Source organism: Chanodichthys erythropterus, chromosome 10, assembly GCF_024489055.1.
Source record: "Chanodichthys erythropterus isolate Z2021 chromosome 10, ASM2448905v1, whole genome shotgun sequence".
Classification (NCBI taxonomy): Eukaryota; Metazoa; Chordata; class Actinopteri; order Cypriniformes; family Xenocyprididae; genus Chanodichthys; species Chanodichthys erythropterus.
In genome coordinates this window covers 51652955-51797133 of record NC_090230.1, presented here as the reverse complement: position 1 = coordinate 51797133, position 144179 = coordinate 51652955, and the positions used below count along the sequence as shown (strand labels likewise).

At 38.5% G+C, this 144179-nt stretch overlaps 3 protein-coding genes, 1 long non-coding RNA gene and 1 pseudogene across 5 annotated transcripts; 3 read left to right on the top strand and 2 right to left on the bottom strand.

Moving 5' to 3' along the window:
* The first annotated feature begins 10249 nt into the window (after nucleotides 1–10249).
* On the top strand, nucleotides 10250–11674 carry LOC137028391 (uncharacterized; annotated as a pseudogene).
* Nucleotides 11675–24347: 12673 nt separating this feature from the next.
* phf24 (PHD finger protein 24) lies at nucleotides 24348–78244 on the top strand. The gene is made up of 9 exons (XM_067399410.1): nucleotides 24348–24429; nucleotides 40549–40976; nucleotides 46591–46776; nucleotides 59119–59197; nucleotides 59385–59587; nucleotides 61804–61970; nucleotides 63035–63070; nucleotides 63972–64061; nucleotides 78148–78244. The coding sequence occupies exons 2-9, from the start codon at nucleotides 40551–40553 to the stop codon at nucleotides 78242–78244; spliced, it is 1284 nt and encodes a 427-aa protein (XP_067255511.1). The 5' UTR covers nucleotides 24348–24429; nucleotides 40549–40550.
* Nucleotides 78245–80010: 1766 nt separating this feature from the next.
* Nucleotides 80011–84122, bottom strand: LOC137029745 (uncharacterized). The gene is made up of 7 exons (XR_010896321.1): nucleotides 84108–84122; nucleotides 83383–83438; nucleotides 83053–83140; nucleotides 82480–82544; nucleotides 82208–82361; nucleotides 81053–81129; nucleotides 80011–80900 (listed from the first exon to the last, which is right to left on the bottom strand). It is a non-coding gene; the product is annotated as an uncharacterized lncRNA (long non-coding RNA).
* Nucleotides 84123–89373: 5251 nt separating this feature from the next.
* Nucleotides 89374–100042, top strand: prkab1a (protein kinase, AMP-activated, beta 1 non-catalytic subunit, a). Of its 2 annotated transcripts, XM_067399409.1 has the most exons (9): nucleotides 89374–89493; nucleotides 93302–93516; nucleotides 93607–93776; nucleotides 94315–94408; nucleotides 94481–94595; nucleotides 94723–94856; nucleotides 95717–95775; nucleotides 99163–99231; nucleotides 99325–100042. In XM_067399409.1, the coding sequence occupies exons 2-9, from the start codon at nucleotides 93370–93372 to the stop codon at nucleotides 99332–99334; spliced, it is 798 nt and encodes a 265-aa protein (XP_067255510.1). In that variant the 5' UTR covers nucleotides 89374–89493; nucleotides 93302–93369; the 3' UTR covers nucleotides 99335–100042. The 2 variants fall into 2 exon arrangements, with proteins under 2 accessions (XP_067255510.1, XP_067255509.1); XM_067399408.1 differs by lacking the exon at nucleotides 95717–95775.
* A 16338-nt stretch (nucleotides 100043–116380) lies between these two features.
* Nucleotides 116381–118782, bottom strand: ppp1r3c2a (protein phosphatase 1 regulatory subunit 3C2, duplicate a). Its single transcript, XM_067399406.1, has 3 exons — nucleotides 118632–118782; nucleotides 118350–118422; nucleotides 116381–117823 (listed from the first exon to the last, which is right to left on the bottom strand). Exons 2-3 carry the CDS (start codon nucleotides 118361–118363, stop codon nucleotides 116788–116790), a joined length of 1050 nt encoding a protein of 349 aa, XP_067255507.1. The 5' UTR covers nucleotides 118364–118422; nucleotides 118632–118782; the 3' UTR covers nucleotides 116381–116787.
* Between the last annotated feature and the right edge of the window lie 25397 nt (nucleotides 118783–144179).

The following is a 144179-nucleotide window of genomic DNA, read 5'->3' as shown; positions in this document are numbered from 1 at the left end:
ATCCTCCTCTTTCAATTCTTCCTTGTCTTGGCTGCACATAACACTGTGATGCCAAGCTAAATTTTCAACATCATTACTCCAGGTCTTCAGTGTCACATGATCATTCAGAAATTTGCTGATCAAGAGAAAAACAGTTGTGCTGCTTAATATTGTAACATATGTGAGCGTGACAACGTAGTTGTGGATCCAAGAGCAGGCTTTATTAAGATCATAGTCAAACAGGGAGTAGGTCAATCACCAGCAAACAGTAGCCTAACAGACAGGGCAAGGAAAAATAGTAATCCAAAAAATACAGGCAGTGGTCAAGGCAGGCAGCAAATGATAAAAAAAAAAACACAGGCTAGGCAAGACAGAACAAGGAAACAAGGATAACACGGTATGCGAACATTAGACTAAACAATACTCAGTCATGTGTGTGTGTTGGAATGCAGCTTATAAAGGTCCTGATGAGAAACGGGTGTGATGTTGTGATTAGTTTCTAGATGGGGAATTGTGGGAAATGGAGTCCATATGAAAACATTGATGAACACAAACCCAGGGCACATGTAACAAATAATTTTGTGGAAACTGTGCTACTTTTTCCCCTTCAAATTATTTGATGAATAGACAGTTCAAAAACAGCATTTATTTGAAATTGAAATGTTTTGTAACATTATAATGACTTTACTGTCACTTATGATCAATAAAATGCATTCTTGCTGAATAAAAGTATTAATTTCTTCCAAGATACAAAACAAGACAAATTTTATTGACTCCAAAATTGTGTATATTGACTCCAAAAGCATAGTGTATATAAATATATAAAAAGACATGACTGCCTTAAACCAGTTGTGATGAGAGACAAGAAGTTTTTTTTTTTTTTCTGTTGTGTTGCACTAGGGTAGCCCCGCCCACAGTGAAATCTTGCTGTAACTGTATTTCACGACACAGCATATTCAATTTCAGTTTGACTATAACTTGTGGAAAGTGCCTGCTCAGGACAGGCTGTGACAAGATAATTCAACCATTAAAAAGGAATTTGCACACCCCTGCGGAAAAAAGGTCGAAACTCTCGATAATCTCAGATGAAGCTTTGTGGTTAACTTCCTCTCAAACTTCATCTAGATGAAAGGGGCTTTTAGGCAACATATCAGGCTTCGAGATTTAAATCAAGAAGCCCAAAATAAACCCTATGCTATTACAACTGCTGTCAAGCCACACTGAGACCTTTCTACAGACAAAGAGTGACATTTAAACTGAAGTGCTTGACCATATGGTGTTTTTACCCAATGTCATTATGATAAGTAAGGAATGATGAGGAGAAATGTTCAAGACATAGTTAAGAAGACATGTTTTATATTCATATTTATTGACTTCATCTGTGGCTGCAGCTTTAGGACAGTCAAAGCAAGGATGTGTCTAATGCTAATAGCACAGTGACCTTGTTTTGCTATAGATGTGAACAATAATTTAATTTCAGCACCCACCATAGTCCGCCTGTTGCCAAGCCCTGACCGGAAGTTATACCAGCCGGTGTATTTAGCTCATAATTCACGGGACCATCAAGAGGTAAGACATTTTTACACAAAGTTCTACTGAAAATGCAAAATTACTTATTTTTTATTTCTCATGTAAAAACTAATGATGTACCATACCACTGGAATATGTTTCAATAAGGGATTTAATGCTATGTCAATCATGTGATGTTATTTTGGAACTTATTTTGATTAAAGGTTATGAGGAGAAAAATTATGTCCATGTAAAATCATTTATAATAAATACTGCTTATTTACTTAATCCTGTTCGTCCTGTGTGAGACATAAGGCCGCATAATAAATAATTTAATTTTTAAATTTTTTTAAAAAAATACAAAAAACAAACAAGAGTTGTCAATTTTCAAGGTGAATTAAAAAAAGATAATACCACACTAGCTATGTTTCCATCCACCTATTTTTATGCACATTTTTGGAAATCGCATAAAAAACTATGCGCTTGGTTGAGGCATTTTTTATCCAAAAAGAAGACATGCAATTCCCTCGATTTGCAACAAAAAACCTACGCAACGTTGTCTCAACGTGATTGGATAACTGGACTAACCAGCAAAAGATCTTACTGCACAGCATCTCAAATGGTAGTTTGATTATTCTGAAAAATGCCTGAGCCGAAGTCTGTCATCAAAATGATTTTGGTTTAATGACCTCCCAGAACACCAAAACAACATGACAGTGTTTATTGCATTGCGACTGCGTTCTCTGAGGCACAAGTCATTTATGATTTAGGAAAAAAGAGCCACAGTGACTTCCTTGATTGCAGCAACTTCCATTTTTATTACAGATATTTTGCACCAATTTCTCAGGAAGTGATGGTTTCATTCTCTTGAACACATGGGAAGGAAAGGGTGCTTTATTTGAAAATGTTTTATGATATATTCCAGTTTTCTGCATAAGTTAAATTCACCAATTTGGATGGAAGGTTTCACAAATATGTCCACAAGACAGTTTAACACAACAGGAAGTGATAGAGAGAGCTGCTAGAGATGTCTGAGAGGAAAGGTCAGTCTGTTCTACTGCAAAGGACAAGAGGATGCTGATCAATAAACACTCTAAATATTTACTGAATAAAAGATATGGCAGTAAAGCAAACGTTCAATTGAAGAAACAGAGTGTGAACTTGCAGACCACATTAAAGATGTCAATGGCTTCTATTATGCCTTGAGTTCCCAGAAACATAAACAGTTTGCATTAGAGAATATAATGGAAAACAATGCAAAAATCCCTGAGCGTCACAGGCAAGCAGGCAGTAGTTTTATGTCTATTTAAAAGCACTGTAGCATGAATAAGAAAGCCATTATAAAAGTTTTATTCTTGTAAAGTATTTATAGGGCTGTGGTTGTTTGTTTTATTTTAGTCATATCCTTAGGGTGAGCTGTGGCATTCAGTGGGCACAATCTGGCTCTGTCTTTAGACAGTGTGCATGCAGGCTTTACATGACATCTGGGGCATTGAATCAAGCTGGATAATGGTTTTGGGACATTTTTCTTTTTGTCTGTATAGGAAATACCTCTAGGAATGTTATTCCTTTCGAAGCTCAGTTTCCTCTGCTCATGTCAAACATTGTGCCAGTGATCCCAGCCAAGTCATCTATTTTGTGGATGTGTGCTCAAATGGGTGTTTACAGCTATTATGCATGTATTTAGGAAAAATCAATCCAGTTAGTGTTTTATTGGTTAATTTTTGCATGTAAATGAAGAGATCTAATTTTCAGTGCTTCTAGCCATTATCTTGGAAATGATTTCCTGACTACCCCAGTTTTTTAGTTGCAAAGTTCAGGAAAGAGATCTTTCTTAAGAAACAGCCAGAGGAAACAAAAACATGATATCCAGTCATTTTGTCACGCCATGGGAAAAGATAATTATTTTCCATCTTCTATGGAATTTCTATAACAAGAGTAGGACTATCTTGTGATCAGAAATTGTAATGCCCCAACAAGTATGGATATGGTGTAAGCAGTGTTCTCTCAAAATATCATGATATCATGGATCATGTCAGTTAATATTGCTCCATCTGCCATTTTTCGCTATTGTCTGTGTTTGCTTACCTAGTCTGATGATTCAGCTGTGCACATATCCAGACGTTAATACTGGCTGCCCTTGTGTAATGCCTTGAACATGGGCTGGCATATGCAAATATTGGGGGCGTACATATTAATGATCCCGACTGTTGCGTAACAGTCGGTGTTATGTTGAGATTCGCCTGTTATTTCGGAGGTCTTTTAAACAAATGAGATTTACATAAGGGTAGGGTGGAGTGCCTTAAAGCAAAGCTTGAAAAACCCACAAAACATAAAATCTCTGTTTTAGTACTTTTTATTACCATAATTATGTCTTTTTAAAGGAACATATTTAACTTTAGCAGATATATAAATTTAAAACTGACAGACTTCCTCTTCATTTTTACATCAATAACTTATAAACCTTTATAAAAGACAGACCTGATGTGAGATACATGGTTGTTAAGCAATGGTTTATGCTTTTGTTGAAGCTATCAGCCCCCATTATTTCAACACATTTGTTAAATAATCATACTTAACAGCAGAATTCTGGGTGAAAAACGACATTACCCATGATTCTGTGAAGAAATCTCTGCCAATCTGAGAATTGCGGCAAAAAGAACTCTTTAGCACCATTGAGAATGACATAATTGTGTCAGTCTATCTACACTCTCAAACTACTTAAATAGTTTTGTGTATATGCATATTTTACATCTTTAAATCAATATTTTTATATTTTACCATGTTTTTAATTTAATTATGTCATTCGCAATGCTTCATGGTATTGTATTTCTTTCCTTCATTAAAGCGTAAAGTATGCAGTCTTGCACTTTTTTGTCCAATTTTAAAACACTTTTTTGCTTCTAATAAAAGTTAGTAATGTCATTAATGACCTCGTAGCTGGTGGGTTTGGTTCTCATACTCAATACAAATGGAACTAAGGCCGCTAAAAAATTGGACAGTCACTATTGCACTCTCATCAACAGGAAAAAACAGCACACAAAGTGATTTCACAGGGTCTTCAAAAAGACCTTGTGAAAAATTTACACTTCCATGTTCAATTTAGCTACTTGAGCTTCAAAGTCATTCCCGTTCTATTATTCTGTGTTTTTTTTTATGTTTATTGGGGAGTAACCTAGATTAGTGCTCATAACTGGCTGCCAAAATTGGCTAAACTCAATAGAAACACAACCAAATCTCATTCATGAATAAGACTAATGAATAATATATACCATCATTCCAACTGAAGTGCACCACAGTCCTCTGGTTCCCAACTGATGTCTCACTATTTATTATATCTGTTGTTTCAGAATGTCTCAAGCCCTAAGCGTGTCTGATTACCTCCATCACAACATATTTGCATCCAGTACTGTTATAATGTGCCGTTAAACCTCAATCCGCTCAGTGTTTTTCCAGCTTCCCGTCAGTTTGCCACAGTGAAGTATATGATGACTGCAATAGCGTCGAGTCATCTCCGGGGACATCCGCTGTGTAGCCTAATTGTTGAGGATGTGCGGAGGTGGAAATGAGATCAGCTTAATTGTGTATTTTCCGCTTATTTGGTCCAGTAGTATAGCTGAGCATTGTCAGGTATTTTCCACTTTTATATGGAAAACAGAGTACGTTTTCTCACTGAAAAGTATGATTTAGAATGGGATGGATATATAATAACAATAATGTATAATGTACAGTGATGTATGTAGGCATATATACAAAGTCATCAGTCATTAAGATGTTGAGTAGTGTTGGGTAGTGGCAGTCTCTCATTTTAATGTATGGCTATGCTCTGTGTTAGGTAAGTAGTCTAATAGTTTTGAAAGAAAGCTCTTAATATGAATATTACAGATATGCTTTTAGCCGAACTATGATAGGGATGTGTCTTACAGTAAACTGTCTGAGGTATTGACGTCAGCTTATGATTGTTGATGTCTCTCCTCATTTCTCTTTCCATTTTCCTCCCCTCCCCTCTTGCATTTCACTCCATTATACACTTAAAGTTTTAAGAGCACCTCCTGTTTTAAAACTGTAAGCTTTGTCAAGTGCTGTCATGATAAATTAAAGATGCAGACAGCATAATTTTTATGCAAAATATCCAAAAGGATGAAAAAGGCACCTTAGCATTATTAAGGGGTGTTTTAAAATTCATATTTCCTTGAGAATAAAATGTTGATTGAGTTTTGATTTATGTACAAGCTTCACTTCGATTCAGCCACAGACAAAGTGAGAGCCCTTCCTCGGGCCCACACAGATGAGAATGGATTTGTCTTCCTTGTCAGTTCATTTCTAATTAATCAGCTCATGCACGTCTTCAGAGGCCCGAGCTGCACAAGTAGGTTATGACAGTGTCTGGTTTGCAGTCTCCTCATCCTGTGCTGCTAAGAGACACCTTTCATAGCATGCTGGTTGAAATACCACCTTCAGCTTGCTTTGAAGTGCACCCATTATGCTATTTTAAAGGTTACTGATTTTGTTTTTGGAGTTCTCTTACAAAAGGTTTACATGCATCCAAGGTCAAAAAACACTTTAATTTTATGATAATATACATTGCACATCACTTAATTTCTGAAAGAGCCTGAAAAGAGTTTGTTCGAAGATTCTGTCTCTCTAAACCCCTCCTTACCACCAGCCTACTCTGCCCTGATTGGTCAGATGGCCCAGTCTGTTGTGATTGGTCTACCGCTTACAGTATGTGCCATTATGCAAATTTGTTACATTATTATATAGGAATGTAACAAGAAGTGAGACTGAATTGCTGACAACTTTTTTCCGCAGTTCAGAAAGGATTTTTTCTTTTAGGAGACAATAACTTTATTTTGTTGTGCACTTTAGATCTTTAAAACTTTGCAGACCTTTTACATTAGTAAACAGCTGTATTACACACTACATAATATTACACTACGGTAATATTCGTAAAATCATAATAGGTGCACTTTAACACAGTATGGAATAAAAACAATAGAAAAACCTTTTTTTTTAAAAAAAAAAACCCAACTGCACTGCCCATTACATAAGGTTTTTTGTAAAAGCGCCCCTTACAAAAAAATAAGTATAATTTTATTATTTATACTTAAGTAAAGTTTAAGTATATTTTAAAGTATACTTTACTTAGTAAGAATACTAATATGAATGTACTAGTATTATACTTGTAAGTGTACTGTTTCAATACTACTAATTGGCATACCTTTTAGTGTATAAAAGTAAATGTTACGTGCTGGTGTGGTAGAGATGAGTCGGTAACGGATATCCACAAAGAAGAGCGTTTATTCACAATAGTAGCGAGGATACACACATCAACACATCAAACAAACATTCAGGACAGACAAGGAGTGCAGGGAGTGAGTGCATTATAAAGGGTGTGCTAATAAGAGAGTCCAGGTGCAGGTGATCCGTGAAGATGAGGAGATGACGAGGAAGTGGGTGCAGGTGTGGAGAACAGGAGGATCTTGGGAAATGGAGTCCAGGGGAACAATGGATCCGTAACAGTACCTCCCCCTCCCGGTAGGCGCGTCCTCGCGCCATAGATGTAACAACCGGGAGGGGGGCGGGCGCCCTGGAGACCTCAAACCGGAGCAGGGGGAGGAGTAGACTGGAGTGGAGGTCTCCAGGGCAGGTTCAAAAGCCATGGCGGGTCAGGGGCCGAGGGCGGCCATGGCGGGTCAGGAACCGAAACCTTCCAGCCGTTGAGCCCAGGCGGCACTGAAGGACCGGCGGGACCGAAGCGCAGCCGGGCTCCAGAAGGCCGCAGTAGAATAAGGACGACAGACAACAAAGTGAACACCAGGGGGAGTGAGGAAGCCAACTGGAAACGAGGGACGGAGGGACGGAGCGGAGACGGAGGAGTGTAGTCCAGAGGGGAAGGCAGGCTGACGAGGGACCAAGGTGTGAGCGGAGGCAGGATGGAGACTTGTGAGGCTGGAGGACTGATGGGCCATGGTGGAGACGAGGGAGGTTGGAGCCAGGGTGTAGGTAATCGCCCTGAGGTCCGAGGTGGAGATCTGGGCGAGGGGGCTTGAGGTGGAGGTGCAGTGTAAACACATGGGTGGAGGTGGGAGAGGGAGGCAGGGAGGGTAAACAGTCTTAGGGCTGGAGACTTCTACAACACAGTTCATACTAGGAGCGGCTGGCTCGGCGGCGGAGACTGGCGCTGCTTGCTCGGCGGCGGAGACTGGCGCTGCGGGTTCGGACCAAAAGTCAATTAGCCAGACCGCATCATCTGGCGGTTTGCACAGGGCTGGAGCGGTAGGCTCGGAAAGGGCTGGAGCGGTAGGCTCGCAGGAGACTGGAGCGGGCGGCTCGCAGGAGACTGGAGCGGGCGGCTCGCAGGAGACTGGAGCGGGCGGCTCGCAGGAGACTGGAGCGGGCGGCTCGCAGGAGACTGGAGCGGGCGGCTCGCAGGAGACTGGAGCGGGCGGCTCGCAGGAGACTGGAGCGGGCGGCTCGCAGGAGACTGGAGCGGGCGGCTCGCAGGAGACTGGAGCGGGCGGCTCGCAGGAGACTGGAGCGGGCGGCTCGCAGGAGACTGGAGCGGGCGGCTCGCAGGAGACTGGAGCGGGCGGCTCGCAGGAGACTGGAGCGGGCGGCTCGCAGGAGACTGGAGCGGGCGGCTCGCAGGAGACTGGAGCGGGCGGCTCGCAGGAGACTGGAGCGGGCGGCTCGCAGGAGACTGGAGCGGGCGGCTCGCAGGAGACTGGAGAGCGCTCGCCCTTCTTCTTCTTCCTCCTCTTAGGTTTACCAGACCCAGTGGAGATTTGTGGGCCCGGCAGGACACAGGGGGAACATTCACTGGAGGGGCATGAGGAGGAGGATGGAGCTCGGCAGACTGGCCAGGCTGCCCGTGTTTTTGGAAGGACTGGACGAGAGGAACACTTAACATCCTGAACTTCTTGGATAAAGAATTGGGAGCAATTTAAATACAAAACTAAATTTATAGCATCAGCTAAGGAGACACAATCGTCAGGTTCGGAGAAGCGGATGGTGTCCTCGTCCAGTCCATCCAAAAACAGGGCCATCAAATGAGCATCTGACCAATCTGTCAAATAAGCCAACTCAACAAACTCCTCCACATACCTCTCCAGCGAACGTCCCACCTGGAAGAAGGATATCCAGCGGTTTGGGTCTGTCCTTCTGTTACATGCTGGTGTGGGAGAGATGAGTCGGTAACGGATATCCACAAAGAAGAGCGTTTATTCACAATAGTAGCGAGGATACACACATCAAACTAACATTCAGGACAGACAAGGAGTGCAGGGAGTGAGTGCATTATAAAGGGTGTGCTAATGAGAGAGTCCAGGTGCAGGTGATCTGTGAAGATGGGGAGATGACGAGGAAGTGGGTGCAGGTGTGGAGAACAGGAGGATCTTGGGAAATGGAGTCCAGGGGAACAAGGGATCCGTAACAGTAAACTTTTAAGTATATTTTAAGTGTAACAGTAGTAAACTGATTACATAACTAAGATTTTTTGTCACCTTTACCTAAATAAAAATTCATTTGGATAATTATACTTCAGGGTATCTGCAACATGACAACTTGCCTTGCAACTTTTGTAAAATGTTACACGTGTTTATAAAACTAAAATATGATTTTTTTCAAAGATTTAATATTTAAATTTAGTTGACGTGGTCTTGACAAAATAAGAAATTAAGTAGCTAGTTGAGCCAGTGACACAGTTTACACAAATTCATCTGACTTGATTTATCCCATATGCTTTGATATTTCATGGCTAATCTTCAGCTATGTAATTCATGGCTTAATACATTGGCAATTTAACATGATATTTTTAAGACCTAGGTTTAAAAGTACTCCAATGAACAAAACAAAACACAACAAAACAAAAAAACAAAATGTTGAGACTGATAGCCTAGCGCTGCGTAATATCATTGCACTGCTGCAGCCATGATACGGCAGCAAAGTTCCTTGATTATTACGCCTGAATGAGAGTATAGTTCCTAGCCATATCAGCCTAGAAAATCGCAACTTTTCATTTTCTGTCGGTCTTAGTACACAATTTAACTACAGAAGAGTCAAGTTTTAAATAGGAAAAATATCAAAACTCTTTGGTCATTTTTAAGCGCGATGCTAACGGTCTAATCAGATTCAATGAACTATGCTAAGCTATGCTAAAAGTGGTACCGCCAGAACCGGAGATCGGCTGAATGGATTCGAAAACGGTAAAACTCAACTGTTTAACTCTAGGGGAGTTGGAAAATTATTTTCAAAAAAAAAGTGGAGTGTTCCTTTAACCTGTTATCGTTCCACTGTACCGCCCACGGTACACATACCAAAACCATGAAAATACTCTAAATGGTTCAAGAACAGCATGCAATTTACTTTGGGTATGTCTTTTTTAGGCATTTTAGGCTAAATTTTGAACAAAAAAGTGGCATAGTGCACTTTTAACTCTAATCACCGTTGTGATTAGAATGATCACGTGATCAACTGTTAAATTCAAATGTGCCTAGTCTGGCCTTGCCAATGACTTCCAGGAAAGACTGGATGACGACCACGGACAGTTTGGTGATGACTTGAGAAACAGTGGACAGCACAGAGAGATGGCAACCCAGAGCAGTGAGGGTTAGTACCCCAAACTGCCCTTCTGAGATCACCCAGCTCAGGAAAGAAATTAAGTCTATAAAACACAAGTACAGGAAGGCGAGAGAGTAGGATAGACCAGCCCTCACAGAGTTTTAGGACATCCTAAGATGGAATCTCATCTCCCTCCGACATGCTGAGATTCACTAAAGAGCTGCACATTCAGGAGTGGACTGGGACCCTTGAATGCCCGGAAGAAGTCATTAACCAACATCTCAGTGACACATACAGCGACAGTAAGAGGGAGGAACACCTTGCCCACTGCAAAGAGTTCATTTCACCACTTGAACCCTTCATCCTGTTTAACATCAAAGAGCCCACCCTGGCAGAATTCAGGGATACAGTTAGAGGAGCGCTAACTTGCTCAGATCCAGGGCCGAGTGGAGTGCCATGCAAAGTGTAAAAGCATTGCCCAAGATTCCTGGACAGGATGTGGAGACTCATCAGGGTAGTATGGTGGAGGTAGCTAAGCAGTGGAGACATGCAGAAGGTGTCCGGATACCAAAGGAGGAGAACACAAGTAACATCACGCAATTCCGCAACATCTCTCTGATCAGTGTGGAAAGCAAAGTCTTTTTTAAAGTCCTTGCTTATCGCCTAACAGTGTATCTCCTGAGGAATTCCTACATTGATATAGTGCAGAAAGGAGGAGTCCCAGATATGCCAGGCTGTATAAAGCAAACAGGAGTGGTTACCCAGTTGATCTGTGAGGCAAGGGAGAATAGAGGAGACCTGGCAGTCGTTTGCCTAGACCTTGCCAAAGCCTATGGATCCATTCCACATAAACTTGTAGCAACAGCGCTGACAAGATACAAGAGAGGATTAAAGACCTCATACTGGATAACTGCAATAGTTTCAGTTTGAGGTTCACCTCTGGGACATCATTACATGGGTGAGAATGTGTTTCAAGCTGCCCAAATCCAGGTCCTTGGTCATGAGGAAGGGAAGAGTTCCTTCACAGGTGGCTGGGCCTACCAAAGAGCCTGAGCAGCATTGCACACCAATAAGCTACAGCTTCCTTTCACCAGCCTGACAGAAGATTTTAGCGTCACCACAGTTGTAAGAACACCAGAGGTGTTACTTTACAGAGACTCAGCTGACACCAGAGTCTCCTCTGAAGACATCACAGTTAGAACTAGGAGGAAGTGTAGAGGGCAGGAGTCAGTTGAGCAGGCAGAAGTAAGGCTGAGACATGGCATGTTGGTAGGCTCTGTGGCAGCCAGATGAGCCAGGATTGGTAGCTACACAAGACTACACTACAACAAAGCCCTGGAAAGAAAGATACATCAGCTAATCCAAGAAGAGATCCATGCAGAGGTGGAAGAGGTAAGATCTTACATAGTTTTTCCTCATCACCTGGGCAGAACTTTGGAAGTCAGAACCAGCTAGACTCAAGTTTATGATTCATTCATTGTATGATGTCCTTCCATGTCCATCCAACCTTGAATCCTGGGGTTTAGCTAATACCCAAGCATGCCTACTGTGCCTGGCAAGAGATTCCTTAGAGCTCATTTTGAGTTGTTGCCCAAAATCCTTGGGAGAGGGAAGGTACAGGTGATAATAGAGGAGGCCCACAAGTGCAAGAAGGCCTAGTATCTTGAACTGGCAGAGTAATGTAGAAGACATGGGTGGAAGGTCCACTGCAAGCCCATTGAGGTGGGCTGCAGGGGCTTTTCAAGTCTCTGCATCTGACACTCAGTCTCCTTGGTATTAGAGGGGTGCAGGGAAGAAGGGCCATCAAGAACATCATAGAAGCTTCAAAGGAGCTCTGTATCACCCCGATCCATTGTGTAGTTGCTACTTGGACACAAGCCAGGGGCTGATCAACCCCGGCTGGGTTGCCCAGGCAAGGGTGTCTGATGATCTAAGACCCCAAACACCCTACGACCCTGGGTTCATCACTGATCATGTGTCCAAGTTGCACTATTGGTTGTTTCAGAAACCTACTTTCACACTTTTAATACTCTATTATTCTCCCAGTTCATCAGCCACTTACTTTCATGTATTTCAGGAGTAGTGGATGAATTTATGTTGTAAATCCATCCAATCTGATTCTCTGAATTGTGGTGCAAACTAATATGGTGGCACCCATCGCACATTATTGATCAACTAATAATCATTAAAAAGGGGTTTAACCCTTTCGAGCGTGAGTTTAAAATATTCTAACTGTCCCCCCAGAGTGAGTTTTTTTAAGGCGACTGTTATTTTAGAACGTTTGCCTTTAATGTTTCCATAGCGACGCCAGGGGCTGATCAACCCCGGCTGGGTTGCCCAGGCAAGGGTGTCTGATGATCTAAGACTGTCTTGCGTGTCACGAGCGGTGAACGCAGCCACAATAACACTGTATGACAGATGGATCACTATTATTTTGTTTTTCCTTGTTTATTTAAAATATTCACAAACTTGCTTACCATGTCATCAACTATCTGATATTCGGATCCTCAAATATGTGTAAGTGAGTGCGTTTTGTCGTTTAAAAGCCTTTATAAATGATCTTTATCTTGATCTATAACGCGAGATGGGCGCCGCCATCTTAGTTTGCACTGCAGTTCACAGAGTTCTGTCAGTCTGATTTACAGCAGATGAATTCATCATTTTCTCCCGAAATATATGCAAGTAAGTGGCTGGTGAACTGGAAGAATAATAGAGTAAACTTTGTAGTTACTTATGTGTGTCTGATATGAATAAATGTTGGCAAATTGTATTTAAATGGATTGTTATTGCTCCTTCCACTGATGTGTATTTTATAAACTCTAAATATATTGTTTTAATGGTGCTTATGCGTATTGAAACCTTAAAAGAAATGTTATGTGGCTGAAAACACTGCATAGTTGTGATATATGACAAGAGCTGCGCGCGTCCGTCTCACAGCCAGAGCGCGAAAGCACAGTTTGAATCTGGCAGTTATGTGACGTCGCTGAATGTTCGAAATCCCATATGTGGCACAGAAATAAAAATCCCATATGTGGGACCATACCGCTCAAAGGGTTAAACAACAAAACACATTCACTAAAGCATATTTGGCAGTTGGAATAACAGATATTTCATAATATAGTTTACAAGTTTGTTACAAGTGAGTACTTTGAATAAAAAAGGAAAAATGAAATAAAAACGATAGGCTACATCATTCATACAGCTCTATTGTGGCTGCGGCATGACGTGTTGCCATGGAAGGCCAATGGCGATGTGTCCACAAGCACAAGAAGGCCCACGTTCTAAAATAGTGGTCGCCTTAAAAAACCTCACGCTGGGGCCTCAGCTACAATATTTTAAACTTATATGTGAAATAGTTAAATATGAATATCATTACTGTATTCAGCTTTTGATACTCCTAACAGCAAGAGGCTATTTCAGTTCACTGCTCTGTGTATTTATCGATTTCACGAAGTGACGTCATGGATGCTGTCTGTGATTGTGGTGAATTGTGGCTAACAAAAAGCTTTGGCAGAGTTTAAGTAACAGAGAACAGCACCGTTTTGAGGAACAACAAAAACAAAATACAATCTATTGTTTTTAGCATCTGTAAATGCACCACTTCTATGTTTCTTTAAATATTTTTATCATTTGCTTGTGTGGTTGCACTGTATTTATCCTTTTTTATTTTATAGGTGTCAGCTTAGCCAAATCTGCCTTGCATTAATTTATCTCCTGCTGTAATGTTTTACTGCCACAAGGAAAGCAGGGCAAAACTGTAACGAAAAATGAATGAATTCAGATCTGGCACACTGTGAGGCATGCTGAAAAAAAGCATGATTCTGATGCCAAGTTTGTTGCCTAGCAACACACTCCCTCTCTCTGTCTTTTTCTCTTCCTGAGTTTAGTTCTGTCCCATTTGTGAAAATAAACAGACAAAAAAAAAATCCTTTGCATTTTTTGCGAGATGTCAAAACGATCCCTGTTCACACGGATCTGCGAAAATGACTAAAAACGCTGTATTATCCATGACAGGCCAGTAGTTGGCGATGTCACTTTGTAAAGAAACTACTCACCTATAGACCAAACACATAACATGCATGTGCATGATGCCAAATTCACGTTTTTGTAGTTTACACTTAGATAATAACCGTATTGTTTTCAAAAACTTGTGCAAAAGGACATTGTTGTGTAAATGATTGGCCAAAACGTATAAAAAGTTTTTGATTTGATTTTTCATGTTTAGTTGAAACTGTGTTTTGTAAATTCCTCCTAAAGCTCATTTCTCATGCTGTCCTTGCTGGAAGATCCAAGTTAATATAGTAATTGGTTTCCAGCTGGTCATTAGTTAGTTGACCTGACAAGCCACCATCTTTCCAAAACCAGCCTGACTACTATCACTAAGCTGGTAGCTGGTTTGAATTGGTTTGTGACCAGCTAGAAACCAGCTATAAATACTAGCTACCACCAGGATTTAATGTCACAAGTTAATATTCAACTCACTGTATCCTCAGTGTTTGGCCTCTACCAATAAAAGTCCAATTAAAATGCTCAAAATGTAATTTGTTTTCCAGTACTGAAAAATAAATACTTTTTTTGTTATTATTATTTGAGTATTTGTGTCCAATTGATTTGTTCAATGTATTTAAATTGAAAAAAAAAAAAAAAACATATCAACTTTTGGCCATGCAAAAAATAAACAAAATAAAAAGTTTTATGTAATGGGCAGTGCAGTTTCCCTGCATTTTCAGAAGCAGGATATGCCTTCCTGCTTGGCATAATCGAATAACTTCGTAATTGTATTACAGCAGCATGCTGAAATTTGATAGAGACAATGGCGATATTTCCTCCTTTTCCTCTTCTTCCTGATTCCTGCAGCAGCAGTCCAGTAGTACAAAAAAACTCTTGTGCAGAGTGAAGCCACAAAATTTCCATTAAGAATGTACAGTTAGAGGCAGTGTTGAGGGTAATGCATTACAAGTAACTTGAGTTACGCAATCAGATTGCTTTTTTAACTAGTAAAGTAACGCATTACTGTTAAATTTATAAAATATCTGAGTTACTTTTTCAAATAAGTAAAGCAAGTTAATTTGTTTTTCCATTTATTGTCTGACAGCTGTCCTGTGCCTGTGTTAAGAGGAATGGTGAGTATGTGCACAGGCATCGTGTGCGCTTGTGTGAACATGATGCTTATTATTGTTCTAGAATAAATGTGAGTGGGCATTTACTCATCTTGCAAAAAAAAAAAAAAAAAAAAAAATTCAGTATTACTCAAAATTAATAAAAACAGTGAAATGCAATCTCAGAATATTATGCAAACCTGTAATAATTAAATATATTAAATTACACAAACATACTTTATGTATTTAATCTCACTTTATTAACCAATGTATTTGCTGCTAACCTGTATGTAGTTGATCCACTTCAACCATACTAATAAGCAAAAATTACTTTAGATAAACATCAAATTAATTTATATATTTATTGCTGAAATAAGTGTTAAACTTTCTTCTGTTGCATCTTATTCTTCTTCAATCCAGAATGGCAGCACAGCTGAAAGTTTTTTTTTAAACTGTGAACTGTGAACACCCAGCCCAGGTGAGAAAAAGTAATGCAAAAGTAATGTAATGCATTACTTTCCGTAAAAAGTAACTAAGTAACGCAATACGTTACTTTTTTATGGAGGAATATGATGTTGTAAATGCATTATGTTTAAAAGTAACTTTCCCTAACACTGGTCAGAGGTACCTTGCTTTGATTATATCACCAGAAACATTAAGACTTGGACTTGAGATGATTATGCCCTTGTTATTATCAGCAGATATTTCCACTAGGTAGGGCAAAAGAACATTTTTTTAATAACCACAGATATAGGAGACAGATATGTGACAATTACCCTTAATCAATATGATTTAGAATTTAAATATGAAAAAAAAATAGTTTGAGAAAACCTTGCTGTCACTTGCCACCAACATTTTTAGTCTCTAATATCATGGCAACACATTATAGGCCTACTATCATGTTTTTCAGGGAAGTTTTTCAACAGATAATTCAAAGACTGTCTTGGGAATGAAAAACCAAAGTTGTTCTGAGAGTGGGCGTTTGTCAGTGACTCATTCCAGAGATAACAACCAGAAAACCTTTAACATTTATTTATTTAAATATGCTGTTGAGTTCGTGTTTACAAGATATTAAGTGGCACATTATTTTCCTCAGAGTAATTGGGGGCAGATGGTTATATGGTTATGAGCCCAGTCTCTCATTAAGACTTTCCCATAAGGTTTATAATAAGACATGTTTATAAGACTTCAGACATGGTATTGATTCATTCAAAAAGGTGGAAATGACAACAAATTTCATTGACCCACTTCCTTGAGCTGCTAGACTACCCCATGTGTGTTTCCCCCTCAGTTCAATCTGGCAAAGTGTTTTATTTGCACCTCTGGAGGTGGAAAGCTGTTTATAAACTGTCCAGCACAACTGCCTCCATCTGCCGCTCCCCAACCATCCACTGTAGATCAAACCCAATGGATCTGTCTGCAGTGATTTGATTGGAATGGTGACATAAGCTGGATTTGGAAATGTATGACCTTGACAGAATATTATGCAGAGCTTAAATGCAAGACAGTTTGGCAAGATGACCTGACATTCAGCCAGTGTGGAGCACAGATATCCATTAGAGGTGTTAGAAAGGATGGCAGACTGAGTCTCTGTCAGCAGCCGGGTCAGTTCCTTTCTTTAATTAAATGTCTGTGATGGCCATACAGTTATAGTACTAGAAAACATAGCAGCAGCATAATTCTTTTTTAGCAGCATAATTCTTATATATATATATATATATATATATATATATATATATATATATATATATATATATATATATATATATATATATATATATATATATATATATACCCCTTTAACCTGCTGAGAACAACATTTTATGAAAACAACAAAGACATCAGTAAACTATTATACAAAGTTTATTAATACACATTTGAGAGATTCTGAGAATGTAAAGTTGATGAAAAATTAAGAAAAAAAAAATCTAATTGGCTCTAAACATACAAGTACAAAATTATTCAACCCCCAGACGTCAAATTTTGTGCAGAATCTTTTATTCTTTATAACCTCCAATAAGCGCTGCCTGGATATAAATGCTTAGAAGCTTCTGTCACCTCTCTACTACAATCTTGGTCCATTCCTCACTTGAAAAAGCTTCCAGAGTACTGATAGTCTTGGGTTTCCATGTTACCACTGCTTTCTATCTGAAGATTTCAATCTGAAGACTGTACAGGCCACTCAAGAACATTCTACGTCTGATCCCTGAACCAAGCTTATTTGGATACTTAGCCAATTGGCTAAGACTGCAAATACAAGACTTGCGCATATATATGTATATAGTCCTTGGATGTCTCCACATTTTCACAGAAGATGGTCATGGTGCTGTTGGGGGTGTATCAAAGCATTTCTGCAGGATTTTAGATTACTGCCTCGGGCTGACACTACTTCAAAAATAGTCATGCTCTGGATGTTTTCACAATCCTTACCTAGAGGCAGATATGTGGTTTTCGGCTCATATTTATATCTATGGGCTTTTAAATGTATTTTTGGTTTCACTCACTGCCTCTGAAATCAGATATGGGAGGATGGGCAATGGGTAAGATGTGCCAGTTGTCCATCATCCACCCCCGCCCCTAATGTAGCAAACTGCATAATTTTTGTCACATCACCATACACTCAAAACGGGACCATTTAAAAAAAAAAAAAAAACAGCTGCCTGTGATCAAGAGATGCACACGAGTGATAAGCATGCTAAAAATGTTTTGCTTAAAAGTTATATTTATGGTCTTTTTGTGCCTTTATTTGGAGAGGACAATAGAGAGCAGACAGGAAAGCATTGGGCAGAGAGAGGGGGCAGGATCAGCAAAGGACCTTGAGACAGGAATCGGAACTCGGCTTGCTGTGTACGCATTTACGCCATATGTCGGTGCACTAACCACTAGGCTATCAGTCTCAACAGTTTGTTTGTTTTGTTTTGTTTTGTTCATTGGAGTACTTTTAAACCTAGGTCTTAAAAATATCATGTTAAATTGCCAATGTATTAAGCCATGAATTACATAGCTGAAGATTAGCCATGAAATATCAAAGCATATGGGATAAATCAAGTCAGATGAATTTGTGTAAACTGTGTCACTGGCTTAATTAAATAATTAATAGTTAATACACTTCTTCCAAAATGTGTTTTTGTCTTACACTGATTCACTAAGCCTATTATAAGTGCTTATTCTTCCGTCCAGCTGTTGTTAAATTTACATGTATATTTAGTTTTTTTTCACTGGAGAGTCTTCTCCTCCCATTTCTACCAGTGATGCTGCTTGATTCAAATTCCTGTGTCTACTACCTGTGCAGATATCAACAGCGCAACTGGATTGTTGCCAGGTTGAGGTCACAAATGGGGTGAAATTTGTATTTGTATGTAGAGTGTGACTAGAACACATTTCATACAAGATCTGGCAAATGGACAACCTTGTAATAATATATTCATAATAATATATTCATATTTCATATAATTATTCATATAACGAGGTTTGGGCCATTCAAATTATGGGACTTTCCTGAGAGAAATAACAAAACGGGAGGGGAGCGGGAGTTGGGTGCGAAATATGGGAGACTCCTGGGAGTGTTAACAGGTATGACTTTATGACTCTACAGGTGAGTAAGGTATTTTTTGAACAGAAAAATTATGTTGCTCTCTAATAGAGTTCATTGTAAAGCATTATTGTGAAGGATCATTTTGGCAAGCAGGGTGAGGCCGAAAGCCATGGGAGTGGAGCAAGGCCAGTGATATGAGTGCTAATGAGTGCCTCGAGTCTCACAGAGGAGCTCTGGGAGGATAAAAGGAGGAGTGACGACAGTGAAGGATGAGAGAGGACCAGGCCTGGACTATTTATGTTGTGTTTTTAAGCGATGTGAGGGTTAGCCGCTACTTTTATTTTGTTGTCAATATTATATTTATTAAAATATTGTTGAATGTTCGCTGGTTCCTGCCTCCTACTTCCCTGAACTTTATACATTGTTACAATCATATTCATCCACATAGTCATGCAAAGCCGAAGCACAACCAAAACAATGTTATTTTTTTGCAGAATACATGGAGTTTTGTTTTTAACTGCTAAATGGCCAAAAGTTACATAGTGTGCCTTTAGGGTCTAGTAGGGTGGATATAAATAAAGAAGCTACATCACAAAAGTCAAAACTAGGCCTATTTAAATGTTTTGCTAATTTTTCTCAGTTGCTATGGTACATTTCTCAGATCACAACTGAAATTCTCAAAACTACTTGTTCAACCTCCTCATCATCTAGTCACTTGTGCACATCATAAAAGCAATTTCTTATTCTTTTGAACAAATTGCAAAAAACTTCAGACCAGGAGAGCAAGGGTGAGTAAAGGATGATAGATTATTTGAATTTTGTGTGAACTTTCCAAATATTTTGTTTTAGCCCATTTTTTCTGTAGCTCTACTGGTGAAATGTGACGCTAACAATGCCACATCATGAATTTGACATGAAATTTGGATTAAAAAAATGAAACTTTACTTCATTTTTATTTATAGTTTATAGTTAGGTAAAAAAAATGTCATGCTGGTTGTTTTTAAAGTTTATAGAACATAATGAGGATTTATTATGCTTTCTAACTTTAGAGAAAATTAAACATGCTTTTAGAGCCATATTTTCATAATGATGTAAATTAATGTTAATAATAGTGGCTAGAACAATACAGTGCGTCATATTCATCTTTTGGGTCAGAACCATGGCATATACAGTCCACAACAAATGCCATCAAAAGAGAAGTCTCCATTACTAGTGTCTGTTGGCGCTGCATTCTTATTCATCTGATTGTTAGCAGAGAGCCTGATGGCGAGCTCCTCCCCAGAGTCTCGCCAAATGAACACTAATGGCCGAGAGATCACGCTGTGGATGGGCTGCTAATGGTGATGGAGCTAGTGCAACTGCTGTCTTCCCTACCATTCGTTGTGAAAGCACCGTGTCTGGCTCCACTGTGCCTGTGTTTTTGACAGGAACATTTGTCTATATTAAAGGGCTCATGAAGCACTTGTTGAAAGACTGAAGTTTGGCTGTCCTTGCTGCATTTATGACATCTTTTCACAACTTGACAAAGTTGTAACATTTTGCCACCAGCCAAAACAAAAACATAACCTGAACTATAACCAGTTATTGATCATGTGTCAAGTTTTAAATTGAAGCAAATACAAAGACAAAATTATCAATTTTATGCACTTACCATGAAAAAAAAACAGTGACTTTCGACTAAAACATATAAGCTATATGCTATCATAGATACTGGGTTTAGTTTAAGATCAATCAATAAACCTTTTGTTTATTGTTGTTAAATGTTGATGACAACAAAAAATAATTCCCACTTTTCTCTCTTTTCTTTTAAAAAAGCTAAAATGTAGGTTACAGTGAGACGCTCAAATTGTAAGTGAATAGGGCCAATTTGTAAACATTAAAATACTCATTATTCATTATTTTAAACTGGCCCCGTTCACTTACATTCTATGTGACCTCAGTTTTTACTTTTAAAAAAAATGAGGGATAAGCTCAACTTTTTATGCCACAACATTACGCCACAAATGCTGCTGATTGAGCATAACTTGTATCGAACCCAGAATATTCCTTTAATTAAAAACACAAATTGTTTACACCAATTGACCTCAGATGCCATTTAATTATTGGCTAAAATGTCCCCACAAAATTAGTATTATTAGCCTCTACATGTTGCCTTTTATATCAATAAAGTAATATTCATCTGAACATGAGTTTGGGCTTGTTACAGGGTCTTATTTATGAGCTCACAATCCTCTCTTTGATTTCCTTTTTGTCAATAAGGTGTAGTGATCCCTAGGGCATACATTGTTCAATGTGCATTTACATTTGCATTTACCTCAGCATTAATTATGTATGTGTCTCCATTTGACCCACTGGGACCACATACTGGGAAGTGTTGGACATAACTGCCTACGCAGGATCAAAATGAGACATCCATAGGTATTTGAGATCTTGATGAAGGTGTATGAAAACATTTATTGATTCAAAAATAACCCATGAACTTAATTATTACCTGTACAAACAAGAGCAAAATGTGACAAATTAGAGGTGTTAGGATAATTTATTATTCAAATCCTATGTGATAACCCCTTAACCTAATTTTGTTCATGATAATTATTATTGTTGGGTTGATATACATTTCCTAATTATGGAGATTGTATGACCTCAAATTAGTAACAAGACATGGATTACTTTTCAAAATTAATTTTGAAAAAAAATTACAGCTCCTAAATTATACACTTCCCTTATACATACTGTATATGTAAATTTGTATATAAAATCTTAATTATTTTTTATTATCATTAACATTACCTGTGCCCCACTGGCCCATAAACAAAAGTTTAAAGATTAGATGATACATTTTGTAAACTGTTTTGTAAAATAAACCTTCAATAATTTAATATAATATTATGATTTTTTTTTTTTTAAATTAAGTTTGAGCTCTCTGGAATACTTGATTTCTGAGAAATTTGGTGCATTAAAATCTATAATGAACATATTTCTTTTGTTTTGAAAAGCTGAATGAACTGGGAGATTTTTAAAATTTGTAAGTTTGGGCAAGTTGCCATATCTTTATATGTTATATCATTTTATACAAAAGTTCTTTTTGGTTCTCGAATATGATTGGCTGAGAGGTCTTTCCAGCCATGCAATATTCTACCAGTATTGCCACGGTAACATTTCACCATTTGAATCACTCCACTGTCAGCATTCTCACAGTGAGTATCATGGCGGACAAGCAATCTCACTGTATTTTTATAGATACTACTGTTATTTTGTAACTGAATGTTTTAAGAGTTTTTTAAGGTAGAACATAGTTGTTTAGACCTCAGATATGCAATTTATATGTAAACATAGCGTCTATTTGAAAATTTGTTTAGACACTTTCGGAGATGCGAGCTCCAGGCCCTCAGTGAACGTTCAATGCTAATATACCCGCAGAGAACAGCTTCATCTCGGCCAGTCCTTTGGGAATTTGCCGCTGGCTCTTATGTAGATAGTGTTTAAACATGAGATATAATTCGTATTGGGTATATCAAACGGGATATCTTTGGTCTTATTAATCAATTACTTGTTCCAGAGCTAATAGATTTGGCTTAAAGGTTATATTAATTTTCATAACCTTATATTTACATTGAAATTAATCTACTAACTAGAGCGTTGCTTTTGTACATTTGACTGAACTGTTTCCTATTTCTTATATTGTTATAATGGCTATTGTTGTTCATTTAAATATTATTGTTCAATAAATAATATTTTACATAAATATATGCCATATTTTTTAGTATTGAGAAAGAGTCTGTGATTTTGACTTCAGTGAAAGTTACATTAATACGCCATTAGAGTGAGTGAGTCAGTTGCAAAGACTTTTATATTGAAATGGACTGAAACAAGGAAACAAGGGCGTTGTTTTTACTTTAAACAACATCTTACAAGACACAACTGACAAATGCATTGACTAGCGCTATCATGGGAGTGATGACAGCCTGATGTTAAAAAGACAAAGATATCGCGGAGCGGAGTGCCTAAAACCCCCTTAGCTGTTATAAATTCACTGTAAACCACGGCTTCACAGGGCTTATTGCTTTTATAAAACGGTTACCACAAAATACAATATTAAAGCCAAAAAATATGTCAATATTTTTATATCAATGCAACTTTGATGAAGTAAAATCATTAAAAGCATTCCTTCTGATGGAAAACAATAGTCCCTGACTGTGAACAGCAACAAAAGTTACATTTATTACGCCATTAGATGGCGACAAAGACTGTCTTTATGAGCGAGTCACTCAGTCACAAAGACTTTTATACTGAAACTTGTTGTAAAGACGCAAATGACAAATGCTTTGACTAGTGCTGTCAGTGTAAGCAGGGCACAGAAAAACCCATTAACTGTTAAAAGGACAAGATCGCAGTAGACATTCAAACAGATTTTTTATTATGAACATTTATTATGACTGACCTGAAGGAAAATGCTATATCTGAATGCAAGTAATTATCTCGGTCACTCGATATCTCTCACAATACTCTTCTAAATAATGCAGTAAACAAACATATGTTTACGTTGCTAAGACAAACGCAGCAACATACACACTCGCAGTGATACTTATGTAATGCAGTCAGCTATATATTTTCGGTAATTTTACAACGGCTTTGAACGCGGCTCAACCAATTAGAATCAATGGCCGGAACTATTCGTTTTATAACGGAGATTTAAATCTGTGGTGGAAGGAAGTAGTTCCTCACAAAAAGAGGGTTTTTAAAGAAAATCCGTTGTTGTTTCTTATTTATTACACACTTGTGCTGTTGAACTGTCATATAAACGTAATATCACACTCGTTGCCGTGCAATATGGCTGTATATCAGCATGCTGTCATTAACTACGGCACTTGGCCTATGGCCGAAACACAGCCGTGCTGATATAAAGCCATATCGCATGGCTACTCATGAGATATTGCTCATTTATTTTAATAATTTAAAATATCTATTCACCAAAACAATGTTTTGATATTTTTGTATGTTACATTTGACCTTTTTACATTGGTCATTAATTTTGTTTTACATAATTGTTTTACTGTTTAAATTTTGCTGAATATATTATGCTATTTAAGACGAATTGATGGCCATTATTGGGCATAAGTGTGTTAAAATGAACCGTAAATGATTAGGCTATAAAATTAATAGCTTGATTTCTAGGTGTTTGTTATTGAATATTTATAATAAAGTAATGCAGTGATTACAACCCCCAAATCGACGAGGATATGTTAATTTCTAATTAAAGCAGTTTTTGCATCCATATTCCGTGTATTGGCTAATCTCATCTCCCAGATCCAACGTCATTTGAACAGACCAATGAAACGTCTCCATTGGCAGGCTGAAAACAAGTTCCATGAAGAGGCTCGAAGAACATTGGCAAATCTAGTGGGTTAGTCAGCTGAAGCAGCAGACAACTTTTTGCCAGGGTTGTGTTTATTTACACGAGCTGTACGGTCTCCAGAGCAAAGTTTCACTCCACAATTCAGCACTGGAGCTGTCCAGCTTCAGCGCCTTCAGCTCGCGCTTCACAATCAACGCTGTTCCCTCGGCTGCGGGATATTTGTTTGCCCGGGTAACACACAGCAGTAGGCTGTGGTACAGTGACCGCCGCGATTACGAACGCATAGCCTTCACTGACGAAAGCAACGCTTGAAATGATTGCTGTCAGCGCGTGAGAGGAGCAGAAGAAATCGAGTCCTAAGTACCGGAGCACCATCCAATTTCCTCCAGGTTAGTCTTAGTTCTTTTCTAACTATAGCTAGGCTACAAAGTAAAGCAAGACTATTGTGATTTTCACAGTCTACATTTAACACCAATTAGCAAATCTTGCAGAACGTGCATTGTATGCAACATAGAATAGTAACATGTATTCATAACAGGCTGGTTATAAACGCACCTAACTTACTGTGCATGGACGTAAATATCACGAGACGGATCATTCATGCATCAGTTTTGTGTGGGTGTAGAAACATACCCAGTGTATACCATCCGATCTAGGTCAGAGCTGTTAGACGGGTGTGGATGAGAGAGCCATGCATTATATGGCATCATTTTCCACTGTGAAATGTAAGATGAGGCTGTTTTTATAGCCAGACTTTACGCAATAACTTTTGCTACACGTTACATTTTTGCTGTACGGTAATGGATGCAGTGAAATTTCCTAAGATAACTTGTGCGTGAAGTGCATATGCTCATTTGAGCAGCACTGCAGAGGTAAGTTTGCTGGATCAATTGCAGTCTCTTTGTAAGAGCCTTGTGCATCACCTCTGACGTCACAGTCCAGGAGAGTTATGTAGTCATTGAGGCGATGGACTGAGGAGCTTGCATTCAGAAATGTTCTCAAAAGTCTCAAATTTAGGGAAGATCATGTAGATCTTACAGAATTTTAATTGATAGTGAAACTGATCATTCATTCATTCATTCATTCATTCATTCATTCATTCATTCATTCATTCATTCATTCATTCATTCATTCATTCATTCATTCATTCTTAATGCTGTTTCTTTGTTTTAGATAACAATATTTTTAATCATTAATATTAATAATTAGTAATGTTATTTTATATGTATTATATGAATAAATGTAATATAATTTAATAAATATTGTAAGTAATATTATGTTAGAATTAAAGGGATAGTTCACCCAAAAATGAAAATTTGATGTTTATCTGCTTACCCCCAGTGCATCCAAGATGTAGGTGACTTTTTTTCTTCAGTCGAATGCAAATTATGATTTTAAACTGCAACCGCTGCTGTCTGTCAGTCAAATAATAGCAGTAGATGGGAACTTCAACTATAACAGTAAATAAAACTTGCTTAGACAAATCAAAATTAAAACCTGCGGCTCGTGACGACACATTAATGTCCTAAGACACGAAACGATCGGTTTGTGCGAGAAACCGAACATTATTTATGTAATTTTTACCTCTAATACACCACTATGTCCAACTTCGTTCAGCTTCCTGTTAGTGAGGTCAAAAAACGCGTTATGATGACGGAAGTGATATCTCGCCCATATACTTCAATGAGCACGAGACATCACTTCCGTTATCAGAGCGCGATCAGACCTCACTAGCCGGAAGTTGAACGAAGTTGGACATAGTGGTGTATTAGAGGTAAAAAATGATATAAATACTGTTCGGTTTCTTGCACAAACCGATCGTTTCGTGTCTTAGGACATCAATGTGCCGTCACGAGCCGCAGGGTTTAATTTGGATTTGTCTATGGAAGTTTTTTCGACTCTTATTGTTCAAGTTCCTAATCACTGCTATTATTTGACTGACAGACGGCAGCGGTTGCAGTTAAAAATCATAATTTGCGTTCGACTGAAGAAAAAAAGTCACCTACATCTTGGATGCCCTGGGGGTAAGCAGATAAACATCAAATTTTCATTTTTGGGTGAACTATCCCTTTAAGGAGCAATGTTATGGTAGTACTACTTGCATAATAATAATAATAAATGACAATTATAATATAATAATAATACTGATAATAATGCTAATAATAATATTAATTGGTATCATTATTCTTATAAATATCAATAAAATTAATAACAACAACACTAATTATTTGGATCATAATTGCCACCAATAATAATAGTTTATTATTGCTACTATTAATTGTTCACTCCCAAAAAAGAAAATTCACCCTTGTGTTGCTGAATTAATTTATTTCTTAAAAAAAAAAAAAAAAATGAAAGTTCAAGAATGTAAATGCATTCCAAATACAACTATACAAATGTGTAGTTCTGATGTCTGTTATCTGTCGTGACAATTGAACAGTTTAGGAAATGAATGTCAAGACTGTTTCAAAACATTGCGATTGAGAAAAACTGTAAAAATGTTTATCATCAATAATAATAGTTTATTACTTGAACATAAAGTTGATTTAAAACAGGGGGGTATTCCAGAAAGCAAGGTTAACTTACCAGGTAACCTGAACTCTCAGTTGATTACAAGATTACTCCTTGCTTACTCAAGGTATGCTGGTTCCAAAAACACGTCCAGAAGTAAGTTCAGCCAACCCAGAGTATGTTCATCGCCACCTATTTGGTGGTTGTGCAATAATTTTTCAATCTTTTAATTTAATAAGTAATCTTTAATTAATGAGAATAATAACTGTATTGTTTGTTTGATGCTAATAATTTAATAAGATATAACATATGTATTTTATTATAAAAATTATAGCATAGAAAACGTCTTGTTATAAAATAAAGCAGATCCATGTGTGAAGAAAATAAAATAAATAACATTTAAACATTACCACTTTATAATAATGCTTTATATGTATGTATATATATATATATATATATATATATATATATATATATATATATATATATATATATATATATATATATATATATATATAAAAACAATGATTTTTTTTTTTCATATAAGAAACTATATTATTGATAATAACATTAATGTGTGTTTGGGCTAAATGTTATCTAACATTTGATATTTAATTATATTCTATTTCTGGTCTTTATAGTTATGTGTTTACTATTAGTAATGGTTCAGTATTAGCATTGGTTCACCTGATCTATTTGTCATAAACAATGACATTAGCACTTCAAGACTGCCCTCCACCTTTTGGTTCTCTCCTGTCTACCCTTCTACCCACAATGCACCATGAGTGTCAGCTTTGGAACCCTGCAGACACTCTAGGTTCCCTCGTCTCTCTCACAGTGCTCATTGTCAAGTCCTCTCAGAAGACTGCCTGGCACAGACTCTGTGCCTGACAGCAACTGAATGCCAACGTGGGGGCTCCTCTCTCTAGAGGCATTTACATTCAAATTCCTCTACATTACGACGCCTCCATGCCCATAGGCCGGCGTGCGAGTGGAATTTCAACTCCCTATACTCATAGTTTGGACAGAGTACTTTACTTTTGGGCCACTGAGTATCCAAGGTCAGGCATTATGGGATGAAATGGTATACAAGAGCGTATATGCACTCATAAATTTTGAGAAGCCACACATCGCATAGATAGACGTGATTATGTGTTTTATCACTTTATTACTCATTAGCCTTTACAGAGAGCGTTGGCGATTTTGTTTTTGAATTTTGGCAGCTTTTTTTTTTCGGTGGGTGTTTGTGATTCCAATCACTGGCAGAAGGTGGCCTTAGTGAACTCGTTAGCGTGATTAGTTCCAGGCCTTTGGGGATGGGATATTCACATCAATGGAAAGCATTCCCATGGAAAAAAGAATGCTTTGTCGCCGTCCTATTCAGAGAACGGTTCCCCACAGGAGCAGTGCATGAAAGGCAGGGATTGTTGGGATTCAAGTCAGAGACAACTTGACAGTGCGAAGCCGATTTGTGAAACATGGTATTACAATAATATTAAAGGGAAAAACAAAGGCTGTTGAACATGTAGGTGCAATGTATCTGAAACAGTGACATTCAGACAAACTGTGATGTTTTGCTACAGTAAACAAAAAATGTATTAAAGGGTTTGTTCAACCAAAAAATAATGACAGAAAATTATGTCATTTATTACCCACCCTCATGTCGTTCCACACCCGAAAGTCCTTCATTCATCTTCAGAACACAAATTAAGATATTTTTGATGAAATCTGATGGCTCAGTGAGGCCTGCATTGCCAGCAAGACAATTAACACTTTCAGATGTCCAGAAATCTACTAAAGACATATTTAAAACAGTTCATGTGACTACAGTGGTTTAACCTTAATATTATAAAGCGATGAGAATACTTTTTGTGTGCCAAAAAACAAAAACAAAATAACGACTTTTCAACAATATCTAGTGATGGGCGATTTCAAAACACTGCTTCGTGAAGCTTCAAAGCTTTACGAATCTTTTGTTTCGAATCAGCGGTTTAGATCGCGTATCAAACTGCCAAAGTCACGTGAACCATCAAAATTTTAAAACACTTATGACGTAACAGAGCCTCGTTTACTGAAATCATGTGATTTTTTGTGCTCCGAACCACTGATTTGAAACAAAAGATTTGTAAAGCTTTGAAGCAGTGTTTTGAAATCAGCCATCAATAGATATCGTCGAAAAGTCATTATTTTGGTTTTTGTTGGCGCAAAAAAAAAGTATTCTCGTCGCTTTAAAACATTAAGGTTGAACCATTTTAGTCACATGAACTGTTTTAAATATGTTTTTGAAGCTTTCTGGGCATCTGATAGTGTTAATTATTTTGCTGGCAATAAAGGCCTCACTAAGCCATCAGATTTTATCAAAAATATTTTAATTTGTGTTCCAAAGATGAACGAAGGTCTTACGGGTGTGGAAAACGACATGAGGGTGAGTGAGTAATGACAGAATTTTCATTTTTGGGTGAACTAACCCTTTAACTTAGTCACCCTTGTGCTGCCATATGGATTTCTTTCTGCAAAAAGTAGATATTTTCAAGAATGTACATTGCAAGTTATTTTTTTTTTTAATTGTTTGATGACTGGTGCTTCTGAATTCATTTATGGATCAGGAGAGGACCCAGATCATCGAGATCTGGATTAGTAAATTTTTGTTCACAATCGGCATCTGTACTGCACTCGCTAACGTTTTGAAAAAATATTTAATTTGCAAGCTACTGATAAATAGCTAACAGTTTTGAAACTCTTTATTTATTTTTATATATTTTTCTATTGATTCTATTTGGTATATTGGAAAAAGATGCATAATGCCACTCAAATATCTGTGCAGGGAGTCGGTTAATCTGTTTTCGAGCTGCTTCATTTAAATGAACTGATTCAATAAAATGAATCAAGTTTAATACATAAGAGACAAGGTGGATATTTTATTTGATTTTCTTTGATTATTTCCTCACTTTACAGATGAGTCATGTACAGACAGAGAGAGAGAGAGAGAGAGAGAGAGAGAGAGAGAGAGAAAGTATGCCAAAAAATGTAATTTAATTGAACACTTAGAAGAAGCAAGGGTTGCCTCTATATGAATTAAATGTAGCAACCATAGCCACTATTCTGCTTAACATCTGTGCAGACAGATGCCTCACACAGAATGATAATTAGACGCCAAGGTGTCCCCGGTGCCCTCACATAAATTGGCTATAAACTCCCATTCACAGCCCCACTTTATGAGATATGATTTCACACAGTACACGTATGTCAATATGATATTAAAAGCATGATATTAAAAGCAATGTCAACATATTAAAAGCAAGATAATTACCAATCCTTCACAAGAAGAATGTAATTTAATTTAATTGTAAAGGATCTATCTATCTATCTATCTATCTATCTATCTATCTATCTATCTATCTATCTATCTATCTATCTATCTATCTATCTATCTATCTATCTATCTATCTATCTATCTATCTATCTATCTATCTATCTATCTATCTATCTATCTATCTGTCTGTCTGTCTGTCTGTCTGTCTGTCTGTCTGTCTGTCCATCTGTCCGTCTGTCCATCCGTCCGTCAGTCTGTCCGTCCGTCCATCCGTCTATCCATCTGTCTCAGTCCATCTATTCGCCTGTATGTCAAACAAGTGAAGTTCCTAAACGTAATTTAGGGAGGAGTGAGCCCATCTAATCTTCCAATCAGCAGCCAGAGTATATAAACAGCTGCTTACCTCTCTTCAGTCTCACCTGTTCCAGCATCCCTCCACCTCCCCAAACTCCAGCTTCATCTCAGGTACCTTGCCCTATGTAATCATAACCTTTATTTATTCATCAGAGCTCGAGTTGAAGCTGCTTCATCGAGCCCCTCCTCAGTGGACAGCAAGCCAAATTAGCTAACCTTATACCCTAAAGATTATATGGGCAAACTAACTCGTTAAAAGTAAAACGTACTAACATGTCTCTTCTATGACATGTTTAGTATAGAATATATATATCAAAACACAATATTTTTTTTTAAATATGTTTGTTACAGTTTTTCTCAATCGCATTTGGCACAATTTTTGAAACAGTCTTAACATTCATTCTCTAAACTGTAAGTTGAATTGTCATGACAGATAATATCAGAACTCTAGCATGTCTGAAAAATGTAGTTACTCACCCAAAACATTTAATTCAGGCTTCAAAACCTAGTTAAAATCAGTAAATTGGCTAATGCCACCAACATAAAAAGTGTTTTTGTTATCATGTGAGCCACACTGGTCAAAATCTTTAGATGTTTTTTTCACCATGGAAATATTTGTTATATACAAATTTCATGTTTGTTCAACTTTTGTTTTGTTGACACTGACTGCTTTCTATACTATACAAGACTCAGTTTTGTCTAGATGACATACAGTATGTAAAAAAGTCAACTATGCACAAAAAGAACAAAAAGAAAATGAAATGTTTTATTTTTGTAGAAACGTGTTACATGTAAACTGAAAATTCACAGTTGCTTGTTCATTCTTACACACTCTATTTTGTCTTCCACAAACGCAACCACACATTCTCACGTGTCTTCTTATTGCTCTTCCACAACAAGCAACTGTGAATTTTCAGTTTTCATGTAACACATTTCTACAAAAATAAATGTACTGTATAAATACAAATGTAGATGCTGCTGACATTCCTCCATGTTCAAAAATGGTAGTGATTGTGCTGGGTAAACTCCATATATATGCTTACAAACTTGATTGGTTATTGAGTTTGATTCCTTTTTCATTTAATCCAATTTAACAGACATTACAAACATTCAGTGTCATAGATATTTATGGAATATACATGCACATCTGACAGATTTTTATAATTGATGTGATGAAGGCTCACAAAAATGTTTATAATTTGTGAGGAGTTTGACAATTTCACTGAGAATCAACTCATTAGTTTTCTCTGACTCATACAATTGTACTTACTTATTTGCACACATGGCAAAACATATGCAATTTGCTTAAAACAATAAGAAATTTGTATATGTTGTGAACAACAAGCTAATTGTTCAGAGATCTGATCTTGTTTTGAGAACTGAGCCAAAGCGATTGAGAAAAACTTTATTATGTAGAAATACTCAACCAATTAAGTCAGTCCTGAAGTGTCACAAATCGCTGTTTAATTTCAGGACCATAATGTGAGTGTTGAGTCTGTGTCAAATGCTATGTAAACAGAGACAGATAATAGCAGAGCCCTTTACATAAGGCTTTGCTTTTGTGAGTTTTCATACGTCTCCCGCCTCCCCCAACTTCATTTCTTTTTCTGTCGAGTCATCTAAATTTTTCAGGGAAGTCTAGCTGGTCTGTTAGTGAGCTGTGCTGGTGAGACAGCTGTTGCCCAAAACTACACCGCATCATTCGAGCTTATGGGATAGTTATTCCTCTCTTTTATTTCTGTGAGATTGCTGACTTTGTGCATCTTATAGTGCAGAGATGCATCTCCAAATCCAAACATTCTCAGGGACCACAAATTTATTTTCGTATTTATTTTATTAATATTCAGTCATGTATGAATTTCAGGTCAATGAATATCGTTTTTTTTTTTTTTTTTTTTTTTTTTTTTTCTGTGCAGGGATTTTATAAAGAATAATTTATTTAATGTATTCATTGAGGTGTTACATACTACCTGTTTCTGTTTATAAGACATTTTAAAACTATTAATGAGGTATTTTAAGCCATTAGGTGCTTTCAATTATATCTAATTTTTCATTTATTTATTTATTATTATGCAAACAGACAATATTTACAGATGAGAAATTAATAATAATAATAATAATGATAATAGTAGTAGTTGTAACAGCAATGATAATAATAATAATAGTAATAATATTAATAATGGTAACATTGATACAGCTATTAATGATAAGGTATTATAAAGCTGCCTCTGATCCCCCTCATGGCCATGGCATAGGCTAGATCCCTGCCAGTGTCATGTTGCAATGGGCTATTAAGGTGAGGTGAGGTGCTGTGGGTCCTAGGGTCCCAATTTAATTTTATCCCAATTTAGCTTTTAATTATATCTAGCCTGCATCAGCTATAGTAATGCACTATTTTCATTATAAAACATCTTAATATTCAGTAGATACATTTAAAATCTTAGGTATTGGATATAGGACAAACATTTAGATCTATTTAATAAAATCCATTTGCCGAATCACATATGGAAGCCCATCTGTTACAGAAAAAGCACTTTCTCAGGTGTCAGTCATCGAGGGAAAAACCTCTATATTCAAATGAGACGTCGACCAATATGGGTTTTGCAATGGCTGATTCTCTAATTATTACATTTCATCTTCCCCAATCCTGAATAAGTGGTTACAGCTCTGTCAACTCACCACAAAATGGAACATTAGAAGATCTTTTATTTAAAATTCACAAGTGTGGTTCAGAATACAAATGGTGTCTTTTCCTTTTCATTTCGAGAGGCAAAATTCAGGCAAAGATTTAATAATCAGATTGTTTACTGGTCATTTTGCTTCCTAAAGCATTTTATTTCTATAATCTGATGTGATTTCACCCAAAAATAAAAAATTATCCCATGATTTACTCACCCTCAAGCCAGGTGTATATGACTATCTTCTTTCTGACAAACACAATCAGAGATATATTTTAAAATATTCTTAGTCCTCCAAGGTTTATAATGGTTGTGAATGGTAACCCAAATTCTGAAGACAAAAAAAAAAAAAAAAATGCATCCATCTATTAAAAATAAAGAAAAAATAAGACTCCATGGGGTGAATAAAGGCCTTCTGAAGCGAATCAGCACACAACGCATAGTAAGTCATCATGTCATTGTGTAGAACGCCATGTCATTGTGTGCTACGTCGTGGAAGTTAACGCTTTTTGGACGTACATCAAATGCATATGGCTGTCGTACCAGAAGCTCATTATTTTACTTTATAAAGTTTTAAATAAGGATACTTGTCTCACACAAGCACACTGATTCTCTTCAGCAGGCCTTTATTAACCCCCTGGAGTCATATGGATTACTTTTTTCTTTTTTTTTTTTGGATGGATGCATTTTTTTTGGCTTCAAAATGTGGGCTCCCATTCATTACGATCATAAACCTTGGAGGACTAAGGATATTTTTAAATCTCCGATTGTGTTCGTCTGAAAGAAGATAGTCATATACACCTGGGATGGCTTGAGGGTGAGTAAATCATGGAATCATTTTTGGGTGAACTATGCCTTTAACAAGAAACAATCGAGGGTCAGACTTAATTTTTTGTCCACTGGGAATTGATTGGATTGTGAAAAGTGGACGTGACATTGGTCAAAAAGAAAAAAAGAAAAGGTGTTTCAAATGTGGAGCAAATTATTACCTTTCTGATGATTCTGAAGGATTTTTTTTTTCTTTGAAATAACATGCACTTATGAAGCATGCATGATAATACCAGTAACATATATTAAAGAGGTATTTTAGCATTATTTTGGATACATATTTTTTTTTACATTATTATAATACAAAGGTATATTAGCTTTGTATAGCTTTATTTTGATTTCTTGTCTGTTGTGAGTGTGACATACATTTCTGTTCATAATAATTTATTTTGCAAGGCAACTTTATTTTAAGTTAAAATTCTTTACATTAGATTTATAAAGAGAGAGAGAAAATAAAAATGTGTAAAAATCAATTTTAAAATCATTTAAGAACCAAAATGAATAAGAAATAAACAAAATGTAATTGCCATTTGTAAATATTGTAAAAATCCTGTACTGAGTCTGGTCAATTATTTTCATTTAGTAATTCAGCAGTAATTGCTTCTGCTGCGTCTGAAAGCACCAGTCATCACTGAAATGAACATGTTATAATCTGTGCTGAGAGTTCGGATGCAGTGGGATTTCTAGCCAGAAATCATTTTCATAAGGGGTTCACAAAGGGATTGACTCAGACGTTATTACAGGGGTTCTGTAGCTCAAGAGATTATCATCTTTTATTCTCCAAGAAGTGACCTGCAGTGACCTCTTTCTTCCTCTGCCTCCTGTCTCTGAGGACTCTTCATCTGTCACTGTATAGTCATAGAGTACATCTAAATCACAGATTTTGTTCTAGCCTCAGACCATTCATGCACTGAAGCATATTGCTGGCTGAAATCACCAGTTCCATGAACTGATTGCCTGGCTTCTATGCAATATCCGCCCATCGATGTGTGCAGGTCTGCCGGGAAACAAAATTGCATTTACACTTTCCCAGGCTGATACAGTGAGTGCTTCTGAAAAGGAACATATTTTTTTTAGATGTATGCACCTAGGAGCGTCACCAAAAATAAGCTGTCATTGGTTTCATTACATAAGCTGCCAAAGTGGACCAGGCTTGATGCAGCAGTGTTGGGTAAAGTTACATTTAAAAGTAATGCATTACAATATTGCTTTACTCCCTAAAAAGTAACTAATTGTGTTACTTTTTATGGAAAGTAATGCATTGTTTTTTGTTTTTTTTGGTATTTTTCTCACCTGGGCTGGGCTTGCTTGTTTTTTTTTTTTTTTGTTTTTTTATTTATAATAATAATAATTTAAAAAAAAATCTATTGAAATGTGAAATGAAATAAATAAGCCACCTTTCAGTTGTGCTGCCATTCTGTATTGCAGAAGAATAGGACACAAGAGAAGAAAGTTCACTCTAAGGCTGTGTTTAACTCTTAGACAACACTTGTAGACATAGACTTACCAAATTCCCTAAGCACATGCCCACAATTATATGAATATGAACATTTAATATTTGTTTATATTTTACAGTCCAAGCATACATACAAGCGTTCATTCAATTTAAACATATTGCAAGGGTTCACAAATGTGATGTTTATCATCATGTTTAACAAGTCATTTTTTGCTTATTCGTATGGTTGAATTGGATCATTGAAGTTTAGCAGTCAAAACATTGGTTAATGTTAAGTGAGATTAAATACAAAAAATGATATTTGTGTTATTTAAAGTATTAGTTCACTTTTAGATGAAAATTACCCCAAGATTTACTCACCCTCAGGTGACTTTCTTCTTTCTGATGAACACAATCAGAGTCATATTAATAAATATCCGGATGCATCCGAGCTTTATAATGGCAGTGAACGGGACCAACGAGTATGAAGCTGAAGAAAGTGCATCACCCATCATAAACGTATTCCACACGGCTCCGGGGGGTTAATAAAGCAATGCGTTTGTGTAAGAAAAATATCCATATTTAACCATACTTTAACCATCCATACTTAAATTATAAAGCAAAATATCTAGCTTTTGCCAGACCGCCTTCAGTATTCATCTTACAAAGAAAGTGTAACACCTTTTGCAGTTCAAAATGCTTACACTACTTCCTACGCCTTCCATATTCAACTTATGAAAAAAAGCGCAACTGACACTTCAGAATGAAAAACTGGCTGGAATGAGAGGTAGAGTTGTGTGTCATTAGCCTAGCAGTGACAGGAAAAAAAAAACCCTGAATGACAGATTATGACATGTAGATGGAGAAGTAAAGTGGTCCAAGCACTGAGCCCTGAGGCACCCACATAGCTAGATGTTGCGACTTAGACACCTCACCCCTCCGTGACATCCTGAAGGATCTATCTACCTGAGAGGTATACTTGAACCATTGGAGTGCGGTTCCTGAGATGCCCTTCATCAAGAGGGTTGACTGGATCTGGCCAGTCTCAGAGCTTCAATAACTGAGAACAGGGCAGTCTCAGTTGAGTGGCCGCTTTTGAAACCAGACTGGTTGTTGTCCAGGAGGTTGTTCTGTGTAGGAAAGGTAGAGATTTGTCTGAACATTACTCGTTCAAATCTTTTAGCAATGAATGGAAGAAGAGATACCGGTATGTAGTTTTCTAAAAGTGCTGGATTTAGAGTGGGTTTCTTAAGTGGTGGGGTTATAATTGAAAAATACTGACAAATACTGAATCAGTTTTGTGCAAGTGAGATGAGTACATGCATGTTCACATTTAGTCTAGAACTACAATGACCATCATGTTTACTCAGCGCACACAACGCCTCTGCACTTACTAATGATTTCACTCAGCATGGGGACAGGAGAGCTTTCTGTCAATAAATTGGAAAACAAAGTAACTTATTTGAAAAAGCAACTCAGATATTTTGTTGTACATTTTAAAGTAATGCGTTACTTTACTACACTGTAAATCCTAATGCTCAAAATACTTAATTGTTTTGAGTAGGACAAAATTAAATTTAACAAATTACTTCGGTTAAATTAACTGTTATGAGTATTTTCTTTTGAGTTCACAACACTGACATATTTTAAGTAAACTGAATTGTTTTATTGTTTTGAGTTGTATGAACTCATTTCTTTTAATTTAGACAAACTTAAGTTTAACTGAAACTGGGCTGGGATTTCTATTTCCCAGCATGCTTTGCCCATGACACTCAAAAGGGAGAGTAAATGCTAAAATTAAGTGTTATATAATTTGTGCAAAATTAATGGACAAGGGAGTAGTAGTAGTTGGGAGTAGTATATTTAGTGATTAATGTTTTGTTATGCTAATTTAGAAGAGTTTCTGTTAATGTGGCTTTTTAGAGAGTTACCATCATGGTGACAAGTGGCACATTCGGCTTGGTGTGAGAGCAGGTTTTAAGTTGCTGTACTCATTCAGTAAGTGCACTTATACCATTTCTATTGTTAACATGTAAGCAAATTAGCAAGTTGGCATTTTCTGAATTTTCTTATTAGGGTTTACAGTGAAGTAAAAAAGTCATTTGATTTGGAAGACCTCAAAATAAAAAAGTTAAAAAAATATTTTATATTAATTGCTATTAAAGTGTATGAGTTAGCTAACTCAGTACTTCAAGTTAGGAGCAATTATCATGCATGAGTACTACAAACTCAAAACTTGATAGTTCTGATAGTTGATTGTTTTCTGAATGGATGCCTGACTGTAATTTAGCCACTGAAAACAAAATTGTTTGTTTGACAAGATACAGTTTTTTAAAGTATCTTCCTCAACATGGGTAGATAGATTGCAATTTTTCATGGACTTAAGAGAAAAATAATGTTATTCTTAGACAGTAATAAATGCTGTTTGTTGACAGCTTTGAAACAGTGCCTAAAAGATACACATACATTAATTCAGTGACAAGACATTAAACCACACCTCCCTCAGCCAGCTGATGTGACATCTATCAGCCCGAGTGCCAGAACACACTGAGCTGTAACAGGGTAAAATACATCATAAAGCCAGGGGTAATTACTGCAAAATTCTCTCTATCACTTCCAGGCCTTTGATGAGATGATTTCACTCATAATTAAAGTTCATTCTCTGTACGGTGCCTACAGAGACAACAGCGATATTACAGTGTGGCTTATTTAGGTGGGTACACAGAGATAAGAACGTGATGGGTCAAAGCTTGGGTTGATAGTTAAGAATAAATGGGAGAAAGAAATATCTATTGAAATTCACAAGCATGCTGAGCTTTGCGTTTAAAGGGTGAGAGAATGCCAACTGAAGCAGTTTCACACCATTACCCTGATTAAAGGCTGAATAGAAGGAGCTAGCATTCAAGATTATGTGATGTCTGCTTTGGACAAGCTAAATCTAGCTCAGTGTCCAACATAAGGATGGAAGGGACCAAGCAAAACACTTCAAAATTCATTTTAGCACATTATTAATTTGGTTTGAGCAGGGTTCAACTTCAGAATTTGAGAATTGGCTGGCTTGCAATTTAGTGTGAATTTGTGAATCCGCTCTTAATTGCAAAACAAGTAAAACCAGTGTGAATTTGAATTGAAATGGACACACTGTCACAGAAGTGGTTGATTAAAGATGCGCTTGACAATGAAGATCCATAAGAAGACTTTTAATCAAACAAAAACACCACCAGGAGAATAAACTTCAACCAAAAACACCATTAAACAACATCAATGCAAGGCAAGGACTAGACAGAAACTGAGGGCTTATAGGAAACAGAGGAGCAAACAAGACTAATTAACAAGACGCAGCTGGTACAACTGAACTAATAATGATGGTAACCATAGGAACAAAAGAACTGCAAAATACAAACTGAAAGTCCAAACACGTGACACACACCACACAGAAAGTTGAATTTGATTTTGGAAGAAAAGTCATTAAAGATTTTACATTATTATGAAAAAATAACAAATGCTGTTCTTTTGAACTTTCTACAAAGAATTCTTAAAAATAAATGTATCACGGTTTCCATGAAACTATTAAGCAGTAAAACTGTTTTCAGCATTGATAATAATGTTTCTTGAGCAGCAAATCAGCATATTAGAATAGGCTTGTTTGTGTTGCTGATAAACTGGATGTAATTTACGTTCTGTTGCTTTTATATAAAAATAAACATAATGAAGAAGCCACCCAAAGTACTTGTTATTTATTTCCATTCGAAGGATCTGTGTATCAATCATTTTTATTTTAATTACAGACATGTTTTTATATATTTTTTATAAATATGATAACAATCACATAACCCATAGAGAGATCACACTGTCAGAGACTTTTGGAATATTCACACATAATTTATACGCATAAAATCATGGCATTAGAGTTTTAAAATCAAACATTTTAAATCAGATCAATACATCACGGCTGTTTAAACCAATAAGCTTTAAGCTGTGTCGTCATCAAGTCGTTTCTCATCATGCTTTTGGTCAGCGCAGTCGGTGGAAAGGAACTGCGCTTGACTGCAGAATCCGATGAGGCCGCCTCGCCCTCGCGAGAGGTTTTTGACACACGTCGGCATGACATCAGAGCAAGGCAGCCCACCCTCGGACACATTTCTAACCGGCATGCATCTCGCGGTGATCACCGGTGATCGGTTCTGCGCAGAATTTGCTCATCTCAAACAAGCCTAATGATTTCTGATGGATCATGTGACACTGAAGACATCACAGGAATAACTTACATTTTACAATATATTAAAACAGAAAATGGTTAATTTAAAATGTAATATGTTATCTGTATTTTTGCTCAAAAACATGCAGGCTTGGTGAGCATAAGACACTTTTTTAAACAGTAATTACTTTTAGTTTAAAAAAGAATTGTTGGTTTAACTTAAAAAAAGTAAGTTACCTGGTTGCCTTGAAATTTTGAGTTCATTGAAATAAAAAATTTGAGTTAATACAATGAAGGCGATTTGATTTAATCAGCAGAAACTCAAAATATTATGTTATCTGAACCACATTAATTATCTAAGTTGTGTATATATATATATATATATATATATATATATATATATATATATATATATATATATATATATATATATATATATATATAAAATGTATATATTTATAGAATTTATATATTATACACTGATTAATAATATCTTCAAATCATGTTCTAATATAATAGGCCATTGATTCTTTACATAACATATTTATGGTTCATTCATATTGAAAATTAATTTTATTAATAAAAACTGTACCATTATAGCTATTATATAAATTTGATCCATTTCAGTTGTGCATTCTTAAAATCTAATTAATATTCTGTATTATTCAGGAAGTCATTTTCATACTCTTACAAATAATTACTTAAATTGTCATTTAAAAGGCTCTGATTCTGAATCAGAAAATCTTGCAATTGAACAGCTCTGTGTTGGTTTTGCTCCCTGTTCACACTGCAATCACAAGTCACCACAGGTTGCCATTACTGTGGTTAAGATGATGAACTGTGATGGCAGCACATCAATATGAACATCCAGTGATCAATCATATGAGAGATCTGTGAGGAAAGCACTAGCGAGGTGGTTTGCAACACGTTCACTGTAGTTCACAAAATCTGCTTGATCCAGCATGTGGGCGTATTTTGCCACAGCAATGGAGTCGATAGAACATGTCTTGTTTTCAACCTTAATATTTGTTATGCAACAGGGTGCTAACAGCAATGCAGCAAGCATGGGGACTGTCTCTCTTTACTATATTAATATAATGTAGGATTTGAAGGTTACCCTGCTGAAAAGATAGGTGATTGCATAGCCTGATATGATATAATAATGCCTTATGTTGTGTCACTATATTGCAGCCATGGGTGTGCTGATGTCCAAGAAGCAGCAGGTGGAGAAGGTGCAGAAGTGCAGTGTGGTGGTGTCAGCATTTAAAGAAGGTCTGAAGGATCGGGCGGCCCCAGCAGCTACGGCCCAGACTGAAGAGGTCATAACCGAGAATGGGGATGAATCTGCTGAAGCATCCCACCAGGCTAACAAAGATCACACTGAACAGAAAGACATGGACAGCAAACCAGGGTCATCACCAAATCAGCAGGCCTCAGCTTCGTCCATAGAGGAGCATAAGGCCAATCAGGAGGCTTGGGGGCGTCTCCGTGATGGGAAGGGTGTGGAGCCTGAGGATCTAAAGAAGGCACATCAGCTCACTCCTCCGGCGTTTGTGCGGCCAAAGAGAGAGGTCAACGACGACCAACCGGTAGACGTCTCGCTTGGGCAAACAGAGCAGGTAAAACGGCTGAAAGGATCCATATTTGTAAATAATAATAATAATAATAATAATAATAATAATAATAAAAGATTAATTTAGTTACTTTGTGGTGCTGCCCGCTTTCCTGTTCATCTGTCATCATAAGTGTGTTCACTGTAAATTTTTTCTCTTTTGTTTAATATATAAACATCCTTAGCAATTCATTTGTTACAGTATTTATTCATCTTTGTTAGGTAATAAAATATTTAAATAAAAAATATTAACAGATGCAACTTTTGATTTTTCTATAATGTATTAAGAAATGTTGAAACTAACATTAACTAAGATTAATAATAATATTAATATTAATATTTGATTAATTCTATTTATTTTATTATATCCCCTCGACCCTATAAGCTGTTTGAAAATTAATGAATGGATAATTATATTAAATATATTTATAATGATAACTGCATATTATTATTATTTATTTATTTATTTTATTTTTTATTTTTTTTTACATAGTCTTTCATTTATTTTGCATTAACTTTTTTTGTTTAGTTTTTCCTATATATTTTTTTCGACTGTAGTGGACACCATTCCTCAAAAATTAGGCATTATAGCAACAATCTTCAACCACCTCAAGCACAACATCTATTGACCTACATATATGGTTATTTACTCCATGAAAATTCCATAACTTTATGAGAATGAATAATTATGTGGGGTTGGTGGAGGTTATCCTTTCTTTCTGAGCTGTAACCTGCTCTGTGACGCATATGAGAAAATGTCAAGATTATGAGTTAGGGAGGCTGATCCCAGCTCAGCCTAAATGGCAGCTCAGGTTTGTTGACAGTGTGTGGGCAGCGGGTATAGGCTGTGCTAGAAAAACCTGGCTGGGTGAGCTGCAGTGGCGTCTGGGATCAGTCCGAAATTAATTGGGGTCACTGAAGCTTGCGGCGATGGGGCCGTGCCTCATAGTGAGCCAGCGAAGAGCCACTCCACACAACTCCACTCAACAGAATGCTTTTGATTACCTCCAGTCTCTCTCTCTGCAGATATAAAAGACATAAGAGCAGGCAGAATGAGATGCAATTTGGATTGTCTTTGTGAGTTATGTCTAGATGCATTTGCTGATGTTGAAATATGGTTCAGGAAAATGAATAAACAAACAGACCGAACTGCCATGAAAGAAAAACAGAACAGCTGGTGAATGTAATTGTGATAAAGGAAAAACTTTGCTTTTACTTTGGCAAAAGGGGATAAACTTTATCCTAGATCACCTTAGGAGAAATAAAAATAGACACAAACAAGATTTTTTTTTTCATAAGAGTAAAGAACTACAATGCTTAGCATCAGATTATTTGATTTTGAAAGAAATGTTTGAGTTCATAGTGAAATTTCTAATGTTTGCTTACAGATTTGGTATATCTGAGCACAGTTTGAGACAATGCTGAGATCTCTGCGGTGATACTTGTGAGATTACAGGGGTATTTTTATCAGAAGAGAAATCTAAGCAGGAGACGTAAGAGTTTTTAATTGGTTGCTAAAGTGTCCCTAACTGGTTGCTAATGGCCTAAAAGTGGTTAACTATGTCATTGCTAGGGTGTTCTGGGTGGTTGCTATGACGTTGCTAGGTAGTTACAAGAACAGAATAAACATTCTGTGTGTTTATATTTAAATAGTTTGATGGTTGGAGTGTGAATTTCGGAACATTTATTAACAATCATTCATTGTAAGTCTATATTTGAATAATTGATTGTCTACTAAGAAACTGTAAGATTAATTATTTATTTTTTTAAATAAAGCATGCTATGTTCATTAAGCGATCTCAATGCAAATAGCAATTAAACATCTCTATTTGTACGTTTTTCTGAGTACCTTTCCTTTGTCCATGAAAAATGCCTTTTTTCTCTGCTCGCTTCGCGATGACTGGTGCTTCCACTCAGCACAAGTTTGGCATCGTTGTAAAGCACAGCATTCCAACTTTTTGAATAATCATACCAAATTCTCGATGGCGTGAGTCTGAACCAATGAAATGTGATTTTCAAACTCATGCTGATGTAAACAAAACGGTCTTACTTGCGCTGACTGACAGATCCGAAGTGTGCGCACAAAGATGCCTCAGCCAGCGCCCGATCCCGATATACACATATACACAGATTTACAGTATTTAAAAATATCTGTCTTGGCAAGTATTCACACAAACATTATCTGTTATGTCTCAAGTGAACGTTTGGTTAACTGTTGGGGAAAAACATCTGATGTGTAACATTATATTAAATCTGTGCTGTACAGTATGTCTGTTTCATTAATGTTAAGGTGCATTCACGCGGCCTCGTAATTCCTGTAGTTACGAGATTCTAGCTTGTAAAAAGCGTTCACGTCCTCGTAGAGCTCGTAATTACAGCTTGTAAGCTGGGAGTTTTCTGAAAGCTCCCACATGTACCACGTGGCCGCTGTACCACCTGACAGCTGTAGATTCATTTAGGCGTTGATAGTGGTGCCATGGGCTGCGTCCGAAAACATAGATAGTTGTCTTGCTGCCTCACTGTCTTATAAGAGAATGACTTGTACGGCAGCATTTGTGCATAAAGGTACCTCACGAAATTGACTTCTGAGGCAGCGTAACAGTTTAATGATCTACAGCAAAATAGCGTGAGCTTTGGTAAGAACTAAACAAATATTGAATTACTACAGTAGTAATTTCTCGATAGAAATAATATCAAAATTGAAATATGTTGATCAAAATCGTACATTTGTACAAAAACTGAGCAGCAAACGCAACTTTCGGACACCATCTTTATTTTTCTAGCTCAACTGTCACAGAATGGAAAGCACAGGATTGTGGGATATCAAAGGCAACTAAGGATACATCTATGCTTCCTTCAAAAATCGATCTGAGGAAGGTATCTCATGAGAGAGGAAGTGAAGCTAACATTGGATTCGGACGTGCCTTGATGCCTTACTACCTTGAAATGTGTCCTCAGAAGGCAGCATTTTCCAATTTTCAGACGCAGCCATGGAAACGCTTAATTCCCAGTCAAAGGATGTGAACAGCTCCGAATATAACGTCATGTGTTGTCATTTCAAGATACCGGTAAATACGAGGTGACATGAACGCAGCTTTAATCAAACAATTGTGGTATCATGGAAAAAAGTTGAATATACATTTTTCCTATAGATATTTGATTTGATGTGTGCCAAATTTGGTGTTATTACCTGGGATTGTAAGGTATGGTTGCTAGGTAATTCTGCTTTGGAACCTTCAGAAAACTTTAACACAAGTTTTCTTAAAATTTGCAACTCTGTCAATTTCAAACAGGTGTAGTAGCCTATTCCGACAAATCATACATCATTTTGAAGGTTCTTTAATAGAGAATGAAATGAAATAACTCATTTTTGAAAATGAAAACTATTTTTTTTCAGCACAGGTCACTTATATTTAATTTTAGTTTAATATTTAGTAATTTTGCTATGTGCTTTTGTCATTTTAATTAGATTTTGTTATTTTTAAATATTACTAGGTTTAATTTATTTTAGTTTTAATTTACTTTCAGTTAGTGCTTTAACTTAAATTTATTTCAGTAAGGTGCCAATGCTAATTTCTGTTTAGTTACAGTTTTTCATCTAATATTTATATATATTTTTTTATTTTATTTCAGTTTGATTTCAATTAACAAAATGTTTTTAATAGTTTTAGTTAATGATAATAACATTGCCTATAAATAACCAGGGCAACATATATATATATATCAGCTTCAGAATACCGATGCAGAGCTTGAGTCAGATTCAGAGGCACACTGGCAAGGTGACGTCCTCTGGCTCTTCTGATCACCCCGGTTCTAAATACAGCACCTCTCCCCCGTGCTCATATCACAATCATCAGTCTCCTCAGAGACACATGTCACAATCTGAAGAGCAAGTGTGTCTGGTACCTATGCAAGAATAGGACCTGGAAATAGAAAAGTTTTTGATCCCTGGTCTTCTAGTGCCACGATATATATATAAGTGTGTAATGCTCCTATATTTGATAAGCAAAGGAACTAATTACTTAAGCTTATTAGTTGGCCATGGTTCTAGAAAAGCAAATGTTGTATTTGCGTGTTTTTTATGCTTGGTTTGGTTGCTATGTACGAACAAGAGATCAGTTCCACTTCCTTCAGTTCCCCTTTTTCCAGGTCTCTTTTCACTTTGTAATATTTAGCTCTGATTGTACATTTGCGTCATACCAACTCCAGAACTAGCAGCAATAGTGCTGTAACTGGGCAGTGACTCATCATGAAAACAGCTCTCAAACCAACTAAACTCCTGTAGAGACACTTGGGTCTGCATCAAAAGACCTTCAAAATTATATAAACTTTGAACTACAGTTTTGTCTCCACACGTTTCCAAGGCTTTAAAATGTCTGACCCTGAGTTGCATTAATGTGACAGGTTGTCAATAATGTCCAGTCTCCACAGTCTGTCTCTAGATGGGTGACGTGCTGCAGCAAAAATGAGCAGCATGAAATAAGACGATGCAAGATGCAGACAGTTCATCAGATGTAGATTCTATCCCATTATACCTGTTGGAAAGCAACTAAATGTAACAACTCTTCTAACTTAAGAACATTTTTAGAAGTGCTGTTTTGGAAATAGTGCAAACAACAAGCTGTGCTAACCATTGCTAAGCTACAGTATGTTCCTAAATTGCCATCTTGTATAATAATCTGCCAACTATTATTGTATTTATTAATATTAATATTTTATTTTTATATTTTCAGTTTTCATTTAGATTTTTAGTTAAGGTTTTGAGCTTTAGTCCCTTTGTCCTTAGTAGTGTTTTATATTTGAAGATTTCAGATGCAAAGGCCTTTAAGTGCCTTGATAAAAATGCTAATTTTAGAAGAAATTTCAGATAGCACTTAGAGGCTTTTGCATCAGAAGTCTTCATTTCTTTTTAGTTTTAATTTATATTTATTTCAGTTTTTGCTTTTAGTAAATTTAGACCTTCAACTTTAACCTATTTTATTTCAGTTAGTTGCCAAGACATTCTGCTAACTAAGTAACTTTCAACTACATGTCAACTACCAGTCATTAGAATATTCGTAGATTATTGTGTTAGGGTTAGTAGAATAAGTTACATGTACTTTTTAAAGTTACTTATACTTATACTTTTCAAAATGAAGTGTTTCTATTCTATTCTATTCTATTCTATTCTATTCTATTCTATTCTATTCTATTCTATTCTATTCTATTCTATTCTATTCTATTCTATCACAGTTTAGTATTTATAACACTTATAAATAAATTGATCTCCTGGGACAGTAAAACGTTATCTTGTGCTATATTCATTGAACCAGCATGACGTCCTTAAATCATGACATGAAAGTAAACCACATGCAGATTCAGATGCTGTAGCCCTGTGCACCATGGGAGACTTTAAATGAGCAGTGAATGTCAAGTGAGATTATTACTTTATTTGGTGACCTTTAATGGAAAATAACTAATGCAGGGAGGTATAGAAATTTGATTATAAGTGTTCACTTATTGATGAATCACAACACTTCCTGTCATGTGCAATTATGCATTTTCAGTGCGCCTTTTTTTCAGTCTTGTTGCTCATAAGGAATAATTTGTCTTTGTCTTCTCTCGCTCTGTTTTGCGATCAGCCCGTCAATGATGAGATGTGTGAGGTCTGTGAGGTTTGGACGGCAGACGATCTGTACCCCTGCCGGACGTGCACGCGGGTCTTTCACGACGGCTGTCTGCAGGAGATGGGCTGCCTGAGCACTGAAGCCCTGCAGGAAATGAGAGAGACAGCCCACACCACCACCGGCTGGAGCTGCTATTACTGCGTGAGTTCTCTCAACCCTTTGTCATGAATACATACATAAAAAATCACATACAAACCTATTTATAAGCACATTTCCACTCTCTTGCTGTTTGAAGTTGTTTCCGAGCTGCCTTTCAAACTGTTACAATGATCCATTCTGCATGGGTCAGTGCCTATATTTATCTGTGCGGCTGTCTTAAAGGAACAGTTTACTCAGAAATTACAGCATGATTGTGCCATATGCTACCATGTTGGAAAGATTGTATTTTGGCACAACGGTGTTAATACGGGTGGGAAGCTCAGGATTTTTTTGAGCTCTGATGTTTATGAGTTGGGGCTGTGTCAGAGATAAACACTGTGAAACACCACGATACTTAAAGGTATGTAGCAGTGATATCATCAGGCTTTTCTATTTACAACAAAGTAAGCTAATTGCCTGCATAAAATTTGATAGCATTGTAATATATCAAATAAATATAACAAAGACATTTGATGCACATTCTTTTTTTTAATTAAAAAACATGGCTATTTTTTTTTGTAGTTATTTAAAATAAGGTACACTGCTGAAAAAAACTTGAATACCCCTGATGTCGTAAACATGACTTCCCACCTCGTAAATACAAACTTCCCAGGAGGACTCGAACATACCAATAGACTTGGTCACTATGAACTGGAATTGTATGGAAAAGATTCATATTCTTTAGAAACTTTTCAGTGTTCCAGTAAAAAAAAAAAAAAAAAGCGCAAAGGTATAGAACAATAGGTGGGTAAAAAAATGGCAGAAAATTATTTTTTGCATGAAATATCCCTTTAAAATTCATTATGAAATAGTCACTTCTGTACACACACAGACAGACAGATATACAGATAGATAGATAGATAGATAGATAGATAGATAGATAGATAGATAGATAGATAGATAGATAGATAGATAGATAGATAGATAGATAGATAGGGGTTAGTACATCCAAAAAATGAAAATTCTGTCATTTATTACTCACCCTCATGTCGTTCCACACCCGTAAGACCTTCATTCATCTTCGGAACACAAATTAAGATATTTGATAAAATCCGATGGCTCAGTGAGGCCTGTATTGCCAGCAAGATCATTTCCTTTTTCAATATCCAGAAAGCTACTAAATACATATTTAAAACAATTCATATGACTAGAGTGGTTTAACCTTAATATTATAAAGCGACGAGAATACTTTTTGTCCGGCAAAAACAAACCCAAAATAGTGACTTTATTCAACAATATTTAGTGATGGGCGATTTTAAAACACTGCTTCATGAAGCTTCAAAGCCTCACAAATCTTTTGTTTCGAATCATTGGTTCAGAGTGTGTATCAAACTGCCAAAGTCACGTGAACTATTGAAATTTTGAAACAATTATGACGTAACGAAGCCTCGTTTAATGAAATCACGTGACTTTGGCAGTTTGATACGCCTCTGAACCAATGATTCGAAACAAAAGCTTTGTAAAGCTTCTAAGCTTCATGAAGCAGTGTTTTGAAATCGCCCATCACTAGATATTGTTGAATAAAGTCGTTATTTTGTTTTTTGGCGCACAATAAGTATTCTCATCACTTTATAATATTATGCTTGAACCACTGTACTTACATGAACAGTTTTAACCCTTTCACATGTAAGTTTAAAGTATTCTGGCTAAGCCCCCAGTGTGGGTTTTTCAAAGCGACCGTTATTTAGAACGTATCACTTTATTGTTTCCATGGTGACGCGTCATTACTTGTCGTGTAACACTGCAGCGCTGTATGACTGATGGTCTGCTTTTGTTTAATTTTTCCATTTTTATTGAAAATATTCACAAATTTGTAAAAAAAATATGATAGCATAGCATGAAATATCTGATATTCCGTCAAATATGTGCAAGTGAATGTGTGTTGCTGGTACACCTATATAATGATTGCGTTAGTTGAGCTATATGCACGATGGGTACCGTCATGTTAGTTTGCGCCACGCAGAGAATCAGATTTGTTGGATCTGTTGTGAATTCATCCACTTCTCCCAAAATACATTAAATTAAGTGAGTCGGTGAACTGGGGAAGAATAGAGTAAACATTAAAGTTACTTTCACAATGTGTATCTGATACGAATAAAACATGGCGTCTAATTATAATGAAAAGGATTGTTATTGCAGCTTCTGTAGACATCAGTGTGTATTTTACAAACATCTAAAACTGTTTTGCTAGTACTAGTGTATTTAAGTGTCTGAAACCTAAAATAAACATTATGTGGTTGAAAACACTGCATATTTGTGATATAAAAAGCGCTGAGCGCGTCTGCCTTTGGCTTTGTGCCAACCAAAGCGCGCAAGCATATTTGAATTTGGCAGTTGATCACGTGATGCGCTGAATGTTCTAATCACACCGGTGTGATCGTACCAAAGTCCCTTTAAAGCCAAGTTCAGACTGCACGATTTTAGCCCCGATTTTCACAAGCAAATCGGAGCTTGTTCACGCGAGTGACAATCACGCAGTGTGAATGAGCAAAGACGCGTTCTGAGAGAATCACAGACGAGTTGCCGACACCCGTGAGATATTTGGCATGCTAAATATCTGGACCTGTCAGTGATTCAAAATCCTGCAGTGTGAAAAGTGTAAGTGTTCTGACTGAAAACTACATCGGTGATGACCGACAGCCAATGAGAGAGCAAGATACAGAGCAGCGGGGAGTTCGGGGAGGAGTTATAGACCACACTATCAGCAAGCATGGCTTTGTTTCAGATAAACATTACAGTTCTATCAAACAGAAACAAAGCACAAACCTTTGCTTGACCATCCGCAACAGCAGCACATTGAAAAGTTATTTACTTACCTCCAACTCTTGTAGCAGAACACACAATCCACAGTCTCCCCAACCATTTCCTTCTCCATATTCTTTTTTTCTTTTTCTTGTTTTCGCTGCAAATCAGCGCACCGGCAATTCATATTGCAAGCTTTTGCCGGCTACCGGTTTTAATAATAATCATAACTCCGGTCTTGCGTGATATCGCGTTGTTTCTTTGTCACATCTCGCGTGTGTTTGGTTGTGAAATGTAGTTTGCGTGACAGACAGAGTTGTCGCGATTCTTCCTATTGTAAAGTCATAAATTGTGAAACCTTCTGTCGCCGATCCATCGTGCAGTATGAACACAGCAGCGACTGAATGCTGGCCAAGATAGTCATGCAGTGTGAAAAGAACAGTGAACCGACTACTTTGAAAATCGTGCAGTCTGAACTCGGCTTAAGACAAGTCATTTCACTCGCGGCCATCTTTGAAACGCCTCTTGGGCATCCTGGGCATCATGCAATCTCTTTGAATGGGGAAACATCAGATTCTCCAAAACTGTTTGCCAACCTTACGATTAAATTTCATATATTAAATCACCAATGAAATCTAACAACAACCGACTCATACATTTAGTTTCTAAACACTCGAATCATGACAAAAAAACTGTATTTTTTTCAGGCTGGATCAAGCTAATGCGCAGACCTAAATGCGTGTCTCTTCGGAGGCGTGCGTCTGACTGTTTCTATAGAAACCGGTGATTCTAATGGCAGCTGAAGTGACGCGAACACTTTACCAGTCGGCGATTGGCTCTTGGCTTTAGAAGGCGGGACTTATTCCACCATATTGCACATTACACTTTCTCCCATTCAAAACAATACAAGTGACACGTCTTGTGTTATTCTATAGTCTTTGATCGTATGCACCAAGGACCAGCCAAGACTGATTAAATATGTTTTTAGTACCTTTCTGGGCATTGAGAAAGGAAATGATCTTGCTGGCAATGCAGGCCTCACTGAGCCATTGGATTTTATCAAAAATATCTTAATTTGTGTTCTGAAGATGAACAAAGGTCTTATGGGTGTGGAACGACATGAGGGTGAGTAATTAATGACTGAATTTTCTTTTTTTGGGTGATCTAACCTTTTAAGGTTGAACCTCTGTAGTCACTTTGACTATTTTAATGATGTCTTTACTACTTCTCTGGAACTTGAATGTGCTAATTTCGTTGCTGACTATAGGAGATAAAAAAAAAACCTCTCGGATATCATCAAAAATATCTTAATTTGTGTTCCGAAGATGAACGAAGGTCTTCTGGGTTTGGAATGACATGAGGCTGAGTAATTAATGACAGAAATTTCATTTTTGGGTGAACTAATCATTTAAACCCGATGCAGAATCTGCATTAGAAATGTCTGGTTGCATGGAAAGATATATAGATACGTCAACAGAAGAGCAAAGTTGAGAGTCACAATAATGACATTTATTGTGAACCATTTATAAGGAACTGGGATGAACTAGGGCTTCTCTTAAATATCCTTATTCTTCAAAAAGTGCTGATAAAGTGATCAAGTATATAGACCACCTGTTGCCCAGCATATATTCACAGATCCTTAACCTGTACAGCTCCTCCCAAAGGTCAGCATGGAGACGAGCATGTCAAGATGATTGTTAAGCTAGAGAGTCTGGACTCTTTCAAAGTGCTCTTTCTCCCAGCATCAGAGGAGTCTGGCACTAAAATTACAAAGTCGGCTGTCAAAGCTTGCAAGCGTCCTTCAAAGTGAAGTAGAGCGCTTATCTTAGTCGCACAGGCTGCTGATGCTTAAATCATTTGTTGAGCAAGTAAGACATTTTTGTAGCACTCTGAGGCTGCTGCTACACACTCCAGATGCACTCGCTGCTTTCCAACTAGACTCACACCATCAAATGGGTTATATCCCATGCTGCATTGCAAACATTAACAGCTGTGGACACAACCCTCAAAACAATATGTGAAGCGGCTTGTTGTTGGCAAAATGTCTGGCGCGTATTTACTTGGAGGGCTAATTCACAGCTTATGTGTCTGGTTTTCTCACTCTGCCCTCGCTACAACCTAATCCACATGTGTGCATGAGTGTGTGTGTGTGTGTGTGTGTGTGTGTGTCGAGGACTAGAGATGTTGAAACTGGGGATTACGCTGTCGTATAGCTTTCAAGGGACACAAATGTTTTGTTTCATGTAATACCATTCAATTTATTCAAGTGTATTTCAGTGCACTGGGACAAACTAGGGCTTAATGAGAAATGATAGCGTCATAGGGAACTCTTAGCATGAAATTTAACATCAGTAAGTGTTAACAAGAAGACCGTGGTGGAAAATTAATTAAGAGTCCAGTCCAGGTTGTCAAACTGATTTTGGCACTTGGCGTCAAATGTGGGATTCGCCATTCAAAAGAATCAGCACTGTGATTAGCTGTGTGACAATTTAGATAATGACAGCCCTTCCTTGCTCAAAAACAACAATAAAAGCTCAAACTGATATGACATGCACCTGGTGTGGAGATATGCTTATAAAGAACTTCAAGAGTCACTGATGATGGGGAACGTCAAGATTGAAAACTGTGAGCTGAAGCAATATGTACACACAATGGGATAAGGATAGGAATAGGAATAAGCTGTGTATTGTCTTGCTAGCTAGCTGAACCCTTTGCAAGGACATAATTAATATTTTTTTCCTCCTCTTGTTCTAACATCTTTCGAGGTTTGTGGTTTGAAAATGTCAGCCAGCAGTGATGCATTGTGCTTAAACTGCTGCATTGTTTTGTTTTGTGGATAGTCCAACTATGCTTGTGTTCTTTACTCTGGTTTTATCTTTTGGACTACCAGTAGAATTTAAATCTCTTGCCCACTGTTTCACAGACAATGCTTAAGTCTAGTCCCAACTAAAATGCATGTTTGAGCTGTTTTAACTGAAAGCAACTTGATCAGAGAGGTCGCTCTGGTCAGAGCCTTGGAGTGTGTTCCTGAGCTCCCTGTCTGTCCTGTTATGGCCTTGGTGGCCAACACTAACCTCTCTGTGCCTTGTGTTTCAGTTTTGCCTAATCAGCTGTTTTGGAATCTAGATCCACCAGATCCGAAAATTCTGTCATTTATTACTTACCTTCATGCCGTTCCACACCCCTAAGACCTTCATTCATCTTCAGAAAACAAATTAAGATATTTTAGTTGAAATCCAATGGCTCCATGAGGCCTGCATAGGGAGCAATGACATTTCCTCTCTCAAGATTCATAAAGGTACAAAAACATATTTAAATCCGTTCATGTGAGTACAGGGGTTCAATATTAATATTATAAAGTGACGAGAACATAACAACTTTTTTTTTTTTTTGGCGCACCAAAAATATTCTCGTTGCTTTATAATATTAATATTAAACCACTGGACTCACATGAACTGATTTAAATATGTTTTTAGTACCTTTATGGATCTATGAAGGCCTCACAGAGGCCTTTTCCATTATTTCTTTGGAATGCCAGAAGAAGATGTTAACCATATATTACATGTAACAAGTTGCATGACTGCGTCTGTGTTCTTTAATTTGCACGTCAGCAGTAGATCACACGCAAAGCTTGTTGCTCCCATCAGCTCATTTGTGAAGTTGCGCTCTCACGCTAAATTGCTCCATTTAATAAATCTGGCACTAAATATCCTAATTGAACTAAGATCTAATCCTGGCTTAATCTAAGCCCTGTTTGTGAAACCAGGTCTTGGAGTTTCAGCAGACATGAAGGTCTAAAGAGATAGTTCACTTACAAATGAAAATTCAGTCATCAATCACTCAGTGACTCACCCTCATGTCGTTCCAAATCCATATAACTTTCTTCTGTGGAACATACTGTATTTGCAAGCTTGAATTTATATGTGCAGAGTGACAACACTAATGACAGACATGGCATGGTTTAAATAGACAGAAGCTAACAATGAAATGAGTTACAGCTAAATGCAATGATGAGTCCAAACAAAGGATTATGGGAGTTGAAGTTCATGGCTGAGGGAAAGAGAGTCAGGAAAGGAGTGCCCTCAAGAGGTCAACCTAGGAGCTCCAGCAAGTGTCTATGACATTACCCTCCCTCTAAGGAGCGGATTCCAGACGCTCCAAAGGCTACCAAAAAAAAAAAATTTCCAAGACGGAGGTGAAGTGGAGGAGGATTGGGGGAGGGAAGGTGGGCCAGGTCCATGGAGGGGAAGGGGGACTGGAGACAAAGGCAAAGCAGGCGGCCAGGGTGGAGCAGACTGAGCAGGAAGGGCAGAAAACCATCTCTACGATGCTGGAGACCACCATGGTGGATGACCACCACTGCAGCACAGATGGGCTTGATGACTCCCAAGGCAGAGCAGATGACCACCACAGCTGAGTAGATTGGCTTGAAGACCCCCACAGCAGAGCAGACGACCACCACAGCAGCACAGATGGTCTTGAAGATCCCTACGGCAGAGCAGACGACCAACATGGCAGCGCAGATGGGCTTGATGACCCCCACGGTGGAGCAGGTGACCACCACAGCCGTGCAGATGGAACTGAAGACCCCATGGCGGATCTGGTGGATCTAGATTCCAAAACAGCTGATTAGGCAAAACTGAAACACAAGGCACAGAGAGGTTAGTGTTGGCCACCAAGGCCATAACAGGACAGACAGGGAGCTCAGGAACACACTCCAAGGCTCTGACCAGAGCGACCTCTCTAATCAAATTAAGGCAGGAAAACAGTTCAGGACAACCTCTGCAGTCACATCAAGGTCAACAGGCAGTTCTGGGGTGACCTCTTTGGTTGTATCACAGAAGACAGAAAAATCAGAGGTGACCTCCTTGATCACAGTCGGGCAGCCAAAAAACTCATGGACTGGAGAGGATTCATGGGCTGGAGCGGGTTCTGGAGCAAACTCATGGGTTGGAGCGGCCTCTGGAGTAGACTCATGGGCTAGAGCAGACTCTGTAGCAGACTCATTGACTAGAGTGGGCTTAGGAATAGACTCGTGGGCTGAAGCGGGCTCCGGAGTGGACTTGTAAGCTGGAGTGGGCTTTGGAGTGGAGTTGTGGGTTAGAGCGGGCTCTGGAGTGGACTCGGGGGCTGGGCTCTGGAATAAACTCATTGGCTGGAGCAAATTCAGGAGTGGATTACCGGACTGAAGAGCAGTCTCAGAGCCACACACATGACATGGCCATCCTCATAACGGGGAGTCCAGTCGACAGCGTGACCACCCTTGAAACCCCTGGGCTTGAGACTATCGCTGAAACACCAGCTGCTCGCACCAACGCCAATGAAGTTTCCACCAAGCTAGAAATCAGTCTCAAATACCTAGGGCCCACCTTAATGGCTTCCTGTGCAATGTTCATTATGACCGGGAACTGTGGTGTGGTATTCATAAAGGCCGGAGCCGTTTTGGCTGATGGCTTAGGCTTGGTGGACATCTTGAGCACAGGCTCTGATGCGGTGGCCATTCTGTAAATAGGGCACTACCTGAACGTCGATGAATTCCAAAAAACCCAGAGTCTTAAAGGGTCATGAAACCCCCCTGTTTAGCCTGGTCGTTCACACCTCTGAGCTCGAAAAGGATGTAAAAATGGGCATGTAAAGCTCTGGAAAAGTGGGAGTGTATAGGGGGGGAAGAGGGGAGAGAACAACCAATGAAGCACAGACATAGAACACTATAACATACAGAATAATGAATATTAATATATGAGCACGGAGAAAATGACAACAAAGCACAAGGGAGAAATGTGAAAGAATATTTAAAAGGGCTAATAATAAGCTTCTTTGATTACATTTACGAGCACTGCAGTCTCAAAATCAGTCTTTTGTCTATAAGAATAATCATGTCGTCCTGTTCAGACTTGAAGACTTGATGAAATATGTGTGCATAACTAAACCGTGCTGGTTAATGTTTGGTGCAGGAGAATGTGTGAAATAAAAACTTTAAACACGGATACTTTATTCTGTATGAGCCACGTGGCTAGTTTTATTAAACTCATCACGGAGCTCCGAGCTGAAACCGATCATATGCGCGCTCCGTGTCTAAATCATAACAGTCGTATCTTTCATGTGTTTGTATGCAAACTCCAGCTCTGACCACATCACGAGCAAAATACAAACAACACACATGTGCTTGCTGTGCTGAGGGAAACATACACACGGCTTGCGTGTTTGAACGCAGCTAGAGCAGGCAGAGGTGAATGAGCCGCAATTTTGTGACATTTGAATTCTCTGCTGTAATGCGATCTCGTGCGAACACATTTTCCATTTGCGCTGGTAGATTACAGCAAAACAATCCACATGCACACAAACCTCTGCTCTAGTCGCAGGAAAACACATTGTGTTGTAGCACTGAGGAAACGAACACCAACGATAGGCTATGTCTCTGAATGACAAGAGACTGAGGCAAGAGAAGTGATAATTCCTCATGCATAATACCGCAATTATAATCTTATGCATACTACAGCGCAGTGATTGGATTGAATGAGCTTTATGTCATGAATATATATCGAGAATCGGTCTACATCAGCATGTTCAAACATGCCCATACTTGGGCCAAAAGTACACAATGACGTCAGATTTTGTGACGTTGCTCCGACTCAGTTTTTCAAACCGGAAGACAGAAATCGCTCTAAAAAATGCAAAAATAACTATATTTCACTTATGGATAACATTAATGAGCCCCTTTAGTGTTTTCAATGATGTGCAGCCTATACATATGTTTACATCTCAAAAAAAGTGTTTTGGGGTTTCATGACCCTTTAAGTTCCCTCACCTCCCACGAAGGCAAGGGGTAGTCCAAGCATTCATTAAACATTTCAATCAACTTAGTGTCATTATACTCCAGACCCACCGAAAGAGTCCACTTGCATCCCCTGCTGACGTAGGGCAGTCAAGTTCTGGTGTTGTGCCTTCCGCTCCTTCTTAGTAGCTGGAGGAATAATCCAAATTCCCATGTTTCTGGATCTGTAGTGATCGAGTTTCTCTGTCACGGAATGCTCTGAGACTTAGGTAATATCCAATTGCAGTTTTATTGGGAAATCCAAAATAAATGGGCAAAAGGGTCAAAATACTTGCAAAATTCACCAAAAACTTGAAACAAGAAACCAGGGAGAGTGCTCAGATGTGCAGAGTGACAACTACAAAAACTCGATGACAGATGATAGACATGGCATTATTTAAATATTCATTGGGATTCCAATGAATATTTCATTGGCATTTGTCCATGAAATTTTGCAGACATTTTATTATTGTGGCTGCACCTAACAGTTAAGTACATATGAATATCCGGTTTAATGGCGATATTTCAGTCCAGGGGTCAAGGTTTTGCTATTTAGTAGTGATTTGCTATTTAGTCTGATACTTTTGGACAGTTTGCTTCAATGTACCGGTTCGAAAAACCAATTCACTAGCATGCTGGACATGTCCGAAAGAGACTACTCAGTTCAACATATATTGTTAGAGTGGCTGGAGCAGTGCTTAGAATGAGTTGGCAAAAACTGGCATCATGGAATCATATATTCTGGGAAATTGGCTCATTTCGAGTCTGCGTGTCTGGCATGTCTGAATACGAGTTTTTTTTTTTTTTTTTTTACCACTGCTTTTATCGTCACAGCTCAGGGCAGTCACTGGTGACTTAGAACTGCACGTTTTTATGGTGTCAGTCAGCCAGTCAGTGCTGTCATGATGTAAACTTCATGTGGGTCCATAGTCACATGGCATTTATTGGCTACAAAAAAGTGCCCATAACTAATGAGCAAATTTGCTCACCCATGAGCAAAAATGGCATATTTCAAATCACATACTTCCAGAGGATCAGATAAAACTACGGGCTGCCAAACATTTGCATCTGTGTACCTGCACAGAGTATGTTTGTGGCCTTAGAGACAACAGTAAATCCCACCTCTCACTAAGCATTGTTTGTAACATCTGTTCTTCATTTTGGGGTCTTTGACCGGTGTCTGTTGAGAACTGGTCGTTTATAACACAACGCACATGAAATCCAATCTCATTTCAATGATCATCCACAGAAGGGGAGTGTATCCCACAGTCACCGCTGACAGGAAATGGAGGAACCTCTGAGATTTACCCTCCCCATCTGCTCTAGTGCCATTGTTCAGATGAGTTCTCATCAGGCTGAGAAAAGCTGATTGAAAATATAGCTACTCCCAGTGCTACTGGGCTCTGACAGCATTTGTTTGAAGCCAGAGCTTGAGCCAGGAAAGAAATCTCGCTCTGAATTTGATATGAAAGGACAAGCTGTCATTTGATCACTGGGAGCTTCTTCCTGCACCTCTTACACCTCAAACTCATTAGGTTTCCTTAAGAGCTGAGTTAGTCAGGCAATTCATTACCCTTAGTTCAGAGATTGTTAACCTTTTTAGAAAGATAAAGGGAAAGAGAAAGATTGAATCACTTGCTGCAGAAGATAATTAATGTAACAGTGTTTTTAAGGCTCAGTCTGAAGGATGCAGAAGCTTTGTGCAGAATGTTTTTCTCATTAAGTCATTAAAAAAAAAAAATCTTTTTACAAGTGTTGTCAATTTTAAATTAGAATAATCATAATCACTTACTTTTTGTAATATCCATTTTATGATTTACTAATCTAAATGGCCTTTTTGCAGCAAATATCGATGTACAGCATGTGATTGGTATTATTAATAATAGTAAATTAATATTTAGTTTTTATTTTTATATTTTCCATTTTCATTTCAATTTTAGTTAATATTTTTGTTGTGAGTTTTTGTCATTATTTTTAAAACATATTTGCTTTTTTAAATGTCTATACAGTTTTTATTCATTTTTATTTCAATTTTGGTTATTTTAGTACATCAGGTTAAACTAAACGAGAAATGTTGATTTATAGCTGAAATAAAATATATATTTTTTTCATTTTATTTCAGTTAATATATTTCAAATATTGAAAATGTTTTTTTTTTTTTTTATGGTTTTGGATTTAGTTAACTAATAACCCCGATATTGTGAGTGTAGATTGAAAATTTTAATCAGCTGTCAAATGAACTGTACTTTAACTCAACATCAACATTTGTGAAATTTATTTAATTTCATCAAATTATGTTTTGTCATTTAATTTATTGCTGTGATTTTATTTTGTGTTGAAAATTAAATGTTTGTTAATGGGTGATTTGTGGACAATGATTAATTTATATTTGTAGGGTAAAGATGTTATTGAAAAAAAATTTATTATCTTGATGTGAAAAGTTAAAGTTAAACCATTGGGATGTCAGCTGGAATAGTCAGAGGGCTTCTTGTCACATCTTACCTTTTCATAATTTTCAATTTTGTGCAATCACTAATTTAGCAAATGTTTTCATTTATTCAACTTATTATTATTACTATATTGGATTATGCATCATCATCATCATGAGCATGCTAAAATCATTTCTAAATATCTTACATTTTAGCAGTGGATGTACACTGATATATTCTTATTGTTTTATTACTAGTATTGAAACAGTTGTTTCAACAATAAGTCCACAAGAAAGGAAGCAGTGTAATGTAATATTCTCTTTAAAGTGAACTGAAGGACTCTTCCTCTTCATCCCTCAGGATAATGTGAACCTGCTGCTTACTGAAGAAGAGATGTACAGTCTGATGGAAACCTTCAAGCAGTGCAAGATCATTCCAGGTGTTTCTCTCAGTCTCATTTCAACAGCTTATTTGTTAAAGTCGTGCTTTAAATACATGACTTTGTGGAGTAAAATGGAAGCTAATTAAAAGTTTACTAATTTATTACATCAGTACTGTAATTAGGCCTGAACTGTTTCCATTGATTGATGATGCTGTAACTTCCCTCTCACCTACTTTCTGCTCAGAGTCGTGCCTGGTGTCAGATGAACTCCTGCAGTACAGGCACTTTGTGACCAAGCAGCTCTTTGAAAGAGACTTGACTGATGAGGAGGAAGAGGAAGTTCTGGCCCAGTTTGCTGCTCTGGATCCAGAGAAGAAGGGTCAGATTGAGTGGTCTGACTTCCTCTACCACGAGTCACTTTCAGTGCTGCAGAAGTTCCGGACTGAGGTAGGGCTGTCAAAATGACTGGGAAAACTAAATAATATTCTAATTATATTTAAATTTAAAAGGCATGATTTCATTTAGGGGAAAAAAGCTTTTGGCTTGTCTTCTGAGGCCACAAGAGGGTGCACTGAGCAAAATATCAATGCACCGCATTAAATTGTTTATTCAAAGCAATGAATTATCATGACTGTCTATAAAAAAGTGCATAATGTTTATGCTGTGTATCAAATATAATTTAGTAAATTGCATAAACAAAACAGCATCATGTATTTATCCATAGTTTAATACGAAGAGCCGATCGAAGCTCCAATGACAGAGTACTTAAAAACATGAGATTCAGTGGAATGGAAAAAAAACCCCACAAAGTCTCGAGACATGTTTTTAAAAGTTGAACTTCTTTTAACTTTACATGGGTTTCTAAACATGTGTTTTTTTATTGTGCAAGACATAAATCAACAGTCAAAGATGTCCATCTATCACGTTTACATAAAAAAACAATGTAAAAACAGTTCAGAAAATGTGTTCTGTGTGAACCGCTTGTTTAGGGTTTTGACCTAACCAAGATCATCTTCACATTGAGGTTCTTCATTTCTCCAAAGTTTTGAATGAACAACGCAGCAGCGCCGTATCTAATGGGTTAAAATAGGCTAACAAAACAACACATTTAAAGACTGACTTTTGTCTAATTTTTTTGCACACATTACACAACTAACTGTGCATCAATTACACGTTTGTTCAGGGGTCATGAATTGAGAAATCAAGTTTTCCTTGAGCTTTTGATATGTAAGAGGTCATCGTACTATAAGAATATCTTGCGAGTTTCAGAACTGAAATCTTTTAGTTTGTTAGTCCAATAAAAACTTTTAGTGACACCAGGCCCAGCGAACAACTGATCCTGGAATGTGCCTATCAATCATAGATAGATGAAGATAAAAATAGAGAGAGAAGAGCGATACAGGACTAAAAATAACATTACCTTTTAAAGGATCCTAATGCTAGGAGTATAGTTAATTATTTTCACCAATGTGAATGTCTCAGTTGAGCTTTATTTATTTGCATTCGGTACATTTTACTGTGGATTCTTTGGTAAATTTTGGTGCAGGCTTTGCAAACAAAATTTTACAATATGGACTCGACAGTAATGCAACAACATGTAAGTAACTGTGTTCGTTCTAATGCTTGATCTGATATGTAATGATTCATGTACAGCATATCCTTTGTCTGTGTCAGTAAATCAAGCCAGTGACTAAACGGTCAACTTCACATTGTTTCTCTTAGTAGGATGAAAATAATCTGTTATTTAAATGGTGATTAAATTATATATAGAAAGCGATCAATGAATGCTCCCTTTACAATAGCTAGAGATGTCAATCAAACAGCGCAAGTTTATCAGTGACGGTGAGCTCTGGACACACTCCAAAACTCCTGTTTTATTCATCGAATCTCTTAGTTACATCAAGTTTGCACTGTTAGTTATAATGAAAGCATTCGTCAGCTCAACAACATGTCTGTGATAGGCTGTTCATCGCTGCAAACTTTCATGCCATGATCTAAATATAATGCCATAGATTTGTGTAATGCTATAATTAATACTTTTCACAATTAGTTAACCTTGAGAGCTGTAATAGTAAAAATGTGCTAAAAGTTTTCAAGAGAGTAACACTTAGCTTTTTTTCCATTTCAAATGGAAAGATGTTAGCCAATCACAGCAGTGGGCAGCCTTTATTTGATCAAAAATACAGTAAAAGCAGTAATATTGTGAAATATTATCACAATTTAAAATAACTGTTTTCTATTCAAATATATATATTTATATAATTCTATTTAAATATATATTTATTTATTATATTTTATTCTTGTGTTGGTAAAGCTGAATTTTCAGCATCATTACTCCAGTCTTCAGAGTCACATGATCCTTCAGAAGTCATTCTAATATGCTGATTTGATGCTCAAGAAACATTTAATCCTTTGTGAGTAATATAGCTCATTATCCTAACTGGCTAATTGTGTTTACGTTTACCAAACAATGTAGCAACTTAACGTGCGAGGTGTGAGTTTATAAGAATAAACAGATTTAAACATGGCTCAACCAATCAGAATTTACAAGTGTATGTGTTTTATAAGCATTTTTAATGTGCAAATTATAATAAATTATAACAAACATCAAGCAATCAACCAAAAGCTTTATGGAAATTATTCTGTTTTTCTTTTCAATCCAGAATTCGTTGGTGAGAATCCTCACAGCGAAGGAGAGGGATCGGGCACGGGCCATATTTCAGAGTGTAGACCAGGACAAAGATGGGATCATTACTGCTGGAGAAGCTAAAAGAGCCCAAACCTCCTGGTTCCACAAGATTAACAAAGAATCACAGTCCTGCAATGTCAGGTGAGCCAATTATATGAGAGTCATTGAGGCTAATCACAGTTAGCGGGACATTTCTGAACGGCTCTCAATCACAGCCACTTACATAATCAACAATGAGACAAACACTTCAAAAATAATTTCAGGGACTCTTCCAATTTGCCTGGCCTCTGGGAGCAACAAATCAGTTGAAGCTTGGCAGTTTTTATAGCAATGTCAAGCTGCCAATGCCTCCACGAGCTGCTAGCCAATGCTAACTGCTCTCACTTTATTAGCATGTATCCCCCATCTCTTCTCATGAATTACTGGCTAACTTTGCATTCAGGAACTCTACCAAGGGAATATGAATCATTTAAGCAGTGCATTTGCTGACAGTTCTGACTTTGGGATTAATGCATAACGTAAATTGGATGATATAACCGGTGGTGGAAGTCATCTGTGGAAAGGAAAAAGTTTTTCAATGACAGGCTAAAATCAAGGACTAACTTTGACAGAGCACACTTTGCCAGTTATATCATAATTCAAACCTTGCTCTGAGAGCCCAAAAGTCAGAATGATGTATTTTTTGCAGCGAATTGTGGGGGAAAATGGAGCCAGGTACCTCAAATGGATCATTTGTCCTTCTGAATCCTTCATTCCTCAAGCACCATCCCCCAGAAAGAAATTTAACAATGTCTTTAATGTCTTTAGAATCTTTCTCCTAGACAGCAGTGAGGTTAAATGGAGAGGTTAAACCAAATTTTTCTTTTTTAATTTTTAATTATAACATTTCATTAAGTTTATATATGTATAATTCTGTTTATTGAATTAAATTTATAATTATATAATTTCATTTTAAGTGGTGATGTATGTCAACAATTGTCTCATTTGTGCCTAGTTTTATTTCTCCTAATTAATTTTATGAGAAACATCTGAGACAAGGTTGAAACTTTTCTAAACATGAATTTTGATTGACTTATTGACTTATCAACATATCTGTGAATTCAGTATTTGGACGGTCTGTTTTGACATCATCCTCCATACTTTTTTTTTTTTTCATCAATCATCCCATCCTTTTCTCCACTGCTGAATGTCCATTTGCCCTGCAGACTCATGGGATTGTGTTCCCCTTTGTTCAGTATGGGGTAAGTCACTTGATCTGCATGGGCCTCCCCTGGAAACATCTTATGTTCCCTGCCATCACCATCATTATAATCATTATCACCTCAGTTACTAAATATTCCTTAATGGAGGCCAAGGAATCATTGGCTAAAAATATCAAAGCTAAACTAGGTATTTTCTGACTGTAATGGCTGTATTAAATGAGATCTTGTCCTCCCATTATCAAGATCAAAAGAGGGGCTTTTGTTCCCCTTAAGGATTTTTCATCAGTTTTAAGGGGAACAGCAGGTTAAATGAGCGCCTGAGTGTGCGGGTGCATGGGTTGTGGGTGTTTGTGTGTATGTTTGGCTCATTCATGGCATGACTAAGCTTGCATCCTAATTTTCACTCATTAAAATCAACTGAGGGCTTGAGATCAAAGCAGACAATATCGACTCTGAGCGGTCCCAGTTCTGCAGGAGATGTTTGGGTCGCTGTTCAAGGCTCTGGTCATGGTTGCACTCAGTTTTGCTTCACACGTTATTGAACTTAATTACCAGAATTTCTTGTTTCAATAAATTTAAGTCAATTAAGTTTTTCAGATCATTTCAGTGTACTGAATGGCATGCAAGGTCTACAGTTTGTGAGACCACTGTATATACAAGGGTTGTGGGCCATTCAGAATTGAATTGAGAATGCATTTTAAATTCCAATTCAAGTCCTGAATGCATGTTTCTGCACATGAGTGGACTAGTTTTGTCTTGCTGGTGGTAGGGTATATCGTCTTCCTGGGCTCTGAGGTGTTGTGAGAACAACAAATTAGAGTGTGAAAACCCTGAGACGGTAGAAGTGCTGCCTGCTGTGAGATGTCCAGTAGTGTGTGTGTCTGTGTGGGAGAGACTGAATGAAACAGCGTGTGTTTCAGCTTGCTTTCTTCATCTGCAGTATCAGCCATGTTGGTCCAATATCTGAGAGCAGTCCTGCCAGTTCCAGCAGCGAGAGAAGCAGAGATAAAGCCATGGAGAATGACAACAGGTTGGTGTGTGTGTGTGTGTGTGTGTGTTCGCTTACAATGTAGATGGACTAACACCCAAAATACACTGCAAAATATGCTCCCATAATAATCAAATCCCATCCCAAGTCATTAACTTACAATAAAAGAGGGATCTGAGCCATGTAGGTACATCCTAAGTACTGCCAAACAACCACTTAAAAACACCCTAGCAACAACCCAGAACACCATATCAACTGCTTAGCAACTGCCTAGCAACAACATAGCAACTCCCTAGCGACAGCATAGAAACCACCCAGAACACTATGGCAACCACCTAGAACACCCAGGCACCACCTGGAAACACTCCATCCAGAACACCCTACCAACTGCTCAGCAACCACCTAGCAACAGCATAGAAACAGGCTAGAACACCCTAGCAACCACCTGGAAATGCTAAGGCAATCAACCAGAACTCTTTAGTAACCCCTGATCACTGCTCTTAGCAACCGCCTGGAACACACTGCACTGTGTAGAAATGCACTAGCAACCATCCAGAACACCCTAGCAACTGTTTAGTGATGCCCTATGTGCAATCTAGTAACCACCTAGCAATGTCCTAGAGAACCACTCAGAACACCCTCGTAACCACCAAGAACATCCTAAGCAACCTCTAGCAACAATTTAGAAATGCCCTAGCAACAACCAAGAACACCCTATGAACTGCTTAACAATTTCCAAGCAACAACATAGCAACTGACTAGCAACAGCATAGAAACCACCCAGAACACTCAACACCTAGAACACTCAGGCACCACCTGGAAATGCCCTAACAACCATCCAGAACATTCCAACAACTATGTAGCAACCACCTAGAAGCAGCAAAGAAACCAGCCAGAACACACTAGCAACCACCTGGAGGTGCTAAATCAATCAACTAGAACTCTTATTTCCCTCTATCAATGCTCTAGCAGCCACGTGGAACTCACTTCTGTGTAGAAATGCCCTAGCAACCATCCAGAACCCTAGCGGATGCTTAGCGATGCCCTGTCTATCGAAAGACTATTCACCTGACAACAAGGGTGACGCCATTGCGTTCGTTTTGTCATCTTACTTCCGGCTGAGAGGGACCTTAGCTAGTCGCTAGCGGTAATCCTATAGCTGTAACGGTAGATGATAACAGAAAGCAAATATGTATAAGTATTATATGCTAAGTTAGGGGCTGCCAAGAAGGGATTAAGAAGAGAGAACAATTGGACCAACGACGTTATGAACACAATGTGAAGCGGTCGGAGTGTTGCAGTGCACTTTACAATTTACACCCACAACCTTAAGACAAGGAGCACTTGAGGCAATGGCTGAAGGCGCTAAACTTGAAGTGCCCACCCAAGCGCCCTTATATGTGTTCGCACCATTTCATGGACGGGAAGCTGACTGACGAACACCCTTACCCCGAGAATTGGTTCAGCTACGATGTTGTGGTAAAGAAGTAACGCCGGATGCTCAACAGGTTGTCAGATTCAGGTAAGCCAACTTAGCTAGCCATGTGCTTGTTAGTCTAACGTTACATTTGTGAAGTAAGTTCTAAGAATGTGAGTTAAGTAACGAGCAGTTAACAAAATATAATGAATCTTGCATTATTACCATTGCCACCTATAATATTTAATATTTACAATAATACAATGGTACATATTTATGATAGTATTAAGGCCTGTTCACACAGGGACGAATATCGCGCACGATTTTCGCCGACGTTTAACGCCTCGTGACTAAACAACGGGCGCCAATGTGAATGTGCACACCGACGCGAAAAACGCGAGGCGTAAAAGCGTAATTTTTTAAAAAACGCCTCGGGTTCGTTTTTTTTGTTTGACGCGCCGCGTTAAAAACTGGCCGACCAATTAGATTGGCGCTTTTGTTCACGTACCTGGAGCTGCTGAAGTTACAGTAAAACACGACTTGGTGGCGCTCAAGCACAAAACGGTCTTGCCGAGCACACAAGACGACGAAGAGAAAGTAAGTAGACGAGGAAGACCCCTACAAACTATCCATGCGTCTCAAACAGCTCCCTAGCTTCCTAGGTCGTGTATCAGTATACCATGTAAATTAATGTGGCCGACTCCCTGATCAGTGCCCTGACTAGTGAAGTACAGAGCTGAATGAGACGCACACTATGGGTGCTCTGCCACCTGTATTTCTGTATTTTTACTTTTTTCCCCCCTTTTACATTCAAGAAATATAGTTGAGAATGTCTGTTTCATAAATATGTTTATTTACACTACCGTTCACTTGCACTATATATATATATATATATATATATATATATATATATATATATATATATATATATATATATATATATATATATATATATATATATATATATATATATATATATATATATATATATATATATATATATATATATATACATATATATATATATATATATATAATATGCCATTTTATATGCATTTTTTTATCTTCTTTAACTTTATTAATATAATATGTTTATTTGTACTATCGTTAAGCACAAGCGCCACATACTGTCAGGGAGTGAATTTGCACTTTCACTCGGCGCATCACCGGTGAAAATCGCTTGGGTGTGAACACAAAAAACGTCTCGAAAAAGCGTGTGATATTCGTCCCGATGTGTACGGGCCTTTATGGTACATTATAGTCTAACAGTAGCTTACATTATTCCTGTAAGTTACAGAGATTGCAGATGATAGCAGGCCAGCTAGCTAAATCTCTCATTCAGATCTTGATATTGACCTATGTATTAACACTAGAGTTAGAGATTTTTCTGTTAAAGTATGGGCCATCATATATTAATTCTCATGACGTATTTAAAGTACAAATGTAAAAATATGTTTATGGTTATATTTTTCAGTGATGCAGTGATCAACTGTGAAGATGATCACATCCACATGCCCTGAACTGTGATGCAGAAACACAATAGGAGGATCCATCTGTCTCTGAACAAAACTAAGAAAAATCACAACTCAACCTGAAGCCGCCTACATCTGATATGAGAACACAATGCGTTGAACCGGCGCCATTGTACATAACTCTGCTGAGAAACGACCACCTTTGTCAGCAAACAGGGTTGACATTGGAGGCATTTCATTCAGATGTGAGCACCTTACCAATACATACACCATCAGCTCCTGATGACTCTGATGAAGCTGCGTCTTAATTTCCTGCAGGGTGATCTTGCTGAAAGGTTTGGTGTTTCAAAACCTGGTGTTGTGATAAATTCATAACCCGTCAATTCAGGGTTCCTGTAATACCATCGTCCAGGAGAAAAAGTAATGGCAAACAGAAGTTTCACCATTGCCGATCTCCTCTATGAAAGGAAAGTGAAACTTGTCATTCCAGCATTCACCAAGAGAGGCATGCAACTCTCCGAAGAAACCACCAACACCAGGCACATCGCCAATGTATGTGTCCACATTGAGCGGGCCACATGCCAACTGAAAAACTTCAAAATCCTTTCTTACAACAGTTCCAATTAATCTCACCCCTAAAATTGATACAATTTTGAGAATTTTTTACCCTGTGTAACTTTCTAAGCAACATAATTTCTGACGTAGAGGATGAATAAGTGTTGATTTGTAGGTGGGTTCCATGTCTGTCTGTGTTATTGTTTTGCTTTAACTAATCAGTGTAAATAGTGTATGTAGTTATTTTTATTAACCTTTACAATGTGACCAGATGTTACCCATCTGTAAATTATTTTTGTAAACTTTTACAGTGTGACCAGATGTTATCTATCTGTAAATAGTTATTTCTATAAACCTTTACAATGTGACCAAATGTTATCTGTTGTGAAGTTTTTTTTAAAACATCTTTACAATGAGCTCTGTAGATTCCTCTCAAAACTTAAAGGAATTAAGTCTTCTGATTTAAATCATGTCAAGTTTGCAAATTAATTACCTCTTGGTTTATTACATATGAAAATGAAATGGTGAAATATTACCTTTACATGAAGGCCAGTAAAAGGTGTCTCTAGCTTTGTGATAACACTCTTACAACTGATTTTATAAAACCTATATTAAATTTTACATTTTCTAAAACACAAATCACAAAGTCAACTCCTGAAGGTCCCCATTGGTTACCTCTGGCCACTTCTTCATATGTCTACCTACGTTAACAATGACAATTAATGGGACAATATGAGACCATCTGCATGTCGTATTAAGTTTTCTCCATGCTCCCAATTTAAAACATTTACGGCATTAATGTTATTTGTCATTTTGATAAAGTTATAGCTAGCTATAAACAATCATCTAACTACTGAACTAGCTACCGGATGTGCTGTATCAGTTTAAATGACAAAATGCGGAAGAGCAAAGTATTAAAAGTGGGCAGGGTGGAATAAGGTGAATAGAGTTCAGGTATGACGTCACTTTGTAGGCCAACCGGCAGTTAGCATCACACTGGTTCCCTCGACAAAATCCCAATAGGATTTTTCCATAGGCTTTTTGATTAGCGCAAAAAACAAGCTCTGTGATCAACAAAGGTTTATGATACTTACACGTTTTGTCCATCAAGATAATTTTGACAGAATGACAACTTTTATGAAATTTGAAGCATAAATGCAGTTGCCAGAAGTAAGAAGCTAAAGGTAGGCTAAAACGAACTTCATCGCAGTCGCTCGACTTCAACGTCACCATCACTAAGGCTTCCAACAACTCTTTCAGTTTTTATCTAAAAACATTTTCCCAGAACGTTTGAGTTAGACTTGATTATGATAGCACATTTATGAGCATAATGAGGCATAATGAGAATTGAGCTCATCTGTTTGTTGTGATGACGTTTAATATTGCCAACAGCCTCTGTAGTCCTATTTAGCCACTTGTTAGCAACCACCTTTTTCAAGACACATAACAGCTTAAAAAATCATGAGTGGGGTAATACTGATGTATTTTATGTAGTAGAATAAAACATGAAAGTGTCTTGAGACCTTATTTCAGCCATTTAACCAAAATCCCATTTGCGTTTTGGCCTACAAAGTGATGTCATACCTGCACCACTCTATAGAATAACACAAGATGCGTCACTCGGGAGAAAGTGCAATGTGCAATATGGCAAAATAGTTTTCTAAATAAGAGCCATTCATTGCGTCACTGCAGTGGCTGTTAGAAGCTCTGGTTCCTATTGAAACAATCAGACGCGTGCAGATGCGCACTAGGACTGTGCATACACATTAGCCTGACCAAAAATAGTTTTTTTGTCATGATTCGAGCGTTTAGAAACAAAATTTATGAGACAGCTGTTGTCAGATTTAATTTGTGATTTCATATATGAAATTTAATTGAAAGCTTGGCAAACATCTTTGGAGAATTTGATGTTCCCTTTCAGTCGGTCACGTTCGACGTACGTCAGTAGTGACCGACGAATTGGGATATTGCTTAGAGAGCCCTATCATCTTCGTGTAAACTAAAACAAGCCAATGGAATTGGCGTGCGATATTTGCATAATGCGCACCGCCCCCGACAGGTGTATATAAATAGGAAGCAGATGCAATCGCACTCTGTCTTTCGCTTCGGAGCCATTCACTGGTGTCCTGTTTTAGAAGACTCCTTTCTTCGTTTGTTTTATTCTAAAACATTGCCTCAGAAGAGGATTTACAGCGAGCTTTCAGTGCTGGTGAAAGGGCACGTTCAGCGAGGTCGCGAGTCTCCGAGGAGCTGAGCTATAAGCTCGAAAACTGCTGTTTTCACAGCAACACAAAGAGTGTGTGCGTGTGTAGCGATTTGGGCCGGTTCCTCGGTGTGTCAGGGAGTGGTGTACCTGACACATCGCGTCGCTCCCTGGGTGCTTCAACACGAGTGAGTTGACTTCCCCTTCTAAAAGAGCTTTACAGACGAACCCTGACAGTATGTCATTTCGTCTGTGCGTTAATGGGTGCGGTCGTTCCCTGGTTCCTGCTGATGGGCACAATCGTTGCATCTCGTGTTTGGGCATTCTGCACGCTGAAGCAGTTTTTGTGGATGGTTCATGTTCCCATTGCGGGAACATGACTATCGCGATGCTGAGGTCGAGACTCTCCTTCCTGAAGTCTCAGGAAGCGGGGGTCCCCTCTCCTATGCCGCGTACGACCGTTTTCCGGCCCCGGGAACCGGAATGACGGTACGGCGCTGTATAGGAAGGGTGACCGGAGGATTACGGTCAGGGCTTCCCCGCCGAGCGGAAACGCTCCTCGGGCCCCTGCCGCCTCATCAGCACCGCAACCCATCGTGCCACCGTTGGTTTCCGCTGGGCCCTCTACGGACTGTCCAGCCGTTACCTTTGGTGTGCTGGCGGCGGATCGGATGTCGATCGCTGCATCGGAAGGTGAGCCTGAGTCCTCGGGGGAGGATTCGGACGCGCTGCCGCCCGGGACGGTAGCGTTGCCCGAGTCGGATCCCGAGCTCACGGCTGTGCTCTCCCGGGCCGCCTTGTGCGTCGGGCTTGAGTGGAACCCTCCACCCTGTCCCGGCCCATCTCGGTTGGACGATTGGTACTTGGCGGGGGTCGCGCTGGTCAAATCCAGCGTCCCGCCCCAATGCCTTTCTTCCCGGAAGTACACGATGAGGTGACCAGGTCTTGGCAAGCTCCGCATGGGGCTCGTACAGGGCCTGGTCCCTCGTCCGCCTTCACCTCCCTGGACGGCGGGCTAGCCAGGGGGTACGCGAAGATCCCGCCAGTCGAGCGGTCTGTTGCGACGCAGTTGTGTCCAACGGCCGCTGGCTGGCGCGGTGAGCCGCGTCTCCCGTCCCAGGCCTGTGAATTCTCAGCCGGTCTGACTGAGAAAGCTTACAGTGCCTGTGGGCAGGCTGCCTCTGCCCTGCACGCGATGGCCCTTTTGCAGGTCTATCAGGCAAAAGCGCTGTCGCAGATGCCCCAGGAAGGTCCTGACCAACAGCTGCTTGGGGAGCTGCGCGCTGCCACTGACCTTGCCCTCCGGGCAACGAAGGTGACAGCGTGTTCTGTTGGCCAGGCGATGTCTACTCTGGTAGCCCAGCAACGCCACCTCTGGCTGACCTTGGCAGACATGAGGGAGACCGACAAACATCGGTTCCTGGATTCCCCCGTGTCTCCAGTCGGCCTTTTCGGCGACGCGGTGGAGAGCTGTGCCCAACAGTCCTCCGCTGCACAGAAGCAGGCTGAGGCTATCAGACATGTCATGCCACGGCGGTCCGCTGCTGCCTCCACCCAGCCGCCCGTGGCTCAGCCTCAGCCCGCTCGTCGCCGAGGGCGCCCGCCTGCGTCTTCCTCCGCCCCTGCTAAGTTGGCAAAGCAGCAGCCTACACCAGCCAAACAGCAGGGTGCCGGGCGTGGACGTGGTGCCCAGCCCTGGAGCGGAAGGTTCCTGCCCTTTGGGAGAGTATTCCATCTGCTCTCCCAACCCCGGAGGAGGGCCGGGGGGGATTTTGTGGCGGCTGTCCATCTACCGCCGCTGGCTCTCCGGAGTCCAGCGGTACCCACTTTGCCACAAAAAGAGCAGTTTCCTCAAACTCCAGGTCACAACAAGGGGTGTCTGCCAGTGTGCCAGGCTCCGCCTCGCTGCTGTCAGCTCCCTCCCCATTCGCCAGCAGGTGGCAGTGTGATTGGACAGACCGCGTCCCGTGCGCCGTCTCCCGTGCACACTGCTGCCTCGCAGAGTCCGACCCCACTCCGGGCCGCCCTCAAGCCGTCCGAGTCGGGTCCCTCTCTGCCTTGCTGCCCCACCCCCGGTGCGTCTGTGGTGCCTTTGGTCCCGCTGGCTCAGTGTCTGGAAGCGTGGATAGCGCTCCCCAGCCTGTCCAGTTGGCTCATTCGTACTATCAGACTCGGCTATGCGATTCAGTTCGCCCGGCGTCCCCCGGTCTTCAGGGCTGTCCACTTCACTCAGATGTCGTTGGACAGTGCTCCTGTTCTCCGGGTGGAGATTGCTGTCCTCCTGGCGAAGGGTACAATCAAGCCGGTCCCTCCAGCCGATATGAAGTCGGGGTTTTACAGCCCCTACTTCATTGTACCGTAAAAGGGCGGTGGGCTACGGCCAATCCTGGACCGTCCCCAGGATTGGTTTGCAGCAATAGACCTGAAGGACGCATACTTTCATGTCTCGATTCTGCCTCGACACAGACCCTTCCTAGGTTGGTCTGCGTTCGAGGGTCGGGCATGTCAGTACAAAGTCCTACCCGACATGGTTGTAGCTCCCAACCGGTTGGGTCTTCAGGTCAACTGGGACAAGAGCAAACTCGCCCCTGGGTAGAGGATCTCTTGTTTCGGTCTCGAGCTAGACTCGGTCGCACGGACTGCGCGTCTCACCGAGGTGCGCATCCAGTCGGTGTTGAACTGCCTGAGCTCGCTCAAGTGCAGGACAGCGGCTCCACTGAAAGATTTTCAGAGGCTCCTGGGGCAAATGGCATCTGCAGCCGCGGTAACGCCGCTCGGATTGCTTCATATGAGACCGCTTCAACACTGGCTCCGCGGCCGGGTCCCGAGATGGGCGTGGCAGTGCGGCACGCTCCGTGTCCCCGTGACACCGAGCTGCCGTCGCACCCTTGTCCGGTGGTTGGACCCTTCGTTCCTGTGGGCCGGAGTACCCCTCGAACGAGTGTCCAGGCACGCTGTGGTCTCCACAGATGTCTCTGCCATGGGATGGGGGGCCACGTACAACGGGCATGCAGTGACAGGTCTTTGGACGGGGCCTCAGCTGCATTGGCATACCAATTGCCTCGAGTTGCTAGCGGTTCGTCTTGCGCTGGTCTGCTTCAAGAAGCTGTTGTCAGGCAAGCACGCTCTAGTCCGCTCACTAAGCACTGCGGCCGTTGCGTACACCTACCGTCAAGGTGGTCTACGCTTCCGTCGCATGTTGCAACTCGCCCGCCATCTCTTGTTGTGGAGTCAGAAGGATCTGAGGTCCCTTCGGGCCACTCGTGTCTCAGGTGTGCTCAACCGTGCAGCCGACGAGCTGTCACGGCAGCATCTACTTGCGGGCGAGTGGCGGCTCCACCCCCAGGCGGTCCAGCTGACTTGGCAGCGTTTCGGCGAGGCCCAGGTAGTCCTGCTTGCCTCCCCGGAAACTGCCCTCCGCCAGTGGTTTTATTCCCTGACCGGCGGCACGCTCGGCACGGATGCCCTGGCACACAGCTGGCCCCCGGGTCTGCGCAAACATGCGTTTCCCCCAGTGAGCCTTCTCGCACAACTCATGTGCAAGGTCAGGGAGGACGGGGAGCAGGTTCTGTTAGTGGCTCCGTACTGGCCCACTCGGACCTGATTCTCAGACCTCATTCTCCTCGTGACAGCACCTCCCTGGCCGATTCCTCTGAGGAAGGACCCCCTGACTCAGAGACGGGGCACCCTGTGGCACCCGCGTCCCGATCTGTGGAACCTCCACATGTGGTCCCTGGACGGGATGCGGAGGTTCTGAGTGATCTCCCGCAAGCGGTCGTAGACACCATCACTTCCGCTAGAGCTCCTTCCACTAGGAATCTCTACGCGCTGAAGTGGAACCTGTTCGTCGAATGGTGCGCCTCTCGCCGAGAGGACCCCCGATCATGTTCGGTCGGATCCGTGCTTTCCTTTCTGCAAGATGGGTTGGAGCGAAGGCTGTCTCCCTCCACCCTCAAGGTGTATGTTGCCGCCATTGCCGCACATCACCATGCAGTTGAAGGTAAGTCCCTGGGGAAACACGATCTGATCGTCAGATTCCTGAGGGGGGCCAGGAGACTGAATCCTCCTCGCCCTTCCTCCGTACCCTCTTGGGATTTGACCCTGGTTCTCACAGCTCTCCGGGGTCATCCCTTCGAACCTTTGCAATCAGTCGACCTGAAACTAATGTCTCTTAAGACGGTTCTTCTGGTTGCATTGGCTTCCCTGAAGAGGGTAGGGGATCTGCATGCATTTTCGGTCGACGAAACGTGCCTAGAATTCGGGCCCGGTGCTTCTCACGTCATCCTGAGACCCCGGCCTGGATACGTGCCCAAGGTTCCTACCACTCCCTTCAGAGATCAGGTAGTGAACCTGCAAGCGCTGACCTCGGAGGAGGCAGACCCAGCCCTAGCTTTGCTCTGTCCCGTCCGCGCTCTGCGCGTTTACGTGGACAGAACGCGAAGCTTCAGGACCTCAGATCAGCTCTTCATCTGTTACGGAGGCCAGCAGAAGGGAAAGGCTGTCTCCAAGCAGAGGATGGCCCACTGGATAGTGGATGCCATCGCCTTGGCGTACGAATCCCAGGGCGTGCCTTGCCCGCTCGGGTTGAGAGCCCACTCCACCAGAGGGGTGGCCTCTTCCTGGGCGCTGGCTCATGGCGCCTCGCTGACAGATATCTGTAGAGCTGCGGGCTGGGCGACACCTAACACGTTCGCTAGGTTTTATAGCCTACGTGTAGAGCCGGTATCCTCGCGTGTACTCGCATCCACTAGTCGGTAGACGTGTTGTACCCACTCTAAGTGTCGGCTTGCAATGCCATTCCCGCCACTGGCCGGATACGTGCATACTTTCACTCCAGTCGCATTCCCCGCTTGGCGAACCCTGTCGAGTTCCTCCGCCTCCCCCTTCGGCTCGGACATTGCGGAGTGTCTGATGCCAGGCCTACATCCGTCGCTGACGCTTTCTGTTGGCTGGGGCCCATATGTCGTGACCCCTCTACGTGAGCGGTCCCATATGTGTATTTTCCACGGTTTAAAACTCCCTACGGGCCGAGTCCGTGTCTTTCCCTTAGCAGAGCCAGCTCTGCTGTCACCTGTCAGATGAGTCTCCCCCTAACCAGGTGGAGCCATCCCAGGGACTCCATATGCGTACTGCCCCCCCGGGCCAGTCCATGTGTGTATTCCCACGTAAACTCCTCCCCCATTGGGTAGGTAGTGGTTTCCGCAGCGTCCCTTACGGGTTCGCTTCCCCAGTGTGTCTAGTTTACTTAGTGGGTAGTGGTTAGACAGCAGTAGACTCTCTCGGTGTAAGCTCGCCCCTTCACCGCCAGCCGGTGCTATGGGCGGCTGAGCTTGTGCTGGGCACTGGAAGGGGTTTCGTAACTGTGGCGCTTTAGTTGGGATCCCAATTCGTCGGTCACTACTGACGTACGTCGAACGTGACCGACTGAAAGGGAACGTCTCGGTTACGTATGTAACCCTCGTTCCCTGAAGGAGGGAACGGAGACGTACGTCCCGTCGCCACAGTTTCTGTACCCTCGCTGTAGTGCGGACACCAGTTGTCTCCTCAGCGAAAAACAGAGTGCGATTGCATCTGCTTCCTATTTATATACACCTGTCGGGGCGGTGCGCATTATGCAAATATCGCACGCCAATTCCATTGGCTTGTTTTAGTTTACACGAAGATGATAGGGCTCTCTAAGCGATATCCCAATTCGTCGGTCACTACTGACGTACGTCTCCGTTCCCTCCTTCAGGGAACGAGGGTTACATACGTAACCGAGACGTTTCTCCATTCAAAGACATAGGAGCTGCACTTGCATGCGTGAGAGGCGTTTCAAAGATAATACTTTCAAAGAAATTACTTAAATGGACTTCGGTCAATCAACCAGAACCATCTAGTAAACCACCTAGTAATACCCTAGAGATCCACTCAGAACACCCTAGTAATCACCTAGAACATCCTAGGCACCTAATAGAAATGTCCTTGCAACCATACAGAACACATGGCAACTGCTTAGCAATCACCTAGCAACAATAAAGCAACCACCCAATGCCCTGTCAATCAATCTGAACTCTCTAGTAGACACTCTCCACATAGAAACATGCTAGAAACCATCAAGTACATGTTAGAAACTGCGGTAACGCTTTAGATTACAGCCCGGAAAGTACTGCTTAATTACAACAAATTTACAGCATAACTTTCAATAATTATAGTGTAACTATAGAGTAAGTATGTGTAAGTATAGGGGAACAATATGTAAAGTATTGGGAATAAAGGGGTAACAACCAGGAAAATAACAAATTATTTATAGTGTAAATATTTTATATCTAAGGGGTACTTATGACATATAACTAAGGGGTAAGTATGACATTACGGGCCGTAAATTAAAGTGCTTGTTACCCTCTTATTTCATGTAGTTACAGGGTAAATATAACATTACGGGCCGTAAATTAAAGCGGTGCTTATTACCCTCTTATTTCATGTAGTTACAGGGTAAGTAATTAATAAAATGCAAACAATCTGATATCACTGACTCCGAAACCTTTATTTGAAAAAAACAATTTTATTAAAAACACGTCTACAACACTTATTATTCATTTTTTTTTAAATCAACTTTTCATTTCAAACTCTAAAGTCCTGACAGAAAGTAACAAGTTTTGTCCGTTTTTTGGTTGTTGTTGTTTCTCGCTTGGCTTCCTCCTGCTCTTGTTTCTCAGCTGATGAATCTTAAGAAGGAATCCCATTGCTATTCTGTATTATAAGAAAATACAGTACACCCCGAAATTTTCTCATGGTTTAGGCTATTCATCTTTTCGCTTCCGACCAACTGTCACCAGCACCTGCATGACAGTCGACTTCGCGACGCGTTCGATGAAGCACATTGAAGCTTTCATGATGTTCTCGCGGGAGATTCGTGTGAAACTCGCGCGAGAACTGCCGTCTCTGTTATTCTGTCTTGTTTGTTTCTCATTCTCATTATCTGTTATTCTGTGTATTTTGTTGTGAGCATTACTAAAAAAATAATAATAAAACAAAAACTGACGGCATCCAACATCTGCGTGAGTTTCTCGGCATGCCTACGTCATGCTTCAAGTTACGTCACGCATGAACTCTCAACCCTCGCATGCACGCGCCGAAGACAGCTGGTCGAAAGTTTTAAAAATATTCAAATATTTGGTATTTTTCTTACAAATACGTATCGTTTCACTTCAGAAGACATCGATTCATCCATTAGGGTCGTATGGATTACTGTAGTTATTGCTGTTTGTGCTGTTTGATGCTTCGACTTTTAGGAACACGTGAGCTTGCATAATAAAGCGTTCCCAGATTATTAATTTTTTTCCTAAAATCCTTTTTGTGTTCATCTTAAGAAGGAAAGTCGTATACATCTTAGATGGCATGAGGGTAAAAGATGAGTAAACGGTGAGCACATTTCCGGGTGTTCTGTATTTTTTTTTAAATACAGAATAGCAAATGGGATTCCCTCTTAAGATTCATCAGTTGAAAGAAAGAAAAAGAGGAACAAGAGGAAGAGGAAGCCAAGCAAGAGAAACAAATAAGAAGTGTTGTAACTTTAAATCTGTTTTGAAATAAGTTGTTTTTCAAATAAAGTTTTCCAAGTGATATGACTGTTTGTGTTTTTATTTATTTATTTATTTATTTTTATTAATTACTTACCCTGTAACTACAAGAAACAAGAGTGTAACAAGCTCCACTTTAATTTACGGCCCGTAATGTCATACTTACCCTATAACTACATGAAATAAGAGGGTAACAAGCTCCACTTTAATTTACGGCCCGTAATGTCATATTTACCCCTTAGTTATGTCGTACGTTCCCCTTAGTTATAAAATATTAAAAGTATGAATAATTTGTTATTTTTCCTGGTTGTTACCCCTTTATTCCCAGTACTTCACATATTGTTCTCCTATACTTAAACATACTTACTGTATAGTTACACTATAATTGAAAGTTACGCTGTAAATTTGTTGTAATTACGCAGTACTTTCCGGGCTGTAATCTAAAGTGTTACCGAAACTGCTAAACACATGCCTATCAACAGCAGAGAAACCACCCAGATTGTCCTAATAACCACCTAATTCACCCTATCATCCCTAACAGCGTAGCTACTGCATAGAAACCACCCAGAACACACAAGCAACCTCCTAAACAACCTCCTGTGCTCTGTCAATTAATCAGAACTCTGTACCTATAGAACACCTGAGGCACCATGCAGAAACGCCCTAGCAACCATCCATAACACCGTAGCAACTGCTTAGCAACCACCTAGCAACAGCATAGCAACCACTAGTATAACTCCTCAGATTTGAATTCTTCATGTCTCTGTCAGGAGAATTGGGTGGACACTTAGTTTCCTAGACTTTTTGACATAAAAGGAAGGTTTGAAATAGGTCTATAATTATCACGGGTGTCAAGATTTGGCCTTTATAAGTGGTTTTAACTTTCTCAGTTAACTAATTGTACCATTATGTATTCCAGACCAGTTACCTGGGACAACTTCGTGAGGGAAAGCGCTATCTACATCCTGGCCGCCAGGCCCAACAGCTCAGCCATGCACATCCGTTTGCCACTCTAACCTTGGCCACATAGCCTGAGACTTCCAGAGGGGCTTCCTGGGTCCAGATTCACGAGTAGGAGGTACAGAGGACTAAACCTAGAGTTACATAAGTGTCAAATGAAGAAGTTAATGAGTACACCACCACACTCAAAGACGGTACAAGCCTTCGATGGATTTTTCCTCTAATGACACAATCTATCGACACACTGACAAATTCAACGCTCTTGAACAATAGCACATCTGTAACCACTTCAGAATACAGCTTTCACGAACTTGTATGATTTTGTTTTTTGTGACCGAGTAACTGTTTCAATCAGAGAAACCGCTGTGAGAAACAGTCACACATTAGCAAAATTACTGCACACAGTGTTTGCATAGTGTTTTCGATGTTGACGTGTTGTACCATTTTCGAATTGTGGCTGTAGCCGAATGAGTTGTGGGATCAATGTGTGAGCAGTTGTCGGATCATTGCTGATCTAACTTCAGTAACCATAACATATGAATATACAGTGAATATGGTGGGCAACAATAGTGCCACACAAGAATCAAAGTGAAATGCTATATATTGATACTATACATATATATATTATACAAAATATTGTATTTGTATTTATTCACATACATTCAGGGATGGATCATGGACCATGCAGGCCAAGGAGCTTCCAGACTGCCAGGGGCCTTAAGCTGAGTCAAGTGAAAACAAAGGAAATGTAAAATTGTTATTGACAGACAAACACTACTTGTAATTAAGATACTAGAAGAAACTCATCTGAGTTTTCAATCACTTGACAAGTCACATTTGCAAGTCAGAATTGTGAGAAGTAATTCTTAATTTTCTACTTCCATATTGTATTTCTGAGTGAAACAGGATATGTAATGTGGAAAAGTGGGGCAGAACTTGATGTCTAACAATGGGGAATTGATTGGATTGTGAAATAAGGTCTCTCTGGTTCATTTCTAAAACCGAGCTGCTGACTTAGGCTGTATTTTAAGGCACCGTGGCATGTTTCTGATGCAAAATCTATTCCAAAATGTACAGGCAGCATAAATTAACAAATCAATATGGAAAAGTTTATAAAAATATTTTAATCTAATTTAAAAAGGACTATTTTACCCAGTATTTGTTCGTGTATATTTATAGTTATTAAAATAACTCTTTGTTAGTTTGGCTACATCCAAACTTATCATAATTATGAAACTTTCTAAGATACATAAATCACATGATTCAAGAACACAAATAATAATAAAAAAAATCTAATTATAGATCTAACTGTTTTACCCAATATCTGTGTATTACATGTATTTTCATAGTTTTAAGAATATTATGTCATTAGCTTAGCAACATGCTAATTTCAAACTCCACTGAAATCAGTCAAGTCTCAGCATAATTATGCTTCTTTTCCTTAAAATAGGTATGATTATTTCAATAATAAAATACTGATGAAATTTAATTAAAGATCTAATTAAAATACTATTTTACCCAATATTTAAGTTTTTATACCTATTGGTATAGTTAGCTTAGCAACATGCTAATACCAGACTGTTGAAATCAGTTGTCAGTCAAGTCTATGCTGTGTGCTTCATTCAATCATCGTAGTTGCTATAAAAAGCAATTCAAATTGGTCACTTTTAAGGTTTCATTTCAGGATTCTGTCCTACCTATGTACACTCTAAAGAAAAATGGTGCTATATAGCACCAAAAATGGTTCTTTGGCTCGTAATCATAGCGGAACCTTTTTTGGTGCTATATAGCACCTATCTTTAAAGGTGCTATATGGCACCTTGTCGTATGGTGCTATATAGAACCATAAGAGGTGCCATATAGCACCAGCAGTGGTTCTTTGGCTCGTTATGATAGGGGAACCTTTTCTGGTGCTATATAGCACCTATTCTTATAGTTTTCTAGCACATTTGTCAAATTAGAGGTGCCATATATTGTTTTTTGAGCTAGCAGGGCCCGTTATCATGCCAGGTACTACTGTAGATGAGTCAATATGCTTCTAAATTACACTTTTATGAACGATAATTAATAATTTCTTACCAAATCATGACTTCAAAGATTCAAAATCATGTACTAAATGCTTACTGAAAAACAAAATACATTACACTTTCAAAACCTTTTAATTTATTTCTTTCAGCAGCAAATAAACTCACATTATACTCCCCTTTTATACAAAATAATGCAACAAGCTTGAAATATGTACATTTTTGAAGACAATAGTCCTGTTTTTACATACTGAGTTATGCTCTGAAGTCCTGCAGTTTCTTTTTTGTCCTTCGGGATTTCAAAAAAAATATAGAAACTGGAACTTAAACCATAAGAAAGGGAGCAAGAGAGAGTATTGACTCCAAAAGTCTACTCACAGATTGAGTTGTACACTCATTTTACAGTGACAGGAAGTCCGACTGCATCCTTCAATTTCAAAACAACATACTTCAAAAAGGTCAGTGTCTTTTTCAGTCCTTTAGGGCACTGGATTGGATTCGATTCCAAACGCAAAATATACACACAGGAGGAGGCCCAGTGCCATCAAGATGTCCTCACTCTACTCTGTGATTAACTGGCCATCCAACGTGAACAAAATGTGGTCATACTGCATGAGATGATCCTCCTGCAGGCTTTAGGCACTATCTTAGGTGTTGGGACGACAGGAGGGCTGGTCTGAGCATGGCCCTGGAGAAGAGGGGATAATAGCATTAACCATCTTCACATATTTATTTGAAAGGCAAACCTTATAAGCTAAATTATAACAAAATGTGCAATAAGTACTTCGTGCTTTGATTAGATTGTGCTTCACACACTGTAGTCACCTGTTCATGGCTCACCTCAATGTCAAACAGCAACCCCAGGTCCACCTTGAACAGTGCAGGCAAGAGGAGAACAGCTGCTTCCAACTGTAGGCCTTTCAACAAAATAACATCATTAGGTTAACATAACACGGGAGGATGCTTTTACCCAATACTTTTTGTTTTGCTTTTTAAACATTCATTACTGTGTGTAAAGCCCAAAGTATACTTCGTATTTTATGCGTATGCTTTTTCTGAACTCAAAACAAATTAAGATCTTTTTGATGAAGTCTGAGAGGTTTCTGTTCCTCCAATGATGAGGGTGAGTAATTAATGACAGAATTTTCATTTTTGGGTAAACTAATCCTTTAAAGGTGATTACCCTTGCACAAATCAAAGCAATTCTCAAACAACACAACTGGATATTCATACAACTTCACATTTGTACGAGACACACACTAGAGCTGCAGGATTCTGGATGAAATGAGAATCATGATATTTTGGTTTCAAATAGAGATCGCAATTCTCCCACGATTCTAAATAGACAACTAAAAATAACATTTATTTTACTAGTTCTAGCAAAATATTAATAGCTGGACTCTAATTGCCGGAAAATGTTTAATTTGAATGAATTATTTTTAAAAAATGGTTTTGAATATATTAATGGCTCATTAATAAATACTTGTTTCACTACTGGATGAATCAGGGTTTAACCTTATCCAATCTATTGAATGAATGATTCAATGACAATGTCACTGGTTGCCACCTAGCGGCTTAACAAGGTAATTTATATACAACAGTTATTTGAAGCACCATGTTAGTTTCGATTTTCTCTATTTTGATCACTATCTGATGTCCAGTGTTTATATCCTAACTGTAAACTTTTGTCTTATTACTTATGTGATAATTTTAATATTTGTGAAAGAAATCAAATAACCAAATCCTTGAATAACTAGTGTGGTTCAAAACTGCTGTTTCTGGATCAGTGGCAGCATGAACACCGAATGTTCCGGTAGGATTTTTGTCAAAGGTTTAACAGACGCAGGCGAATCATTGTCATTAATAAAGTAGGATCGCGTGGGTGTTTGAATCGAGATTGCGACCTTTCTACGATAAATTGTGCAGCTCTAACATATACATACAAAGTAAATCAAAGGGGTTTCGGACAAGCCAGGTTGATGATGTATGTCATACCTAGAAGCAGGGCACAAGCTGATGTAACTGAAGTAAGTTGATTCAAAACTTTAACTCCCTCAATGTCAGCAGATGGTTCATGAAGTTCTCCCCCTCCTTCCAAATAATGAACATCGCCATGGTGAGCTGCTCCTCAATCATCTGTCTGGTTATCCTAAATAGTAAACATAAAAAAAAAAAAACAAATTCGGTCACCTTTTGCTAGCATAACTACAAAATACACAAATTTAGACTTATTTTTCTGAAAATAAACCAAAATAGAATATTCTTACGTTCAACTCAGAAAGTACTCCTTGATGAGGTCTTCAGGACTTTCTCTCAGGTGAATGTTTTCAGCCTGTGATAAAGCAATTGTGATTAATTTTCTTAATTAAAAAAAAAAGCACAATAATCTGTAATAGGAAATCAAATTTTTGCAGATATGCAATAGCAAAGGACAAGAAAAAGAAAATAATTCATATTAATGACTGGCCAAATTTGCAATTAATATATTTATGGACAATACCAGCAACACTTGTGGCGTTGAGGGATCAAACAAATAAATAAATAAATAAATAAATAAATACAAAGGAGCTAAAAAAAAAAAATCAATTCTTTATTTTTCCAATGCGTTTCAGCACACAGGCCTTCGTCAGTGCTAAAATACTACAGATTTGCAATTAAGAAAATGCATCTGAATCAGTCATTGGTTTCATTTAAAATTATGAATTTATAATATATAATTATAAGTCTGAAAATAAGACATGCATCAATTAATAAATTAGCTTTACACCCTAATATATTTAATCATTCTTGATTAAAGGGATATTTCACGAAAAATGAAAGCTAGCTGTTAATTTACTTACCATCAGGCCAACCAAGTTGACTTTTTTTCTTCAGTAGAACAGTAAAGATTTTTAGCTGGAACTGTGATTAATTTAATGTCAATGGCTACTGTCAAAAAAAAAAAAAAAAATTAATACAAAACAACAAGAAAAAAGTCGCATGCATTTGAGATGGCATAAGAGGGAGTTGATGAATGTTTTGGAATGGATAATTCTTAGTCTAAAGTTTGTTAATGAGGATGACATTCAAGTCAATAGACCACATTAGATGGATTTTATTCAAACATGTCAAACATTGGTAATTCATATTATCTATTAACAATTATAGCCGTTTTTATAGAAATTACTTACCATGTAAAGTTATTGCAAAGTGTCCTTAGTCGTCAAACATTGAGGAGCTTTAGATCCTAAAAGGAGAGGGGAATCAGTGTTTATAAATGGAAAAAAAAAAACTTGTTTGCTGCAGTACAAGTAATTAATTAGTAGTGTAAATACTCAGCCATTTCATTCTACTAAAAAAAAAACACCTCGCGCTAGTCAAATGAAGTAACGTTAAGCCTTAAATATGTCTTTACTCACACACTTTATTCGTCATTTTGGTCGAACAAATCAGAGCTAACGTGAAAAAAAGACAACTAAAAGAACTGACAAACATTACTTTAAAAACCTAAACTCAATAATTGTAATGCGAGGATCCCCTCAGCCTCGACTCGAGCGTCTCTCCCGCTCCCCACGCACTTCCTGCCCGCATCCTTTCAAATTGCACGCGCTGCTTACACGGTCAAGGAGACGTTTCTTTTCAAATTATTTAGAGACATATTTACATTGTCCAAACACTACAACAATACATTTCTATAGAATAAAACAAGTAATGCTACATCTTGTATAGAATATAAATATTCAATTAGCGCTAACCTTTATAACGTTACTGCAGGCCGCGAAAATTCAAAAATTCGGTTAGTTACGATTTCGTTAGTATTCATGTTCACAAACAACGCTAATTAACTCTAAACCGCTAAAACACATGTTCAACCTTTGCATTTTCGAGTATATTAATTAAAACATTTCCAACCTACCTTATTTCATCCGAGTCAGGGGAAAGAAAATGGCGGCCGAGCAGAAAACTCCAGAAAGTCTCGTGAGTCATGACGTCAGAAAAAAAAACCGTCTGTCACAGGGTCCTTAAAGAGAAATTATCCTTTGGCTGAAAGTGAGATATTTGAGCAGTTGAGTGTAGCCTACTATAATATTGAGAGCAATTCGCAGAAAGACGAAGTAATCAGACTCAAATAGTTATAGCAATCCAATTTACACCCATATTCACTAACAGTGTAGAGGGGCTTGGGGACAAAAAGGTTGAGAACCAGGTTATGTTTAGAAAATACACTGTAATTTAATGTTGTTTTTAATCCTTTCCCCAACTAAACTAAGAGAATAAGAGAGTTAGAGAACCTTTAAAGAACTATACAGAGGCTTAACAGGTTCTTTGTATGGCAGTGGTGCTATATAGCACCTTAACCACAGCAAGGAACCGCTGAAGAACCACTGAAGAACCGCTGAAGAACCATACAGGTGCTTTACTGGTTCTTTATAAGGTAGCGGTGCTATATAGCACCTTAACCACCCCAAAGAACCGCTGAAGAACCGCTGAAGAACCATTTTTTTTTAGAGTGTAGGCAATATATAACAAAGAAGCTCACTAGGTTGATAAAAAAAAAAAGTTTAAAAAATTGACAATTCAATTGTAGAATGTAAAGTAGCAATTACAAGGTATTATAAGGTCTCATTTAAAATCTTCACAATCAGGTTTAGAACTTACTGCTTAAACAAAACTGACTCAGAGATCTTCCTTCCTTCCTCTCCCCCTTTATGTTTGTAGTATGATCATGTTGAAATTGTTAGATCTGGTGCAGATGAAAACACTTTCTAATATCTAAAACCTTTTATATTCTCAGCCGTAAAAATCATGCACACTTCTGTAAAATGGCACCTGGGTTAACACTCATTATATCGAACTGTTTGGGGGTATGAAACATATCCGCTGGTTTATATGGTCATTTCCACTGTATTTGCTTATAGATTGTTTGTATTGGATTGTGCAAGGCAGTTATTTCAAGGGACTGTGCAATACTCCAAGTTTTGCTGGTAGTGCTGGAAATAAATGCATGACGTTAACTCCAAAAATTACACTTGTGTGGGTCTGAGTCATTTATTGAGAACTCCTATCTATCTATCTATCTATCTATCTATCTATCTATCTATCTATCTATCTATCTATCTATCTATCTATCTATCTATCTATCTATCTATCTATCTATCTATCTATCTATCTATCTATCTATCTATCTATCTATCTATCTATCTATCTATCTATCTATCTATCTCATCAGTCTGAGGGCACTCATAGCACCCTAAACAGCCAAGCATCCTAGAAAGAAAGATTGGCACACAAATTGCTCAGCAAATTTCACTTCCATCAATATGCTCTTTACTATAGGGAATTCAAAACAAATTCACAATTTTGATGTGTTATGTTGGCCCTCATGATGTACAAAATATTTGTTGGAACGGAACAGCAGGAAATGGTGATTGCCCTAATAAAACTAATAAAAGTTCGGCTCAGAGCACTAAGGGAAGTTGCAGTAGCAGATGTGACAGGAATGGCCCCTGGCAGGGAGCTTTTTACACATCTGTGAGTGTACAGCGTCACTGTCTCTGCTCTGTCCCATGGGGCCTGTCCTGCATCTGACATTCTCTTGAAAATATCAGACTACCATTTGGAACATTATGTTGAAGAACACATTGAGCTTATGGTGCTATAGCTTAGGTTTTTTTTGTTTTTTTTGCATTACCCTATATGAGCCGAGATGCTCCTTCATCTGGACAGTCTGGATATGAAGTATTTCACATTAAATATTGTAAACTCGTACTTATGATGTCTGCAGTCTGGCACTCGCCGCAGTTCCTTACAGCACCTTCTCTTGACTCCAAAGTATCATGAGCAGTGATCCACTGAAGTGAAGACGTATCAGCGCGGTAGATGGCATCAATCATCAGCTGCTCAGATGATGAGAAGGACAGTCTGGCAGAAGGCCGAGCCTCATCACTCTGTACAGTCGGACATCAGTGTCTCCTCTGCACCCCTCTGATGCTCTCATAGACCAGGTTGGAATGTCAGTAGGTGAATTAGATTCAAGAGCAGAAGTCAGTTTGTTGTTAGTGTAGCCTAAATCCTAGAAGAAAAATTAAAGCAGCAGCACACTTCTCATGCTCATTTTTTGAAGTGAAGATATAAATAAAACATCAACTACAAAAGACCAGCAGGGTTTATTAAAAAAAAGGGGTCAAAAATCAACAGAAAAAAACAAAACAAAAAACTTATATTTTGCACATAATTTTTAAGGAAATTAAGCTTGATTTATGTCCATTAAAATATTAGCATTTTCATTGCAATTAAGCTTATTATTTTGGCCTTTTTTAGTGTTTACTGGGGTATATTTTGTTTTGCTATTTGTTAGTTATTTCTACCAAAACACAAATACAGTATTTTTTTCTTGTTAATATACAACATACATGTAATGTATGCCAATTAATACAGCTATGCTTAAGTTTAGGACCATTATGATTTAATATATAGATTATACCTGTAATATATTTCTATAAACACACACACACACACATTATATATACATACATACTGTACAGTCCAAAAGTGAAATATTATTACAATTTAAAATAACTGTGTACTATTTAAATATATTTGACAAAGTAATTTATTCCTGTGATGCAAAGCTGAATTTTCAGCATCGTTACTCCAGTCTTCAGTGTCACATGATCCTTCAGAAATCATTCTAATATGCTGATTTGCTGCTCAATAAACATTTATGATTATTTTCAATGTTGAAAACAGTTGTGTACTTTTTTTTTCAGGATTCCTTGATGAATAGAAAGTTCAAAAGAACAGCATTTATCTGAAATACAAAGCTTTTGTAGCATTATACACTACCGTTCAAAAGTTTGGGGTCAGTAAGAATTTTGATTTTGATTTTTTTTTGAAGAAATTAAAGAAATGAATACTTTTATTCAGCAAGGATGCATTTAATCAATCAAAAGTGGCAGTAAAGACATTTATAATGTTACAAAAGATTAGATTTCAGATAAACACTGTTCTTTTGAACTTTCTATTCATCAAATAATCCTGAAAAAAAATATTGTACACAAATATTTTGTACAATTGTACACATTAAATGTTCCTTGAGAAGCAGATCAGCATTTTAGAATGATTTCTGAAGGATCATGTGACACTGAAGACTGGAGTAACGATGCTGAAAATTCAGCTTTGCATCACAGGAATAAATTACTTTGTGAAATATATTCAAATAGAAAACAGTAATTTTAAGTTGTAATAATATTTAACAATATTACTGTTTTTACTGTATTTTTAATTAAATAAATGTAGCCTTGGTGAGAAGACGAAACTTCTTTTGAAAACATTACAAATCTTAGTGGTTCCAAGCTTTTGGACTGTACTGTATATATATATATATATATATATATATATATATATATATATATATATATATATATATATATATATATATATATATATATATATATATATATATATATGAGAGAGAGAGAGAGAGAGAGAGAGATACATTTTCATATTTTTATGTTTAGGCTATATAAAAAGACAATAATATGTATGTTGCCCTGCCTTTTATGATTGTTTGCATAAATATTGTAATGGAATACTCTGCATTTCTAATTTCTATTTTTTCTTTTGATTTTGGGGTGAAATTATTTGTGAGATGTTCTTTATACAAAAACGCATATTTAAAATCCAGTTTCCTTTTTAATACCACATATAGTTTCACACACTAGACGGAGCAGGAGATGCAGCTGATGGAATCTTGGCGGTCTAGCCTCGCATCTTTGTCTCTATTTTTAAAAGCACATTTCATGAAATATTCAACCAATTCTTTCAGCATTTTCAGCTATAATGCAGTCTCCTGACCTCCTTTTGTCTATATGACGCACTAACCTTAAAAATACTCCTGACCTTCACAGGCTGATCATGAATTCAGTGCCACAGAGTTGTCTATAATTTCCTTCTTTACACAGAATCATTCAACACCTATTGGTTTTACTTCAAGAGCCGCATTGGATCATTTACCAGACCAAAAGTAGGTCTCATCAGTCAATTTCACTACATCTGTTTTGCTATTGTATGGCCAAAACAAAGAGAAATAATGTGTATACTGATGTAAATATAGGTTACCATCATAAATGATGTAAATAGCACCGAAGCTCCAGTATGTCTAAAAGGAAGTGAGACATAGACATCTCTCCTCAAAATGCTAGATTTCCTGACTTTGAAGCCAGGAAATCTTAAATCCACTAGTCTTTTCTGGTGCATGTCTGTGTATGAGCAAAACGGTGTGCTGTCTAATAGGATGAACTTGAAGGGGATCACAAATGCAAATTCTGATATTCAAATGTTGCCTGGTAAGTCGACTGCTCAATCCAGAAAAGCACAGCAAATGCCTAGCAAAGTAAAAGATTTTAACATTCTTGTTTTTGCACAGCAATGTTCCTTTTTAATACAATCAGAACAGCATTTTTTTTTTTCTTTTCACTGAATGTTTAAGTGGAAGGGTGAGAAAGAGGAGAAAGAATTTATGTGTGTGTGGTGGTTGGTCTGTAACACTGACTATGACAGAGGGAAAACCAGTGGGGGAGTAATTGCACTTTGCATGACTCTCACAACGAATTTGATGACACACTGAGGAAAAGCATTAACAGCTGAAAACTCGTACACGCCAAGTTCGAGATGATTGCTATTATGTAGGCTACACATTCAGTATGATTATCTTTGAGTTTTTAAATAAAATGACAGTAAAATCAATTTCAAAAGAAGATGGGGGTTCGTTTAATTCCTGAGACCACAATGATCTTTCATTTGGAAAAGTGGTGGCGGTCAGGCGGTGAAGTGATAGTTAAATGTGTCCATCCAGTGGCGGTTAATAGACATTGCACATATGCCCATAGACGGTGTGGACAATACCGAGGCATATTTCGTTTCAAATGCCATGAAAACAAACAAAACGACCTTTCATGGAAAAAACAAAAACAAATGTGATAACTGTTGCACACTTGTGACTGCACAATTTCACAAAGGTTGAGCTTCTTGAGAATAAGGAGCACCCCCGTATGTATGTGTTCCACTAGTGTTTGTTTGTTGTGGGAAACGCGCATGCGCAGAGAAACAGCTGCTTCTCTCCCTCTAGCGGGCGCAGTTGAAGCCGCGCATGCGAAGTGGAGTTATAGTTCGCGGTGGGCGGAGTGGATGCGAGGATGTTGAGTGTGACGATAAGCAACGTGAATGAAAAAATGACGAAATAACTGTGATCGAGGGCAAGTAGCGGTCGCGAATTCATACGGTACTGCGCAAAAGGGAACGTAAGTGCTGTCACATTAAAATTGTGCAACCGTGATGAAATTATTTCAAAAATGAAAAATTTGTGGCAATCTTGCAATCGATAAGAATGCTCGATGCGGCTAACTATATAGCACTACTACAGTGTTATTGCAGGGTGGCGCGCGACAGCGTATGCTTGTTTCTAATGTCAATATAACGGGATTTACATAGTTTCACAGTCAAAGCGTCTGCATTATTTTTCCATCATAGAAAAGACTGATATTGAAATTGAGATGAAGGCTGCCACTAATGGAAAATCGATTGGTTTGCATTTAATATCAGGAAGATGCATCTTCTTTCATATGTTTGATCCTGAAGCTTAAGTTACTGGCTCTCCTTTATCTTTTTTGCCAGACTTCTTTTGAGAGCGTGTGACATTGCTGTAGAGTTTTCTAAAAACATGTGGAAAAATACAGCAATAGTAATTATGCCTCGAGGTTCCTGAGGTCTCCAGCTTCAGCAGTGAAATACGCAGTTAAATTAATGGAGCTGCCAACGTTGTCAATATTGTTTTGTTGACTAAGTGTAAATTCGTTTGGCATATTTTAAAGGAGAAATGCCATTGCTTGCATGACGAATAACCTAAAATACACTTTGATACCACATTTGACTATGAACTCAGATGTTTAATTAAGACCAATCACTATTTAGTATGCAGAAATTACAATAACCTGACAGTCAGAGATTTTTTTTTTTCAGTTTAAATATCAGTTTAATTCAAGAAAGATTTTAAAGTGTAATGTTTTAAAATCTAGAAACCCCTAGCACACCTAAAGACCCAATTAAAGATGAAAACATAATGGTTGGTTTTAGTTCATGTCTATTTGCTGTTTATGTTAATGGAAAAATGGACCTGAAACATTGATGACTTACTGCAAATTTAATGATGATGTATGTATCTTGGGCATATACAAAATCTTTGTCCAATTAAATTATTCAAAAGAATGATAATGTTTCTCTTCCTAACTTACAAATTTCGCTTGCAACTGATTAACGTTAGCAAGAAGCAAATCATGATTTTGCTGTGACTTTAATTAAATTGGCCTGTTGTAATAGGCAGTACAGCCAGAAAGAAAATTTTCTCTCATCAAGGCATTTAATGGGGTCAGACTTATTGGAGTCTGTACGTTAAGATGAATTTACTGCAGGAAGTGTGTGGAAAAAGCAGTAAAAGTGAATTCAGAACCAAGCTTGACTTTCAGAGCTTTAAAGAGTCAGCTAACAAAAATATGTTCTAAGAACATTTTGCTAACATTGCCATTAAGTTACAAAAATGTTATTTCTAAATATTACTTGAATGTTCAAAACATCCAGTATTTTAAATGTTTTAAAAACGTTTTTGCTTGGATATTGCTAAACTTTAAAGGTGCCCTAGAATCAAAAATTGAATTTATATTGGCATAGTTGAATAACAAGAGTTCAGTACATGGAAAAGACATACATTGAGTTTCAAACCCCATTGCTTCCTCCTTCTTATATAAATCTCATTTGTTTAAAAGACTTCCGGAAAACACGCGGATCTCAACATAACACCGACTGTTACGTAACAGTCGGGATCATTAATATGTATGACCCCAATATTTGCATATATGCCAGCTCATGTTCAAGGCATTAGACAAGGAAAGGCAGTATTAACATCTGGATCTGTGCACAGACTAGGTAAGCCAGCAAGAACAACAGCGAAAAATGGCAGATGGAGCAATAATAACTGACATGATCCATAATAGCATGATATTTTTAGTGATATTTGTAAATTGTCTTTCTAAATGTTTCGTTAGCATGTTGCTAATGTACTGTTAAATGTGGTTAAAGTTACCATCGTTTCTTACTGTATTCACGGAGGCAAGAGAGTCGTCGCTGTTTTCATTTTTAAACATGTGCAGTCTGTATAATGCATAAACACAACATAAACACCACATTCTTTATAAATCTCTCCAACAGTGTAGAATTAGCCGTTAGCCACAGAGCACAGCCTCAAACTCATACAGAATCAAACGTAAACATCAAAATAAATACTTTACTCACATAATTCGAAGCATGCATGACGAACATCTTGTAAAGATCCATTTGAGGGTTATATTAGCTGTGTGAACTTTGTAAATGCACGCCATTTAAAGGGGCGGCGATTTTGATGCCCCAAATTAGTCAGTTTAAAATATTAATAAAAAATCCATGGGGTATTTTGAGCTGAATCTTCACAGACACATTCAGGAGACACCTTAGACTTATATTACATCTTGTGAAAAATCATTCTTGGGCACCTTTAAGAATCCTTCCATTATATAATTTTGCAAATATTATGGAAATGTTACTTTTGAATGTTCTCTGAACATTCTGAAACAAGTAGTAAGTAGCAACATTTAAATACATTAGACAAAAATCCAACTAAAACAATTCACAAAAAAATAAAGCTCATGAACGAAGTATAAATAATGTTTTGAGATCATTATTTAAGACCAGATAACTTTGATCAATGTTCTATTAAAGGGATAGTTCACCCAAAAATGATTATCTGCTTACCCCCAGGGCATCCAAGATGTAGGTGACTTTGTTTCTTCAGTAGAACACAAATGATGATTTTTAACTCCAACCATTGCCGTCTGTCAGTCATATAATGCACTGAAATGGTAACACCAAAAAACATGCACAGACAAATCCAAATTAAATCCTGCGGCTTGTGACGACACATTTTGTGTCTTAGGACATCAACGATCGGTTTGTGCGAGAAACTGAACAGTATTTATATCATTTTTTACCTCTAATACACCACTATGTCCAACTGCATTCAGCATCCGGTTAGTGAGGTCAAAAGATGCGCTCTGATGATGGAAGCGATGTCTCGCGCTTTGCTTCAGTGAGAGCTAGAGATCACTTCCGTTGTCAGAGCGCGTTCAGAACCGGATGTGGAGGGCAGTTGGACATAGTGGTGTTTTAGAGGTAAAACAATGCAATAAATACTGTCCAGTTTCTCACACAAACCGATCGTTTCGTGTCTTAGGACATCAATGTGTCGTCACGAGCTGTAGGGTTTAATTTGGATTTGTCTGTGCGTGTTTTTTTGACTCTTATAGATGGTGTTACTATTTCAGTGCGTTACATGACTGACAGACGGCAAGGGTTGGAGTTAAAAATCATCATTTGTGTTCTACTGAAGAAACAAAGTCACCTACATCTTGGATGCGCTGGGGGTAAGCAGATAAACATCAAATTTTCATTTTTGGGTGAACTATCCCTTTAATGTTACTGGAAGAATGTTTATTCATAACTTTGAGAGAACTTTACCAGAACATGAGCTAAAGTTCTGAGAATATTCCATGTTTGCTGGGGAAATCCAAGTGTTATATATGTAACCCTGGACCACAAAACCAGTCATAAGGGTGAATTTTTTTAAATTGAGATTTAGTATAGGACAATATTTGGCTGAGATACAACTATTTGAAAATCTGGAATCTGAGGGTGCAAAAAAAAATCTCCTTTAAAGTTGTCCAAATTAAGTCCTTAACAACACATATCCACTCACAAAAATAGTTTTTTTATATATATTTACGGTAGGAAATTTACAAAATATCTTCATGGAACATGATCTTTACTTAATATCCTAATGGTTTTAGGCATAAAAGAAAAATCGATAAGTTTGACCCATACAATGTATTGTTGGCTATTGCTACAAATATACCCGTGCAACTTATGACTGGTTTTGTGGTACAGGGTCACATATAGGATTAGTGATGCATGACATTAAGATCGCTATGTTTCTTAAACTATTGTGGTGTTTGTTTGGGGTTACAGATAATTTTGAGCACAACCAGCTGGCTGCTTACCCTGTGTGACCTCTGGGAAGTCTTCTTAAGAGCACTATGGGGAACACAAGCAGTGAGAGGGCGGGCATGGGCCAGGAAAAGGCCCACAGAAGGGACAGTCGAGGAACCAAGGAAGGAGACCGTCCTAAAATCCTGATGGACAGCCCAGAAGATGCAGATATTTTTCATGGGGAGGACATCAAAGTGTGTGATGGCTCACGTTATCTGTTCGCTTATGAAGATATCATGATCTAGATATGATGACCATGTGTTCTGACTTTAATTTTCTATTAGGCACCATTAGAAAAAGAGGAATTTATTGACTGGCGACCAGACCTGGAGACCAGTGAAAAGGTCCTCACTTTAGATCGACCCACTGTGTTTCGGTGGACAGGAGCTGGAAAAGAAGTCTATATTTCTGGATCTTTTAATAATTGGACCAATAAGATTCCTTTGATTAGGAGGTACGTAACAGTTAACATTATAACTATTGAAAAAAAGTACAAAATTCTGTCATGAAACTCTAGATAGTGCAGATTGATAGGTCCTTAATTCATTCAGCTTGCAATCACATTATTCTTGATAGAACCTTCAAATATTTGGTTAGCATTCACTGTAGCAGTTGCAGTGTGCATTCAAAACCCTCCACCTTCCCCAGCTCCACCTGTATAGATCTCTTACGGGTAATTCATGTATGCTATTTTGTACAGCAGCATGTCTGACTTACTCACAGCACTGTGTTTTGTATGTATTGGGAGTAGCAAGTCCCGTACTTGTTCTGCAGCAGCAGCGTAGCAGATCTATTCCACCAAGACCAAACATCAACATAGTTGTATTCTTTACAATGCCAAACACTCTGAGAGTTGTCATGACAGAAACAATACTAATGTAACACTGGTACTTAACAAGTGGAGAAGTCTTCTTCTTTAGAACAAACTTCAAATCCATTCATTTAACGTTTTTTTTTTTTTTTTTTTTTTTTTAACTCTGTTTCTTTAATAGTCAAAACAACTTTGTGGCAATTGTAGATTTGCCTGAGGGTGAACACCAGTATAAATTCTTCGTGGATGGACAGTGGACACATGACCCAACAGAGGTGACAGAGACATCAGTCATCATCATCCATTAGTACTATAAAACCAGCATGATGACCTTTTTTTCTCTTTAGCCTGTGGTGACCAACCAGCTCGGCACAGTCAACAATATCATCCAGGTGAAGAAGACAGACTTTGAGGTGTTTGATGCACTCATGGTGGATTCACAGAAATGCTCTGACATGTCAGGTTTGAACACAACAATTTCCACATTTAATTTCATCATATTTTAGAGCTGTTTAATCACAAAAAAAATGAAAATGACCAAAATGGTCAGTCATGGGTTGTTGTGACACATTGTCTTTATTGATTATAGATCTGTCCAGCTCACCTCCTGGGCCATACCATCAGGACTCTTATGTCCCCAAACAGGAAGAGAAATTCAAATCTCCCCCCATCCTGCCCCCTCATCTCCTACAGGTCATCCTCAATAAGGACACAGGCATCTCAGTGAGTATCTGCAAAATACCTTGCATTAGGCCTGCAAAAATTACAGATTAGATTACCATCATAGTACCATTCTCTACTAAAGTGATTTGATTTAAGGCCCTATGATCTCTGTGATGCTGAAAACTGGAATTAAAATGTCATAATTTCCATTTTTACTGAAATTTAAAGGTCCCCTATTATGCCCATTTTTTAAGATTTAATTTAAGTCTCAGGTGTCCCCAGAATCTGTCTGTGAACTTTCATCTTAAAATACCTCACAGATTATTTATAAATCCATGTTGTAAATACCCATTTCTGACTACAGTCAAGAACAGGCTGTTTTCGAGCATGTGCCTTTAAATGCAAATGAGCTGTTGTGCCCCGCCCCATCCTCTATGATCACAGTTGCTGCCTCAATTGGATTCTCTGCTAAATATTATCAAGACATCTGCTTGGTTTTGATTATCATCTATATCACGAACACTCTCACGGATAGCACAGTTTTTCTTTCATCATTAAAGTTTATTATTTCCACGCATTTTAAAGCTATACCAGTTTAAACATCTAATGGATCATTTTCTGAGAGCACTTATCTGAAGCACACGCACACAGCTGTCAGACGTTCTTTCACATTTTTTGTTTTGTTTAAACTGTCAAATACACATAAGGTTCTGTCAAAAAAACACAGTTCACATAAACACAGTCAGTTATGTCTGTGAACATAAATAGTAGGCAACGTTACAGAAATCGTATGTGTATATTAGATTTGTGGCTCATTCCCTTCAAAAATAAAATTCACTGCGTTCACTCAGATATCAGTAAATGAAGACTGTTATGTCAACTCTTATATCCAACAACAAAACATCTCAATTACTTACCAGACATTGTTGTCGCTACAGCTGCTCTACCGTGGAGAAAATGGCAGACAACGTACAACTCGGTGAGGGCGGAAACCATGGTAATACAGGACTGTCAATCAGTGGCCATGGGCGGGGCATAAGTAATGTGACTTCACATTACTCAGAGAATCCAAACGGCTTGTCTAATGAGACTGCTTTAGTTTAAAGGATTAGTTCACTTTTAAATAAACTTTTGCTAATAATTTACTCACCCCCATGTCATCCAAGATGTCCATGTCCTTCTTTCTTCAGTCGAAAAGAAATTAAGGTTTTTGATGAAAACATTCCAAGATGTTTCTCCTTATAATGGGCTTGAATGGGCACCAGACGGTTCAAGGTCCAAATGACAGTTTCAGTGCAGCTTCAAAGGGCTTTAAACAATACCAGACTGACTTCACCCTGTGCTGCAAGATACATTAGTTTTACACTTTAACAGCTTGAATAAAGTCTAAAAATGTATAATAAACGTAGCCTTTTCTTTCATTTTGCTCTGTTGTGCCATTTTCCATGTACACTAACCTCAGTGCGAAATATTAAAGCATATGTAACGTTTCCCTGTTGATGTAAAACACTCCCATTGTGCAGCTCTTCTATCAGGAGTCGAGTCAAAATTGAGGTTGCGCGTATATAATGTGCGCGTCCGGTGTGCGACCCCCTTTAGAGGTGTTTTTGTTCTGATGGAGAAGGGTATGATAGTCTGATGGCACTGACAACACAGGATGGAAGAACCATTAGTTGTTTTACCTTTTTTTGTAAACGGCGTTTGACTTACCGTGTGTCTCAATCAGCTCCCTAGTTCAGTAGTCACGGCACTGATCAGGGAATCAGCCACATTCACTTTCTGATGATTAACGACCTAGGGAACTAAGGAGCTGATTGAGACGCAGGGTTAGTATTTGCACATTCAAGTTGTAAACACAGACTCATACTTCCGCCTATGCCAAGCGTGACCTTTTTAAAGTAATTGCACATTATGTGACGTCACGAACGCGCATCCCAGAACAGAGCAAGGCGAGCATTTGTGCTTATAAAACGTAAACTTTTTTTATTTTTTTTTAAATGACCGATCGTTTCACTAGATAAGACCCGTATTCATCGTCTGGTATCATTTAAAGCCCTTTGAAGCTGCACTGAAACTGTCATTTGGACCTTGAACCATCTGGTGCCCATTGCTGCCCATTATAAGGAGAAAAATCCTGGAATGTTTTCATCAAAAACCTTAATTTCTTTTCGACTGAAGAAAAAAGGACATGGACATCTTGGATGACATGGGGGTGAGTAAATTACCAGCAAAAGTTTATTTAAAAGTTAACTAATCCTTTAATGGGGATTTTAAAGGTGCCATAGAACGTCTTTTTAAAAGATGTAATATAAGTCTAGGTGTCCCCTGAATGTATCTGTGTTTCAGCTCAAAATACCCCATAGATTTTTTTAATTCATTTTTTTAACTGCCTATTTTGGGGCATCATTAAACATACGCCGATTCAGGCTGCGGCCCCTTTAAATGCTCACGCTCCCCACCCCCGGAGCTCACGCTTGCCTTAAACAGCATAAACAAAGTTCACACAGCTAATATAACCCTCAAAATGGACCTTTACAAAGTGCTCTGTGGCTAAAGCTAATATTACACACTGTTGGAGAGATTTATAAAGAATGAAGTTGTTTATGAATTATACAGACTGCAAGTGTTTAAAAATGAAAATAACGACATGGCTCTGGTCTCCGTGAATACAGTAAGAAACAATGGTAACTTTAACCACATTTAACAGTACATTAGCAACATGCTAACGAAACATTTAGAAAAACAATTTACAAATATCACTAAAAATATCATGTTATCATGGATCATGTCAGTTATTGTTGCTCCATCTGCCATCAACTATGCCAAGCTAAATTCAATTTTTAATTCTAGGGCACCTTTAAAATTTTTTATCATTGTAGGGTGGTTGTGTTCACACACTGCTAACACACATTTATATCCAAACACCTTGTAAAAGTGGATTTAGCATAATAGGTGACCTTTAAGGAATTTCAAGGAATGTACATATTAAAAGTATGGCTTTACATTTAATCAAATTCAAATCATGATATTTGGACTAGTGTCTGTGATTTACTAAATCACATTATTAAATAATATGAAGCCGACATGATCCGTGTGTTTTTGTCTACTGCACATACTCACAGAAACTCATTACAAACCACCAAAATAAAAGTTCAGTTTAATGTGAAGAAATTACGACAGAAATGTATTACTATTGTGTAGTAAAATTTGCTTTTTAATAATAATAATAGTTAATAATAAATAATAACAATACAATTTATTGAAAAAATATTCTTAAGGAATATCTCACAACTAAAAGATTTTTTTTTTTCAATCCTTGCTGTAATTTTTAAAGTAAAAGTGCAGACATGCAGCACTTTATTTTACAAAAAAAAAAAAGGAGTTGGATTACATTTTTGAAGATTAATTAAACCAAAGTTTTATAAGTTAATTTGTGTTAAATCATACAACACAGAAACCAGAACAAAATAAACCAGACAACAAACTAAAATATTTATAATTGGTTTTCATAGCACTCTAAAGGTATCAGAAGATATTATTACCAAATAAAATGTTTGGCTCTGGAAAAGTTATGAAAATTAATTGTTTTTGTTTTTAATTAGTATATTTATTATGCTTAAATATACATAATTCTATCTATAACTTTAGAATTGATAACATTATGTACACTAATAGCTCTGCTCTAAAATATTTAATATACTAATATTGCTCTTGTAAAGAGAAAAGGCCCATTCTCACCAAGCACGATATCTATAACAATAAAGATATAGTTATAAAAATCATTCTAAATAGAAAAGAATAGCTCAGTCCACACAACACTATAACGTCACAGAGAAATGCTATTGTTGGAATCACTGTCAGAGCTTTTTTTTTCCCCAAATGATGAACGATAAAACATTCATGGACAACCAATCAGAATCAATCCTGATTTAAAGAGCTTGAGCATTTAAAGTGACAGACGACAAAACTGCAGCGTGCTTAGAATAAACAGAACGATATTGTCCACTAGTGTGGATGCTAATGTAGTTATCGTTATAGTTATCTTTATATTATAGTTATTATTGAAAAAGGCATGGAAAATTTATATATAAATAATCATGTCATTTAATTGGTCAAAAAGTTTTTTTTTGTTTTTTTTTCACAATAGACTCCCACTATAAATTACTAAAATTAAGTAGTGACCTTCTTTTGGGGATTGAGACCCAGATTGGGAAACCCTGATGTAATTACAGTTATTGTTTTAATTTTATTTTTACACATTGCTTAAAAGTGTTTCATTTGCATAATTGCATTGTAAGGTTCAAAATAGATGCTGCCAATGGACATCAGTTGAGGCTAATGGAAATATGTTCTTGTTTTCTAACAGTGTGATCCAGCGTTACTCCCTGAGCCCAATCACGTCATGCTTAATCATCTGTATGCTCTGTCCATTAAGGTAAAAAAAGCAACTTAAAGAGCTCTGTGAGATGAACCGTATTGATTTCAAGTCTGTTCTGATGACTCTGTATCTCGTCTGGTTCTCTGACAGGATGGCGTAATGGTTCTGAGTGCTACCCACCGGTATAAGAAGAAGTATGTCACAACCCTGCTGTACAAGCCAATCTGAGGAACATGGCCATTTCAAACACTCAATTTATGTGACCTCATATATATCTTATATAGTATGTTTTATTGTAAATAGGGATGCACAGAGATGCACTTTAGAGAAAAAAATCCCACCTTATTGGATATAGACTAACCAGAAACATAGAAATAGCTTAGAGGTACAGGACATATCTGTACTTTTACTTTTACACTTTTAAAAACCATTACTCAGTGGAACTGGGCCAAATTGACTGAATCTAAACCAGTATATGGACAAGAAGAGGTGATTTTGAATGTGAAAATGAGTGTAAATAGAGCTTGACATGTTTATTATTTTGTTTAGTTCAGTGTTTAAAAATTATATGGTTGTGTAGATAAATATGAATATATTATTAGGACGCATATTGATTATCAGCCAGAAAAGGCCCTGTTATCAGCAGTTTGTGTTGGAGACCCAAATATAGAAAAACTGCAGGGTTTGAGAAAATGTTTCACTCAAGAAACTAAATCCATTTTTTTTCAATTTCATGAAAAAATTGTAATCTTTTTAATCCATCTTTTAATCTTCTACATTTTCACAACAAAATAAATATTGCAAATATCTTGATTTAACTTTTAATCTGTCTTATGTTCTTTGAAATGATCACTTTTAATAAATGATTCCACCAATTTTGGTTCTGTTTCATTATCGCATTTACAATGGCAGGGTGGATCGAGTTGTGGCAATTTTATGCTCTTAAACCTTTTTTTTTTAAAGAGTTTATAAACCATTTGAGAACTGATAGAGCATCTCTTTTAGTTGCATCTATTTCAGTTGAAACGTAAAAAGGGGTGTAGGAACGCTATGAAAAGTTTTCAAGGGCACTTACGGTTGTCATAGTTGTTCATAGTTACTGTGAAGAACAACACCTGGGCAAACTGACTGCATAAATCCACTAAAAAGCAACTTGAGCCAGTGATTAAAATTCATTGTGCATTTTCAACTCTGAAAAGTGAAGTTAGATAAAGCACAATTTGTTTGCAGATGCCATGGTATTTGATTTCTAATGCACTGAAATTCATGCATTAACTGACTTAAGTGTTGAAGTACTCTATAGGGCCACTATAATCCTTCTCCGTGATGATGTTGAGGATTATAGTCATATCTCGCAGGATCAGACTCTTGTTGCATAAGCCTCTGGTTATTGTTAACTGGCTAATAAGCATTCTTACAATTGATCAATTTCTTCCACAGATGCTGTTAAATTCATCACAATATTATGCAATGCATAAATGCTAGTCCATCCTGGACCACCCATACAATACCCTGTGCCTACAACTGTGACAAGCCAGGAAAGAAGGTCATTGCTTGGCCTACTTATCACATTGTTAGTGAGAACAATATATGTTATTACTCAGTATACTCATGTAATTACACGGTCATATAAAGGCTTAAGTAAATTACAACCATAATGTGTTCTGGAACTTCTAGCACAGAAGATGGATATAAATTACTAATTTTTAGGTCACTCATGACGCAAGGTGCTCAGTGCAGACAGGACTATCTACAATGTAGGTGTATTTCAAAAAAGAAAATTACAGTTTATAGGTATGCTGATGCACAACCTCCAATCAGGCTACATGAATGCTGCATTATTCATTGTTTGTGTGCCTGGCTTAATAGCACAAATTCAAAATGTTGTCAGTAAATAGGATCAATATCCTAACCATGTTCTTGACAAAATATGACAATGCTTTAAAATAAGGTTCTATTTGTTAACATTGGTTAACATTAATTAACATGAACTAAAAATGAAAAATTCTTTTAAAGCATTTATTTATCTTAGTTCATGTTATTTTCAACATCTGCGTCAACATTATTAAAATCAAGTTGCGTTAATTAATAGACTTGTGCTAACGAACAATTTTTATTAGCAAATGTTAATAAAGATGAATAAATATTGTAACAAATGCATTGCTCACTAATGTTAGTTCACTTTAACTAACAGCATTAACTAGTTCAGCATTGACTAATATTAACTAACTGCTGACGGTAATGCATTACTTAAGTAAAGCCGGACACACATTTAACAACTAGCTAAAACATTCTAAAACTGCTCAACACACAGCGATTGTTTCCTGCGACTGAAGCAGATACTTACACATGGAATTTGAACACCGACTGTAATCGGCAACTGAACGCAACTGGCTCTGACTGGACGCGTTTGAGCGCGATCAGTCATAAGTATCAATTTACATTTATAATCGGCCTTACAATCGTTAAGTGTGTCCCTGGCTTAAGGCGAGTTATGTAATCAGATTACTTTTTTAAATACCTAAGTAACGCATTGTTTTTAAATTTACAACAAAATGAGTTTGTTTTTTAAAATAAGTAACACAAGCTACTTTTTCTCATTTACTTGTACAAAAACAGATTCAGTGTTCCTCAAAATGAATAAAAACAGTGAAATACTTCATGTATTTAATCTCACTTTAACCATAGTGTGTTTGCTGCTGACATTCGATGATCCTATTCAACCATACCAATAAACAAAAATTACTTTAGATTAGGGCTGGGCGATATATCGCCTGCGATTGTCAGGCGCAATTCGTCAGTAAATTATCGCTAAATCGCTATCACCTGCTTTCAAATGGAGCGGCATTTAATAGACAGAGCCGTAGTTCACTGACAAGCCACGCAATATCGCGTTCATTATCGCAGATGAATCGCCTTCGATAATGAATTATTTAATTATATTGCGTAGCTTGTCAGTGAACCACGGCTCTGTCTATCAAATGCCGCTCCATCTGAAAGCAGGTGATGGCGATTTAGCGGTAATCAGGGAACCGGCTTTACTGACGAAATGCGCGTGACAATCGCATGCGATATATGGCCCAGCCCTACTTAAGATAAACCTTACATTTGTGTATCATTATTTTACTTGACTTATTTTTCTGCAATCCAGAATGGCAGCACAGCTGAAATGTTTGTTTGAGCTGCGCCCTCACTTGTACATGCGTGGATTTGCTTTCCTTCAGCCTCATTTAACTTTTCGCTCACTCCAGTAAAGTATACGCATGGTCTAGAGCAGGGGTGGACATTGGTTCTGGAGAGCCACAGTCCTGCAGAGTTTTGCTCCAACCCTTTTTAGTAACCCTTAAGACATTGATTAGCTTGTTCAGGTGTGTTTGATTAGGGTTGGAGCAAAACTCTGCAGGACTGGCTCTCCAGGACCAACGTTGGCCACCCCTGGTCTAGAGTGTCCATATGGTGTGCACATATTTAATATGCTTTATAGTTTATTTTTTTATAAATCCCAATATGTGCGTGGAAAATTTGCGCACACACATTTCAATGCCTTTTTTACATCAGGACCCATTAGGTCAGTAGGCGGAGAGAAGGTGGTTTGTTCGAACACATTTTCCACATGAGCCACGTTCGACCAATTGGTAGCTGAAAATGCATTCAACTGGATTGATTTCGTAGTGGAAACGCTCATGTGGTCGAATGTGTTCGAACAGCCACTAAAGACATTATGGGAAGGGCGCTACCCAGATGGGATTTCAACTTTGTCGGCTGAAGACCCAAGTATGGTCTGAAGACTATAAATGTACCAAGCACAATGTTCTCTCACCATTCCTGATTTCTAACATGCACCCACCGCATTCGGCCAGTCTTGCGGCTGTCAGAGCAGAAACAAAAGATGATGCTTTCCATTTGTTTTTCCGTCATCTCCGGTAGCTTCCATATGTAAATTGTGTGAGTTTATTTTGTCCATTAGATCAAAAGATCTGAAAAAAACAACAACATACATTTACCAACCAGCTCAAAACTTTTTAGACCCCGTTTAAACCTGTATTTAGCATCATCCACATATTTTTAAGAGTGTATATTAAGCAATTTAAATGTAAATAAAAAATAATAAAGAAATTCATATCTGACAAAATAAATAATTGAGTATTTGTCTACAAAATATTTCTTTATCGTAACGCATATAGCCAAGCATAACCCTTATATCAAAGGTTGTTAAAATAATGAGAAATACTGTATAATTTTAGTCAAATGTGTCCAAACATTTGGTTGATGTACTGTATATGTGTCATTTAATTATGTCTTTTGATTCATATACAGCTGCTAAGTTTTTCTTTGACAAGCAATCAATGCTTTGTGCATGGTAAACAAAAAATTAATATCTTTGGCTGAAAGCTTTCACTTTTAACAGATGAAATTGTGTTTCAAATTTTGTTCAGAAAAAATGTCAGTACCTCACCACTATACAAGATTTGGGACTCAGTGTACCAGACGTTCTCCTGACACCTGCTGAAAAGCACAGACAGGGAACGACCTGATTATGGATGTCCTTGTCCTCTATTTTCTGTAAACCAATAAGACATGAATTTGCAGGATAGTAGGCCTAAGTATTAAGTAAAGAGGTAAATATGATCTGTTTCAAGGTTTAACGGCTGGACATAATCGTCATAAGGCATTTCCTCAATATTAGCAAAATGAGGCCCCATACACATGCAATTGATGTCTTAAAATGCTCTTAAAGAGCAGGGAAAACAGCAGACATCAAAATCAGCAGGAATGTTTGGATTCCAGAACATTCAAACCCTTTGTTTTCAGATGTTTTAAATGTTTCTTTAAATGCTGTGTCGCAGGTCAATTTGTCAGAAGTGTTTGCCAAGGACATAATTTGCTTGAAGCCATCTGTGATTCATTTAAAATTGAAAGGGTGAGGTTTAACTTGAGAAATCCCTTTATCTTCAGTGTAAAATCAGGTTAGTAAGTCTGTGGATGTCGGTCAAACTCTGGATATCATGCCTTGGTAAAGCTAAAATTAAATGTTGCTTGCTGCTTGTTTTCCAGTTCTGAGGAAATTTATTGAGATATAGTTTGTGTACTTTTGTGAACATTTAATGTTAACAAATTATTAGGTTCCATCATAGCTGTTGTAATCTAAATGTTCACCACTAGGAGGCGCTCTAATAAACTTTATCCATATGAAGGTTTTAAGGAAGGGTTACAATCTCATGCAATATTTAGGCCTAACTTATTGAAGAAAATAACATTTATCCATTCAGCATTGTCATGTAATAATTTATTAAAAGCAATGATGTGATAAAGTGAATTAATTGCAAACAATGATCTGACATATTTGTTTGAACTTGCAAAGACGAAAAAGAGACAAAATATATCTACTTTTAAACTAAACAAGATTATAAACTAAATTTTATTTCAAGAAGAGATTGTGAGGCAGAAATACAGTTAACTAGTTAACTAGTTTAAAATACACCTGAGGCTTTCTTGAAATGGAGTCAAGATTCTTGAGATTTTGGTGGGACCTATGCTTGATTTCACACATCAACCTGACAGATACACGTCATGAACTTTACCTTCATTTAAAGACGTCCACTCAGGAAAACAACAGGACTACTTCTGTGGGAAAAGTCTTGTGTACATCACAAATCTCCAAATTAGCTGACAAACTGGTATCTTTTTTTGATTTTTTTTCAAAGATTTATAAGTGCTAATTATAATCGTTCATTGATTAAAATATGTTGATTAAGCTAAGAAAATCTTTTAACAGAACAGTTGGAAAACCTTCTTGATTATTGCAGGATACTGCCAAAAACATTATTATTATTATTATTATTATATTATATAGATATTATTATTCACTTTGGTAACATTTTAAACTTGGTTTGATTAGTTGCAAGATTGCATATGTGTAGTGTTAATGAGATTATACGCCATTTAACCAGGTCATGCTGTATTACCATACTGTCCAGAACTAAATGTCCTGACCTTCAAAAGAATGGGAATTTATGAATAACCTTTCTATCTGCGTCAGTGGCATTCTAAAGGAGGGTGAATGTATGAGTTTCTAACAGAAAATGTGGAGAAGAGGCAGTTCTCCAGCAACAGACAGAAAATAGAAATGATACCATCCCATAACAAAAAGACAAGGCGAGGCAAACATATCAGAGAGGAAAAATGTGTTCCCTAGCAACAATTTCTGACTCATATGACTCCAGTTTGGCCATGGACCAGTATGACAAAGTGCTTGCTTTATATATATGTGCACATTGATAAATTTATCCTTGATCCTTGCTATTATATGTATGTATATATATATATTATAAAACCTCTCAAAAGTTTGGGATCAGTAAGATTTTTAATGTTTTTAAAATAAGTTTTGTCTGATCACCAAGGCTGCATTTATTTAATTAAAATTACAGTAAAAAACAGTAATATTGTGAAATATTATTACAATTTAAAATAACTGTTTTCTATTTGAATATATTTCACAAAGTAATTTATTCCTGTGATGCAAAGCTGAATTTTCAGCATCGTTACTCCAGTCTTCAGTGTCACATGATCCTTCAGAAATCATTCTAATATGCTGATCTGCTGCTCAAGAAACATTTAATGTGTACAATTGTACAAAATATTTGTGTACAATATTTTTTTTCAGGATTATTTGATGAATAGAAAGTTCAAAAGAACAGTGTTTATCTGAAATCTAATCTTTTGTAACATTATAAATGATTTTACTGCCACTTTTGATTGATTTAATGCATCCTTGCTGAATAAAAGTATTCATTTCTTTCATTTCTTTTCAAAAAAATAAAAATAAAAATTCTTACTGACCCCAAACTTTTGAACGGTAGTGTATAATGCTACAAAAGCTTTGTATTTCAGATAAATGCTGTTCTTTTGAACTTTCTATTCATCAAGGAATCCTGAAAAAAAAAAAGTACACAACTGTTTTCAACATTGAAAATAATCATAAATGTTTATTGAGCAGCAAATCAGCATATTAGAATGATTTCTGAAGGATCATGTGACACTGAAGACTGGAGTAACGATGCTGAAAATTCAGCTTTGCATCACAGGAATAAATTATATTTTAAAATATTTTCAAATAGAAAACAGTTATTTTAAATTATAATAATATTTCACAATATTACTGTTTTTACTGTATTTTTAATTAAATAAATGCAGCCTTGGTGAGCAAACGAAACTTCCTTTAAAACCATTAAAAATCTTACCGATCCCAAACTTTTGAATGGTAGTGTATATATATATATTACACACTCATGTTATAAATTAACGTATTTATAAAAAGATATATTTATTTATTTATATTTATTTATTAAAAGTTATAAATATAATATATACATAATTTAAATGTATCAATTAATAATTTTACTTAATTTCCTTCAATTAATAACATTCTAAAAACATTGCATGTGTCCTTGGGGTTTCAGTAATTCTTTGACTACCAGGTGTTACAACGTGACACATTTTGTATTGGCAATATAATACATTACCTCCTGTGTCAAAGAACATGTGTGTAGGACATACCAAAAAAAAAAGAAAGAAAAAAAAGTACTTTCACTGTTCCTTTCCTCTGCCCCTCTCCTTTCCTGTTTGCGTCCATGACAACAAAGCACCCAATTCCCTTGTGCTATCAGGTTACTGAATCTGAACACGTGAGATTGTCTCTTCTTTTCTTAGAAATTCCTAAAGTACAGAGAAGCCTCATTCAGGGAATCATGTTTGCCAAGAGCAAAAGAAGATATGGCACTAAGCCAGAAGCCTTTGGGGAAACATCAACATCCCAGCATGCACCTATGATCTTCCCAATACACCTGAGAATCATCAGCAATTTTCCTCCTCTCCTGAAGACATAACGTAATATATCATTCTGTCAGAATGAAGCCCTGTCTAAGAACGGTATTACACATGGTATCTGTGCAGCTGGTGCTAAGACACCATATGATGATGAGTCATATAATATTTAATAAAGCAGTCCACACAGAGGCCGAACATTAAAAAAATGCAAGCTGGTTGCGAGGGGAAACGATTTAAATAACATAAATCACCTTAGATGGCAAGGGAGAGGTGTGAATGTCAAACTGTCACACAAAGACATTCCAGTCTGCCTGCTTCATAGTCTGAATAAACCACCAAAACTTGTGTTGAAATCAGAGTTCAGGGAGGTGGAGGAATGAGAGAGGCTTTCCTTGACATGACTGTGGTATCTCGGGACTAGAAAATTAAAACGACATAATGGTTGAATGAGAAATGAAGCATTATAGAGTGTTTTGTATGATGTGTTAATGTCTTCCAGATAGTATACACACTGTTTGCATGCAGCATTTCACCATAAAGTCGTCCCTGCTGTGGGAAGAAATGACGTATAGTAATATTTCATCATGCAGATGATGGCAGATGATGCCCCGTTGACAAACTCAATTACACACAATGAGAGCAGACGAGATGTTTGTAGGTAGGAACGCGATCTGTTCCCAGTCATGAATCCAGCTGCTGCTAAGATATCATCATATGAATCAGAGGTTTGGATGAGATTGCAGAGAGAGATTACATACAGTGTCCAAATCCACAAATCTCTGTTGAGCATTCTTACACTACCATTCAAAAGTTTGGGGTCTGTATGCTAATTATATATATATCGAATATGCTGATTTGCTGCTCAGGATACATTTTTTATTGTCAATAATAAAAAATATATGTATTTAAAACAAATATTAATATTAACGTTATGCTGCTTTTTGTGTGTGTGTGTGTGTGTGTGTGTGGAAACCATGATGTTTTTTCAGGATTCTTTAAACAGAAAAAATAATATAGAATTCTTTTTGTAACAATGTCAAATTCTTTACTGTCACTTTTGATCAATGCATTTCTTGCTGAATAAAAACGATTAAAAAACGTTATGAGCAGTAGTGTCACATAGGTTGATTTTTATTAAAACTCTTTTTTTCTATATGAGTTAATTTTTACCATGTTTGATAATTTATTGTTACAGCTTCACTCCCGTAAATAACCGTACTGTGTGTGAATATAACCATAAGGACTCAAATACAGGACCGGCAACTGTATTCTGCTGCTGTGTGAATGTGGCCTAAAGAATTTTCAGTTTTATGGACATCGCATTACTTTGTTCACTGTTGCTATGGTTACTGGTTAGCGAATAAGGGCTTGACTCTAGTTACACGTTCATACACACAGGCTATTCGAGATGCTAAGTTTCTGTGTGAACGGGACATTTTGAGACTCACTGGTAGTCAGTCCCAAAAATTGACTGTGTGAACATAGCCTAAAAGTATGAAAATCCATTTTATATATATATAAAATATGTCAGAAACGTGTAAGTTCTAATTCAGAATATTATCATATACCAAATATGTATTTGTGATGAATATGGTGGAAATGTCCATGATGTTTTATTGAAAAATGACAGAATTTTTCTGTACACTATACTTTTTCTGTATACTTTTAGACAATGTTTAAATGAAAGATGTAAAAAAATAAAAAATAAATAATTAAGTGTGTCCTCGGGACAATATGTGCCGATAACTAAATACACACCCAAACAGAGTGTGAAAGAGGGTGTTGTGGATGCAGGTCAGGAACAGGTTTGTTTCTGACATCATTACAAACATAAACTGCTAGAGGGGGAGACACTTCGGAAATACATAAATCACCGCAGATGACAAGGGACAGGTGTGAATGACAAACTCCCACAGATACAAGGACATTCCAGTGTGTTCGCCTCACCACTCTGGGCTGAACGAATCGCAATAACTTGTGATGAAATCAAGGCTGGAGCTGTGGGAGGTGGAGAATAGATAGTGGCTTTCCCTGCCTTATACTAGCTGTAACTTGATTCACACCATCCAGGCTCGAAACCTTTTACTCTAATGCCTTCGGTATCTATTTACGCAATATTGCTTCAGTCCGGGTGGCTTGGCCTCACAATGATTCCCCTGTCCCTGTTTTAAAGTGTGCATGAGAAGAAATAGGGAAGACTCGTGTGAAAGGCTTCTCCTTTTCTACTTATAAAGACCACATGTGGGTGGTCCATACCGTGACCATAGATACCCTTTCATTTCTATGGGCAAAATGAAGGATAATATCAAGTAGCTTTAGCTATTATGTAAAACTTTAAAAAAAAAAGAGCATATACTGAGCATATACTGGCAATTTTGCAAAGGAAATTCAAAATATCTCGCTTCAAGTTGTGTTTTCAGATTTTGCACTTTTTTGTAGGTATTGGGTTGTTACATGTCTTCTGAATTTCATACTTGTCCATGAAACGTATAGCGCGAAGGGCGCTTAATTTAAATTTTGTAGGTTGCATTATCGAGCCATTTTGACACACCTAATTCTGAAACTCATATCAGACATACATTTTCACCACTTCTGATGTGTGCGCAAAGAAAAAAAACAAAACAAAAAAAAACAGTATATGAATAAGAATATGAAACAAGACAATGAACAGGCTACGGGAAACCAGAACTATATTTTCTCTCTCTCTCTCTCTCTCTCTCTCTCTCTCTCTCTCTCTCTCACACACACACACACACACACACTAAATTAAACTAAATTAGTAAAGTTAAAATTATATATATATATATATATATATATATATATATATATCATAACAATTTTTTTTTATATTTTATTTGAATATGATTATTTGAAAACTATTTATTTTTTTTCCATTTAAAATTAAAATGATAAAATTTAATTTTTTGATTTTGAATCATATTTTCTATGTTGTTTCGAAATTTTGGATTCACTGTATTCAGCTGTATGGAAGTTTAAGATGAAACTGAATCACCTCTAAGTAATTGCCACTGATTTATGAAGACTATTATCTGTACTCTTGGCCATTGCTTAAAATTCACTTATCCAATGTGAGGGTTCACTTCCCACAGGCTCAATAGAGTATGAAGAACTTTAGTGGGCCCCATAATCACAAGCAGAGGTGTAAAGATTACCTGAAAACCATACTTGATTACAATTACAGACTTAAGTAGAAGTCTTTGGCCTGGTTTCACCGACAGGGTTTTTTTTTTTTAGATTAATCCAGGATTAGGCCTTAGTTCAATTAGGACATTTAAGTTGCTTTTATAAACGTATATTAGAAAAAAATTACTGGTGTGTATCTTGAGACAAAACAATGGCACTGATATATTTTAAAGGTGCCCTAGAATTGAAAATTGAATTAACCTCGGCATAGTTAAATAATTAGAGTTCAGTACATGGAAATGACATACAGTGAGTCTCAAACACCATTGTTTCCTCCTTCTTATGTAAATTTTGATTTGTGCAAAAGACCGCTAAAGAACAGGCGAATCTCAACATAACACAGACTGTAACGTAACAGTCGGGATCATTATGTACACCCCCAATATTTACATCAGGAGCAGCAGCCGAATCAACAGACTTTATGCAGGTAAGCAAGCAAGGACAATAGCGAAAAATGGCAGATGGAGCGATAATAACTGACATGATCCATGATATCATTATATTTTTAGTGATATTTGTAAATTATCTTTCTAAATGTTTCATTAGCATGTTGCTAATGTACTGTTAAATGTGGTTAAAGTTACCATTGTTTCTTACTGTATTCATGGAGACCAGAGCCATGTCGTTATTTTCATTTTTAAACACTTGCAGTCTGTATAATTCACAAACAACTTCATTCTTTATAAATCTCTCCAACAGTGTGTAATGTTAGCTTTAGCTCAGTTAGCTGCAGCATAGGCTACAATCAAACTCATTCCGAATCAAATGTAAACATCCAAATAAATATTACACTTGCATGATCTGATATGTTGCATCACGAACACTTTGTAAAGATCCATTTTGAGGGTTATATTAGCTGTGTGAACTTTGTTAATGCAATGTATTATAGAGTTGCAAGCTTGGGGGTGGGGGGGGTGGGGGGAGACACACACAGAATCAGCGTATTTCTAATTATGTCCCAAAATAGGCAGTTAAAAAATTGAAAAATACAGAATCTGTGAAAAAGGCTTCTAGGGCACCTTTAAGATATGTCAGTGCAAGTTGCTTTCAGTTAAAACAGCTCAATCATGCTTTTTAGTCTGGGATTAGTTTAAGCCGGGCAGTGGAGTATCTAATTTTAAGAATACTTAAAGGGGTGATTCAGTGTATTGTGATTCGCTGAAGTGTCAGGAAACGCCACACCCCTTACCATTGGTTGTTACATGTGCTTTGGTGGAAATGTAAATAGTGGCATCTATATTGCTGTATCAAATTGAACCCGAATCAGACCCAGATGAAGAGGGTAAAGCAGAACCTCTGCAATCGCGGCTTTTAAAGGGCGTTTATGAATGGTATTTCATTTTGTATTTGTGTCAAAGTGTTTAAATATGCTGTCACTGCTATTTGTTAGCTTTCAATATATGGTTTTATCCTGATTAAAGCTTTACTGTAGCTGAATACATGACTGAGTAGTAGCATTTTTGTCAAAGTAGCGTTTAATTTATAGCATAAACAACTGTTTTTCTATAAACATAGAAGTTTGTTGGTGTTTGTTGGAGAACAATGCATTGGTCTTTGTTTACATCCTTGATGCAACCAAAAAAATAGCAACAGAACTATACATTTAAAAGACATGTACAAACAATAAAACATACTTACAGTTTGATAAACAGCAGCTTCTGCTTTTAAAGTAGGAACTGCTTATTTCAGTAATAGCCTTTGTGCAAATCCAGCATTGAACTCGTGTAGATTCTGGTCTTCAGCGCCGCATCCAGTGTAGACAATATCACTGATTATTATAATGGGTTCTAATATATTTTGACACGTCGCTCGCGTCTGGTGTACACAACTCTTCCGCTTCTATTAGCTGCGCCACATGGCCTCGCCCACTTTGTTGCGTGTTCCTGGGGGCAGGGTTTTGCAGGGTTTATGATGTCACCAACCCGGGAAGAAGTTTGTTGTAGTCCAAACCGGTCGCTTTTGTAGGCATTAAACTGACATAACTATCTTCGTTTGCATTGCACTTTCAGCATTGTAACTTCTACTGTTTATGCTCAAGCAGCAACATTGCACACTAACTAAAGTTAAAAAAGTGAAATTGCAATGAACCACCCCTTTAATTTACTCATATTGAATGTACACTCAAAGATGCACTAGTCTTCAACACCTAAGAGACATGCAAGTAAATAAACAAGAAACAGTTGATTTGTAAGGAATCAAAAAGAACTGAACACCTCAATATCGCAATAAATCAAGGTTGACGCAACAGCCTCTTAAATGTCTCAGTTAAGCTCAAGTGTTCAAAAAGGGCATAAGTAAACCAATATCCTTCAAAAAGGTATCTTCAATATAATGGATAAGTAAAATAATGTGAAGTAAACTTAAATAGTCATAATAAGTGGCTGCAGCTATGTCCTCATTTCAAATATTAAACACGTACATTCAATGCCCTGTAGATGGCGATATCACATCTTCTATAGCAGAAATAAACTGCTACAGAAAAAGTTAGGTGCCATGCAAAATGTAATGAGTGGCTTTATCTGAAAACTGGAAAATGCTGCCTTTGGAATCCAATGTTAGCTTCACTTCCTCTTTCCCAAGGTACTTCCCAAGGTACCTTCATCTGATCGATTATTGAAGGCAGCATAGATGTATCCTTCGCTGCCTTTGATATCCCACTAGTGTTGTAGTCAAGACCACCTAAAACGAGACCAAGTTGACACCAAGACCAGTGTGTGTCGAGAACAAGATTTTGGGGGGTCGAGACCAAGACAAGACTGTAAGGAACCCCCCATCAGCCCAATGAAGGGAATCCAACGGCCTGGGCGAAGGTTTAATGCATGTCTTTTCAGCGCCCCTGTGAAGTTCACTCAATTTTTAGAATTTTACTTTAACTGCTCATTTAATCTGACTCCAATTTCAAATGGTTGGTCCAGAATAAATTGAAATTTAACATTTATTTGTCAGGTAAAAATGCATTATGCCAATTAGACAAATAACCAATTAGAAGCCAATTCATAAATCATAAATACATAACATCTGTTGGGGGTTGCTTCCTGTGGATGTGTGAGGAGAGTTTTGGTTTTCAAGGCTTTGTCCTATGCTATTTCTTTGAGATCTTCTCTCTAGATGAGTTTTATAGCTTTATTGCAGGGAGCTTGATCTCAGATTTTGTCTTAGCAGGAAAATCAAGTCTTACAAGACCAAGACCAGACTAGCACTCCTCAAATTCATATGAAAGATCCAAATTTATTGCTGATAAATGTCTTATTTTATAGTTTCAATATTATTCGCTTTTCAGATATTCCTCTTTAAAAAAAAAAAAAAAAAAAAAAAAAAAATATATATATATATATATATATATATATATATATATATATATATATATATATATATATATATATATATATATATATATAATCAGCTGTATGCAAAGTGACCCACATTTGGTTTTTGACCACTAAAATGTGTACAATTTACCAATTTACTCATGGAACTGCATCAAGATATCCACATCTCTGGGATGTGTGCTTTTTGCCATGTTTGAACTGTCACTATTGGCAATGGCATATAATGAAACAAAGATAGCTAAAGTCAACAGATTTTACTAATAGACCTACCAATATCTGTGTAAAAATAAAATAACAACAATGCCATCTTTCTAAAGTCATTTTGACACCCCTCTACAAAATGTGGATTACTCAATAAATATACATCTATGACATTTAAAACTTTGCGCACACATCAGAAGTGGTGAAAATGTATGTCTGATATGAGTTTCAGAATTAGGTGTGTCAAAATGGCTCGATAATGCAACCTACAAAATTTAAATTAAGCGCCCTTCGCGCTATACGTTTCATGGACAAGTATGAAATTCAGAAGACATGTAACAACCCAATACCTACAAAAAAGTGCAAAATCTGAAAACACAACTTGAAGCGAGATATTTTGAATTTCCTTTGCAAAATTTCCAGACATTGTACTTTAAAGAACTCCTCTTAGAGCTTTAGTCAGATCAACATCATATTTGGTCAGTCTAATCTAAAGGCCTTTGCGACATTAAATTGCGAAGATACTGAGTTTTTGCTGAAGGGCGTGTCCATGGCGGCATGGCAAAATGTTTCACCATGAAACAGGAAGTGCAATATTCAGTTACAGTCATAGCGCCACCTGTGGGGAAAAGGAAATACTTTTACACTGTGATTCACTCCCAGAAACACATTTGTATATGCCATGAAGTACCAAACATGCTAGAAACACGTTAAATCATGCAACACTTGGATAATTGCTGATTAAGGCCACAAAACATGAAGTTGTTGGAACTCAGGCATGCAATGTCCGATTTGCTCCAAACTTCACATTTGATAATAGTCCTGGCCTGAAGACATCTACATGCTTACTCAAATGCTTTACACCACTGATCACAAGGCCCTGGAGAGCTTCCCTGTTTGTGCACAGTGAACTTCACTAACAGGGTTGATGTTTGGACCTTTGTGAAGGGATTCCATTACATACAGCGTTTCCATTGCATGGTTCCCTTCAGGAGACTTGAGAGAATCCCTAGAAACATTCCCAACATTCTCTCCAATATGTTTTGAGTATAAGAGACTGCTGGTGTGCATGTTCGTGTGTTCAGGGGGTGAAATTAGGTGGTGGATGTAGTTCACAGATAGAACAGGTTAACTTCTTACATCATTAAAACTGCAAACTGGTTTTCATAATACACTCTGCCTACAGCATTCCAGTCCTCTGGGCTGGACCTTTCTGAGAAAAAAAAAAAAAAAAGCGATATCACAAAATCAAGGCTGGAGTTGAGGTGGAGAACAGAAAGTGATGTTCTCTGCCAAACACTCATGCAACTCAACCTCAAATTCTTTTGCTTGTGGTATTTAGTTTCTCAATATTGCCCCAGCATAGAACATGTAGGAGAGGAAAGAATGTGAAGGAGGGAAGACCCATTTCAGAGGTATTCTCAGGACATCCACTGCTTAAGAGGGACCATAGGATGCAGCCCTAATTGAACGTATGGTGTGAGGAAATGCATTGTAACAATTGTAACATTGTAAAAATATTAGTCATTTTAATGGAAAAAGACTCTAAAAACACTACAGTAATTTTTTTCACTGCCTGTTACCTTATATAGAGTGAAAAATTCATTTAACAATAAATTTAATTTTACTCATTTTAAAATTATGCTTTTTGTATAGATGGGTCCCTCTTAGAAAAGTTGTTACTGACTGTTGCCCTGCATGGCTAATTAAACTTGCACTCAAAAACTTGCTTTGAACTCACTTTGGGTCAGTGTAAAGATTCTTTACATGCTGAATCCACATTTAATAAACATTTGACTCACTGACTGAAGAAACATTCAAAAAGTGGTGATTTCTGTTTCATATAAATATCGTTCTTTTAAACTTTTTATACATCAAGGATTCATGTATCGTGGTTTCCACAAATATATTAAGCAGCACAACTATTTTCAGCGTTGATAATAATAATAAATGTTTCTTGAGCAGCAAATCAGCATATTAGAATTTCTGAAGGATCATGTGACACTGAAGTGATGATCTGAAGCTACAGCTTTTAAATTACATTTTAAAATATATTAGAAAAGAAAATAGTTATTTTAATTATAATAATGTTTCACATTATTATTTTTTGTACTGTTTAACCCAACAGCCCACTAAAACTCTAATAAGAGTTAGTTGACATGCAGTTGCAAAGTAATGAGAATTAGCAGACATGTAGTTGCAGAGTTACTAATAGTTAATAAAATATCTAAAGTTGACTATTGATATAAAGTGTAACCTAATATATTATTTAACTTACATTGTTAATCTATCAGGAGACATACATAAAGTCATGTGTAAAAGCTGTTGTTGACGTTCTCAATAGAACTGAAGGTATGAAATGTTCTATTCCATGAGAACATCTGGAACATTCTTTCACACTAATTGTTTTGCTGGTTGCTAGGTGCGGTTTCAGTTAGATAATAGGCCCGAGGAGTGTCTTGATATAATACATTAAGTTATGTGACCAGTTTAGGCATGAAAAAGCCTTAGGCACATACTAACTTGTACCCAGCATTTGTTTTTGCTACAATGTTGCTCAACAACTCTTGACAGAATGACACAGTTCCTGCAGTTTTTTTTTTCCCTTTCCTGCAGTGTACGATAAATCATGCAAAAAATCATGGAAAGCAGTTTCTTTTTAATGAGAGACTTCAAAATAAATACATAATTAAATAGTATACATATATACAAAGGATTCTTTTATACTTCACTTTTACATATCAATTTACCTCTTCAGACAAAGCAAAGGCAAGTGACAATAGTCAAAGAGAGTCCCATAAAACTTGTATTATTGTATTATTAAGTGTAATGTGCAAATTAAAACCAATTCAAACTTATATAAAAGTATCATAGTAAACATTCACATTTCACTTCTTCAGCAGCATGTGCAAACTAGCAAGCACTGAACAAGATAGTCCATTCAAGTAAGTGATATGTACAACACTGGGGTGCAAAAGTCATTTTTGTACTTCGTTGAAATCCGATAGAGATCAAGTAGAAATGTGGACGGCACATGTGTCTCAGTCCCATCTTAACACAATGGAGCAACATTTGCCATTCTTCCCCAGGTCCTATGCACCAGACGGTCTGGGTAATGTGGGTCTCTGCATGGCAGGTTTTTCATCCTCTGTAGATCATGACTTCTGACCCCGGGCCATGCAGAAAGACGCAGAGGACTTGGTGTAACGAAGTTCCGCCTGCTTGGTGTCACTAGGCGAGGTTCTGGTGCCACGTTTTCCACAAAGTTCCACCTGTTTGGGGTCACTAGCCGAGGTTCCGGTGCCACATTTTCCAAATAAATCTGGTAGTTTTTACCCTTGTTGTTGTCTACAAATTTCATGTTGCTATTGCCGGGTCGGAACACCACTAAGAATTCCACACGTTCCTTTGGGTCCAGCTCAGATGGTAGAGACACATTAAAAGCAAACAAGTCGGTCTCCAAAGTTGCATGTGGTTCCCTAACATAAGTGCATGCAATATCTTTGTGGCTTCGCCATGAGTCAAAAGTTATGCGGACAACTACAGTCTTGTCAAACTTAATGTTGCAGACCCGTACAACTCCGCTCAACACCCTTTCGGTCAAGCTACAGCTCTCCAACTGCACTAAGGTTTCCTTCAAGCTTGCACAGTCTGCAATAGGCTGTGGAAAACCAAGCTTCAGTCGCATTCTCACACTCTGCATGGGAGCTCTAGCCTTCACACTCTCCTCTGGTTGGGGGGCATCTTCAGTTTCCGTCTCCGAAGGGTCAGTGGTGAAGATGCGCACGGTGGCAAGAGCAAGACCTTTAGCATCAGCAAATACAACTTGCTTCTTCTTGCGTAGTGTGGCGCGGCCGGGAGAGTACGAGGACAGGGAGCTGCTAGAACTGGAGGATGACAGTGAAGATGATGGGGAAGGAGGTGAAAGTCTGGCTCTTTGAAGCTCCGGTGAGGAAATGTTGGATGAAGAGGACCTGAGAGCGGACATGCCAAGGAGCTGAGACACCGGTGGGCTAACCTGCGCATACATGGCCAATTCCACTGGCATCACGTGCTCAGGCAAAGAGTAACTGTTGAATCCATATGGTCTGTGAAAGCACACAGAGAAAAAGCTATGTTAGACAATTCTTGAAAATACAGAGACATACAATGGGTTCAAAAAGTCTGAAATGACATTAAAAATATAATCAAATCTAATTTAAACCTGGAAATTCTGCACTCATTTGTTATGAAAAAATTATAAATGATAAATTATCTATGCACTGTTAAAAATAAAGGTTCTTTAATTCTTTAAAATACATTTTTGGAACATTTATTCTTTAGTTTGCAAAAAAAAAAAACTTTTTCAAGTCAACAGTTCAGAGTTTAATTAGCATGAATTTAATTCATAATTATAGTATAACATTTATAATACAGAATATGATTTTAAATTAATTTATTTTAAAATTCTAAAAATGCAAAATAAAGCATTTTCACAAGTGGTCTCAGACAATGTGGAACAATGTGACAGTTTTGTAATCAAATATCAGTTTATTTTTTCTTAAACTGTAACTTAATAGATTACTTTCTGTAATATCACATGCATTCTGTTGTGCACTGAACTACTAAACTTACTTTGTGTTGTTCATTTTTGGAGAACAGTCAGGTGAACGTCGGATGAAGATGATTGTTGATAGTGAAATGTTTGCTGTAAAAGAAGAAGAAGAAGAAAAAAAAAACTAAGTAAAATTTGAAGTAAACACCGAAAGAGTAACGATCTTAGACTTTTGGGTGAATCCACTTAATAAAAAACGATTCTTTTTAGTAAAAGTGTCAGGTCAAAACTGTTTACAAACGACAGATGGTTAGTAGGTATTCAGTGTTAAAACATGCAGAATGATAAAGTCCTTCACTCACCTGTCAATGAAAAATGCGCTCAAATGGATTTTCCTTGAACTTTTGAATGTAGAAACGTTGTCAAGGCCAAATAAATACGGGGTAGAAGTAGTTATGAGAAGTAAACATAACTCTTTGCCATCCAACAAACCTTCACTCTCACCCTACTCAAACGGAAGCATGTGTTCTAGCGTTGTGTTGTTTCTCAGGGGTTTTTAAAGTGCTCTCAAATGGGAGGTGCATTCTGTAAAGTACGTGCTCGAGCCTCGAGGCTACAAGCACACTGTGTTCTGAATAAACCTGAATTTCATTCTCAATGAAAGTACTGCAAACTTCAAGAAGCATTACGTGTTACGTTACGTTACACCATCCGTTAGTTCAAATTGATGTTGATTATTTTCCGTTGAATGAGTGACGAGGGAATGAGAAAACAAAACAGTCATGACTTTTCACACTCTAACTAGTTTATATAATTTACTTAAAAAGGTCAACAGTAAACATTAATAACGAGAATTCTCTGAGTTTATTTATGAACATCATGAACATTTGGAAATAGTGGAATAATTTGGAAATTATTTTAATAAAATGTTGAAACAAAATCCAGTAGTCTATTTCCAACTGATAAAATACCTTGAATGCAATATAAGTTTCTTTGGATTAAAAATTTCAAATTATTATTATTATTATTATTTGCAAGGTTTGTAGGCTACTAAGGAACTAGTGGTGTGACGAGAACAGGTAGTATCTCACGAGACGAGACAAGACTCGAGATTGACTTCACGAGACGAGACAAGATTTTTACACACTATTTTTAAGAAATCCTCAATGGCGAAATACATGACTAGAAAAAATATTCTGCATGTGTATTTGAAAGGTTTTAACTAATCATCTTGTAATGAATGTCATTTCATTTCTACTTTCTGAGTATGAATTATCATATGCAGTAAAAGACAACAATACTCAAGTACTGTAAAAGGTTTTGCCACAAACTCAACTGACTTCTCTTCTGATTTCATTCTCTTCAGACCTTACTGTACATGATTTATGAGCTTCTACAACTTTAGACCTCCTAACTGAACTCCTTTCCACAAACTGATCATAGAAATAAAAACAGTATAAATAAAAATGTTAACACTTTACAATAAGGTCTCATTTATTAACATTAATGTATTAACCAACATCAACAATGAGCAATATATTTGCTACAGTATTTATTAATCTTTGTTTATGTTAGTTAATAAAAATAGTCATTGCTAGTTCATAGTTCACAGTGCATTAACTAATGTTAACAAATGAAACTTTATTGTTTGTGCTTAAAGGGATAGTTCACCCAAAAATGAAAATTTGATGTTTATCTGCTTACCCCCAGGGTATCCAAGATGTAGGTGACTTTTTTTCTTCAGTCGAACGCATATTATGATTTTTAACTGCAACCGCTGCCGTCTGTCAGTCAAATAATAGCAGTGATTGGGAACTTGAACAATAAGAGTCGAAAAAACTTCCATAGACAAATCCAAATTAAACCCTGCGGCTCGTGACGGCACATTGATGTCCTAAGACACGAAACGATCGGTTTGTGCGAGAAACCGAACAGTATTTATAGAATGTTTTACCTCTAAAACACCACTATGTCCAACTTCGTTCAGCTTCCGGCTAGTGAGGTCTGATCGCGCTCTGATAACGGAAGTGATGTCTTGCGCTCATTGAAGTATATGGGCGAGACATCACTTCCGTCAACAGAACGCGTTTTTTGACCTCACTAACAGGAAGCTGAACGAAGCTCCCCGGAGTTCAGGTCTGGGAGGAAGTATTTGAGTGCTCGAAATACTGCCATCATTTCCAGCCGATTTATGTGCCAAGAACGATGATGGTCCTCCCAAAGACCCTGAGCCGAGCGACCACTCATGATCGCCCCCCCAGCCTGTGAGAGATGCGTCCGTCGTTAGCATTACGCGACGACAAGGAGCTCCCAACACAGGACCCTGGGATGACGAGTCCTCCTCTCCAGCTTCAACGCTCACCACATCCAACTCCTCAGAGCTAGACAGGTGAAGCGCTGGTGCCTCTCCTCTGGGGGAAGAAACCGCAGCGCGTGCTTCCGCAACCAAAGGAGAGACACTGGGTCTGGCGGGTGAGGGCCGAGATAGGGATGGGCCCGTCTCTAACCCCTCCACCAGATCCATCTGTGAACCCCAGGAATGAAGCCGCCGCTGTGCCTCAGCAGCAGCGGGATCTGACCCCTGGGGAACACTCGCCGCGGCGCCCTCTTTATCTTTGTCAAAGAACGCCCGGCGTGAACGGAGTGTACGGAGCGTTAACTTTTCGTAATGCACACAGACAGCTCCCTCAAGAGCTGCCTGCATGGGCATGCTCCACTCCCAAACAGGCTACACACAGCTCGTGTGTATCGCCGCCCGTGATGAAGCGAGGGCAGGGAGAAGCACACTGAATAAACTGCTGCTTGCTGTTCGTTCTACCGCCATATTTTTTATAAATGTGTCTTTCTATATATATATATATATATATATATAAGTGCTTGGTGGACTGAAAATACTCTTGCCCTCGGACTAAGAGATATTTTCGAGCTGTATAACAGACAAAACAACACCAAATAAGACACACAATACCCAAAGCGCTTGCTGAAGACGCAGAAGCTAGCGTGGGGTGCTTTATTAGCTGTGTCCCAATTCAGGGGCCGCGCACTTCGAAGTGCGTGAAAGGGGTGGGGTTTTGGAGTGGAGGGTTGCCAGGTCTGTGCAACAAAACAATCCCTAATGTAGCGTAATCACAGCACAAGTGCAAAAGTATCCTAATACCAGACGTGGCAACAATGAGCCGAGCGTCGTTACATGGCTAGCGGCTGTGTGACGGACAGCTGATGTTTGTGTGCATTTATGACTTTATGGGGTTTTGACATGCTTCACTGCCGAAGACAACGGGACACTGGACCAAAATATGTGTGGTTAAACTATGTAATGTTAGTTTTATATCGTTAGCAACTGGTTAACCTTGTTTGTTGTTATGTTAAATGAAATGTTCAGTTGTTTTAACTAAAATAAACTTGCACTGACATCTTAAAATATACCTGCTGAGCATGACTATTTGTAACAGGCGAGAATTTTAAAGCTATGATCACCAAGCCAAAATTTGAATGGACCATAGATCTGTTAATATGTTCAAATATTTCTGATTTTTATATATTTATATAATACGCTCCACCAGCGTCTGCCTTCTCAGCCGAATGAAAGTGTACACAAATATTATGTTTTGTTCTGTTTTATATACTGATGATTTAAAATGTGATGCTATTTTTCTGATGTTAAATTTAAGTTCTGTTGTATATAGTTGTAAAAGGTACTTTATGTAATGTAGCGTTAGAACGATGTATTTAATGTAAAAACGTTTAACTTACATGATAAAAAAAAAAAAAAAAATATATAGGCCTACGTAAAATTTTTCATTTAAAATTACATTTTTACAAAAAAAATGTTTAACAGAAATGACTCTGACTCATATGAATAAATAAATTAATAAATTACATTACAAACATATGTATACAACTTATGCATTTGCTAACTTAAAAAAAACTGTACAGAAATTAGGCTTTTTCATTGACAAAGTTACATTTAAATAATATTTGTATCGACACATTTTTATGCACTGTATTCTGTTCTTGAGAAAACGGGGAAAAGCGTCCTTTGAAGTGCGATTCACAGCGGCGTGAGGAGGGATGACGTAATTCGAGAGCGACTTCAAGTGCACCCTCTCGTTTCCCAGTGGAGTGAAGCACCAATCTCAAGACACTTCACGGTCTACAATATCCCACAGTTCATTGCGCGCCACTGACGACAGGAGTTCAGGTGTGAATTAAAATAAATGTAAGCAATGCCCCGGTTTCACCAATCAGACTGTACTAATATCCGTGATGTCCAAGTCAGTTCATAAATGCAATATCTGTCTCTGAGATGGAGTGCAGTTGAATAAAATCCTAAACTACTGTACTTTAAATTCAGACTTAAATACAGAGTAATGTACAAATATTAATGCATATATTTTCCAAATTAACATGTCATTTAACATAAAAAAACAAACAAACAAGGTTAACTTGCTAAAGATATAAATCTAACCCTAAACCCAATAGAAAGTAATAAAACTTTAAAATGCACACACAAACGTCAACTGTCAGCTGTCTGTCACAGCCGCTAGCCATGTAACGACGCTCGGCTCACTGTTGCCACGTCAGGGATACTTTTACACTTGTGCTGTGATTAGGCTACTTTTGGGATTGTTTTGTTGCGCAGACCTGGCAACCCTCCACTCAAAAACCCCACCCCTTTCATGCACTTCGAAGTGCGCGGACCCTGAATTGGGACACAGCTATAGTTCCCTTTCGATACTTCACTCGTACTGCGTATGGGGAAAGGTCTCCCTTTTTCCCCGCTGCTGAAGCCTTTTTCAATAACGCAGTGTAACTGCACCGTCATTGGTTCACTCATAGACAAGTTGTTGAACCAATGGCGGCGCGGCATAGCTGCGCGGCCTATGGCGACAAAGCGCGCGAATATTCCCGCCGAAATGGGCGGGGTATAGGGCTATATAAGCAGGCGTTTCGCCATAGGATTTCTGTGTTTTCTCCTTCAGCGACGACATCTACTTCTCTTCGCTGATCTCCGCCTGAAGCCGAAGAAGCTCGCCGCCTTCTGCTCTCGCCGCCGTCTGAAGAGGCTCCCGCAGCGGACTCGCCTGGACTCGCCGGTGGAAGAAAGCGCCGGCGCCCTCGCGGACTGCAGCTTCTAGCGCCGTCGCCGAGCCGCCGCCTCCCGCTTCCCGCTTCCGGCCGCTTCCTGTGCGTCCCCTGCCGCCATCCGGCGCGCCGCCTGAGAGCTTCATCCGCGGCTTAAACGCCGCTCTAAAGAGCGATTTCCAGCGGTTTTCACCGCTTTAAGAGCTTCCGCGGCCCTCGCCGCTCTAAAACCACCCAATTGCCGTTTTCACGGCAGCGGCGTCTCACGATGCCCCGCCACTCATGTGGTACTTGCAGGGCCCCCCTGCACGACGACGATGGACACAGCGAGTGTGTCGCTTGCCTGGGCAAGCCCCACGCAGACGGCGCGCTCGCTGGAGACTCATGCCCGCACTGCGAGTGTATGAGTCTCGCTTCCCTGCGCTCGCGGGTCGCCTTCTTCACTGAGGGCGATCTCGCCGCTCGCGCCCTCCCCGTCTCCTTCCTCCCGCGGTCCGGCGAGGAAAAGACAGCGGGGTAGAGCGACTCAGCGCCAGGAGTTGAGCGAGCTCACGCCGGCCCAGCCCCCGCGTGCCTCGCCCTCTCCTCCCAGGGAACTCTCTCCAGTTCTGTTCTCTCGCCCTGAGCAGCGTCCCTCCGCAGAAGCGAGTGACCTCGTCTCATTCGGGGGAACAGACGACGAACAAGACGACTCCATGTCTCTTGCGGCTTCCGAAGCGGAAGGATGGGCTGGCGAGCCGGAAGACCCCGCTCCACCGCCTCCCTTGGAACCCATCGAGCATGGCCAGGGCATGGATGCCGAGCTCTTCCGCATCCTGTCTAGAGCCGTTGAAGAGCTGGACCTCGAGTGGGCCCCTCCAGAGGAGCCGTCTCGCAGCCGCCTGGACGAATGGTTTCTGCCAGGCCGCCGCCAAGCACCTCGCCAGCGTTCAGCGCCCTTCTTTCCTGAGGTCCACGAAGAGCTGACGAAGTCGTGGCGCGCTCCTTACTCTGCCCGCCTCCACACTACGCACCGCTCCGCCCTCACCGCCGTCGACGGCGCCGGGGAGAAGGGATACGAGCGCTTGCCACCCCTAGATGAAGCGGTGGCTGCTCACCTCTGTCCTCCCGCGGCTGTGGGTTGGAAGACGAAGAGGGCCCTTCCTTCCAAGCCCTGTCGGACCACCTCTACTCTGGCTGGACGGGCTTACACCTCGGCGGGCCAAGCTGCCTCTGCGCTCCACACCATGGCCATATTTCAAGCATTCCAGGCCAAACTCCTCCGCTCTCTGGATGAGTCTGGAATCGACGCGCCAGCCTTCAAAGATCTCCGCAGCGCCACGGATCTTGCCCTGCGAGCTACGAAGGCTACGGCCCAGGCCATCGGTCGTTCCATGGCCAGCCTGGTCGTGTTGGAGCGCCACCTGTGGCTCAGCCTAACGGAGATCAAAGACCTAGACAAGACGGCCTTCTTAGACGCCCCGGTCTCGCCTTCTGGTCTCTTCGGGCCTGCAGTGGATGGCTTCACTGAGCGCTTTACTGCCGCGCAGAAATCGTCTCAGGCTATGAGGCATTTCTTGCCTAAGCGCTCCAGCTCCGCTTCTGCGTCTAGCCGCCCCAGGACTGCGCCGGCTCAGCAGAACAAACCAGCCCCACCTGCAACACAGGCAGCGCCGCCCAGGAGCATCGCCAGCGCTCGCGCCTGCGAGCGCCCTCCCTTCCCGAGGCGCCAGGGACCCCGGCCCAGGATTGTGCTGGACCCGGTGCCTCCGAAGTCGTCCTGATTCGTCGGACAGGAAGAGGATGGGGGACCGTCCCGTTACGACCGGACCACCCCAAAAGCTCCCACGGGTAATTTCCCCTCCGCCTCGTTTATTTCCGGGCGTGGGAAACATACTCCAAGTGACAGCTGGGCCCACACCTGTTGCGCCCACTCCAAACGCCGTTTTCACGGCGGACAAATTTTTACCTCATCACAAAAAGAGCAAATTTCCTCTTCCACCCCTCGCGGTGTACGACCCTCTCAACGGCGGTCTGTCACCCAACATTATTCAACCCCTAGCCACTCGGGCCGAGGCCTGGCAGGCCATCCCCGATGTGTCAGAATGGGTCATGGGGATCGTAAACCAGGGCTACTCGCTCCAGTTTGCACGACGGCCCCCCGCTTCGCCGGGGTGCTTCAAACATCGGTCAATCCGGACGACGCTCATGTCCTCCGGGCCGAAGTCATGTCGTTGCTGGAAAAAGGAGCTGTGGAAATGGTTCCTCCGTCAGAGAGCGAGACAGGCTTTTACAGCCGCTACTTTCTGGTCCCCAAAAAGGATGGCGGTCTCAGACCCATCCTAGACCTCAGGCTTTTGAATCACTCCCTCATGAGACGGAAGTTCAAAATGCTGACGCTGAAGCAGATCCTCGCGCACATTTGCCCCGAGGACTGGTTCTGCTCGCTGGACCTGAAGGATGCGTATTTTCACATCCAGATAGCCCCCCGTCACAGACGATTCTTGAGATTCGCATACGAAGGGGTGGCATACCAATATACGGTCCTGCCCTTCGGGCTGTCTCTGGCTCCCCGCACTTTCACCAAGTGCATGGACGCGGCGCTTTCCCCTCTGAGACAGATGGGAATCCGGGTTCTGAATTACCTCGACGACTGGCTCATCTTAGCCCGTTCGCGAGACGAGCTGGAACGCCACAGATCCGTGCTCCTCAGCCATCTACAATGCCTGGGTCTCAGGGTCAACTTAGCCAAGAGCTCGCTATGCCCCACTCAACGAATTTCGTTTCTGGGAGCAGTTTTCGACTCGGTCCGTATGACGGCAGTAGTCTCGCCAGAGCGCGCCCTGGCAATTCAGCAGCTCACGGCATCTGTCACGAACAAAGCCTATCTCCCTCTGAAGTTTTTCCAGAGGCTGCTAGGGCTGATGGCTTCCGCCTCCCCGGTGCTGCAGCTAGGCCTTCTTCGGATGCGGCCTCTTCAGTACTGGTTGAAGTTCCGGGTTCCTCCCAGCGCATGGCGGCACGGCCGCCTATGTCTCAAGGTCAATCGGGCCTGTCTTCTAGCCCTGAAACCTTGGATGGATCCAGTATGGTTCCAACGCGGAGTCCCCCACAGGCGGTCTCACGGAGGACGGTGCTCTCAACAGACGCCTCCAACTTGGGCTGGGGCGCTGTGTGCGAGGGCAGACCGGCCTTCGGCTCGTGGAGCCACGAGGAAAGCCATCTACACATCAACTGTCTAGAGATGCTAGCAGTGATGAAAGCCCTTCAGTTCTTTCAGGCTTACTTGACGGGACGTCATGTTCTAGTTCGGTCAGACAGTATGACGGTGGTGTCATACCTGAACCACCAAGGCGGTCTTTCGTCCAGCCGCTTATGCGCTCTGGCGAAACGACTGCTGGAATGGGCTCTTCCGAGGCTTCAGTCGCTCAGAGCGACTCATGTTCCTGGCAGGAACAATCTGGGTGCGGACATGTTGTCACGGAGCAACATCCCCTCCGACGAGTGGATGCTCCACCCCCAAGTGGTCCTCACGATCTGGGAGTTCTTCGGGAAGGCAGAGGTAGACCTCTTCGCCTCAGAAGACAACTCTCATTGCCCAACATTTTTCTCGAAGGAAGTAGATGCTCTGGCCCACACATGGCCCAGCACGCTCCTTTATGCTTTCCCTCCGATCGCACTGATCCCCCAGGTCATCAGGCGTATCAGAGAAGACCAGCACAGAGTCCTTCTGGTGGCCCCGCTCTGGAGGAACCAGGTTTGGTCCTCAGAGCTATTCAGGCTCTCTCTAAGAGCCCCGTGGCCGATTCCCCTGAGACGGGACCTCCTCTCTCAGGCAAACAGAACAATCTGGCACCCACAGCCGCAGCTCTGGGCTCTGCACCTCTGGTCCCTCGATGGGAGCCGACTAGCCTCCCCGAGGACGTCCTAAATACCATTTCTCAGGCTAGAGCCCCATCAACTAGCCCCCTCTACCACAAGAAGTGGTCAGTCTTTGTTGATTGGTGTTCAACACGCAACATAGACCCTATGGAGAGTGACGTATCTTCCATACTGTCTTTCCTCCAAGAACGCTTGGAAATGGGGCGCTCCCCTTCCACGCTTAAGGTTTACGTAGCAGCCATTGCAGCGTTCCACGCTCCTATTGCTGGCCAATCGGTGGGACGAAACGGGCTCGTGATCCGTTTTTTGAGAGGTGCTAGGCGTTTGAATCCTCCTCGCCCTCTCACTATTCCCTCCTGGGACCTCTCGTTGGTCCTCAGGGCCTTGAAAGGAGCCCCATTTGAACCAATGGGTTCAGCCGACCTCAGGCCCCTAACACTAAAAACCGCTCTGCTACTAGCACTAGCATCGGTAAAGCGTGTTGGCGATTTGCAGGCCCTCTCTGTGAACCCTGCATGCCTCGAATTCGGGCCTGGTGACTCTAAGGTCGTTCTGAAACCTAGGCATGGCTACGTCCCTAAAGTGCTCTCAACTCCGTTTAGAGCTCAGGTCATCTCGCTCTCTGCTCTTCCTCCCTCGGCGGACGAACCAGAGCTGCAGCTACTCTGCCCAGTCAGGGCATTGAGGACCTACATAGACCGATCACAGTCTTTCAGACTGTCGGATCAACTCTTTGTTTGTTTTGGCGGCCGCACCAAAGGGTCTCCGGTCTCGAAACAACGCATTTCCCGTTGGATAGTGGATGCTATTAACCTGTGCTACTCCTCACTGGGCACTAATTGCCCCATAGGAGTCAGGGCCCACTCCACTAGAGGAATGGCTTCCTCGTGGGCTTGGTCCAACGGAGTTTCCATCCAAGACATCTGTGAGGCGGCCGGCTGGTCTTCGCCGTCCACCTTTGTCAGGTTCTATCACCTCGATGTCCCGACCTTACAAGCTCGGGTCCTGTCGGTGTGATTAGCGGCTTCCAACAGGTCCCGCTTCACGCCACCATAGGAAGTATCTTCCTTCAGTGTAACCATGGGTTCGGTTAGGCTTTGCCTCCGCTTGTCCTTTTTGCCCCCTCTGGGTGGCCAAATGCAAGCTATATCGTTCCCAGCCGTGGCACGGCGTGGTTGAATTCGTTCCCCATACGCAGTACGAGTGAAGTATCGAAAGGGGAACGTGCTCGGTTACTAACGTAACCTCGGTTCCCTGAGATACGGAACGAGTACTGCGTCACTTGCCGTGCCACGAGGCTGCGGCTCAGGGTCGTCGCTTCAGTCGATTGACACTGAAATCCTATGGCGAAACGCCTGCTTATATAGCCCTATACCCCGCCCATTTCGGCGGGAATATTCGCGCGCTTTGTCGCCATAGGCCGCGCAGCTATGCCGCGCCGCCATTGGTTCAACAACTTGTCTATGAGTGAACCAATGACGGTGCAGTTACACTGCGTTATTGAAAAAGGCTTCAGCAGCGGGGAAAAAGGGAGACCTTTCCCCATACGCAGTACTCGTTCCGTATCTCAGGGAACCGAGGTTACGTTAGTAACCGAGTACGTTTCCCGGTCCGTGACGTCACCCGCTCTGACGTCCCATTACACTATTGGTTCGATTACACAAGTGCTTCAAGACGTAATCACGCAGAGGCGTTCCCAAAGCGACTACGCAGCGTCGATGTTACGATGCAAGTTGTAGGAAGCTGTGAGTACTGTAAGCTTACAGAGTATACTTCAAAAAGAAACGGGGCAAGAATCTCAGAAAACTGCTTATAGAACTCCGTAGTAATTCCATCATTACCGGGTGATTTATTACATTTTAAATGTTCAATAGCTTGCTTAATTTCCATAATAGTTATTGGAAATAGTTATTGGGTGTGACGAGATCTCGTCACACCCTTATAAGGAACTTAAACTTTTTTGCACACTGACAGGGCTGTCACAAGGGTTTTTTGGCCCCAGGCCCCCCTCTGTTGTTATTGCAGAAAACACTGAAAATAACTCCACAGAAAAATGATTAATGTGGTGTCACTTCATATTGTGAATATTATTGCAACATCTGTAAACTAGGCAAAATTGTTCTGTGACACTGTATCATAAAACACCAAACAGAAAAAACCCTACCTGACACACTCATTTATCTGAATACGTGTGTCTGATAGTGTGTGTTTTAGGGTTAGTGCCATGGTTGGAAGCCACAGTTGTGAACACTCTTCTTTTCACACCGTCTCTTGTTTTTTTTTTTTTTTTTTTACTTTGACTACTTAAAAAGTCCAACACTCAACATGGACCACAGGTTTTTATGAAAATCATGAATATTTTAATAAAACATTTTTTAAAAATTATTATTATTCTACGGTGACCGGGAGGGGACATGTTCGGTTCACTTTTCTGATAATTCCAGGTTGCTATATGGTAGCGTAGGTTGTTTACACATTTAACTCGTGATCACGAGAAAAATATCTTGTTCCCTCACCATATGATCTCGAGCCACAACTTATTATCACGTTCCCACGAATTAATATCTCGTGGCCACGACAAAACTAAGTGAACCGAACATGTCCCCTCCCGGTCACCGTATTATTCTCATAATTTGACTAAATTATAGCTTTCGTGCTTGGAAATGATATAATAATATTTCAGTCATGACAACTCTCGGAGTGAATTTTTTAACCAAGGGCATGGAATGTATATTTGCTTGATTTTGGCATACAAGGTCTGCTATGCTACTGCTGACCAAATACAAGAATTTGTACAGCTTAGTTAAAAACAAAACAAAAAACAAAACAAAACAAAACAAAGCAACAACAACAACAACAAAAAAAAAAACATAAAGAATATGCTGATGCAAGAAAATATATAAGAACCCCATAGCAGATCTCTACAGGTGGTGCTGGGGAGGAGGAGGGGTAAACAGAAGTTTTCATAGTCACGCAGCAAGGCGATCGCAGGCTAAGGTAAAAAAATATTAAAACTTTATTGGGGTGCGAATTTGTTGGTTATTAAGGACAATGTCACAACAACTGCAACTTTATAAAGTAAAAAATTTATGTAATTTTCACTCAATAAAATGGTTTAAAATGAGTTCATTCTTTGTTTAGATCTTCAGTTAAAATAAATAAATTAATTAATTAACCAACCAACCACTTTGACATGAAAGTGCCCCAAAAGAAACCCATATGTGACTCTTCCATATATGTACATAGTATGTGAAAGAATTATTTGGCTGTATTTAAAACAATGACTGCTCTTGGCTTTTCAGATGCATAATAAGCCAATAGTTTTACACATAATTCATGATTGCAAGCACAAACTAAACTATTATAAAAAAGATAGATGTCATTTTGATTGGATTATTCGATTCTGTTTGGATAAGCTACATTTGAGGTCAATGTAAAATACAGAAAGCATGGACAGTACGTGTGTATAATAATATAAATGACTCTGTCCTTTAAAAACAAAAACAAACAATTAGTCACTTGAGGTCACAAGTAATGGGTTGTCATTTTCTAAGAAACACTAAATTTGAACACTGAGTTTGAAATGAGGTCATTTCAGTTTATAGGCCTATTATAAATTTTAGGTGATCTAATGGCAGGAGGATTTGAAAGCAAAGTCGTCCAAATCTGGAAAAAAAAACCTCGCCCTAATAGAATGAGAACATAGTCTGATGATCTAAACATTAATTACTCTGAATTTTTCCATTGTTTTTCTGCAATTCATGAGGACTGGTTGCTAAGTTTTGATTATATAATAATTGTTAACAAGATTCATGCTCAAATGCAAACAGTTAAAGGTACAATTTGTGATATTTTTTTCCGCTAGAGGTCGCTATAAGCCTATTCAAAACAAAGGCGTAGTTTAATGACGCCAAGTTTTAGAGCGGAAACTTGGGACATGTGGTCTCTAACTCAACGGACGGTGCAAAAGAATAGGGATTGGAGTCTGGAAGAACTCATGTTCGTGGATGCGATTATTAACGTTAATTGTAGTATGAAGCAGAGCAGGAGCGAGTGTTGCGGGAACTGAACGAGGAGCTGGAGCGATTGATCAACACACGCCTCACGAGCAGCGGGACTTATATTATGAAACAGTCACCGGCGCCGCTTCCGCTTTTCCGGTCATGAGTTTACGGGAGCTGTCCTTGTCGACAGAACCAGCGGCAGATAGTAAACAGTAATTATGTTCCATAAATAAGTAATACAATCCACCATAAAACATGCACGAAGTAAATAAGGAACTGCTTGAAGCAAGCTAGTGGTTTGCTGGATGCTAGACACTACTTCCGCATTTGCCCACGGCACTGTTGTCATGTGGTTTCTACGTCAGTAAAGGCGGTAACAAAGGTAACTGACGTCATTGACAGGCGACTGCACTGCCCCGTGTCACTGTTTAGAATGGGAATATTAAGGTACTAGAATGGGAATTAGAATGGGAATATTAAGGTAATATTCTCATGATTTACAAGTAGTTGAAAACATTAGAGATACTGTTTGTAATCAGCTGGACAAAATATATAACACTAGCTTAGTGGTTTTTGGATATTTTACTGCAAAAATTTTACATATTGTACCTTTAATGCTTAAAATAAGCTAAATATTTTGATAAATATAAACAGCAAGTCTTACATTGAATTCTTATGTTTGCGATTTTCAAAAGCTCACAGTGGACCCTGATGCTAGCAACGTAAAGGTCACTGATAAAATGTATGCACTGAATGCAATGTAAGTTGCTTAAGGGTACGATTACATTATACTAATGTACTAAAAAGTAAAAAAAAAAAAATTCACACAGATCGGCGAAAATGGTTACTTTTTGAAAAAACACTACGCGCCTATAGAGTGAATGCGTAATTCACATGCACATGACATCACTGTTTTCACAAATTCGTATTTTGTAGTCTACACAGAGATGGTATTGTAACACAGTTCGTAAATATGGGAAGAAGGAGGCGGGAACTGGCGAACGTTAAAACAATAATCTTTAATAAAATAAACAAACAACAAAACGAAAGTAATGCCAGCAGACCCTCGCTGACGTCTGCCGGCCACACAAACATAATAAAACATAAAATAATATCCAGGCCTGGTCCTCTCTCGTCCTTCACTGTTGTCGCTCCTCCTTTTATGCCTCCGGAGCTCCTCCCAGGTGATGCTCGTTATCGCTTGCGTCACCGGCCTCGCGCCGTTCTTTCATGGCTCTCACCCTCCCTGCTCGTCACAGGTATAATTTTCAAAAACTTGACTTTGAGACCCATTTACAAAAGTTTGCATTTTCACCCCCCCGAAATGCTTTTATCGTGTAAATGAAAGGCCAAAAGCCATTAAAAGTTTTACATTTTAGTGGTGTCATGTAAATGGCCCCTAAGATAAAAAAAAAGAAATGCGTGAAAGTAAGTCACATTACTAGGGATTAATTAAGTGACACGCTTTTGTGTGTCACTTAATTAAGTGACATTTTTCTTTTTTTATTTATATGACACTTGCAAACAAAGTTTCTATTTAACCTTTTTAGCATGGATTGGCTGATAAAATCTATAAAAAGAAAAAAAGTAAGAAACCAAGACCTTTCCATTTTTGTATGTAATCAAAGCCGTCAATCAAAGGGTTTCTGACTGAAATAGGTTGGTATTACAAAGACATTGAGGATAGCTCCACAGAAACATGATTAATGTGGTGTCACTTCATATTGCAAGTATTATTGCGGCATCTGTAAACGCGGTGAAATCATCCTGTGACGTTGTGTCAGTAAATGGGAAATTTGATACATTGAGCTGAATCAGTGTTGGGAGATATGCTATAAAACATGCAGCGTTAGTGTTAGTACAGGACATGGCTGTAAAAAGCCCTCTTCTGAACTGTTTTCACTGTAGGGTTGAATTAGCAACAGATTCTGTCGTCTACTGAAGGTTGTTAGCTAGCATACACCGATCAGGCATAACATTATGACCACCTTCTTAATATTGTCTTGGTTCCCCTTTTGCTACCAAAACAGCCCTGACCTGTTGAGGCATGGACTCCACTAATCTCTTATGCTTACCAAGGCTGCATTTATTTGACCAAAAACAGTAAAAAAAATAAATAAAACATTACAATTTAAAATAACTTTTCTATTTTAATCTTCTAATTTTCAGTGTCACATGATCCTTCAGAAATCATTCTAATATGCTGATTGAGAAACGTTTCTTATTATCGATTTTGAAAATAGATTATTGATTTTTTTTTCTTCTGTAAACTGATTATTTTAAAGATTCTTTGATGAATAGAAAGCTTAAAAGAACAGCATTTACTTGAAATAGAAATCTTTTGTAACATTATTACATGTCTTTACTGTCACTTTTGATCAATTTCATTCATCCTTATAAAAGTATTAAAAAAAGTTCCATGTATCACGGCAAAAATAGAAAAAAAAAATAAAAATAAAAAAATACATATACTGGTTTATGTCATTTAATTTAAAATGTATGCTCACAATTTAGAATAAATTGGTCTTTATTCATGGATTTATGCCTATATATTTTAGGAAGGGGGTTAAGAAATCATCAAATTTGAAAAAATTGAAAAAAAATGTTCTGAATTATTTAAAGCAGATATAGAACTCGTTTGTGGCCATAGCTACTTTAATCTGTAAACATGAGGAACATCTAAGATCCAAGACTGACAATTGTTGAAGAAACATTTTCCATAAAATACAAAAATTGCATACAGCTGATTTCAAACTGAAATATTTGAAAGCATATTTTCTCATGTTCATATTTAAAATGTCCTGCATAACTTGCCTTTATTTACAACAAAACAAAAGCTGTTACTTCAGTAGGTGTGTGTGTACATTCTTGTTTCATAACATCATAATAGGGATAGTTTAGGTGGATCTTGCATATGGTTGTGCAACGAAGACCTCTAAGTTCCCATCCAACAAGTTTCAGTCACTCCTTATGATCATAGATGATCGATCCTACAGCCTTTTTACACACAAAAGAATTAAATCGCTCTTTTTGTTTTGTAACCCTTTTGGAATGCAGATCACTTTCAATGCCCAATTGACATTATGTTGTCATAAGATCTACATGCCACTTGGTTTGATATTTTGTGTGTAATAATGACATTGATAAACGGCTAAAAGTGGTTTAAGCGACCAAATATTCTTTGGTGCCACTGTTTGAACATTTTTGCATCGGTCTATCAGCATAATTAGGTGAGCTTGGTTTTTATGAAACATTAATCATTGTTTTTTTTGTGCATCTTGTAATTTCTCTCAGGTTAGCATCTACTGTATATGTGTCTCCACTTTCCTGCTGCACTCTCTCTCTCTCTCACACACACACACACACACACACACACACACACACACACACACACACACACACACACACACACACACACACACACACACACACACACACACACACACACACACACCTAATAGTAGTAGTAATTGGCTGTGTGGACTTCACTGAATCGATCATCTTAGTCTGTAAAACCACTGCATGCGCGCTGATTGAACGAAATCAATAAGGATTGCCTCAGCAAACTCAGGTGATCAATTCTTCTCAACAGGTAGACTGTTGTCTGGGAATTCTCATTTATTGGAAAGGCAGCACTGGCAAAGCAAATGTCACCATCTCTGCTCTCCAATTCCTCTACTAATCTCTGCATTGATCTGTGCAGGAGCTGGACCTTTGTGCACACTTTGATCGGTTTCAGTCTCCCAGTTAGGCTGGTTAGGAAGGTTAATGCTTTCCTTTGTGTTCATGTTGTGCAACTGAAATAAAGAAATATTAGTGTCACTTTAGTGTTGTGCTATAATGTCATGCACTGCAAAACTTTCTTCTTCTGAAACTACTTTTTATATCAGGTACAGCTATCAGTATTTCCCCGTTAGAAAAACTTGACAAAGAAAGCAGCCCAATTTATATAACTGAATAATTAGGCCTTGGTTTATCACTCCTAAATCTGGAATGTGGATGATTATGCAGAACTGGTCATCTAGGAAGGCGTTTTAGGTCAGGTTATGTAACATTTTTCCACTTTCTTTTTTTATTGGTAACACAATATCAGGAGTGGTGAATATAAAGTGTCTCAATTAAATAGCTGTAGTTAGATTGTTGTTAGGCAGAATTTGACGATTTGTTGTGCCCTCAAAATGTCCAAAAAGATTGATTGTTGCATTCAGAAATAAATTCACTTAGTCAATGTGGGCCATGCCCATTGTGTACTGAATGTGTACTGGGGAAAAAAAAAAAATCTGCCAGACTAATCAATGAATCAGAAGTCTTTTAACAGCTTTTAGACAGGTAAGGCAAGGCAAGTTTATTTTATAGCATATTTCATACACAACAGTATCTGATTAAAAACAGATTTAAAATGTATTAAAACAGTTATAAAACAGATAAAATACAGTGCAATCAGTCGGACGTACAGTATTACAGTGCTCATTCGGTTTTCATTTCGATTACAATAAGGTTAAAAAACAAAAAAAAACAAAACCTAGATATCATTCACATCTATTCTTAGTCTTATTGCAAAACATTTCATTGTAGCTGAATACCATGAACAAAAGTCAACAGGCTAAAGAACACTTACACAAGGAACTTTTGGTTTAAAAATAACATGGCAAAAACTAGCCAAACTAATATAACTTACAAGCATTATTAAAGACAAAATAAACACTCAGTAATTAAAAAAGAGCAAATAACCTAATTAGCAATCGCACAAAAAAAAAAAAAAAATATATATATATAACTGAACAAAGATACGATTGAAAAACTGTTTTTTAGATTTTCAGATATTCAGGTACAGAAACTGTATTCAAATGTAAAATACCTACACTTTATATAACATATATATAACAAATACAGTTACAAAAGTTTAGTCAAGAACAGCGAGTGAATTTTCTCTGCCTTTTGTTGTTTGATTAACGTTATTGAGACGGCAGCAGGAATATTAGGCTGCTGTCACTTTAAGAGCTGCACGGATCCAATAGACATGCGTTTTCTTTGTCAACTGTTTACGTTAACTTAAAGGTGCAATGTGTAAGTTTTAGGAGGATCTACTGACAGAAGTGCAATATAATATACATAACTATGTTTTCAGTGGTGAATAAAGACCTTACATAATGAACCGTTATGTTAGTCACCATTTTGCACCAGCATGATTCTACAGTAGCCCTAAACGGACAAACTGCTCTACAAAGTGCGTTTGATTGCCTAACTACTCTCTGCTGTCTTACGACTGTCTGATGACATATTTGTCCTGTTTTGGCCACTGTAGCTTCTCTATATTGCAATTTGCAACCTCTAAAATTTACACACTGCACCTTTAAGACATAACCGATGGCGTTTACAAGGATTTTTTGACATTTGTCTGTTCAAGTGCAAAAAGATGCGGAATGAGAACTCGTTCAGTATCAGCATCAGAGCTTGTTCAGGATATCTTGTTCACTATACAGTATGAGAGGTGGCTTTCTGTGCGAGTGCTCTGTATCTAGGTGCAGCACAGAATACATTGCACAGGTCTAAAGTCATATTAAAATGCACACAAAGGAATTGATTGAAGAGAAATCAAAATTTTAGTTTTTATAACAAGTATCTGATTCCAGAATTGGAATGGATTTTCGATTCCTAACCCTTTTTCTAACTGACTTGATCCTAATCATCTGAGTGATCTGTTTACATTCAATGAGCACACAGGTATCTCTAATGTAGTGATTTATAAACAAGTAATAGTATTCTAAATGTATCTGGAAGCCAGTGTAAAAACCTGAGGAATGGTTTATGTGTTCAGATTTTCTGCTCAGAATCCTGGCAACAGCGTTGTATATGAACTGCAGCCATCTTACGGTCTTTTTTGGGAAGGCCAGCAAGGAGTCCATTACAATAATCCACCCTGCTGGTGATAAAAACAATTCTCTCTAAGTATATAGTTTCTGATGCCCAGATACTTTTAGAAAAGAATAAGAAAATCTGAGCAAAAACAATAATGCTTCAGCATCTTCGTTGCATGAACCTATAAAAAGCAAGCCAAATGTGTTCACAACCAACAAATGACAATGTGTAACCACATGATGGCAGCAAAGCACCAGACAACTTTTAAGTGTCCACACACACTTGCAATCTGCAGTGCAGTACAGGAAACACAATATAAACTACCATTAAACTATATCATCTTAATCAAGGCTTAAATATGCTTACCTATGCTTGTGGAACTGGCCATGCAAAATAATACCTCACAGGAGGAAAACTGTGTTGCATAATCCATTTTTAGAGAATAGATCTGATGGAAGAGTTGATTGATTGCAGCACCCTGTGAAAAGTGGATCAAATCTTTGAGGTTCAGCACAGGTGTGTTTCACAGGAACATCATGGACTGAATTCAAATGCTGTGATAGAACCTGAAGAGTGAGGCTTTTTTTTGCTTTTGTCTTGGAAGGTACAACTAGCCTTTTTCCATTTCTTTATTTAACATAAAGGTGGTTATCTTATGTTGGATTTATGCTGGAAAAGCTTGAGATTGCATAATATATTAGATTAAAATAAGAAGCCATTGCAAACAGACACCTGCATTTTCCCAATGTGTGAACTTGACATACCAAAATTGTGACGCTCCAAGTGACTCCTTAAAAGATAGTAATTCTGGTTAAAGCAGTTTTTGAAGATTTTGAAGCCATCAGTTGGTACATTTGAACCTGCTGAAATGCTAAAACAAAATCCCTTGCCTCTCTTGGTCGCAGAATCTAGACTGATTGTTTCCCAAAGATGAGACATGTGCCATTTTTTTCTTTTTTTTGCCACATTTGGTACACCCTGCGCCATATAATCTCACTGTCATTTTTAATGTGAAATGTTACACAAAAACTAAAACAGATATATGACAGATATATGCATTTAAAATGTCTTTGTATTCCTGGAAACAGACCAAAAATATTAGGTGTGTTCGACTTGAAGCAGTGCAGACCGATCGTATATGACATCAAAGTACCGCCAGAGCGATGAGAGAGCAGATGACTCTTTATGCTCTCGAATCGCTCTCGCAGTACTTTGATGTCATACACCGATCGGTCTGCGCAGCGCCGCTTCAAGTCGAACACACCTAAAAATGAGTCATTCTGCACTTGTGGGTGTGTCCACATTTTTTGTCCTATCAAATACTCGCTATGAAAATGCCCCTCCCACTAATATAACCTGCATAACTAACAATAGCAAGTAGAAAACACAATTTACCTTTGTGATATACTATCTATTAACCCCAACTTCCTGTTTTAAAAGGAAGCAAGTCAATGCAGGAAAGGCAACTGCTCTTTTCAGCTGGTCATTAAAGCAATTACGTCTGTATGGCTTTGTCAAAGGGCCCTCTATGAAGTGATTCCATTGTTTGCTCTTTTCTGAAAACCGCAGTGCTTTCTGAGGATGAAAATAGTATGCCATTTTGAATTTGCCTTTCATTAGCATGTTAGCGCAGCACTCTGGGAAATCACAGCTCATTTTGCTCCCTCACTCTTTATGTAAACCTTGGCAGCTGTTTGATCATTTCTGTTTGAAAGGAAATCTTACATCACAGTTTCCTTTTATGCTATATTAGCAGAACTGGGATGCCAACATGGTGACAGGTCAAAGAAATTAACAAAGCCTAGCGGTTAATGATCTAACAGAAGGGCTATATGTTCAAACCCCACAAGAGTTGATCTATGAACCATTGAACCCTAGAGCAGGGCACTTAACCTCAAGTTGCTCCAGGAGGACAGCACTCGTAATAAGTCGCATCAGCAAATAGCGCTTAGCAATCAACTGCTAGTTGTGAAGCCTATCTTCAGCCATGCTGCCTGACAACTTCCAGACTCAACAAACCCTGGTTTTATTTCATACTCTGAGGTATATCTAAATTTTTGCCTTCCTACAAAGAGTTTTTCAAAGGTTTAAATGGAAAGGTAATGAGATAATCTCAAAATGAATCTCAACACCAGAGGGACCAGAAATTTCATCTCGATTTTTAATAATATCATTGAAATCACATTCTGTTGGTTTTAAATGATGAAGCATTTAATTGCTTGAGAAATGAGAGAGTTGTTTATTGGAAACTGAAATTCGATAGGAAGCATTCAGGGGTAGTTTTCCAGCTGCTTCCTATGTGCAACCTCCATTTAACAAATCTTCATTATAACTTTATTGGACTGATAATATACATAAATCCATTTGCATAAGAACATATGGGCTGCTGATGAAGTGACAAATGTGCTAATCGGACTTTGGCAAATGTATGATACTTCCTTTTTGTGCACACTGAGCAGCCTCTGCTGTGAGTCTGGTGTTTACAATGGTTTTTGAGATACTCAGTGGGCTTGAGGTTAAAACGGAACCAAAGAAAAAGTCAAGGAGGAACAGAAGTTCCTACCATTTACAACTGTGAAAGCTCTTTCTAAAGGTACTTCCCTTGTGTCTGTTGAGTGACTGCCATTGAGTGCTAACTGCGGGTTATGTTCAAGGGCTGTGAATGAATCCGTGGTTGAGGGTTTCTGACTAAAGGCCCAGGTGACCCTCAGTAGGGGTCATGAGTCTCCTGCGCTCATATTGGAGCTGAAAAGGCTGAGTGCAGAGAAGTATAGAGAAGAAATTTGTTTTGACTTGGATTTTTATTCTTATGATGAAAATACCTCAATCATTCTGGCTAATCGGTTTTGTCCTAATGGCACTGAATTCTGTTATGTTTGTCTGTGCTAATCACGTTCATTTGAGCACATTAGATTATTTTCATATCTGATTTCACTGACTCTGAATTTCTTCCCATGTAAGACATCAGCTATGGTCTCCGCCTGTTACAGTAGCCACGCCCCAAACTTAAAAAAAAAAAAAATATGCAATGCAATGCTCTTAATGTTTACATTAAATCTGTTAATGGCATACTAATATTATATAGTAATGGGCATTTATAGTGTCATGCAAGGACAGGTCCATCAGTAATTTTTCTTTCAAATTAAGCTGGTTGAAAAACATGGGGTGACGCAAATTTTTCCATCCACACATTTAGAGGTTATATGGGTATGAACAACATTATGTTGTACAGTCTCTTAAGGTCAGACATATTCCAACCAACCCACTAACATACAATAAAAAATTACTGTGCAATACTTAAAATTAATTGCAAGTCAAAGATATTTACATAATCACAAATAAATTAAAATAAAATTAACCAAATTTAATAAACCAAATGAATATTGTTTGTTAAAAAAAGTATTTTAATATATTAGAGATACATATAAAGATCACACTTTAATACTATTCAATTAATAGTAATGGTAATGATAAAAACAGCAGAATTTAATATGTTGGTAAAAAAACAAACAAACAAACAAACAAATAAATATAAATGATCACTTAAAAATTTAAAATCAAAGAAATAAATGATCACACTTAAAGGGATAGTTCATCCAAAAATGAAAATTATCCCATGATTTATTCACCCTCAAGCCATCCTGGGTGTATATGACTACCTTCTTTCTGATGAACATAATCAGAAATATATTTAAAAATATGTTTATAATTGTTGTGAATGGGGAGGCCGAAGCCAAAAATAATGCATCCATCCATAAAAAATAAAAAAATCCATACGACTCTAGGGGGTTAATAAAGGCCTTCTGAAGCAAAGCAATGCATTTTTGTAAGAAAAAAAATCCATATTTAAAACTTTATAAATTCAAATGACTAGCTTCCGGCGGACGACTGTAAGCATTCTGCATATACACCTATATGAAGATATGAAGATGATATATGAAGATGGTCATATACACCTAGGATTGCTTGAGGTTGAGTAAATCATGGGATAATTTTCATTTTTGGGTGAACTATCCCTTTAAATGTTATTCAATTATGATAAAGAAGTAAGTAAATAAATAAATAAAAATCAGCATTTTATACTGTTTAGTTGGTTTAGTTTTTATTAAACCAAATTAATATAAATTATTACTTGAAAATTTTACGTCCGATATTTAAATAAAGATAAACAAATCAATCAATGAATCAATCAATGAATCAATCAATCAATGAATGAATGAATGAATCAATCAATCAATCAATCAATCAATCAATCAATCAATCAATCAATCAATCAATCAATCAATCAATCAATCAATCAATCAGTCAGTCAGTCAGTCAGTCAGTCAGTCAGTCAGTCATTTAATCAATCAATCAATCAATCAATCAATCAATCAATCAATCAATCAATCAATCAATCAATCAATCAGCATTTAATATAATGTTTAGTTGTTCTTGTTTCTTTTTTTCTTTTTCTTTTTTAGATAAACAAGGTAGCCGGTGGTCATTTGGTTGGATTTATATTGCAGTTCAACTTGACATTCGTTGTACAGAACTATACATTAAAATTCACGTTAACATTCATTCCCCCTTCACATCTGACTTCTAGCAGATATGGAGACTTTTCCTATCGGCAGACACACAACTGCAAAAGTGAGAGGGGATGGTGGGGAGGGATGTATAACACAGAGCTGTTTGGAACAAGTTATCTGCTGCTCTAGGACACAATTCATTTTCAACGAGTGGGCGCAATCCCTTAAAATGGCTTTCAACAATACTTGATAACAGGCTTCTGTAATGACATCTTTTGTGCACTGTCGGTAAGTGGTGTTTAATTTTTTTCTGATGTTTTTTAAAGGGAAAGGCACAAATCATTTTAAAATACATCAGTCATTGTAAAAATAAAAGTTGATTTATTTTTACTTATGAGTGGTCCCAAGCCCCCTTCCCAAATGTGATAACTATGCCATGTTATTGTGTCTGAGCCACACAAACAAACAGACTGCAATACTGACATTTAATTGAAACATTTATGATTTAAAGGTAGGGTAGGCAATTTCGGAGAGGCAAGCAAGCTTTTAAAGCATGAGATCCCACCCTCACTTCAGAGCATCTCCAAAGCCACGCCTCCTCCAAAACACATGAACGCAAAGTCTGCAACGCATCATGAGATGAGAGATGCCATTAAATTACCTCATGTCTCAAAGCACGTAACATTACAATTGTAATGAACATAAACAACTTAAAGAGCTCTTACTTGAACCTCACTGCAGCAGATTCATTTCGTTATTGATAGTGTTGACATAGAAATGCATAAATCCGAATCTGAGGATGTAAACAGCTTGTATGGAACATTACTGTTTGCCATCTCGTAATTATGGTTACAACATGGTGTGAACACAGTATAAGCTAAGTTTTGGTTCAGGAGGAACTGTAAAAGGCAGCTACTGTTTGTTTGTGGTGCTCGGTGACTGTCTGTCTACAGCTCTGCATAGCCTCATGGAACCCGCTGATGATGTGTGATATTTGTGCGGGAAGGGTGTGCGGAGGTATGGAAATACATATGTTGACAGACAGGTAGGACCGAATGCAATGTTTGGACGAACATTTTTTGGTCCTGAGACTTCCACAGAAGATATATGTACAGTACAGTTTTAATATTTAGACCATTTCTATTATTGATTGTTATCAGGATATAATCTCGCATAGCCAGACCTTCAGAGTGAAGGCAGAAAGTCTAGACTCTATTTCATTGGCCAAGAACCACCCAAGAGGTTGTTTGTCTGACATGAAACACAACCAATCACAGTTTGTTTTGTTCCACATCATGTTTAGGGACGTGAAAATGTAAAGTCGATGTCCCTACAATAACAGACTGGTGTGCATCTAATAAATGATTAATTCAAGAATGTTGTGCAAGTTTACTGCAACAATGGAGCTGGGAACTTCACTTTTCACATACTGCTAAGCGCTCATTGTCACAACCCTACCTTTAAACATGATATAAGATTTAATATAAGGCTATAAAAATGTGTAGCTTTCAATACTAAAGGCCACTAGTCTTACTGACATTATATTGAAAAGAAATAAATAATAAAATGCAGGATTACAGTAATGGAACCTAAAATTAGCAGGTTCAGCCAGGAACAAATTCATTGTGAGCAGGGACCATGTGTACCACTCTGTGGGAGTGGGCAGGTGTGGAATGAGATTCACAGTAGTCTATAAAAATCAGTCTGTACAGACCTTTATGCTGCAGTGAAAAAGATTTAAATGGTCTGATAGAAAGTTTGGTGCTATATTTTCACCGGAGTGAGAAATGTGATGGCATTGTACATGTAGATCTTTATCAGTTTTCCCCTCCTTTTTTTATTTTAATTAAGTTAGATTGTTTTAAAAAATACTTACTTCAAATCCTCATGAGTAATCTTGTGGCCCCTGGTACATTTTCTGGAGCCTCCAAATGGGTTCCGGCCCCTTGCATGTGAACCACTACACAAAACAAATGTATGAACCAGCTGAGTATACAGTAGAACTGAATTACTCACTTAGACAGGCCTGACCAACCCTTATTCAGTAGTGTATTAGATGGTGTCCTCATTATTGCAAGAACATGAAAAATGAAGAAGAATATCATCTACTTTCTTCTATTTACAAAAGTTTGGCAATCAGGTCAGGGGGCAGGAGACAGTGAGAGAACAGCTAGGCTGTTCTTTACTCAAGGGCTGAGAGAGGAAACAGGCCCTAAGTGATCTAAATGAGGAACTGCTACAGCACAGCTGTTGCTCCATTAAGAGTCTCCTAAAGGAGCTTCACAAGGGGCTCTTACAGAAAACCAAAACAGGGATCATGCCAGAGGACCTGTAAGTTTTCCAAAGAAAATGGTTTGCTAGTAAATAAAGAAATACATCTGCTGCAACTTCTATTGAAGTTAATATTATCCCTTGTTGCATGTTTGCCAAGAGCTTAAATATGACGCAACATGAATCTTTTATTTGCATTAATATTCATGGCATACAGATATTTTGGGTCAAATACTGTTTTAATTATTTTTAACTTTATTTTTATCAATACTTTTCAGTATTGAACAAATTATATGTATGTTTAGTCAAATCATGGCAA

What these genes read in the sequence shown, in the direction of transcription:
- phf24 (XM_067399410.1), top strand. Translation starts at nt 40,551, where the DNA reads ATGGGTGTGCTGATGTCCAAGAAGCAGCAGGTGGAGAAGGTGCAGAAG. An exon ending in CGCTTGGGCAAACAGAGCAG is followed by an intron (nt 40,977 to 46,590) that starts GTAAAACGGCTG and finishes TTTTGCGATCAG; the next exon opens with CCCGTCAATGATGAGATGTG. An exon ending in TCCCCTTTGTTCAGTATGGG is followed by an intron (nt 63,071 to 63,971) that starts GTAAGTCACTTG and finishes CTTCATCTGCAG; the next exon opens with TATCAGCCATGTTGGTCCAA.
- prkab1a (XM_067399408.1), top strand. Translation starts at nt 93,370, where the DNA reads ATGGGGAACACAAGCAGTGAGAGGGCGGGCATGGGCCAGGAAAAGGCC. An exon ending in AAGATTCCTTTGATTAGGAG is followed by an intron (nt 93,777 to 94,314) that starts GTACGTAACAGT and finishes TTTCTTTAATAG; the next exon opens with TCAAAACAACTTTGTGGCAA. An exon ending in ATAAGGACACAGGCATCTCA is followed by an intron (nt 94,857 to 99,162) that starts GTGAGTATCTGC and finishes GTTTTCTAACAG; the next exon opens with TGTGATCCAGCGTTACTCCC.